We start from the raw sequence: 144,179 nt of genomic DNA on the forward strand, positions 1-144,179 counted from the left end.
GAACTCTTTGGCCTGAATGCCAAGCGTCACGTCTGGAGGAAACCTGGCACCATCCTTACGGTGAATCATGGTGGTGGCAGCATCATGCTGTGGGGATGTTTTTCAGCGGCAGGGACAGTGAGACTAGGCAGGATCGAGGGAAAGATGAACGGAGCAAATTAAAGAGAGATCCTTGATGAAAACCTGCTCCAGAGCGCTCAGGACCTCAGACTGGGGCAAAGGTTCACCTTCCAACAGGACAATGACCCTAAGCACACAGCCAACACAACACAGGAGTGGCTTCGGGACATGTCTCTGAATGTCCTTGAGTGGCCCAGCCAGAGCCCGGACTTGAACCCGATCAAACATCTCTGGAGAGACCTGAAAATAGCTGTGCAGCAACACTCCCCATCCAACCTGACAGAGCTTGATAGGATCTGCAGAGAAGAATGGGAGAAACTCCCCAAATACAGGTGTGCCAAGCTTGTAGCGTCATACCCAAGAAGACTCAAGGCTGTAATGGCTGCCAAAGGTGCTTCAACAAAGTACTGAGGAAAGGGTCTGAATACTTATGTAAATGTGATATCTGTTTTTAATTTCTAATAAACTTGCAAAAATTGATACAAATCTGTTTTTGCTTTGGCAGTATGGCGTATTGTGTGTTGATTGATGAGGAAAAAAACAATTGAATCCATTTTAGAATAAGGCTGTAACGTAACAAAATGTGGAAAAAGACAAGGGGTCTGAATACTTTCCGAATGCACTGTATATGCCCATATAATGTCACATTCAGATTTGTGTTTTGTTCTACAGCTCTGAGGCCAAGAGTTATTTTAGCATTTCAACTATTTAACTATTTAAACTCCTTCTGAAAAATACATAGTGTTATAACTTATAAGACTGTTTCGGACTCCCATCTACTGTGTCTGGTATCCCATGTAAAACAAAGTCAGTGGAATGGACAGTACATGACAGTGTCTGATCAGGACCGGGGGTGAGTTATGATGGGATATACAGCACAGGGTGTCATATGTGTTCAGATCCAGGGATAGAGGGAGTGGAAGGAACAGGCAGGTGAAATCCTCTCTCCCAGTGGCTGCTGGGTAATGCGAGCTGACAGGATGGGCATCTGAAACAGCCAGGAGTCTGACAGGTTGCCCGTCTGCTGCGGTGGGGGTCACAACCACACTCGTCAAGGCCCATAATGCTTAGCAACATTCTCCAGTCTAAGGATAAGGATATCACAGGAGAGGACAGTGACCAACGCCGAGGGAAGTGCAACGGAAGCAGAAAAGTGCAGGATGGAGGGAGGAAAAACTATAATTCACCTTACTAGGAAAAAAGCATTATGTTGGCTTTAAACTTAGGGGGTATTTTTAGGTCAGACTGGCTGTGTAGGTAGAAAACGGAAATCCAGACGTCATAAGGCTTTAGAGAAAAGCTGGGATCTGGAATCTGTCACTCACTGCTGAGGGAGGTGGTGAGACACTACGGAGTAGCAAGACATGACATTAACATCTCAGTCACCTGATCACTCTCTAAAATGAAAAGATAAAAAATTAGATGTCCTGTACAGAGGCTCTTAGCACATACAGTACATCACATCTACTGTACAACACAGTTATCTCTGTAGGTGGGTAAGGGGCGTCTTCGGAGTGGGGGCATAGAATCAGTTAAGAGAGTTTGAGATTGAGTGCCAGAGCCGTTCGACATGAGCTGAATGCCATTTCACGGCTATAAGTGAGGAGTGTCAGATGCTGCCAAGGGGAGCAGAGAGGGAGCGAGGGGGGAATGTGGGGGGAGGGAGAAGACAGAAACGTTGAGGGTAACGGCAGTCTGAGTGCAGTTTAATTATGAGGCATGTGGTAGTGATCTGGAGAGTGCCCAGGTGCACCGTGGGAGGACAGGCTGTCACCGATCTGTCACCGCCCTCACGTCGCATGGCGACATGGGCACAGCTCTGAAAGCATGCATGAAAGCACATGCACACACACTGTACACATGAAAGCATATTTGCAAGCCAGCACGCACGCACACACACACACACAGAGTTGTATAATCACACAGGTAAGGACTGCAAATGACAACAGCAGGAATCACAGTTTCCCTTGCAACTTCACACAAATCATCCCAGAAGAACAAGGGATCCTACCTCTCTGTAACCACATTAAGGAACGGATACAGATGGCAGACAGGTGGACATGATACAGCAGGAGGAGACAGGAGACGTGGTAGTAGGGCAAACTGTAGGACTCTGACAGTGTCACTGCATCAAATATTGTTACCAGGAAACAACTAGTCTCTGCTGATAGATTTGGTTTTAGGTGCTGAGATTAGGAAACAACAAATGAATGTGTGCATAAATAGGTTATACTTTACCGAACATATAGTTTACTGTAATATATACTGTAGATATACATCTTTAGGGGAATAAATACATTTATTTCTTCAGCGGACCAAAACATTTCTTCCCATTGACAGTTATAGTCCTTTAGCTATTTGAAAAACCTACACCATGACAGGAAAAGATAAATAAATAAAATAAACACATTAAATGTCAAAAAGAGAAAGCCTCTGATGTAACATTTTAAAATAGTCATACTTTATTTCATAAACAATTATCTAAATTCATCTTGGGTGGACAGATACACAGTAAACATACAAAATGCTCTTAAATAACAAAACAACAATGTGGACATTCCTGTCTTGTCCTTGAGTAGAGGATGATGCAAAACTTCTGCACAAAGATGCATGATTACGAACTATGCAGCAAACTGACAGCATTGGTATAATGAATTCTCTGAAAGACAATGAAATGAAACAGCATTGCCAAAAGCTCTGAAGTCCATAGCTGTTTTCAGACACGGATTCATTATTGGCAGCATCTGCTAGCTAATGGTAATGGCAGAGTGAGGGCAGTTAGAACTTTAACAGTGTCTTTAATTTGATATATCAGTCATCTTACAGTGAAGGCTGGTATGCGATTCACTTATATTTGCTGAAAAGTATTTTGGACAAAGTGTGAAGGAAAGCAGTTAACAATTCAATTTAAATGACTATGAATAATTTAAGTAAATTAATAAGTACCACATTTGGTCCATTATGGAAACAGTGATACCTTTGCTCATTTGGGTAGACTATAGAGTATTGAAACACAACCAAACATTGCAAATATTGTGCAAAAAATTATATAGGCCTACACTATTGTGCAAAGAATTACTGCTTTTCTAGTTCTAGAAAACAAGCTTTAATTTCTCTACCAAATAACAACACTATAACCACAGAGAATCACACAATATTCCATTTGTATATAATTCTTCGTAGATCATGTTTCCGTTAGAAATGCTTTTGTTAAGAATACACAAAATGCACACATCACAAAAGCCATTCACATATGTAATGTATATAAACACACAGGCCATGTATTGTATTGCAGCAGGTAAAAATGCAACATTCGTTGACCCGGTTTCCTTGTCCCTGAACAGAATGTTCACCATGTCTCTGTACAGGATGTGTCATCTCCCCTTCCCACCAGTGAAGAAGAAGCTACTATCGGTGAGACTCTAAGGGCAGATGGGTGAAGATGAAGACATGTTTGTCCCAATGACAACCACGACTCTGCTGTTTTTCTCTGTGCTGTGCCTGAGACAAACTGTGCAAACACTACTGTGTGCCCTACTATGGTAGTGGTGATGCTACTGTACTGCTCCAGGACAGGACAGGCTGTGAGTACAGACATTAGCCGGGCAGTGACGGACAAAAGAAAATATGGTGTTCACTGTGACTCATCATGGACTTTGACCTATAGTGAATTGTAAACAGTAATGTCCCTTTACATACTTTGAGGAGAAAATGGGGACTGGAGCTGAAACTCTTTCTTTCCCCTCAGACCAGACCCACCGACTGTCCTTCTCCTGATGAAACAGAAAAGTTGTGACAGAAAAGTGCTATTTTTTGCTGCAAAGTTGGTTTTTGAGCTAGCTAGTTTGAATTCCAGAAAACAGTCTCTGATATCTGGAGGATGGCTCAAATACTGAGAGTTCTGCTGTTATGAGGTTACCAAGGAGTAGACCATACTGGAAGACAAGAGAGGGGGGAAAACACAAGAATACAAATCAATGACTGAGACTACAGTACATGATTGGACCAAACAGTAAAACCAACAACAATAACTATCAACAGTGCCAAAAATGATTCCATTATAAACTGGTCCACTGGAATTATTAAGCATTCAAGAAAGGAGTATTCAAGTGTTGTGTTAAAGTGTTTAAGAAACGACTGATTAATCCATGCATGGTTTAGTAGTGTGATCAGGCTTTCTTAGGGCCCATGCCTGGGTGCCTGCCAGATTCACTGACTTTGTTGGTGTTTCTTTATTTGAAGTTGCAATTAAAATAACCCTTTAATGTTGTGCATACAGGCTTCTCAACTAGAAAGGATAAACATTTTGCCTATTCAAAACACAAGCAACTAAATAAGCAAGAAATTGATGTGAGGTCGCTGTAAAGTTATGCTTGATTAATCTTGTCGATAAACCAAACTTAAATATGTAATATGTATTTGAAGAACTGGGCTCGAATTAAGAGGTAGGCCTATGTCTTAGCGCGGACAACACTGCTAATTAAATATACAATTTGATGGTTTATTGTTATCTTCTAAATTAATTCAGCTTCCTAGCTAACTGTACCATAATAGCACATTTACTGCTTTAACTAATCACGATCACTTAGCTACTCCCAAATGGAGACATTTGCATTCATTCTGCTATCCTCTGGCCTGTGAGGCACTAATCCCTGCTGCTGTGGTGAAGCCTGAGCTCACCTGTCTGTCTGAGTTATCAATATCCATGTTTCCTAATGTAATGGAGGCACAATACGTATGGTGGCCTGGAGGTGTCATACACAGGGAAACCAGAGGCAGCTTAGACAGATGATGACCTCCATCAGGCCCAGGCTCCATCACCCCTCAGAGCTGTAGCTAGATTAGTTAGTAGCCTGTATCTCCTCATCGTAGCTCATCACATGATCACTGGGCCTATTCTACTGTACAAACATCTCAATTATTACTCAGCTGTAAGGTGAAAACGACTGATTTAATTACCTGGTCACTTGATGAAGACCAAGCCTAGTCTTCAACACTGTACCAAACAGTAAGACAGCAAGCTGAACAACAGCTGAGGAAATGTGTGGGACAGACACTCTCTAGCTATTGGATCTCCCACTTACTGGTACTGTAAAAAACCTTCAGTGTAACAACAAGCCCCGTACTTGGAATCTACATTCAGCTTGACAAGAGGTTACTGTTACTGCATTAACATAACATTACATAATATAATTATATTTCATTACGGCATGCGATGTGAATGAGATCACATTTCATCTCTAAACTGCTCTTCATGGTAGAGGGGACAGAGATGCTACATATGTCCTTGCTGTCAGCTTGTCATCGGTCTGTCATCGAGGTTGTTTCAATTCAACCAGTAGCTTGACTTCCACAGGCGAATATAGCATATTCCTCACTGAGGGCTTGTCATAAACATTTAAATGGAGCTCTGCTTCCTTATCAGAGCCATACAGTCATTTCTTGTTCCATTCGATTTAAACGGCTGTTGAGCTAATGAGCCGAGGCAAACCTGGCCATTGTAATTGGGAGGATTAGGCCTCCAGAGTCAATCTTTGATTTCCCATCAATCTGTGAGTGGGAGAGCATTATTCAGCTGATGCTCGATAGCTTCAGACTGTGTGTGTGTGTGCGTGTGTGTACAGTAAGTGTGTGTGTGCGTGCGAGCGAGAGTGAGTCTGTAAGTGTGTGTGTGCAAGGAGAGGGTTAGAGATCATGCCAAATACAAGCGGAGAAGTGGGTGAGAACGGGTTAGGAGTGCTACTTAGTAGACAAAGAGAGGGAAGCATTCATATACAGTAACGTTACATAACATCCATAGCAGTGGTTAAACATCAGGAGAATATGCACATCTCATCAAGGTTAAACAATGGAGGCCAGTCGTTATATTGGACTCCATATTGGACTCCACTAGAGTGACTGCCTCCCCTGTGACAAACACCAGTAGGTCAGGGCGGGCGGAAGTAACGGAGGTCAGAGGTTAGGGGTTAAAGGTTATCTCCCTGAGGAGGCCCATTCTCCAGACAAGGCTGGAACAGTGAGCGGGAAAGATTCACAGGTGTGGTACAGTGGTGTGTGCAGGGGACAGGGCACCGTGGGGCAGTGAGGGGGTCAGTATCACGAGGTGACAAACACACTGAAGAGAGACTCACTACTAGAGGAAGGTCCGGTCCAGCACACGCTACAGCCGAGAGGAGGAGAGTCACATGACCACATTCAACACTTCTGATTGGTCAATTAAAGACGCTCTGTGCCTCTGGTGAGAGGTTACTAGTACTCCAGGGGCTGTGGGGTCCATTCCATTTCAATTTAGTCAATGAAAGTGATTAATGAAAACCTTTTATTAAAACGTTTTAGTTTGGGAATTGAAAATTACCCAATCACTACCTGAATTGGCTAAACCGAAATGGAATTGACCCCAATCCCTGGTTGCTGCCCTTAGGGCTGCAGGGCCAATACATTGTGACTATAGCATATACCATGTAATGTACAGTCGTGGTCACAAGTTTTGAGAATGACACAAGTATTGGTCTTCACAAAGTTTGCTGCTTCAGTGTTTTTAGATATTTTTGTCAGATGTTACTATGGTATACTGAAGTATGATTACAAGCATTCCATAAGTGTCAAAGGCTTTTATTGACAATTACATTAAGTTTATGCAAAGTGTCAATATTTGTAGCATTGACCCTTCTTTTTCAAGAAGTCTGTCCCTGATGATTCCTGGAGAGAAGTGGCTTCCTCACTGCCCTTCTTGACACCAGGCCATCCTCCAAAAGTCTTTGCCTCACTGTGCGTGCAGATGCACTCACACCTGCCTGCTGCCATTCCTGAGCAAGCTCTGCACTGGTGGTGCCCCGATCCCGCAGCTGAATCAACTATAGGAGACAGTCCTGGCGCTTGCTGGACGTTTTTGGGAGCCCAGAAGCCTTCTTCACAACAATTGAACCTCTCTCCTTGAAGTTCTTGATGATCCGATAAATGGTTGATTTAGGTGCAATCTTACTAGCAGCAATATCCTTGCCTGTGAAGCCCTTTTTGTGCAAAGCAATGATGACGGCACGTGTTTCCTTGCAGGTAACCATGGTTAACAGAGGAAGAACAATGATTTCAAGCACCACCCTCCTTTTAAAGCTTCCAGTCTGTTATTCTAACTCAATCAGCATGACAGAGTGATCTCCAGTCTTGTCCTCGTCAACACTCTCCCCTGTGTTAACGAGAGAATCACTGACATGTCAGCTGGTCCTTTAGTGGCAGGGCTGAAATGCAGTGGAAATGTTTTTGGGGGATTAAGTTCATTTTCATGGCAAAGAGGGACTTTTCAATTAATTGCAATTAATCTGATCACTCTTCATAACATTCAGGAGTATATGCAAATTGCCATCATAAAAACTGAGGCAGCAGACTTTGTGAAAATTAATATTTGTGTCATTCTCAAAACTTTTGACCACGACTGTACTGTATGGCTATGTTAACATAAACAAGTTGACGTTGTGAAAAAAGAGCCGGTATCTAGGAGGCCCACTGCTGGCTGCATGGCATACTGAAAGGGCATCATGTCCTTGTGAATTCAGATGCTGGTTTAGGCACAATACAATTCCATTATTGGAGTCTTTAAACATCCAATACAGCATAAACACACTGGTCAAATAAAATCAACGTTTATTGGTCGTGTACACAGATTTGCAGATGTTATCGCAAGTGCAGCGAAATGCTTGTGCTTCTAGCTCTGACAGTGCAGTAATAATACCGAGCAATACAAATCAATACGGACATAGCATGTCTGGAAAAAGCATGTAAAAGCAGTGGTGGAAAAAGTACCCAATTGTCATACTTGAGTAAAAGTAAAGATAACTTAATAGAAAATGACTCAAGTAAAAGTGAAAGTTATCCAGTAAAATACTATTTGAGTAAAAGTCTAAAAGTATTTGGTTTTAAATATACTTAAGTATCAAAAGTAAATGTAATTGCTAAAATATACTTAAGTATCAAAAGTAAAAGTATAAATCATTTCAAATTCATTATATTAAGCAAACCAGAAGGCACCATTTTTTTATTTTTTTATTTTTAATTTCCGGATAGCCAGGGGCATACTCCAACATTCAGACATCATTTGCAAATGAAGCATTTGTGTTAAGTGAGTCCGTCAGATCAGAGGCAGTAGAGATGCCAGGGAGGTTCTCTTGATAAGTGCGTGAATTTGACTATCTTCCTGTCCTGCTAAGTATTCAAAATCTAACTAGTACTTTTGGGTGCCAGGTAAAATGTATGGAGTAAAAAGTACATTATTTTCATTAGGAATGTAGTGAAGTAAAAGTAAAAGTTGTCAAAAATATGAATAGTAAGGTACAGATACCCCAAAAAACTACTTAAGTAGTAATGTAAAGTATTTTTACTTAAGTACTTTACACCACTGTGTAAAGGCATGTAAAGCCTGTACTAAACACATGAAAAAGTTACAAGAGGAGTAACAACTTTACTCTACTTAGGCTAGATGTACTGTATATAGTTGTTAGTCACTTTGAGGTGAACGATGACCATTGTCTGTATCCTAACACATTACCAAACAACAAAAGTGCATTTCTGGCCTCCCGAGTGGCGCAGTGGTCTAAGGCACTGCATCGCAGTGCTAGCTGTGCCACTAGAGATCCTGGTTCGATTCCAGGCTCTGTCGCAGCCGTCCTTGACCGGGAGACCCATAGGGGAGGCACACAAATGGCCCAGCGCCGTCCAGGGTAGGGTAGGGTTTGGCCAGGGATGTTCTTGTCCCATCGCGCACTAGCGATTCCTGTGGCACGCTGACTCGGTCGCCAGGTGTATGGTGTTTCCTCTGGCACATTGGTGCGGCTGGCTTCCGGGTTAAGCGGGCACTATGCGGCTAGGTTGGGTTATGTTTCGGAGGACGCACGACTCTCGACCTTCACCTCTCCCGTGTCCGTACAGGAATTGCAGCGATGGGACAAGACTAACTACCAATTGGATACCATGAAAAAGGGGGTAAAAAAAAAATATTGTGCATTTCTCACTCACCAGTACAGATAGTAGAAGAAGGAGAGGACGAAGAAGGACATCTTGCACCAGGCCTCTTTTTGGCAGAACTTGAGTGTGTCCCCGTTCATGACTGAGGCTGGGTCGTAAAGGAGCTCCTTAGTGTCTGTGGGGCTGTGGAAGTACCTACCGAATAGGGACACGACACACGAGGGGTAGTTGACCCGTAGAGATGGAGGGACGGAGGGGAAGATGGAAGGAAGAATGGAGAAATGGAGGATGAGTAGGGGGGACACCCTCTTTACATGAAACATCTGACTGTTCATGATTAGTATGATTAAGTTGTACATGATTAAAGGTTCTAGTAATTGCAATGCATGGTTTATGCATATAGGTACATGCATTTAATTATGTTAATAGATACATGAACACATGGTGTATAATGATTTACCAATAGTTTGCTAATGACTAACAAACTATTCAGTAATGGTTTATAAGTCGTTTGTACTAGACAGACTATTAAATAAATTGTGACAGGGTTTTTAAAATTCATGTGGAACAAGATTGCTGTAAATGAGAATGTGTGTGAGAATGTGTTTCCCGCCAGTTTAATGTACCTGATGATAAAATAAAGGTTAGTCAATCATAAATAATACAAAATCATAACCATTCTGCCCATTCCATTTCTACTAATGCACCTTGTAATACCTGAAAAAAACAAACACGTAACAACAGCTGAACCTGAATCTCAACCCACTACTACTACTACTACCACCTGGTGAGTCACTCCACTAACACAGCTGCATCATATAGTACCTCTACTGTTAGGACAAGCACCACCTGAGACAGTGGTGACCTATTTCACAGCACACCATAACTCATTGCTGTGGGGTGGCCTATATTTCTACAACACACTGACTGACTCCACCTGATAGGCTGTGGGGCACCACTACCTCTCACAGCACCTGAGGTAGAGAAACACATCCCTCCTGTAGCTCAGTTGGTAGAGCATGGCGCTTGCAATGCCAGGGTTGTGGGTTCGTTTCCCACGGGGGGCCAGTATGGAAAATGTATACACTCACTAACTGTAAGTCGCTCTGGATAAGAGCATCTGCTAAATGACTAAAATGTAAAATGTAAATGTAATCCCTCTCTGTGACAGTGAGGGGGGCGTGGTAGGGGATAGGGAGAAGCTGTCTGTACAGTATGTGTGCTACAGGATGAGCTCAGCTCAACACACAGAGAGAGCGGGATCCCGTCTACTGTACACACAAAAAAATGGGGATTCATAAAGAACCCTTTGAGCTCTTTAATGGTTCGTTACAGTTCACAAAACGGTTCTTTGCTCTTTTAGTGATAATTAAAATGCTCATGGTTCTTACCCCCTTCCATAGACATACACAGTAATTATGATGACTTCCGGAGGACGTCCTCCAATCTATCAGAGCTCTTGCAGTATGAACTGACATGTTGTTCATCCAATCAAAGGATTAGAGAATTGATCTAGTACTGAAATCATAAGCTACAGCTAGCTAGCACTGCAGTGCATAAAATGTGGTGTAGTTGACTCAAAAAGTTTTGTCAAATATTAAGAAGAAGCAGCAGAGAGAGATTTTTTTTTACTTTCACTTATGCTAGCTAATGCAGCTAATTTAGCCTACTCAACATCCTGACTCAAAAAGAGAGGAATTATATTTATGTTAGCTAGCTGGCTAAGGCTATCCAACACGTCCAATTCAAGGTAAGCTTTCGGTTTTATAAATGTATTGCCACCGGGGGCCGTTGGTGTAACTGCTAAACTGCTTGCTGTACACTACTGAGTGATTATACACATGGATTGGATTGTGGGTTTACTAACGCATTAGTTATTGTAGCTATGTTGACTATGATGTTAGCTCATATGGTGGCGCAGTGGTCTAATGCACTGCATCGCAGTGCTAACTGTGCCACTAGAGATCCTGGTTCGAATCCAGGCTCTGTCGCAGCCGGCCGCGACCGGGAGACTCATGGGCGGCGCACAATTGGCCCAGCGTCGTCCAGGGTAGGGGAGGGAATGGCCGGCAGGGATGTAGCTCAGTTGATAGAGCATGGCGTTTGCAACGCCAGGGTTGTGGGTTCAATTCCCACGGGGGGCCAGTATAAAAAAATATGTATTCACTAACTGTAAGTCGCTCTGGATAAGAGCGTCTGCTAAATGACTAAAATGTAAATGTAAATATGGTGACAACGATGTAGGCTGTGTGTAGCGGTTATGGTATGACATTTTTTTTTCTTTTCGCTCAGCCCAGTCAAAGCTATTTGCTGCTCTGGCACCCCAATGGTGGAACAAGCTCCCCCACGACGCCAGGACAGCGGAGTCACTGACCACCTTCCGGAGACACTTGAAACCCTACCTCTTTAAGGAATACCTGGAATAGTATAAAAGTAATCCGTCTAACCCCCCTCCCCCACAAAAAAATAAATAAAAATAAAATAAAATAAGTGGTTGTCCCACTGGCTATCATAAATTGAATGCACCAATTTGTAAGTCGCTCTGGATAAGAGCGTCTGCTAAATGATGTAAACGTAAATGTAAATGTCACAGACAGCTGCTGTGTTTTGCACCGAAGTCTACAAGTGATAATGATATATGACTATGGCCAGTGACGGTGTCTTGTAAAATACTCATCTAGGCCTTGCGTCAATTGAGAACAGTTGGCTAAATCAGTCAGTGGTTCTCTCCTCAGGGACCCCCAGCTGTTCTAGAGGGAGCTCACTTGATTCAACTTGTCAATTAACACAATAATAATAATTAAATGTTAACCATATAATATGGCTGACCAGAATATAAAACCCTTTGTGGTTCTTCAAAATAATCTACAAAGAACCTTTAAGATTGAGAAAGGTTATTTATAGAACCCTTCTCCATAAAGGTTCTGTAAAGAACCATAAAAATGGTTCTATATAGCCCCAAAAAAGGTTGTAACCATAGCGGAACTGTTTTTGGTGCTATATAGAAAATTTTTTTTATGGTTCTTTATTGCACCATACAGGTTCCATTTAGAACCTTATGAGCATGGTTCTTTATTGAACCTTCAAAAAAGGGTTCTATATTGCACCAAAAAAGGGTTCCGCTATGGTTACAAGCTAAAGAACCCCTATCTGGTACTATTTAGAAAAATAAATGGTGTGTGTGTAGCAGGGTTCTTCCAGTTGACCCAGCTTCATTGCCCTCCAGGTAGCAGAGACTGGAGATGGGTACACTGGGGGTTTGGGGAGGGAGAGAGGACCAGCTCAGTCTGACTATCGAGGCACTATGCTTGGCTCTGAGAAGAGAAGGTGACTGTTCACTGGCACATTTTGGAGGCAATGGAAGCCAACCAAATTTTTGGGAGAGCGCGATGCTCCTCTTTTGATGAGGCTATGGAATTGGCCTTAAACTGAGACGTCTTTCTCAGAAATGTAGCCACTGCTTTACATCGGCATGTACATTATGTATCTGCTCTACACAGGAAGTGGTGCTCCGTTCCACCGTGTTGCTGCTGCTAAACCTACATCTAAACCTCTCTACTATCCTGTGTTTCACTGAGCCCCTGCTGCATGTGGACGTGGGGAGGAGAGGCTGGCAGAGAGGCAGAGCCAGTGGGGGCTGATTGAGAGGAGAGGAGGGGGACGAGCTGAAGACATCAGGCATCAGCTGTGCTCACTGGGAAGGAAAACAGAAATGGACAGATCTGTGGCTGCTGTGGGTCACCCTCCCCCATATCTCTGTATCTCTCTCTCTATGTCTTCATCCTTCTATTGTTTTCTCTGTGCCTCTCTTTCTTTCTCTCTCCCTCTCTCCCTGTCTCCCCTCAGCTGTGTAAAGAGAACAGCATCTATAGCCACTGGGCATCTGGCAGAGTCTGCAATTAATGAGACAGTGAGTGCTGCTGTGTAACTTCAACCGCCTGAGCAAAACAATCACAGAGTTCTGCAAGTGATTCAGATCCAATAACGAAACAACAACAATCCCAAAGAAGAGAGAAAACAACATATTAATGGGAGGAAGCCTTGACAGGTGACCAATTTTCAGGGTGGGATTTCAGGGCATCATAACCAAAGTCACACACAGCCTGTCTGCCACATTACAAATGCTCAAGTCATTAAATAAATACCTACTTTTTCTTTATTGTGGTAACTTTTGAAAAGCTCCTTTGATTTTTTTTAAACAAAAAATTACAAAGGAGTTCAAACCACAAGGCAAGGTCTTGAAAGAGTGTTTGTCCCTTTGTTGAATGGAGACAAAACCATCTGTTATCATATTTACAATCACTGCAGACTGTACTGCACTTCCTCAGCAAAATGTATGTCAATGTTTTATGTTGGCCTTTGTTTGTGTACTCTTATTACACCCAATGAATGTCCATGTGAATATTTTAATATCAGTGCTTATCTTCTGGGCACCATAATGAATTCATGACATCTTATAAAATGAAAGACAAAGATGGACTAGTCCAGCTTCGATAGTTACCTCCATGTATTGTAGAAGAAGAGCGGGATGTTGAGGCCTACTGTCAGCCACTCCTGGGCACACAGGAACATGATACAGAACAGCCCATGGATAGAGTACTCTGGAAGCACCAACTGGCAGGGAGAGAAGGAGGGAGGGAGGGAGGGAAAGAGAGCAAGAGGGGGGGAGAAGATGTAAAGTGAAAGAGAAATGCTCTTGAGAGAGGCTCAAGTCAAGGATCGGTAGGATAGTCAGTTTTACGAGGGCATGTTTGGCAGCATGAGTGAAGGAGGCTTTGTTGCGAAATAGGAAGCCGATTCTAGATTTAACTTTGGATTGGAGATTCTTAATGTGAGTCTGGAAGGAGAGTTTACAGTCTAACCAGACACCTAGGTATTTGTAGTTGTCCACATACTCTAGGTCAGACCCGTCGAGAGTGGTGATTCTAGTCAGGTGGGCGGGTGCCAGCAGCGTTCGATTGAAGAGCATGCATTTAGTTTTACTAGTGTTTAAGAGCAGTTGGAGGCTACTGAAGGAGTGTTGTATGCCATTGAAGCTCGTTTGGAGGTTTGTTAACACAGTGTCCAATGAAGGGCCAGATGTATACAAAATGGTGTCGTCTGCGTAGAGGTGGATCTGAGAGTCACCAGCAGCAAGAGCGACATCATTGATATAAAAGGAGAAAAGAGTCGGCCCAATAATTGAACCCTGTGGCACCCCCATAGAGACTGCCATAGGTCCAGACAACAGGCCCTCCGATTTGACACATTGAACTCTATCTGAGAAGTAGTTGGTGAACCAGGCGAGGCAGTCATTTGAGAAACCAAGGCTATTTAGTCTGCCAATAAGAATGCGGTGGTTGACAGAGTCGGAAGCCGGCTGCACAGTACTGTCTATTATTGATCACGGTTATAATATCGTTTAGGACCTTGAGCGTGGCTGAAGTGCACCCATGACCAGCTCGGAAACCGGTTTGCATAGCGGAGAAGGTACGGTGGGATTCGAAATGGTCGGTGATCTGTTTGTTAACTTGCCTTTCAAATACTTTCGAAAGGCAAAAACTGGCCCACTCGCATTTTCCCGCCCTAACGTCAGGTTCGCCAATTTCCCTGTCTTATATCAGCTCGCTTGCGCTCAGATGGGCGGGGTGGAAATATTTGACGTGTGTCCTTAAAAACATGATCCAAAGTGCTAATTTCAGGCAGCGCTGATAGGAATATTTAAGACCAACCAAAAGCTGGTTTTAGCGGTAACGCAGTTGGTTATGTCATGAATTTTGACAGCAGAAACGCAGCCTATTCAGCCGTGACGCACACTGCCCATATGCGCATGGAACAAGAGAAGCCTAATGTGAATTGGTGCAATCGCGAAATAGTCAAGACTGTCAATAAAGGGTTTGGCTCCTGAGGCTGCTTGGAAATACATCTTAATCATCAAAGCTTTATTAAAATATCAAGTTTAAGAGGAGTGAAACAGTGAGCTAACATTCCATTTTTATCTATGCATTGTAGGCAGGACCACATTATTTTAGCCATGCAGGTCCCGTTTTGGATGTGCATAAAATCCTCCATAGTCTGAGTTGTTTTAATATTATATGCCCACGGGGAGAAATGATAGTGCCTGTAAGTGTGACATAGCCTATTTAAAACAAGTTGTTGTTTCGTTTTGTTTAGAATTTGATTCGAATTATTCGTTCTCTTTTTAGGCCTTATCAATAATGAATGTAATCTTGCTTATTGACAATGTTTGGCATGTCCATGCTCAGCCATAATGCAATTTACAGTAGGCCTAGCCCCTATATCAGTGTGAATGCTATTGAAGCCATGCAATTACTTAGAACAATGTGGACTGCAAATGGGTTCAAGTTAACCTATTTAGCAAAGATGGGATAGGTCGTTTCGTATTTCGTTTCTGTAAGCCATTTGATAAACTATTACGGACTAACATTGAAATTGGAGTTGATTCCAAGGCAATACATAAAATACCGTAAATACACAACCTGAAGCAACCATATATTTCACCATGGAGCACGTCCTGATCGACCAGAGAGGGGCCAAGCCTCAACACACCCACAACTTGTTTATTCATAAAAACCCAGCCCTTTTCCGCCAGAACCAGCAAGTGTGCCGATAATTGTGACAGTGAAAATAGCAAAATTATTTCTGACACACCCCTGAACCTATAGTGCTACCGCGTGCGCTTAGATTTACCATTGCGTTAGGTTTGTTAAAACAGAGCCCTAAATATACACAGAAAAAAATAATAAAGTGTTTGTCCCATATTTCATGAGCTGAAATAAAAGATCCCAGAAATTTTCCATACACACAAAAAGCTTATTTCTCTCAAATGTTGTGCTCAAATTTGTTTACATCCCTGTTAGTGAGCATTTCTCCTTTGCCAAGATAATCCATCCAACTGACAGGTGTGGCATATCAAGAAGATGATTAAATAGCATGATCAATACACAGGTGCACCTTGTGCTTGGTACAATAAAAGGCCATACTAAAATGTGCAGTTTTGTCTCAATGCCACAGATGTCTCAAGTTTTGAGGGAGCATGCAATTGGCATGCTGACTGCAGGAATGTCCACCAGAGCTGTTGCCAGATAATTTAATGTTAATTTCTCTACCATAAGTCACCTCCAACGTCATTTTAGAGAATTTGGCAGTACGTCCAACCGACCTCACAACCGCAGACCACGTGTAACCACGCCAGCCCAGGACCTCCACATCCGGCTTCTTCACCTGCGGAATCGTCTGAGACCAGCCACCCGGACAGCTGAAACTGTGGGTTTGCACAACCAAACAATATTTGCAAAAACTGTCAGAAACCGTCTCAGGGAAGCTCATCTGCGTGCTCATCGCCCTCACCAGGGTCTTGACTTGACTGCAGTTCGGCATCATAACCGATTTCAGTGGGCAAATGCTCACCTTCAATGGCCACTGGCACACTGGAGAAGTGTGCTCTTCACGGATGAATCCTGGCTTCAACTGTACCGTGCAGATGGCAGACAGCGTGTATGGCTTTGTGTGGGCGAGCGGTTTGCTGATGTCAACGTTGTGAACAGAGTGCCACATGGTGGCGGTGGGGTTATGGTATGGGCAGGCATAAGCTACGGACAATGAACAGAATTGCATTTTATTGATGGCAATTTAAATGCACAGAGATACTGTGACGAGATCCTTAGGCCCATTGTAGTGCCATTCATCTGCTGCCATCAGCTCATGTTTCAGCATGATAATGCAAGGCCCCGTTTACACAATTCCTGGAAGCTGAACATTTCCCAGTTCGTCCATGGCCTGCATACTCACCAGACATGTCACCCATTGGGCATGTTTGGGATGCTCTGGATCGACGTGTACGACAGTGTGTTCCAGTTCCCGCCAATATCCAGCAACTTCGCACAGTCATTGAAGAGGAGTGGGACAACATTCCACAGGCCACAATCAACAGCCTGATCAATTCTTTGCAAAATAAATGTGTTGCGCTGCTTGAGGCAAATGGTGATCACACCAGATACTGACTGGTTTTCTGATCCACGCCCCTTTTTATTTTTTAAGGTATCTGTGACCAACAGATGCTTATCTGTATTCCCAGTAATATGAAATCCATAAATTAGGGCGTTATTAATTTATTTCAATTGACTGATTTCCTTATATGAACTGTAACTCAGTAAAATACGTCAATCATAGATAGCTCCAAACAATTACCCACAGGGCTTCACAATGTCATGGAGCAACTGGCTAGCCTGTAAATACATCGGCAATTATCATAAATGTTACACACTGATCTTGTGCCATGTCATGTGTTTGATAGCATTACTGTACATAAGCTTTTCAAATTGAGTGGGGTCAAACACATAGTGGCAAACTGCCATCAGTCACTTTAATGAATCCATCATCAGCAGCTACTAGTCATCAGAGCAGAGCTCCAAACATGGTTAGAGTCTTCCAAAGAGTGAGTACCGAGATTACAGAGTAGTCACTAGCACTAGCTGCGCCACATACAGTGAGGGAAAAAAGTATTTGATCCCCTGCTGATTTTGTACGTTTGCCCACTGACAAAGAAATGATCAGTCTATAATTTTAATGGTAGGTTTATTTGAACAGTGAGAGACAGAATAACAACAACAAAAATCCAGAAAAACGCATGTCAAAAATGTTAGAAATTGATTTGCATTTTAATGAAGGAAATAAGTATTTGACCCCCTCTCAATCAGAAAGATTTCTGGCTCCCAGGTGTCTTTTATACAGGTAACGAGCTGAGAGTAGGAGCACACTCTTAAAGAGAGTGCTCTTAATCTCCGTTTGTTAACTGTATAAAAGACACCTGTCCACAGAAGCAATCAATCAATCAGATTACAAACTCTCCACCATGGCCAAGACCAAAGAGCTCTCCAAGGATGTCAGGGACAAGATTGTAGACCTACACAAGGCTGGAATGGGCTACAAGACCTTCGCCAAGCAGCTTGGTAAGAAGGTGACAACAGTTGGTGCAATTATTCACAAATGGAAGAAACACAAAAGAACTGTCAATCTCCCTCGGCCTGGGGCTCCATGCAAGATCTCACCTCGTGGAGTTCATGAGAACATTGAGGAATCAGCCCAGAACTACATGGGAGGATCTTGTTAATGATCTCAAGGCAGCTGGGACCATAGTCACCAAGAAAACAATTGGTAACACACTACGCCGTGAAGGACTGAAATCCTGCAACACCCGCAAGGTCCCCCTGCTCAAGAAAGCACATATACAGGGCCGTCTGAAGTTTGCCAATGAACATCTGAATGATTCAGAGGAGAACTGGGTGAAAGTGTTCTGGTCAGATGAGACCAAAATGGAGCTCTTTGGCATCTACTCAACTCGCCGTGTTTGAAGGAGGAGGAATGCTGCCTATGACCCCAAGAACACCATCCCCACCGTCAAACATGGAGGTGGAAACATTATGCTTTGGGGGTGTTTTTCTGCTAAGGGGACAAGACAACTTCACCGCATCAAAGGGACGATGGACGGGGCCATGTACCATCAAATCTTGGGTGAGAACCTCCTTCCCTCAGCCAGGGCATTAAAAATGGGTCGTGGATGGGTATTCCAGCATGACAATGACCCAAAACACACGGCCAAGGCAACAAAGGAGTGGCTCAAGAAGAAGCACAGTAAGGTCCTGGAGTGGCCTAGCCAGTCTCCAGACCTTAATCCCATAGAAAATCTGTGAAGGGAGCTGAAGGTTTGAGTTGCCAAACGTCAGCCTCGAAACCTTAATGACTTGGAGAAGATCTGCAAAGAGGAGTGGGACAAAATCCCTCCTGAGATGTGTGCAAACCTGGTGGCCAACTACAAGAAACGTCTGACCATTGTGATTGCCAACAAGGGTTTTACCACCAAGTACTAAATCATGTTTTGCAGAGGGGTCAAATACTTATTTCCCTCATTAAAATGCAAATCAATTTATAACATTTTTGACATGCGTTTTTCTGGATTTTTTTGTTGTTATTCTGTCTCTCACTGTTCAAATAAACCTACCATTAAAATTATAGACTGATCATGTCTTTGTCAGTGGGCAAACGTACAAAATCAGCAGGGGATCAAATACTTTTTTCCCTCACTGTACAGCGTCAGCGCAAAGCCAAGCCTCATCTTTCATGTGGTGAAATTAACGCTGTGTGAAATAAAACATTTGGAGGCCGTTTGGAGCCTACCCAATAAACATTAATGCGTCAAGTCAAAAATGAAAGCCTTAGTTTAACTTGCGTCTGCTCTGAATAGTTTTTAAATAACTTTGTGGATATGATTATGGTACGAGTCAGGTGTGTTAGCCATTAGGGTATCCCATTGATTATATTGGCACATAATGGTGGAAGACTTAGGATATCCATACGGTAATACAGCAGGATTAGTAGTTGTATTCATGTGTGTATTCAACCTGAAATTCAATGCGATTGCCACCACAGTGCTGATAAATACAATGTCTTGAGTCCTGAATGCTCGCAGTGTAAGCCCTGTTTCCAGCTCTGTGTCTGTGTAAACACACTGAATTTCACATTTATTTAACCAGGTAAGCCAGTTGAGAACAAGTTCTCATTTACAACTGCGACCTGGCCAAGATAAAGCAAAGCAGTGCGATAAAAACAACAACACAGAGTTACATATGGGGTAAAACAAAACATAAAGTCAAAAATACAACAGAAAATATATATACAGTGTGTGCAAATGTAGCAAGTTATGGAGGTAAGGCAATAAATAGGCTATGGTGCAAAATAATTACAATTAGTATTAACACTGGAATGATAGATGTGCAAGAGATTATGTGCAAATAGAGATACTGGGGTGCAAATGAGCAAAATAAATAACAATATAGGGAGGAGGTAGTTGGGTGGGCTAATTTCAGATGGGCTGTGTACAGGTGCAGTGATCGGTAAGGTGCTCTGACAACTGATGCTTAAAGTTAGTGAGGGAGATAAGAGTCTCCAGCTTCAGAGATTTTTGCAGTTCGTTCCAGTCATTGGCAGCAGAGAACTGGAAGGAATGGCGGCCAAAGGAGGTGTTGGCTTTGGGGATGACCAGTGAGATATACCTGAAATGGGTTTTAGGTTATTATGTTTGACTCATTCAGACGGTTTTATCCTAGGCAATACCAACAATACCAGGATCTGTGCTCCTTAGCGGCACATATGTACCCTGTTGAAAACTCTAAAATATGTAACCATTTAAAAATAAAAAAAGCTTTCAGAGAAGCAGAAGGAGAGAAGCACAGGCCAAGTTAAACTACTGTATGTATGCTTAATGCTATTCCCGAAGCCCTCCACACGTTCATGTATATTTAACAAGCTAAAGGCACAACTGGAGCCTTGTCTGAAACACCTGGACTTGTACACGATGTGCATTTGCTCTATTATACATTATTCACAGTGCTACATTCTCCCTAATAACATAAACACACATTGGATCACAGGGGAGAAGCTCCTTAACAGCAGGTGATGGAGAAACTGCTGCTCAAACAGATCTATATACAAACACAACACTGCGCCATGCTCATTAAAATACAAATAGTCACGCTAAACTTTTTATTACCCCTACTTATTCTCAGCCCCCCTTCCATCAAGTCCCAATCCTACCCTTGCTGTCACTGGCTAAACTCCTGCTGAATGCAGACAAACATTATGAACCACTCCTATGCTACTGTACCAGGCTTCTGCATAACTACACTGCTCAAAAAAATAAAGGGAACACTTAAACAACACAATGTAACTCCAAGTCAATCACACTTCTGTGAAATCAAAACTGTCCACTTAGGAAGCAACACTGATTGACAATACATTTCACATGCTGTTGTGCAAATGGAATATACAACATGTGGAAATTATAGGCAATTAGCAAGACACCCCCAATAAAGAAGTGGTTCTGCAGGTGGTGACCACAGACCACTTCTCAGTTCCTATGCTTCCTGGCTGATGTTTTGGTCACTTTTGAATGCTGGCGGTGCTTTCACTCTAGTGGTACCATGAGACGGAGTCTACAACCCACACAAGTGGCTCAGGTAGTGCAGCTCATCCAGGATGGCACATCAATGCGAGCTGTGGCAAGAAGGTTTGCTGTGTCTGTCAGCGTAGTGTCCAGAGCATGGAGGCGCTACCAGGAGACAGGCCAGTACATCAGGAGACGTGGAGGAGGCCGTAGGAGGGCAACAACCCAACAGCAGGACCACTACCTCCGCCTTTGTGCAAGGAGGAGCAGGAGGAGCACTGCCAGAGCCCTGCAAAATGACCTCAAGCAGGCCACAAATGTGCATGTGTCTGCTCAAACGGTCAGGCCCAGGCATTGTAGGGAGGTCATACAGGCACGTGGAGGCCACACACACTACTGAGCCTCATTTTGACTTGTTTTAAGGACATTACATCAAAGTTGGATCAGCCTGTAGTGTGGTTTTCCACTTTAATTTTGAGTGTGACTCCAAATCCAGACCTCCATGGGTTGATACATTTGATTTCCATTGATAATTTTTGTGTGATTTTGTTGTCAGCACATTCAACTATGTAAAGAAAAAAGTATTTAATAAGATTATTTCATTCATTCAGATCTAGGATGTGTTATTTTAGTGTTCCCTTAATTTTTTTTGAGCAGTGTAAATTCAACCTACAACCTAAAATACATTGTGAGCACATAAATTAGTAGTAGTCATCACACCAACCATGACTAAAACAGTGACATGATGTAAGACAAAGGGTTTGGTTGCGAGGCAGAGGCACACAGAGCAACAAAGCTACATGATACTGTAGGCCTAACAACGAGGGGAGAGTAACACTGATGCACTGTGTTGATTGAGGGTATAGGATTGATCCAGCTGTGTGGAGCTCGGGGCTCATCTGGGCCGGGCGAGGCTAGGATCAGGGATCTGTCTCTGGGCTCTGAGCCCTGAAGGGTTCCTCCCTCCCTGTCTTCCACATCTGACCACCCCAGGGCACACATACACACACGCCAGCCGGTGGCGAGGCAGGGCTCAACCTGTTGGCCAATTAGAGCGGACTCCTGCGAGGGCCCCACTCAGCCACAGTTTAAGAGGCTTGAGTGTCAAAGTGCTTTTCAAGTGTGACTTGAGGCAGCCCCCTGGGAGGTAGAGCAGAGCAACACGTGGAGCCAGGCTCGAGTGGAGTAGAGGAGAGGCAGCCACAGCACAGAGCTAATGAGAGAGGACTGCTGCTGCAGAGCGACTGCCTCTCCTCTACTCCACTCTGGTGATCTACAGAGCTATAGCCCACTCTCCTCTACTCCACTCTGGTGATCTACAGAGCTATAGCCCACTCCCCTCTACTCCACTCTGGTGATCTACAGAGCTATAGCCCACTCTCCTCTACTCCACTCTGGTGATCTACAGAGCTATAGCCCACTCCCCTCTACTCCACTCTGGTGATCTACAGAGCTATAGCCCACTCCCCTCTACTCCACTCTGGTGATCTACAGAGCTATAGCCCACTCTCCTCTACTCCACTCTGGTGATCTACAGAGCAATAGCCCACTCTCCTCTACTCCACTCTGGTGATCTACAGAGCTATAGCCCACTCTCCTCTACTCCACTCTGGTGATCTACAGAGCTATAGCCCACTCCCCTCTACTCCACTCTGGTGATCTACAGAGCTATAGCCCACTCCCCTCTACTCCACTCTGGTGATCTACAGAGCTATAGCCCACTCTCCTCTACTCCACTCTGGTGATCTACAGAGCTATAGCCCACTCTCCTCTACTCCACTCTGGTGATCTACAGAGCTATAGCCCACTCTCCTCTACTCCACTCTGGTGATCTACAGAGCTATAGCCCACTCTCCTCTACTCCACTCTGGTGATCTACAGAGCTATAGCCCACTCTCCTCTACTCCACTCTGGTGATCTACAGAGCTATAGCCCACTCTCCTCTACTCCACTCCCTCCATTCTTCCTCTATCTCTCTCCTCGACAGTCCTTCACTCCTTCTCTGCCGCTCGATGTCGGATCGCTTGCAACAGCCAATTAACACCACTTAACAGTGATACAGCCCTCAACAGGACAAAGGCCCTTAAGACATGCACTCCCCTCCATATATCTTTTGACAGTGAAGCTAACATTTTAAATGTGGCTCTATACTCCAGCATTTTGGATTGGAGATAAAACGTTTCATGAGGCAACAGTACAGAATGTCACATTTTACTTGAGGGTATTTTCATACATATCTGTTCTAACGTTTAGAAATTAAGGCACTTTATGTATCTAGTCCCCCCATTTGAGGAAGTCATAAGTATTTGGAAAAATTCAATTATAGTGTAGTAAAGTAGTCAAATGTTTAGTATTTGTTCTCATATTCCTTGCGCTCATTGACTAATGCTAGCTTGTGACTCTTCAAAGTAGTACATTCTGGTGTGCCTTCTTGGTGACCGATGTGATGTTGTCCTCTCACTTGATACTGTCGGAGATGATGGTCCCCAGGAATTTGAATGATTCAGCTGTGCCAACAGCTGAGCCATCAATCTCGATGGGAGAGATGGTGGGGGGGCGTTTCCTGAAGTCAAACACCATATCCACGATTTTGTCTGTGTTGAGTTTCAGGTTATTGCGACTGCACCAGGACACAAGCCGGTCGACCTCTCCACGGTACATGGACTCATCGATGAGATGAGTGGGAAAGTTACAGAGGAACAAAGATCATACCCTCCCAAAAATGTTAACCTCCCCGGTTATTGGTAATGGTTAGAGGTTAGCATGCTTTGTTGTAGACCGTAACTTTCTCACTCATCATTATTCATGATTCATTCATGATTTGTCTTAATCATGGCATAATCAGGATTAATTTAGAAGTGTTTGGAAACATCTTATCTACTCAATTAGAAAGAAAATGACTGCAGTCATCATTCCCCATTCAGTTCCTATAATATAAATATAATTCGAAACACAACCAAAACAAACTGTAAATGCATCCAATGACTTTGTAGAGTCACAAGCTTGATGTAATCATTGCGTGCTAGGAATATGGGACCAAATACTACACTTTTGACTACTTTAATACACTATAAGTGCATTTGTCCAAATAAACATAATTTCTTCAAAATGTGGGGACTAGATACATAAAGTGCCTTCATTTCTAAATGGTAAAACAGATATGTATGAAAATACCCTCAAATAAAAGGTGACATTATGTACTGTAGCCTCATATGACACATTTTATTTCAAATCCAAATTTCTGGAGTATAGAGCCAAATGTAAAAAAAAAATGCTTCACTGTCCAAATACGTGGAGGGGAGGGGAGTGGAGGAGAGTGGAGGAGAGTGGAGGGGAGGGGAGGGAGGGAGGGGAGGGGAGGTTAGGGGAGGGGAGGGGAGGGGAGTATATGTAGCCTTCAGTACACTCCCAATACAATGGAACCAGAGGATCAAATGGTATGAAAAGTAAACTATATTTACTAACTGTCTGCAACCATAGCACCAATGGTTATACATTAGCATTTGTCCATTATAGAAGGAATCATTAAATTATTTGAATTAACTTGAAGCAGAAAAGGGCTTGAAACTAACTGGTTTATCTGGTCGAGCAAAACCAGTGGCCTCTCCAGGCGCTCATCATATGAAACGCCTGTAACATATATGCAATCACGTATGCAATACTGTTCTCCGCCTCGCTCATTTGTGTTCGTGACTAATCTGGATATCGCTCTCATTTTAGCAGCAGCAAATTTCCTCTGCTGCCACCAGAGATCAAAAGAGCTCCTACTCTCCAATTACTCTCTCTCTCGTTACAGCAGCAACAATAATTAAGTGCAGCAAATAATTATACATATTTTCTCTTTAAAATATACTTATTCCTCTGAGACCCAATAGCACATGAGTCCACAGTACATTTAGTTCGTCAAACTTTGTGGATAGATGAAAAGTTGGCCCCAAAGGCTGGACTGGAAGGCCTCTGTAGAATATTAGGCTACACGTTTGCATATGCTCTGTTCTTTATGTTCTTCACATACATTTATTTCCAACTGACTTCACAGAAAGGTGTAATTTCATTACAAGCATACAGAATTGCTACTCCTTTGATAGTCATACAGTAGCTCCAAAGTCTTGTCTGAAAACATTTCTGCAGACTCTGATATTTGACATGCTTGAAGATAGAGTTAATCAGGAAAACCTATTTCTAATCAGGTTAAACATTGTTAATGTTCTGAAGATAAAAGTCTGCTGACCATTCTTGTTTTTACACATGAAAATAATACATGTATTGGGTTTTGAATTCCATTCATTTTACATTGACATTTTAGTCATTTAGCTGACGCTCTTATCCAGAGCGACTTACAGTTAGTGAGTGTATACATCCATTCCAATCCATTCCAGTGAAAGCCATGGTCACTCTCCAAGTGTCCATATAGCAGGAGCTAGAGTGACTTCAGATGACACTTGACAATAAAGTAGGAGACTGGTATCTCTGCAATATTTTGCTACTAGACCTTTGATCCTGAGTATCCAGGGACATCTCAACACTCTTGTTAATGAAGTGCAGGTATCTAGGCAGTATGCTGCTGCAGAATGCTGCTGCTAGCCCCCTTTGATCTAGTGTCCAGGGACATAGCAGAAATCTGCAGGGACCTGCTCTGCTCCACACACCCCGTCTGGAAGAGTAATGGGATCATGAACACAGAGTTCAGACATGCCTTACTCACTCTTATAGCCTACTAAGAGAGGTAGAACAAGATACAATGACAGAAAAAGCAGGGGCAAAGTGAGGAGATAATGGGTAGACTACTGTGTACTAGAGGATCGTATTGATCAAGACACAGGCTAGATGTAGAACAGTGTGTTTCAGCTCGGTGCTAACTAATGATAACATGCAGTAGTCCTGCGAGGCGATCTCACACCTCGACTGGCTGCACATTGACTCGACGCGTGACACACTAATGGCTCAGTCCAGCCCCCGGCCTCCTGCCACGCACCCAACACTAACCCAGCCGCATCAGGCCTTGGCAAGACATATCAGCTGATTACATCCTGCATACACTCCTATTCTATTTTTAAAAGCATAGAGATTCGAGAATGTATTTTTCTATGACAGAGAGCTAGAAGGGGAATTTAAACACTAAGGTATAAGAGTTGCTTTATTTTTTATGTCTCAAATTTGGGTAAAGCCAGTTTAGCATTACATGTACAGCTAAAAAGCCACTAATGTTGGTCTACCATGCTGTTTCTCATTGTTTTCCCAGCTGTACGTCGTGGCTGCTCATGCATATTCACAATAGTCCAACTCAGCAGTGGCCTGCCAAACTGCCTGATGCCTATCCGGGACTCATCCCAGCATCTGGGAGAGATAGACTGAGAGATAGACAGAGAGAGAGAGAGAGAGAGAGAGAGAGAGAGAGAGAGACTCTCCTCTCCTTCTCTCCTCCTCTCTTCCTTGGCCACGGCACTTTAAAGGCAAAAGGCTCCAGGCAGTACTGGTTGTTCCTTCACAGTGAATTACAGCACAGAAGGTGTAGATCAGGTTTCTCTGAGATAACACAAGCAGCTCACTGCTGCTGTGACACAGTGCCTGAGGAAAGTAAAGGTCCTCTCTGTGGCCCTGTAGTATGGTAGTAAGGCGATACAGAGAGTTTGTAGTGTATACGGTGCAAACATAAACTCAACTTGATTCACTAGTCTCCCTACAGTACATCAGTGCCTGCACAGCACCATTACAACTGGAATGAATTGCAACATCTTCCTCAACGTCAGCAAGTCTAAGGAGCTGAGCGTGGACTACAGGAAACGGGGGGGGGACTTTTACAGCTGCACCATTGAGAGCATCCTGAGTGGTTGTATCACCGTCTGGTATGGCAATTGCACCGCCCTCGACCTGAAGGCCCTATGGAGGGTGGTACGGACGGCCCAGCGCATCCCAGGGGGTGAGCTCCCAGCCATCCAGGACATACATGCCAAGCGGTGTCTGAGAAAGGCCCGAAAAATTGCCAAAGACTCCAGCCACCCGAGACATGGACTGTTCTCCATGCTCCCGTCCGGCAGGCGGTACCGGTGCATCAAGGCTCAGACCAACAGACTCCCAGACAGCTTCAATCCCCTGGCCATAAGACTGTTAAATGGCTAATAACTACTGCTCTCCCTCTCTCACAGACTATCCACACTGACTCGATGCCCATCCACAGGTCTCTACCCACTCAGACATACACACCTTCACTGCCACTCTTACTCACACACACACACCCGCTCACACACTCATTACTGACCCCACACACTTAGACCCACAGGCAAAGCCCCTCACACATATGCTGCTGCTAAAATGATTATTGATTAGATGTATTACTACCATTAGGCTGCTGTTAATTGATTATTGATTGCCTTTACCATTAGTATCAATCTATTTATCCTGCTACTGGTCAATATTACTAATGTTTACATGTGTATATTACCATTTATATTATAATTATATATTATAATTATTTATATATATATATATATATATATATATATATATATTAAAAAAATAGTATTTATATATTCCTGCTACCAGCTGTTGTTATTATTATTATTTATCCTGCTACTAGTCTCTTTCTCCTAATCCCTGCCTGTACATATCTACTATCTAGCTACATCAACTACTCCAATATTCCTGCACACTGTACATTTGGTACTGGCACTGACCCTGTATATAGCTTACACTATCCTGTTGCTTTTATTCTTCCTTTCTTATTTCTTATTTATATTTTATTGTAAAAAATTACACTTTTGATATTGAATTGTTGGGAAGGGCTTGCAAGTTAAGCATGTCACTGTACTTGTGCATGTGACAAATAAAACAGGAAACTTTAATGAATTACTGCAGGGTTTCAGACTAACAAATATCATTCCTGTCTTGAAGGGAATTCCTTCGTTAAACTGTACTGATGTTGAGCGAGTGCTGCTCTTTGCACACTCAAATCATGCACAGGGTAATGATAGTGAGATGAACATGGATTTTATGCAGAGGTCACAATATCCACCAAAGTAAGTTAACGGGCTCTACAGTCTGAACTAATGATTTGGGGGATTTCCAGAAAGACTGTCTCGCTCTGTCTAACGATGTCTATGTGCCTGTCTCTATCAGTACATTGTAAATGAAGTAGCCTAATTTGGTATACAGTATATGCAGCTCCAGGTCCTTTACAAGTATGTATTTTTTATAGTAACTCAATTGGGCAAATATCTTAATGTATATGCGTTACCGTGAGAGTGAACATGCATCTCACTATCCAACCATAACATCAAAGCAGCAACAGTTTGGACATCATACACTTGAAATAACCCAACATAAGGTCCCAGTGTGACAAGCAAGCCCATAATCACAGTATAGTATAGCACCAGGGCCTCAGTGCAGTGTACCTAACCATGTTGTACCTCCTGCTCCACATCAACAGTCCTTATAGGAGCTTCATCAAACCAGCAGCTCCTCTGTGGCCTACACCAGACACTGTAGCTATATCATCTGACTACACCACCAGACGCTTGTGTCTGTACCCTGGTACCATCTACTTTCCCAACGTGAAGCACTCATCTCATCTGTCAAGCCCAACCCGCCCTACCTCCCTCCCAGCTTCTCTGCTAACTGAAAATCCTATGCAAATGGTTTTGGAGAGATGAATGCGGCGTGAGTCGGTGTGATGGAGAGAACAGAAACCTCTGTACTGAAACATCAAAAGTAGCTCCTCGTTTGAAGAATAAACACGAGGCGCTACGGAAACCACCGGGGACTGTTCTGTGTGCTCCTCTGCTCGCTGGGCAGTGATTGGCCGTGAGGGAGATTCACCTTGACACTCACATTGAAAATAATCAATAAAAATGCTTCTTCATCCAGGAGGTTTTGTGCGACTGGGACATTAACCCTACTTGATTAGGGAGGAAAGGAGGAATGAACAAGGGATGAGAAGTAGAGACGGAGATGTAGAGGGAGGTCAAGGCAGGTATCCAAGTCTTCCTGCTGGGAAGTTTTTATTCTTCGACAGCCTGAGCATCAAAGCAGAGGAGTAGAGTAGCACTAAAGCAGTGCTCCAATCAAAATACTGGAGGCTACATGGGCAACTCCTGCATAAGTTACCCAAATCAATGAATGACTTAAATAAATAATCAATGCAAACATGAATGAATCGATCCAAGATTAAACGTACAATATGAGTCTTTCAATTAATTATTAGATGAATGCAAAACTCATGCTACTGTTATAATGTACAATCACTTCATTGCAAGTATACAACAACCACAACATTTAAATAACACTATGTTCCCTACTCCTCAATTCCCAGTTCAATTTCCAATGGCAAACACACTGCACTGGCATGATTAATATTAATTCCAATTGCTTAGCGGTGGCTGTCAATCGCCAGTTGAGTGTTATTTTCCTCTCTCCCACTGCCTAAGCTCAAAATATTCTGGCGAGGGGAGAAGTTGGCAATTTCACGCACCTGGGCGAGGGAGCGAGGGAGTTGAGGATACACTCAGTCTTATTCCTTATCAGTGCTGAGCTCACAAGGATTTGTTGTTTGTTCTGTCAGGATGATGCATTTCCACATGCAGGACGTGAGGAAGAGGTGTTTTTTTTATTGACTTATTTTTATATCTCCTTCTGTAGTGTAATTATGTGGGGCTAGGAACTGGGATGAGCTGTTAGAAAGACAAGGGACTATAGTACAGTCAAGCATGAGAGATCTAGGAATATCAGGTACAAATCAATTTTCAATATCCTGTGAAGACAGATCCACACACACAGCTATCTACTAAGACACTCTAATGTTAATCCATGGTAATCCTCTCTTCCTTGGTTGTGTCATAATTTACATTCATATTTCATCATCATATCTGTGTGCGACATACAGTACAACTGTGCTCCATTAATAGTAAACACTGAAACATGCACACACACACAAAGAGGATGTATGCTTTGACTTTGATTGGGAAACAGCAGTGCAAACGACACTGAGTGTACAAAACATTAGTAACACCTTCCTAATATTGAGTTGCACCCTCTTTTGCCCTCAGAACAGCCTAAATTCGTCGGGGAATGGACTATACAAGGTGTCGAAAGCGTTCCACAGGGATGCTGGCCCATGTTGACTCCAATGTTTCCCACAGTTGTGTCAAGTTGGCTGGATGTCCTTTGGGTGGTGGACCATTCTTGATACCACGGGAAAATGTTGAGCGTGAAAAACCCAGCAGCGTTGCAGTTCTTGACACAAACTGGCGTGCCTGGCACCTACTACCATACCCCATTCAAAGGGACAAATCTTTTGTCTTGCCTATTCATCCTCTGAATGGCACACATACACAATCCATGTCTCCAATGTCTCAAGGCTTACAAATCCTTCTTTAACCTGTCTCCTTCCCTTCATCGACAGTGATTGACGTGGATTTAACAGGTGACATCAATAAGGGATCATAGCTTTCACCTGGATTCACATGGTCAGTCTATATCATGGAAAGAGCAGGTGTTCCTAATGTTTTGTACACTCAGTGTATAGCTTGATGAGCTAAACTGTGCCTGGTGGTAATATAGAAGGATTACACTCCTTATCACTTCATAACCCCTTACATTGGGAAACAGCATACGAGGTGTTCTGTTAACTCTCCATGAGCTGAACTGTGCCTGAGTGTAATACAGCAGGTCAGGATAACACTCCCCATCCATTGCCAAACAACATGTTGAAGTGTTGTGAGAAGTCTAGTTTGCTGAGCTAAACGGTGCGTGGTAGTGCAGTCTGGAGAGTTGGGACTGGAGGCTGTCTGTTCTGTCTGTGGGAGTGCAGCCTGAAAGACTGGAGGCTGTCTGTATAGTCAGACATTGTGGCATGGCGTGGGTCCAGCCAGGCACCGTGGGGGGGAGTGGAATCCTCCATGACTCAACAGCATACAGAAATGCTCTGATTGGCTCTGAATCACCGGAGCGCAGCAGCAGCCCTCCCACATCTCTCTCCATCTCTTCCTATCTCTCCGCCTCTCTCTCTCATCTACTGTTTCTCTCTCTCTATCTCCCTTCAAATGATAGGGGAGGGAGAAAATGGAACTCCTGTGTATTTTAGGAGAAGGAATGGAGCAGGGATGCAGGCTCCACTGCCTTGGAAATGAACACGCTGGCCTAGCTGCCTCTGTGCTTCTGCTGCTGTACTTCCAGAGGTGTGTGGGGACTGGGTAGGGAGAATGGGACCAACAACAAAAAAGATAGATGAGCAGCACTCCATGGTTGGTTCTGTTGCTGTGACAACACTGCTGTTTTGCACTCCCAAACCGAACTGGGCGGGAGAAATAAAACCACCAGCTAGTGCTCCTCTGTGACTGGCTTGCAATGTACAGCACCTGCTGCCATAAGACAAACCCCACAATCTATCAAAAACAAGACCAAGATAATTTTTTGTGTAATATTGTATGGGGTGATTCACATCCGCAAATACTGAGAGAATGCACTTGGAACAGACAAGGAACACACAATAACCATTTCTACAGTAACATAGTCCATGTAGTGCTGAAGATCTTCGAGAAACAATGACATCTAATGAATAAGCTCTATGACTCCAGGCAGGGTAGGAAATTAAATTCTGATGTGGTGTTGGTGTAGCTCAACACTCTCACTGGGTCAGTACCTCAAGGACACAGTAGTCCCCAGGAGTGACAGATGAGCCTCAGGCAGTATTGACAACACAGATAAAGAACAACAACGGCCTCCACTCCACCAGCCCGAGGCGTACACACGCACAATCCTTCTAGTAGCAGAGCAGAGGTAGAGTGAAGCCTCAACGGCCACTGAAACAGATGTCATACTGAGAATGAGATGAGAGAAGCCTTTTGTCTCCGAGTCCCCGACAGTAACAGGCTCACATACCACAGACATTGGACAGACACAGTCTATTATAAAGACAAGACAGCTTTCTGAATGCAAGGGCAAGCTTTAATCCTTACCAAAAACGTAAAGTTTCCTCATTCATAATGTCAGTTGACAAAACAGGAATTTTAAAGGAAAGTGAGAGATTGTGGAAATTGATCTACTTCCCCAGAGTCAGATGAACTCATGGATACAATTTGTATGTCTCTGCGTCCAATATGAAGGAAGTTAGAGGTAGTTCCGCGAGCCAATGCTAACTAGCGTTAGCACAATGGCGGGTCTGCGTACACACATCTATACCCACATATGCAGTCAGAGCCGGCCCTAGCCCTAAGTGAAATTTTGTTGTAGTGATCATAATATAGAAAAAACAAAGTTCCAAAGACTGGACCTAAAATTGTGTATAAGCGATCATACAAGAGGTTTTGCAATGATTCCTATGTCAAAGATGTGAGAAATAGTTTTTGGTCCGATGCCGAACTTGCAGCATTTATGAAATCACTTCTTCCGGTTACTGATAGGCATACGCCCATCAAGAAACTGACTGTTAGAACTACCAAATCCTCATGGATAGATGATGAATTGGAAAACTGTATGGCTGAGAAGGATGAGGGAATAGCAAATAAGTCTGAGAACACAGCAGATTGGCAAACATACAGTAAATTGAGAAATCACATAACTAAACTAAACAAAAAGAAGAAGAAACTATATTATGGAACAAAGATAAATTATATAATGAATGATAGTAAAAAACCTCTGGAGTACCTTAAAAGAAATTCTAGGCAAAAAAGTGAACTCAGCTCCATCCTTCATTGTGGCAGATGGCTTGTTCTTAACAAAACCCTTTAATTATTGCCAACCACTTTTATAACTTTTTTGTTGATAAGATTAGCAAACTTAGGCATGACATGCAAACAACAAATGCTGAGCCTTCATATTCATGCATATCGGACCAAATAATGAAAGAGAAGCACTGTAGCTTTGAGTTCCGCAAAGTTGGTGTGAAAGAGGAGATTTTTTTTGTTGCTATCTATAAATCAAACTGACAACCTGGGTGGTAAATTCCTGAGGTTGGAAGCAGAATACATTGCGACTCCTGTTTTCCACATCTTCAATTTAATCCTAGAAGACGGTGTGTTCTCTCAGGCCTGGAGGGAGGCAAAGGTCATTCCGCTGCCTAAGAATAGCAAAGCACCCTTTAAACCATTAAACAGGCGACCAATCAACCTGTTACCTGCACTTAGCAAACGTTTGGAAAAAACAGTGTTTGACCAAATACAATGTTATTTTACAGAAAACAAATTGGCAATGGACTTTCAACATACTTATAGGGAAGAACACTCAACATGCTCAGCACTGACACAAATGACTGATGTTTGGCTGAAAGAAATTGATAACAAGAAGATTGTGGGAGCTGTTTTGTTAGACTTCAATGCAGCTTTTGATATCATTGAGCATAACCTATTGCTGAAAAAACATAGGTGTTATGGATTTACATCCTCTTCCTTTTCATGGATTGAGAGTTACCTATCTAATAGAACTAGAGTGACCACATTAAAATACCCAAATGTGGGACAACAGGATGGTTTTGCTGGACATTCGTGGGACACACACAAATCCCGCTCATGGTGTAGTGCAAATTTGTTAAGTGCCGGAGAGCAATCAAAATGTAAATTATTTCATAATTTCTCAAAGTTTGTACCGACAGATGTACCCTATTGAATATCATGATAAAATATGCATAAAATGCATCCTCCAATTGCAACGTCTTCCTATGCCCACACATATTGTCTCAAGAAATGTTTCTATTTTTAATACCCTCAAACACCATTTCAAAATAGGCCATAGCATCATCACTGTAAATCCTGAATGACAATTCTTCACATTTTAGCCCAGTGAAAATGTCCAAACTGTGTCTGCATGCCAATAATTTGATATCAATCAGTTTCATGGGAATATGCATTTACATCTTCTTGAATTACTGTTTCGTGAGCAAATTAGAGCAGATGGTGTTAACAAACTATAGAGCCTTCCTGTGTTTTGTTTCAATCAAAGCATATTCTGCCTAGTGGCGCACTGTTTTGAGAATTTGGCTGTGTGAGATTTTTTGGGGGACTATTCAGCTAACCATCCTAAAATCTCATAAGAAATTAGGTGGTGTTTTTGATGTAACAGCAACATTATACTAAGCTAATATAATTGGTTATGTTATGTAGAATACTAATGAATCATTATGTGATCTTCCAAGACCTTGATTTAGCTTTGATCTAACTTTACTGAACGAGCACCATTGAGAGAAGTGCTGCACTACACCCGCACTGCAGAGCCCTAGGCGCAACTATACTACTCTAATTCTTGCCTTGCGCAAAACTTGGTGATGCAGAAACGAGAGACCACATGTGTGGCCGTTTTATGAAAATCTGGGAATATTTGGCCAAGGAAACATTTCTGGTTGGTTTTAGTAAAACAGTTAGGAAGGGAGGCTTTTCAAGCGGGATTGAGATTGAGTGAAGTAGCAGCAAATATGTTGAATGAGAAACTAATGAGCATGGAGAGCCTCACAAGTATGACGAAATTACCTTAATTACCATTAATAGGGAGTTGGTCCCCCCTTTGCTGCTATAACAGCCTCCACACTTCTGGGAAGGCTTTCCACTAGATGTTGGAACATTGCTGCGGGGACTTGCTTCCATTCAGCCACATGAGCATTAGTGAGGTCGGGCACTGATGTTGGATGATTAGGCCTGGCTCGCAGTCGGCGTTCCAATTCATCTCAAAGGTGTTCGATGGGGTTGAGGTCAGGGCTCTGTGCAGGCCAGTCAAGTTCTTCCACACCGATCTCGACAAGCCATTTCTGTATAGACCTCGCTTTGTGCATAGGGGCATTGTCATGCTGAAACAGGAAACGGCCTTCCCCAAACTGTTGCCACAAAGTTGGAAGCACAGAATAGTGTAGAATGTCATTTTATGCTGTATCGTTAACATTTCCCTTCACTGGAACTAAGGGGCCTAGGCCGAACCATGAAAAACAGCCCCAGACCATTATTCCTCCTCCACCAAACTTTACAGTTGGCACTGGGCATTCGAGCAGTAGCTCCTGGCACCCGCCAATCCCAGATATGTCTGTCGGACTGCCAGATGGTGAAGCATGATTCATCACTCCAGAGAACGCGTTCCCACTGCTCCAGAGTCCAATGGCGGCGAGCTTTACAACACTCCAGCCGACGCTTGACATTGCGCATGGTGATGTTAGGCTTGTATGCGGCTGCTCGGCCATAGAAACCTTTTTCATGAAGCTCTCAACAGACAGTTCTTATGCTGACGTTGCTTCCAGAGGCAGTTTGGACCTCGGTAGTGAGTGTTGCAACCGAGGACAGACGATTATTTTTGACTTGTTGGAAAGGTGGCATCCTATGACGGTGCAACATTGACAGTCACTGAGCTCTTCAGTAAGGCCATTCTACTGCCAATGTTTTTCTATGGAGATTGCATGGCTGTGTGCTCAATTTTATACACCTATCAGCAACGGGTGTTGGAATCCACTAATTTGAAGGGTTGTCCACATATTTATGTATACTGTATATAGTGTATATATTTTCATAAGTGCAACGTGACCGCAAGAGACAGGTTGGAATGTCTGACTGAAATACGGGACACATCAACCTTTTTTTTCTAAATTAGTGGTGTTTGAATTTGTTGATAAAATGTGGGACATGATTGTTTGTTTGCGGGACAAGGGACAATGGGCCAAAGTGCGGGACTGTCCCGCACAATTCAGGATATGTGGTCACCCTAAATAGAACAGAGGGTTTTCTTTAATGGAAGCCTCTCTAATGCAAATTCGGTTGAGTGTGGTATATTGCAGGGCAGCTGGCTTGGGCCATTAACGTTTTCTGTTTTTACTAATGACCTTCCACTTACCTTGAATAAAGCCTGTGTGTCTATGTATGCTGACGACTCAACAGTATACCCGTCGGCTACGACAGTAAAATAAATAACTGACACCCTTAACATAGAGCTCCAGCTAGTTTTAGAATGAGATAAATGTTTTTTTATATGATATCTGAGTGAGAGTGACTAACAAAATCAATGTGGGGCCCCCTGGTCGGTAATTTGACCATGATAACTACAAGTTTAAATAGCTAGCTAGACTAACTTACCAATCTAAAACAATTTTGCTGACATGGGCTAATTAAGTGACTGTCAGTGACTGACATAACAGGACTGCTGATGCACAACCACATTTCAAAATTGCACCTGGTGTATTCTACTATTCTAACTCTCACAAACTAGCGGGCCACCAGTCTATATATAGAAGACTGTGATCATTTGCTGGCTTTAAAATATAGGCTAAATGACATATGCAAATGAGTAATAAAGGAAATGTTTTAAATAGGACAGTGTTCAGTGGCTATTTACCTTTCTCAGCAGGCAGCAAATCCTCTCAATGTTCCGGAGTCGCTCTCTCTGTTGGAGCCAAACAGGAAACAGTTACATCCCCTGCATTAAATATACATATGGAAACACAACAGTTTTTCTGATGAGGTGCAGCAGTCCACAAATAGGGGTATTTTACAAGCCTTAGTGAGTAGTAGTAAGTACAACTGTCTAGTCACTAAGGCCCGTAGTACACTTGTAACAAGCTGTGGAGAAACAGGAATGTTTCAGGAGTGTGTAAGGTATACAGGAGTGTTTTGGGTAGCATGATGCCACTGGCCTGTGAAGCTGGATTTGCACTGTGTAGGCCGACAGTGAGACATGGATGATACTGGTTCCTTCCTTCCCACCTCTGCTGAGCTATAAGCAGACTCTGCATCTTCCTCTGCCTGTGTCTGTCTGTGTGTGGTGATGGGGCTTTGTGGAGTCAACCCATCACTGCCTATAGCACTTGTCTACCCCCCACTTCTTGGCCCAGCACTCCTCTCTCTGCAGAATTACAGTGTAACCAGAAACTGGCGAGGACATCAAGAGCCATATTTAGAAAAACCAATGCCAGGCGAGGTGAGGAGGCGGACACCATTTCTTGAATGGTGCATGTGAGCAGCATGGCATAAGGCGATTACATAGAAATGTTCCCTATCTTGGGCAGTGCTTGTTTCTATGCCTGTTGTGGATGGATACCTCGCCCTGAGAGTCACAGTCTGTATACGTGTCTCTATCAGACCAAATTGACTTGATTGATGTGCGAAATTGTCGTACTTGGACTGATGTGCTATCTTGAGGATAAATTATATATGAATGACACCCAAACAGGCTTATCTTACTCTGCAGAGTGCTAGTGAAAAGTACCCTAAAACAGGGAGGGGGGGTTGAATGTTATTTCCCAAAAGCTGCATTCATCAAGACTAAACATACATATTTGATTAGTATTTTGGAGAGAAAAAAACACTACAGAAGAACTTCCTCTGATGGGATGTATAATTAATCATGGAGTCGCCTGTACGCCTCTAAATAATGTAATCTGAGGTAACACTACTGTAGAAAGCCAGTCTAGCGTACTTTGGAACTAAGACCATTGTAACGGTTCTACAGGCTCTGTGGTGGAAATGTGCAGTCTGGTGGCTAATCTCCATTTGAGCATCAGATAGTTTTTCTTTGCCGTTTTTATCTCTCATCTCAAAATCTGATACAACACATAATCTACACATCAGTCCGCTTTGAATTGTTCTGGGTAAAGACGGTGGAAAATGTCTTAAATTACCTCCTTTTACTGTACTGTTTTTCTATTTTAAAAGTGCAAAGTGTATTGACATGTTTTAAATGCACTTGAAAGTTTCACTTTAATTAAGTCCCCTGCCACTGAGGGAAATGTGCTATTATATTAGGAGTAGAGGTAGGAAAGAGGTTGGGGTTGAGGAGACGTGAAATTGAGCTGCAGATAGTCTCATATACATACATGAACTCAAATCTGCAGAATATTCATGTCCAAGCACATTTTGCGTCGCGTCCTCCTCCCCATGTCCTCTCACGACCCACTGCAGTACATCAACATAAGAAACCACAACATCTATGACAAGTTACCATAAATTAGCCCTATTTTGGGACTGCAGCACCTAATTTGGACGAAACTGAATTTGCCTCTACACGTTTTCCTCTCCTCTCTCATCTTGAGGAGTATGAACGAGGCCATGCTAATATATTCCAGTGGTAGCCATGGAGACGCCAGATAACTGCCGACGTATCAACACTTCTCATTAGCAAGCAATTAGACAGGGCTCGCTTTGAAATGTTACTCAGTGAGAATTTGCTTGACAAGCAAGTGTGCTGGGGTACTGTAAATAATATACAGTGGCTTGCGAAAGTATTCACCCCCCCTTGGCATTTTTCCTATTTTGTTGCCTTACAACTTGTAATTAAAATGCATTTTTGGGGGGATTGTTTCATTTGATTTACACAACATGCCTACCACTTTGAAGATGCAAAATGTTTTAGTTTTTTGTGAAACAAACAAGAAATAAGACAAAAAAACAGAAAACTTGAGCATGCATAACTATTCACCCCCCCAAAGTCAATACTTTGTAGAGCCACCTTTTGCAGAAATTACAGCTGCAAGTCTCTTGGGGTATGTCTCTATAAGCTTGGCACATCTAGCCACTGGGATTTTTGCCCATTCTTCAAGGCATTACTGCTCCAGCTCCTTCAAGTTGGATGGGTTCCGCTGGTGTACAGCAATCTTTAAGTCATACCACAGATTCTCAATTGGATTGAGGTCTGGGCTTTGACTAGGCCATTCCAAGACATTTAAATGTTTCCCCTTAAACCACTCAAGTGTTGCTTTAGCAGTATGCTTAGGGTCATTGTCCTGCTGGAAGGTGAACCTCCGTCCCAGTCTCAAATCTCTGGAAGACTGAAACAGGTTTCCCTCAAGGATTTCCCTGTATTTAGCACCATCCATCATTCCTTCAATTCTGACCAGTTTCCCAGTCCCTGCAGATGAAAAACATCCCCACAGCATGATGCTGCCACCCCCATGGGATGGTGTTCTCGGGGTGATGAGAGGTGTTGGGTTTGCGCCAGACATAGCGTTTTCCTTGATGGCCAAAAAGCTCAATTTTAGTCTCATCTGAACAGAGTACCTTCTTCCATATGTTTGGGGAGTCTCCCAAATGGCTTTTGGCGAACACCAAACGTGTTTGCTTATTTTTTTCTTTAAGCAATGGCTTTTTTTCTGGCCACTCTTCCGTAAAGCCCAGCTCTGTGGAGTGTATGGCTTAAAGTGGTCCTATGGACAGATACTCCAAACTCTGATGTGGAGCTTTGCAGCTCCTTCAGGGTTATCTTTGGTCTCTTTTTTGCCTCTCTGATTAATGCCCTCCTTGCCTGGTCCGTGAGTTTGGGTGGTGCCCCTTGCTTAGTGGTGTTGCAGACTCTGGGGCCTTTCAGAACATGTGTATATTACTGAGATCATGTGACAGATCATTTCACACTTAGATTGCACACAGGTGGACTTTATTTAACTAATTATGTGACTTCTGAAGGTAATTGGTTGCACCAGATCTTATTTAGGGGCTTCATAGCAAAGGGGGTGAATACATATGCACGCACCACTTTTCCGTTTTTATTTTTTATAATTATTTGAAATAAGTAATTTTATTCATTTCACTTCACCAATTTGGACTGTTTTGTGTATGTCCATTACATGAAATCCAAATAAAAATCCATTTAAATTACAGGTTGTAATGCAACAAAATAGGAAAATGCCAAGGGGGGTGAATACTTTTGCAAAGCACTGTACACAAAAGTAAACTGAGGCTCAGGCTGAGAATAGAGAGGAGAGCTGGAGAGGTCAAGGAACTGTTGAGAGAAGAAGAGGAGTGTTTGACGGGTGAGAAGGCCTTCTCTGGAGTGTATACCTTCACTGTGTAGAGTACACAGTACACACAGTGGTTTGTCGGAGGAGTGAATGAATATGGGCTAATTACTAGTTCACTTTCTGGAGATAATATTTTATTAGGATCCCCATTAGCTACAGCCAAAGCTGCAGCTACTCTGCCTGGGGTCCACACAAAACATAAAACATGACAAAATACAACACATGAATAGACAATTACAGCTAAAGGACAGAACCACATACAATGACATAATACATAACATTAATAGACAGGTACAGAACTACATAAATGTAAAATAAGAATACACACTTTCATATTCTTTTTGCACTGGCTCTATGCATACTCACTGCACCCTACCCACACACTCCCACATACTACAGTGCCTTCAGAAAGTATTCATACCCTATGACTTATTCCACATTGTGTTGTGTTACAGCCACTATTCAAAATGGATTAAATGTTTATTTTTTCTCACCCATCTACACACAATACCCCATAATGACAAAGTGAAAACATGTATTTAGAAATGTTTGCAAATGTATTGAAATTAAATACAGAAATATCTCATTTACGTAAGTACTGTATATACACCTCTGAGTCAATACATGTTAGAATCACCTTTGGCAGAAATTACAACTGTGAGTCTTTCTGGGTCTATAAGAGCTTTGTACACCTGGATTGTACAATATTTGCACATTATTCTTAAAAAAAATATTCAAGCTCTATCATTGCTAAACAGACATTTTAAAGTCTTGCCATAGATTCTCAAGCCAATTTAAGTCAAAACTGTAACTAGGCCACTCAGGAACGTTCAATGTCGTTTGGTAAGCAACTCCAGTGTTTGGCCTTGTGTTTTAGGTTATTGTCCTACTGAAAGGTGAATTTATCTCCCAGTGTCTGTAGGAAATCAGACTGAACCACGTTTTCCTCTAGGATTTTTCCTTAGCTCTATTCCGTTCCTGAAAAACTCCCTAGTCCTTGCCGATGACAAGCATACCAATAACATGATGCAGCCACCACCATGCTTGAAAATATGAGGAGAAAGTTTATTTCTTTGCAACATATTTTTCAGTTTTACTTTAGTGCCTTATTGCAAACAGGATGCATGTTTTGGAATATTTTTTATTCTGTACAGGCGTCCTTCTTTTCACTCTGTCATTTAGGTTAGTATTGTGGAGTAACTTCACCATGCTCAAAGGGATATTCAATGTCTGCTTTTTTTTTTTACCCATCTACCAATAGGTACCCTTATTTGTGAGGCATTGGAAAACCTCCCTGTACTTTGTGGTTGAATCTGTGTTTGAAATTCATTGCTCGACTGAGGGACCTTACAGATAATTGTGTGTGGGGTCCAGAGATGAGGTAGTCGTAAAACAATTATGTTAAACACTATTATTGCACACAGTGAGTCCATGCAAGTTATTATGTGATTTGTTACGCACATTTTTACTCCTGAACTTATTTAGGCTTGCCAAAACAAAGGGGTTGAATACTTTTTGACACAGGTTTTTCATTTTTAATTAATTTGTAAAAATGTCTAAAAACATAATTCCACTTTGACATTATGGGGTATTGTGTGTAGGCCAGTGACATAAAATCTCAATTTAATCAATTTGAAATGTAGGCTGTAACACAACAAAATGTGGGAAAAGTCAAAGGGTGTGAATACTTTCTGAAGGCACTGTACACTTACACTCCAACACACACATACACACACATAGACTACATACTCACACACACACAAATCACACACATACATGCATATCGACGACAAAATTATAATTCTAACCCTAACACTAATTCTAAACTTAACCCTAAACCCCCTATAACTAGCATTTGACCTTGTGGGGACTAACAAAATGTCCCCAGTTGTTCACATTTTTGTTTGCTTAATATTCTTGTGGGTACTTCTGGTCCCCACAAGAATAGTTAAACATGTCCACACACACAGAGACACAGACACAGACACAGACACACACACACACAAAAATAGACACACTTTCACACTCTTCACATATGCTGCTGCTACTCTGTTTATTATCTATCCTGATTGCCTAGTCACTTTTACCTCTACCTACATGTACATATTACCTCAACTACCTCGTACCCCTGCACATTGATTCGGTACCGGTACTCCTTGTATATAGTCTCGTTATTGTTATTTTATTGTGTTACTATTTCCTTCTTTTTATTGCACATCTTTCTTACTTTTTAACTCTTCATTGTTGGGAAAGGGCTCGTAAGTAAGCATTTTATGGTAAAGTCTACACATGTTGTATTCGATGCATGTGACAAATAAAATTAGATTTGATTTGGAATATGTACTCATAATAACGGCTACACTGCAGTCATCCATTTTGTTACAGTTGCTTACTGTTACAATTGCAAGTCCTGATCATAATCTCTCAGAACCAGTTGTTGTGTCAACACTAACGAGAATCTCACAACATTAGGAACCACCCGTGTCCTTGGTCCTCCCGTTTGACGTCAATACTTTTCATAATGAGAGGAGAAATGTGACAATCCAGTAGTGGAGGCTGATGTACTGTCAGTATAGTGCAGATTGTTCTCCAAGCTGGCTTTATATTATGACTTACCTTGCCTGAGATCTCAGGCTCCCAGAGCTAATACCTAGGGTTTACCCAGTGAGCCGTCATCCCAGGTTTGATATCTGGCCGATTACATGGGCCTACTGTAAAGCTTTCTGAGTATTCTTGTAACAACAACAACAACAATGTTTTTAGCCAGGACCCAGTATTATGCCAATTCGCCAATTCACCCTTTGGAGGTACACTGACATAGAACTTATAGTACTAATTTACTAGAGATCTAACTAAAATGTAACCTATACAGTAGTATGAGCACATGGGTAGTATGCAATTCCATGATCAGTCTAGGGAAATAAAATCATAACACAAGTAATACCCCTCTCTCTGCAATATAATTAAACTATGGTAACTCCTTCCCTTTCCTTCCATTAATTTATTCACTGTTTTATCAGCTGATTTTTAATGCAAGAGTAAGATGATATTCTTTGCTTCAGGCCATCCCTAGCTGATAGAACCTTAGTTCAGAGTCGGAGAAGCAACAGATGCCATCAGCATCACAAAGGACAAGCAGGGCCCTAAGCACTGTGGGGAATAAAGTATTAAAGCATAATGTATTCTCATCAGGCTCTGCAATGGTGTGTCATCTGAGAGTCTCAGAAGAGACAGGCAGATAGGCACTGATCTCCTCAAAATAAACAACATTGGCAGTGCTGAAATACATCTGGGCCTGAGTGTACCTCCCCATAGACCCAGAGGACTTATACACTACACACACAGGCTCGCACGCACACACACATTCACACACACACACAACCACACACACACACATGTCCACCCCCTTCTCGAACACACACTTTCTAGGAATAAAACTACTTTTTTCAGCCCACTGTTCTCTGTGTTGGCATTCCTCCCTATGATAATAAGCCCTGTCTTTATATCTGTGCCTGTAGCCACAGAACCAGAGACTCACAGCTGTGTGTGTATGTTTGTGTGTGCGTGTTTGATTCTATATGTGCGTGTGTGTTGGATTCTGTGTGCGTGTTTGTGTGTCTGTGGATCCCTACGGCGGTTGCTCTAGGGTGAGCCCTGACTCCCAGAGAGCCCCCTCGGGGAGGGGCAGATGACAGTCAGCCACTAATTAGCCTGCTGCCTGGGTGTGAGGCTGATGTAGCAGACAGGGGTGTCATGCACTCCAAAAATCTGAGGGGGCACAAAGTCCGTGAAGACGGCTGGGGGTGGAGAATTTTGCATTTTTCAAACACCTGAAACAGCTTGTTCCTGCACTCTAGAGCCATAATCATTATGCTTAATTCTATGTAAAAAAAACAAGTATATATATATTTATCTAAGCATACCTCTTGAGCTGTCTGTATCCTCCTGACTGGTGGTTCTTTATTAAATAAACTAAATATGCTTCTCTGCATCTCTGCTAAAATCTGGGTAAAAGTTTGAGAGGATTGGGAGTCTTATTCAGTACATTTAGTTATTGCTTGCTTTTCTAAAGTCTGCCAACCTTGCCAGCAGACATGCAAGCTACGATAGCTACTCCAACTTGATTGATAGCCTGAAATGGCTTCTTGGTAGCTAGTTATGAGGTTGGGAGATTGGGAACCTACAGTATCTGGGCTAGCTAAAGCCAACTTCATAAAATTGCTAGATGGCTAGTAGTTTTAAAGATAAACAATTATCTTTAAAAACAAATCTGAGGGGGCACATGCCCCTGTGCTCCCAGTGGGCATGACACCTCTGGTGGCAGAGGTGGCAAGGGTGGCAGGGGAGCAGGGTGGTGCCCAGGAAGGAAGCCATCAATCTCCAATCAGGACTCATGAGGTGGTCGAGGTGGAGAGAGGGAGGGAGAGAGGGTGGGAAGAAGAGAGATGGAGGGAGAGAAAAAGGGAGGGTGGTATCCATGTCACAGTGGAAGGGACAGATAGAGGATGGAGGCCATGGGGAGTGAGAGACTATAAAGTAGTGCAGTGGATTTTACTAAATACATTTTTATTTCAAAGTATTTAAAGGTTGAGTAAGTAATATCAGAAGCTAGAAGATTCACTTCTTACCAACAACAGCTGCAAATCTCAATAAAACTACACCACGTTTTAAAGTTCACTTTCATTGCTTTAATAAAAACACTATGAATGAATCTAGCAAATTCAGTTTTGTGGTCAGAGCGCAGTATTTATTTAGTTTCATAGCACAAATGTTTGCTAGCAAGTCTTTCAAACTGGCTTGAGCCAGAGCCTGCCTGGGCAAGTCCAAGGGGGTTGCCTAGCAACATGTGCCTCGGAGGGAGGCAACGTCTGCATAGCCTGACAAATTCTCATGATTTGGGAATCTGTTTTTACCGAACAGCTAGTGTGACACCTAAAATGGCTTTGGAAAAAAAAAGCTGCACAGTGATAACGACACCTTTTGTTTAAGTGGCAAAGACTGAACATTCAGCCTCTTTCTCTCTCTCTCTGAGATCAGATGGATTAGCATCAAGTTTAGTATCCAGGTGCTGTTCATAATTACATGCAAAGCAAATGCAACAAAAAATAAGTGTCGCTGTACTTTGAGATCATTTTCAAAGCTACGACAATGACTTTGAAAAAAGTAATTAATCCATTTGCATTTGAAACTGCTCAGCAATCCTGTTCCTCGAATACGCTGCCTCTCCATCCACCTTTTCTCTCTAGTCATCCCAAAGGACAAACAGCTGTCAACATTCAAGTGCTGCGACAGTACAGTCAAAGTCACCTCTAAACTATGTTGTCCCAGGGACATCATACCTAAACTGCTCAAATCATTATCCTCTATTAAGGAGTCAGAGGGAATAAAAACCGAGAAATCCCAGAGGGAATAAAAACCGAGAAACCCCAGAGGGAATAAAAACCGAGAAACCCCAGAGGGAATAAAAACCGAGAAACCCCAGAGGGAATAAAAACCGAGAAACCCCAGAGGGAATAAAAACCGAGAAACCCCAGAGGGCATTCAAGGAGCGGAACCTGTCCTTTATCAACCTCACTGTCCCATCTCTTCTCTGATGAATGGGACATAATTGATACAGAGTGTGCACCTGAAATGGCACTGCACAGTATGTGGGCCCTGGTCAAAAGTAGTGCACTATATTTCAGACATAGTCAGGGTTTTGTGGCCTTTAAACCTGTGATGTGAGATGCCTGTTAGTCACTCAGTCCAAGTCCAGAGGAGGAGGAAAGGAGGAAGTGAACACCATGCAGCCAGCAGGTTCCTGTGTTATTAATGCAGAGATGCAGATGACTGAGGGAGATCTTCTGGAGCAGCAAGCTGGACACCACTACTGGCTGCGGCCCCTGGTACTGATTACACACCTCTGCCAAGCCCTTCCCCCACACACACACACACAGACACACGCAGAACAACACGCATCAGGCACGCCGACACACACTCACCACATATATGCCCAAAACAATCAGCACACACACTCACATGCTCTAAACACACTGGTTACACATGCATATTCCAGATACCACACTCATGACACATCATACACTAATTCACCACGAGCACATCCTACAGTCACCACACTTTCCACATGCTCACATGTTCCAGACACATTCGCCACAATGAACATACTACTGGAGTGAGAGAGCATGTTTGACAGTAATACATGAGGAATATGTAAGTGTACTAGCACAGCAGAGAAACATACGTACCGCATGGAGTGGATTGCCCTGATCGATGGGGACCTTAAAGTCTGCCTGCAGCTCATCAAAGGCTGTTATCTGAGAGAGAGAGAGAGAGAGAGAGAAATAAATAAAAATTGTTTTAGTTCTCTGCCTGCATCAGTGTTTATCACTCACAGTGGCTGTGGCTGTGGCTGTGTCAGTGGATGTAGCTGTGTCAGTGGTTGTATAGGCTGTCTGGAAGCTAGCACAGCGATCACAGCACAGCATGACAAACCGGATCAATCAGACAGACAGAGCTGCATTAGGACTAGGACTAGAAGCAGTGCTAGTAATCGCATAGGAGGGTATTGTCCTACAGCTGTCATTACATGTCTATTCCCTGTGACCATACAGCGGCACAGCAGAGGCAGAGAGTGGATGTGTTTGCATGTATGTAAGTCCTTAGGATCATGTGTATTTATATATTTTTGGTGATACACAAACACAAAAACACACACACAGCCAGTCTCCCTGTGGTGTGATTCTGGCAGGCTCTACTGTGTGTTGATGCTCCCTCAATTCTTCACGGGCCGATGGCAAACAACATGGATGGACTGTTTGTAAACACCTGGGGCAGTGGGGTGTGATGAAGGGATGGAATATTCTGGAAATCCACGCTATATATTCATGCTTATCATCCTCATCATATGAGGTGACGTCCTGTAAGCACGCGGTTGACATCATGCCACCTTTGGCTGGTTTCAAAACTCTTTGAATTCAATGTTGCCTAAACTGGCACAGTAACACTTTCTGCTGACCAGGTGTAAACATACATTCATACATGGCAAGCATGGCTGGCCACGCTTGGTCCACAGACACTATGGTCGACTGGCAACTCAACTGTTATCTGCTTGTTTGTGGAAGACCCTGACCCTCTTTGAACACATTCCCTACCTTACGTCACTGCCATTCTACTTTAGGCATTCATATAGAAATAATTACATTAAAAATAACACCTCAACCTCGATGCGGAGAACATCAATTCTGATGAAAAAGACTACAAGTTCAATGTTAATAATTGAGCAGCTATGGTTAATTATTCAGGAGGATTTTTAACTGCCTGAGATGGGTTAATTTTCTCATCAACCCTGTGCAGAATAAAGTTAAATGGGTTGATAATTGGGTGCAGTACATCTCTATGACTGGAAAGGAAATCATGGACTGACAGGTCTGGTCTGGTCTGCTCACAGTCACATTCATTGCAGGCTGATGCCCCAAATCAACTCACTAAACTGAATACCAACAAAATGTCTGACGTGCCCAGTGCAACCGCTTGGAAGCTTCACAAACGGTTCCTCGGTGGGTGGAGATTGCCCATTTGGGGATTGCTGCTCTTTTTGAAGTGGCTGCAGGCAGCAGAACTACATGAGGGAAATGCACTTTATACTGTGTGTTTTTATTTATTTTATTACGTTTCCTGAAGATTCCTATCAAGAATTTTTTTTTTATGGCATTGGCTCCATATGTGGGACTGGACGTTTCTGCTTCTTCATGGTTGACTGGCCTTAAAAACATGCTCACATCTGTATAGGCCTACAGTATATCTCCAAAGACCAGCATGGCAAGTAACATTTTAGTTTTTTCCCCCTGGCTAAGAACAACAGAACCCCACCTCCTCTTGCCAGGAAAATGGGTTTCATAATCACAACAATTTCATATATACAAGGCAATATAACATACAGTGAGAAACAATGTAACTTAATGTAATTGATGTCACATTGATGGATGAACAACCTATGAGGGATTAATGAACGTGTGGGACTATGTGCAACCAACCCCCAAGGCTGAGTTTACACAGGCAGCCCAATTCTGATCTTTTTTCCACTAATTGGTCTTTTGACCAATCACATCAGATCTTTTCTCATCAGATCTTTTTCAGAGCTCATCTGATTGGTCAAAAGACTAGTTAGTGAAAAAGATATCAGAATTCGGCTGCCTGTTTAAGCGCAGCCCAACTGAACTAAACCCAAGCTGACTCTTATGTCTTATGTTACTCACAGCCTCAAAGATCAAGAGAAATGTTCTTAAACTGCACATAGATTGAAATTTGGAGCAAGATGTCCTTTCAACATTTACATCATTTAGCAGACGCTCTTATCCAGAGCGACTTACATAATTTTTTTTCATACCCCCTGTGGGAATCGAACCCACAACCCTGGCGTTGCAAACGCCATGCTCTATCAACTGAGCTACATCCCTGCCGGCCATTCCCTCCCCTACCCTGGACGATTGCGCGCCGCCCCATGGGTCTCCCGGTCACGGCCGGCTATGACAGAGCCTGGATTCGAACCAGGATCTCTAGTGGCACAGCTATCACTGCGATGCAGTGCCTTAGACCACTGCGCCACTCAGGAGACACATAATAGCATGCTCTGAGGACAGTAGCATTGAGTGGAGGAGCATGGGAGTCAGTGTGAAGGATCATTAGACCTGTGAATGTTCTGTATTTGCTGGAGGAACCAGCATGAGGCACACATTAAAGCAGCAGGACAGAAACCATGCATACATATGACTCCTTCATAGTTTCCTACTATGCTTACTGTAATGTAACCGCCATCCACTAAAAGCAGCAGAAAAACTAAAACAACAATATACTGTATAGCCACAATGAAAGTGAATGATGTTAACTTAACATATGCCCTCTTTGCCAATGGGACTCTCTCTACATATCATATGGGCATGGGGGGTTTTCCCATAAATCACTGGATTCACAGGAGTCCTTCACATCGCGATAATGAAACTCATAATACATTAGGGGCTCTGCTACATGGAGGGAAATCACTCAACCATTTTGTGTCGGTGAGTGAGGAGCTGAGCAGAGCGCAGGAGAACACAGTTCATCTGGTATGTTAATTTAAATGCCCCCTAATCAGTTACAAGCAGTCCCAGGAGTGATGGTGTAACCGAGATTACATGATTGATTACTGATCATTCAATCTGGACAGAAGCTAGATAGCTAACCAGTGAGGTGGGATTTTCCTTCCACAGACAGAGTGACTTTTAAGCGCATTGAATGAGATTATCTTGTCATTGATCAACCTTGAACATGTGTTAAGCTAGATAGAGTCGAGGGTTTCAGCTTAGTCAATGAACTTGACGACTGAACGTCAGCTTGTCTTTGTCACTAACATAAAAGTATCTTTCACTGCTATAGATACAACCTTTCAGAGTCCCCCAAAGCCCAGAAGGGGGAGTGCTGTGCGGTCTGGACATGTAAAGAAGCATCATCACTGAAACGACAGCTCAACCAATCATATCCATCAGTCAATGTAGTGTCTGATAGGGTTCTCATCAGTCAGCCCCTAGTACAGTACATGCCCTGTGAGAGATGAGGCCACCTGTTAACAGGCAGTGATTAATGACAAGACATGTCCTGATATTCCAAACGTCATTCCGTCTGACTACCTTCCTCTCTGAGGGACACATACAGTTTAAATATGAGAGACAGAGGAATTTCAAGCATGTCAGGAGAGTAAATAGGAAGATATGTAAGGAAAGGGGATTCCTAGTCAGTTGTACAACTGAATGCATTCAAATGAACTGTGTCTTCCACATTTAACCCAACCCCTCTGAATCAGAGAGGTGTGGGGGGCTGCCTTAAACGACATCCACATCATCGACGCCAGGGGAACAGTGGGTTAACTGCCTTGCTCAGAATGACAGATTTTTACCTTGCCAGCTCCGGGATTCAATCTAGCAACCTTTCGGTTACTGGCCCAATGCTCCTACCTGCCGGGGTACCTGCCGTTACATGTTACAGGGCATGTTACACCAGACAGGTCCACAAAGAAAAAGCAGAACTGTCATACACCTGTCAAGTAGAGGGATAAGATAATTGGCAGGAGAATTAGATGTAAGATAATTAATAAAATCCCACTGGGCACAGACGTCAGTTCAACGTCTAGTTTTGATTTACATTTGGTTGAGTTGTCAACTAACTGTGAATTCAATGTGAAATCAATAACAAATGTCACCATGTCATTGGATTTAGGTTAAAGGCTGGGTGAATAAAATACTACATTCCCTTATGTTAATGACTTTTTGCAAATCCAATCAGTTTTCCACATTGATTCAACATCATCACATTGACATTTTTGGTTGAAATTATTTGGAAACAACTTTGATTTAACCAGTTTTTGCCCAGTGTAGCATGTATGGGCACATTTCAATGTCAGAGTGTATGGGATCATGTATTACAATTACTCAGATGATGTCTGGATGACAGGCATGCTGTCATGTGAAAAGGGCTGGTAATTAAAACCCATTTATTTGACTATGCATGTGCCCTCATGCCATGTAGACTGCATAACAGGCTATTCTGAGTATGCTCACTTACAGTGAGTTCTGTAGCTGTTTCTGTAGCTTTTGCCTGTCTTTGTGAATGAAAATCAGGCTGCTAGAGATATCGCCACCCTGCCATCAGAAGCATTGCGGTTCCCATAAGTCTCAGTTGGTTGGAACATGGTGCTTTACAAGACCACAGTTGGGCCAGATATATTGAATGTACTGTATGTATGAGCTGTAAATTGTTTTGGATAACAGTGTGTGTGTGAAATTACCCCATTACAGTATATTACAGTAATATCAACAGAATGAATGGCATAAGCCCTATGTTATTCTATTCCTGAGTTGTAGGCAGTCTCCTTATAGACTAGATGGGATCTGTCCAATGCTCTGTACACCACATGGGCCTGACAGACAGACAGACAGACATATACCATGCCTCCAGTAAGCCTGGGCTCAGAAGTCAACCTGAAGCTCCCCTTCAGTCTCAGGTCTATTGCTATGCAAAGGCGCGACGGTCGCCGGGGGCCAAGTGCTGTGTGACCAGACCCAAATATTCCTTTACATAAAGTTCCGCAGGAGGGCGCAAGGGCTTTCAGAGTAAATCATTATATTATCAAAATATTGTAATGCCTTCTTATTGGCGTTCCCGGTTGGTTTGAATAAAGACAATAACACACAGATAAAACTGTGTGGGGGGAGAATTCGTATCAGTGGGTTAGAACAGTGTGTCCAACGTCTCTAACATATTTCCCAATCGATTGCACAGAGGTGCATGATGCCCAGTCAAGTGAATTATTGTAAAACCTTTTGATGAAACCATAGCAAAAAAATCTGCAATAACAAAATAAAACCGATATGACCATTTAGTACAATGAAGTGGAAATGCAAGCCAAGAGTGGTGTTTTAGGCTAAACGTCCAAGATACAGGTGCGCATCTGTCAATTTTGGGATGTACATTGTTTTTCTACCCGTTAGAGCTGGTGGAATCAGCTAATGGGGATCTTAATAACATTATAATTCAAGTGAAAGGTTGGGCATTGAAACTGCACCTTTGCATACATCGAATACTGTATGAATTATCTTGCGCACAAGGCAAAGGGGTTGTGAGCAGGTAAATAGACTAGGCTATTACGCACCATTATGGAATATTGTCCATAACTAAAATAATTCATAATCATATAAAAAGCTAATTTTGCAACTTAAAAAACGTATAACCCCAACAAAAACAAGTAATAAAACACCCACTTACATGCCATATCGCAAAGAAGATCAGGGAAGCACAGAGGACGAGTGACAGCATATAGCAAAAGGCAGCGAAAGTGAACATAATTGAATAACACGAAAAGAGGACTCGGATGAATTACATTTAAAAAAAACTAAATGATTATGGTGTCATGGCAAACCGAGGTGATAACGACACCATCACTTTGCTCTGAATGTTTGCAACAAATTGTTGCAGAACGTCTCCAACAAAACGCGCATCCACGGTCTGACTTTGAAGTCTAAACGTTTTGGGGCGCAATTTCTTAATTGGAAATTAGACCAGTGGCCTAGACATTATGAAAACGATAGACATTTCAATGCAGAGATTACTCAATAAGAATAAAAATCATATAAATCCAAGCGATGTCTTGAAATGGATATCAAGAGATCCAAATTATGTGCTAAAACATCCCGGATAGGAAGATGCTTTGGACAGGCAAATGTAATCCATAGAGCGACTAAAGAGAATCTGTTTGGCTACCATATGACCGTATTAAAATAGGAGCTCCGCAACACTGCTGGCACTCGTAATAAACGGCGTCTTCAAATCACAGTTAACCTATAGCTCCACGATACCGAAGGCGCAGAGTCTTGCGCCCCAACAGGTGGATTTAAAGGGCCAGCGTTCAAGCAGTAGTATTTATCTAATATATATTCCAAATTCCCATTCAAAAGCAAATGCTTTTTAGGATTTTGTAGTTTTAGCAAATATAAATGTATGTAATCTATTGTTTTCAAGCAAGTGAAGAGTCGACAGATTATCCCAAATAATAAGACACATTCTACATTTAGGCTACATAGAGAGGGTTTAAAAATCAAAGTACACCTAAGTAAAAGGATGCCACAGATTATTTACATTTTGAGTGTGGCTCCGATACATTTATTGGGATAGCATTACAAATTGCAATTTACTCTGCCAAAGCCTTTGACATATGTATCTTGACTAGGGCACATCAGGGCACCATTATGAGAAAGTCAAGTTTAGGTCTTGACTAGATAAAACGTTTAGTATCCACGCATAGGCTTGGTAAATGATCGGTTGGCGCCATCTAGTGACATATGCCTACATAGTATAGCCTACTTGTCTGAACATACAAAAAAACATAATATAATAATAATAATATGCCATTTAGCAGACGCTTTTATCCAAAGCGACTTACTATGCGTGCATACATTTTTACGTATGGGTGGTCCAGGGGATCGAACCCACTACCCTGGCATTACAAGCGCCATGCTCTACCAATTGAGCTATAGAGGACCACTGAACATGACACTGATAAATTGTTGTGACAGATAATGACACCATAATCTGCCCGTTTTTTGTTTTTTTTTGGAACTCACTCTGGGACTCAATTTACTGCTGAGAGTTAGAAAATTAGAATACACAAGGTGCAATTTCTAAATTTGGTAATGCATCAGCAGTTTTCCATTTGTTATTTTAGTCACTGACAGTCACTCAATTAACCCATGTCAGCTAACATTTTTAGCCCATGTCAGCTAACAACCAAATCTCGCTTCAAATTATGCCGTTTTAAAATAGTAGCCTACAAAATAGGTCTACATTTGTAAAAGGCACTTGGTCAACAGTACTATTGGATGGCTGGCTAGACTACCTTACTTTGCAATATATATTTTTTTAGCTGACATGGGCTAATTGAGTGACTGTCAGTGACTGACAAAATAAGTGGAAAACTGCTGATGCACTACCAAATTTCGAAATTTGTCTTCAGAAAACCTTTACAATGCCTACATAGATCCTTCACAAATGATCTATAAGCAAATTCATACTAAAATGTGTTATTATAACAGGTCATACATCTGACACTTTGTCAATGTGTTATAGGCCTAACCCTTCCATGCTTTGCACAAGTAACCCTCCCATCACCTCTCATTTTCATATCTGGGTCGTTCCACGAAATGAGTGCCTATGATATTTTAAGTAGAAATTGTGCACAAATATTACATTTTAAAATCCTGTTAAATTAAATGAAGTTTCCTTTAACACCTCAAAGTCTAAGCCTTTGGGGTGGTGGGGTTAGAGCTCTGCTACCGGACCCTAGCCTGACAGGCCCGACATACATTGGGTTAGGGCTGGGTCAGGGCTGTTTTTCATTAATAACTAGGGTACGGGCAGGGCTCGGGTATCACTAAATTGAACACTAACATTTTGAAGCTGAGCTATTTGCACTATTTGCCTCCACCTTGTCAAACATAAGACAGGATACATTATTTCAAAGAAAATAATAATGTTCCTTGAAAAAAAACAGCTATCTCTAGTTTAAACAGATGGATTTTGATGGGGATTTTGAAAATTATGTAATTAGATTGACGCACTGACAAGTCAACCAATCTGATTTTTAAAATGAATAAAGACTTGCTGAAGTGCCAAAATTCAGCATTTTGAAATGTTCCTCGGGTGACTTCCAGGAAGATTTTAACCCACTTAACACCAACATTTCTCCAAGCTTTCACCATCATTGTAAAGCCCTCATTTCTCAAGATTATTATTTATTTCATGTGATTCATTTTAAGGTAAAAAAAACAACAATGTATCCCACATTTTAAGGTCAACCCTGTTACGTGAACTGAACACTTGTTTTAATATGGTGAAACTATTCCTTAAAAAAAAACATCTAAAGAAACATTGAACATCTAATAGTCAAATCGTAGTGTAAAAGCAAGTGAGCTGGTTCTACTATTTTTGGCAATTTTCATAACACATCAACCCTGTCACCCATAGATAGACAGGCTAGAATTTTTTTGTTGATTTAAGATGAAATCGTCAACCCTGTAAAGCTTACCAATGCTTCCAAAACTGCACATATATTATGACGAAATTTTGTGACGTTTTTGTCCATTTTGGTGTTCGGCAGGTTTGTTTTCGACTGTTTTGAGCGCAAGTCGAAGTCGAAGTCTACGCCCCTTCGTCAGTGATTGGTCAAAAGTACTACTCCTAGTAGGAGTGGGAACATTAAGTGTTTGTTGTCATTCAATGAGAGATTAGTTTTAATGGACATTTTTTCACTTGAGAAATATTGCACCAAACATTGTAGTTAGATGTAAAATTGCGCTACTAAGCTTCCTTGGCAAAAACGTTGAAATGAATGACAGATTTTATTGATTAATTCTGACTATTTTGTGGAAGTGTTTCTGACTATGTTGTTGCTACGGTGGCTCAAGAGGGACAAACAACAGCAATATTGCCTCTGTTTTTCAAGCGAAGGGCTTTAGGGAGTATGCAAGCACAGATGTTCGTTTCGCCTAGCTGTGTTTTGCTAGAAGCAAACCAAACCTATGTATGCGGACGCCTTCACGGTCAACCCTGTTATCTGTCAATGTGCCCTTGAGCACTTAACCCTAATTGCTCCTATAAGTTGCTCTGGATAAGAGCATCTGCTAAATGACTTAAATGTAAATATAATAGGCACTTACTTTAGTAAATATTTTATTTAACCTCTTGAGAAGGGAAAACATGTTGTTTATTAAGTTTTATTTGCTCTTTATGACAGAATGTTAAAATTAGGAGAAATAAAACGTTATTTTTTCTCACCAAGTAACACTCCCCAAAAGGCACCTAATTGGTGGAACGACCCACCCCTCTCAGAGAAGTTTGTAATTCTCTCCTAGCAACAGCTTGTACATTTGATGAGTGTAGAGTCCTTATAACCAATAGGCTACAAGCTTTTCTCACAGGCCTGTTGTTTCCAACAACTTTTTTGGACGAGACGCATTAAACTTGGTCTGGATAACATGAATGATCGCTGCCAACCAGGGTCAACGTAAAATCGCTGTCAGGATACGCTTCCTTGAAATATGAAGCAATAAACTCGTGCACAAGGTGGTTCCCATCCAGCATGTGTTCTTTTGGCGCTTTGGACAAGCTCGGACCCCACGGCAGACACTATTCACATGGAGGAGAGAAAAAATACAGACCGCACATTCGGCACAGAGTGCCCAACCTGACAGAGTAAGTGATCGTCTACTCTAGACTATTGTATACACTGTATGAACATCAACAAAGTTGTTAAAGGGTATTCATCTTTAAGAAGTGTACAGGGATAAAGGGTTACTTTACAAACAACTGAATGTATAGTCTAGAGGTTAAAGCTTTGCACCCTACCAATCACTTTATTTTCTGTGCTTTATCTTTTTCTACACTGTTTGTTTGTAGGGTAGCTAAGATACAGAGCAGGCACAGTGACCGTTGCAAGCTATGTCCAAGTCCAGATCTAAGAACACCAGACTGTAGGCAATAGCATTCCTTTATAATTTAACTTCATTCATTCATTGACATACCAAGATACGCCAATGACAGAGTTACTGTAGGATGAACACAAAGACAAAGTGAGAAAGTGATTACTCACACCACTCACATGTCTCTGGAACTGGCTTGACACAATGGCATTCTGACAGGGCTGTCTGACTCATCATTAGCTATGTCACAATGTCAGAGCAGACGAAGCTGCAGCAAGCCAGCAACCAGTAATCCTGCAGTGCTACTTCTACACCGCAGCTCAGCCTACCTCTCTCCTTATCTGCAATATATATTTTTTAAATCCAATTTCATGATGCCACATGTTTACGGCACCTTACCCTTAACCTAAGACAGCTAATCAAGGTATTGATTGTTAGTTGATACTTAGTTGATGATTAGCTGATAAACTCTGTCAGGTGTGTAAGTGCTGAGCTGGAATAAAAGCCTGCACACCAAGTAGCTGTCCAGCACACGGATTGGTGACTGGGTACTGATAGGTACTTCTCCAGGTGTGACCTTGACTGGAGCTCTGGTCTGCGGTGGCTGCCTGCGCCTCGCTACAGTGATGCTCCACTCCCTCACATCAAACTGATCAAGTTCCCTGAGGAGACCAGACTGCTGAGGTCCTTCCCACGTGAGTCACTGGGCTTAGATCATGTACAGTGAGGGAAAAAAGTATTTGATCCCCTGCTGATTTTGTAAGTTTGCCCACTGACAAAGACATGATCAGTCTATAATTTTAATGGTAGGTTTATTTGAACAGTGAGAGACAGAATTACAACAAAAAAAATCCAGAAAAACAATGTCAAAAATGTTATAAATTGATTTGCATTTTAATGAGGGAAATAAGTATTTGACCCCTCTGCAAAACATGACTTAGTACTTGGTGGCAAAACCCTTGTTGGCAAACACAGAGGTCAGACGTTTCTTGTAGTTGGCCACCAGGTTTGCACACATCTCAGGAGGGATTTTGTTCCACTCCTCTTTGCAGATCTTCTCCAAGTCATTAAGGTTTCGAGGCTGATGTTTGGCAACTCGAACCTTCAGCTCCCTCCACAGATTTTCTATGGGATTAAGGTCTGGAGACTGGCTAGGCCACTCCAGGACCTTAATGTGCTTCTTCTTGAGCCACTCCTTTGTTGCCTTGGCCGTGTGTTTTGGGTCATTGTCATGCTGGAATACCCATTCACAACCCATTTTCAATGCCCTGGCTGAGGGAAGGAGGTTCTCACCCAAGATTTGACAGTACATGGACCCGTCCATCGTCCCTTTGATGCGGTAAAGTTGTCCTGTCCCCTTAGCAGAAAAACACCCCCAAAGCATAATGTTTCCACCTCCATGTTTGACGGTGGGGATGGTGTTCTTGGGGTCTTAGGCAGCATTCCTCCTCCTCCAAATCATTCAGATCTTCATTGGCAAACTTCAGACGGCCCTGTATATGTGCTTTCTTGAGCAGGGGGACCTTGCGGGCGCTGCAGGATTTCAGTCCTTCACGGCGTAGTGTGTTACCAATTGTTTTCTTGGTGACTATGGTCCCAGCTTCCTTGAGATCATTGACAAGATCCTCCCGTGTAGTTCTGGGCTGATTCCTCACCGTTCTCATGATCATTGTAACTCCACGAGGTGAGATCTTGCATGGAGCCCCAGGCCGAGGGAGATTGACAGTTATTTTGTGTTACTTCCATTTGCAAATAATCGCACCAACTGTTGTCACCTTCTCACCAAGCTGCTTGGCGATGGTCTTGTAGCCCATTCCAGCCTTGTGTAGGTCTACAATCTTGTCCCTGACATCCTTGGAGAGCTCTTTGGTCTTGGCCATGGTGGAGAGTTTGGAATCTGATTGATTGCTTCTGTGGACAGGTGTCTTTTATACAGGTAACAAGCTGAGATTAGGAGCACTTTAAGAGTGTGCTCCTAATCTCAGTTTGTTACCTGTATAAAAGACACCTGGGAGCCAGAACTCTTTCTGATTGAGAGGGGGTCAAATACTTATTTCCCTCATTAAAATGCAAATCAATTTATAAAAAAATGTACATGCGTTTTTCTGGATTTTGTTGTTGTTATTCTGTCTCTCACTGTTCAAATAAACCTACCATTAAAATTATAGACTGATCATTTCTTTGTCAGTGGGCAAACATACAAAATCAGCAGGGGATCAAATACTTTTTTCCCTCACTGTACATGTACATCTACAGATGATTTGTTGTTTGATGTTAGCCTACACATTTCTTTGGATTCTCAACATACACTGAGTGTACAAATCATTAAGAACTCTTGCTCTTTCCATGACATAGACTGACCAGGTGAATCCAGGTGAAAGCTATGATCCCTTATTGATGTCACTTGTTAAATCCACTTCAATCAGTGTAGATGAAGGGGAGGAGACAGGTTAAATAAGGATTTTTAAGCCTTGAGACAATTGAGACATGGATTGTGTATGTTTGCCATTCAGAGGGTGATTGGGCAAGACAAAATATTTAAGTGCCTTTGAACGGGGTACGGTAGTAGGTGCCAGGCGCACTGCAACGCTGCTGGGTATTTCACGCTCAACAGTTTCCAGTGTGTATCAAGAATGGTCCACCACCCAAAGGACATTCAGCCAACTTGACACAACTGTGGGAAGCATTGGAGTCAACATGGGCCAGCATCCCTGTGGAATGCTCCCTGTGGAATTCCATAAAGTGAGTGTGGAAGAGGTGAAAAAAATAATTGTTGTCTATCAACAATGACAAGCCACCGGGGTCTGACAACTTGGATGGAAAATTACTGAGGATAATAGCGGAAGATATTGCCACTCCTATTTGCCATATATTCAATTTAAGCCTACTAGAAAGTGTGTGCCCCAAGGCTTGGAGGGAAGCAAAAGTTATTCCGTTACCCAAGAATAGTAAAGCCCCCTTTACTGGCTCAAATAGCCGACCAATCAGCCTGTTACCAACCCTTAGTAAGCTTTTGGAAAAAATGGTGTTTGACCAGATATAATGATATTTTACTGTAAACAAATTGACAACAGACTTTCAGCACGTTTATAGGGAAGGACATTCAACAAGCACGGCACTTACACAAATGACTGATGATTGGCTGAGAGAAATTGATGATAAAAATATTGTGGGAGCTGTTTTGTTAGACTTCAGTGCAGCTTTTGACATTATCGATCATAGTCAACTGATTGAAAATGTATGTGTTATGGCTTTACACACCCTGCTATATTGTGGATAAAGAGTTACCTGTCAAACAGAACACAGAGGGTGTTCTTTAATGGAAGCCTCTCCAACATAATCCAGGTAGAATCAGGAATTCCCCAGGGCAGCTGTCTAGGCCCCTTACTTTTTTAAATCTTTACTAATGACATGCCACTGGCCTTGAGTAAAGCCAGTGTGTCCATGTATGCGGATGACTCAACACTATACACATCAGCTACTACAGCGAGTGAAATCACTGCAGCACTTAAGAGCTGCAGTTAGTTTCAGAATGGGTGGCAAGGAATAAGTTAGTCCTAAATATTTCAAAAACTAAAAGCATTGTATTTGGGATAAATAATTCACTAAACCCTAAACCTCAACTAAATCTTGTAATAAATAATAAATAATGTGGAAATTGATCAGGTTGAGGTGACTAAACTTATTGGAGTAACCCTGGATTGTAAACTGTCATGGTCAAAACATGTTGATACAACAGTAGCTAAGATGGGGAGAAGTCTCTCCATAATAAAGCGCAGTCTCTGCCTTTTTAACAACACTATCAAAAAGGCAGGTCCAACAGGCTTTAGTTTTGTCTGTTCAGTCGTGTGGTCAGGTGCCACAAAGAGGGACCTCGGAAAATTACAATTGGCTCAGAACAGGGCAGCACGGCTGGCCCTTAAATGTACACAGAGAGCTAACATTAATAATATGCATGTAAATCTCTCATAGCTCAAAGTGGAGGAGAGATTGACTTCATCACTACTTGTTTTTGTAAGAAGTGTTGACATGCTGGATGCACCATGGTGTCTGTTTTAAACTACTAGCACACAGCTCGGACACCCATGCATACCCCACAAGACATGCCACCAAAGGTCTCTTCACAATCCCCAGGTCAAGAACAGACTATGGGAGGTGCACAGTACTACATAGAGACATGGCTACATGGATCTCTATTACACATCAGGTAACTGATGCAAGCAGTAGAATCAAAACAGATAAAAAGGCATTTTGTGGAACGGCGGGGACTGTGAAGAGACACACACACAGGCACAGACACACATTCACATGATAAGACACGCACTCTACACACACGTACACATGGATTTTGTATTGTAGATATGTGATAGTAGAGTAGTGGCCTGAGGGAACACACTTAATGTGTTATGAAATGTAATGTCATGTAATATTTTAAATTGTATATAACTGCCTTAATGTTGCTGGACCCCAGGAAGAGGCAGCAGCTAATGGGGATCCTTAATAAATACAAACACCTTGTAGAGTCCATGCCCCGACGAATTGAGGCTGTTCTGAGGTCAAAAAGGGGTTTCTTAATGTTTTGTTAATGTTTTGTACACTCCGTGTATAAAGTGCCAATAATCTGACAGAAACGGTACCACGTCAGTAACCCCTATTGAATGTACAGTACTACATCATAAATATAACTGTGTGACGTCATTCATTATTAGATCACTAACTCTGATGTTTTGCAAACCTCTGTATTTACATTTATTTTACCCTCTTTATCTATTTTTGTAGAGGCCAACATGGTGTCCCAGACTGAGTGGACGTTTTATCCCAACTTTGGTCAGCCCAGATCCTTCCATGTTGGCAAACGCTGTTTGCTGGAGGGAGGTCACCATTATAGGACCATACGGTGCTCTTCAGAGAGAACTCTGGAGGCCACCATCGGGAGGAAAAAACAAGGTATGTACAGCAAATATTCAGTAGTAGTGAAGACTCATACGTTTTGCCAAATTATTATTGAAACATGATTATCCGATGAAGGCTATCGCGTTAAAGTTGATAAGTAGTTTATGATTATCTGCGGTTATGTTTAGGCTATCTGATGTTAAATTGGAATGCATGATTTAGGTTAATAGAAGAATACATTCTAGATCGGCTATGCTCGGTGTAATCTCTTGTGGACAGACTAAGTAAACATAAAATTACACACAATTTTATTTCTGGGTTAACCAAGATTATGCTCAGTGTTAAATGTATCATAATCTCGGTTAACCTAGATCTAAAATCGTGCATAATTTGGTCAGATGCTCGATTATGTTTACGTAGTCTGTCCACGAGAGAATAAATTAATCATAATGTAACCGCTTGTTCCTCCATTCCAGTCAAGTTTACCTGCCATTCTGCACCTGGTTCTAGACCCTATCTAACACCTGAGTACAGTCCTGACTTTCACAAGTTTGGATCAACATTACCAACAACACATTTTGGGTGAGGTTTTTGTTTTCCCTCAGCTGTGTTGATATTAAATTGGATTGAAATACGATATATACAGTAGGCTACAGTGCAGTAGATGCAGTGCATTCAGAAAGTATTCAGACCACTTGACTTTTTCCACATTTTGTTTTGTTACAGGCTTATTCTAAAATGGATTAAATTAAAATGTTCCTCATCATCAATCTACACGCAATACCCCATAATGACAAAGTGAAAACAGGTTTTAAGAAATTGTTGTAGAAAACAAAAAACGTATTTACATAAGTATTCAGACCCTTTGCTATGAGACTCAAAATTTAGCTCAGGTGCATCCTGTTTCCATTGATCATCCTTGATGTTTCTACAACTTGATTGGAGTCTACATGTGATACATTCCATTGATTGTACATTATTTGGAAAGGCACACACCTGTCCCAAAGGTGACAGTGCATGTCAGAGCAAAAACCAAGCCATGAGGTCGAAGGAATTGTCCGTAGAGCTCCGAGACAGGATTGTGTCGAGGCACAGATCTGGGGAAGGGTACCGAAAAATGTCTGCATCATTGAAGGTCCCCAAGAACACAGTGGCCTCCATCATTGTTAAATGGAAGAAGTTTGGAACCACCAAGACTCTTCCTAGAGCTGGCCACCCGGCCAAACTGAGCAATCGGGGGAGAAGGGCCTTGGTCAGGGAGGTGACCAAAAACCCGATGGTCACTCTGACAGAGCTCCAGAGTTCCTCTGTGGAGATGGGAGAACCTTCCAGAAGGACAACCATCTCTGCAGCACTCCACCAATCAGGCCTTTATGGTAGAGTGGCCAAACGAAGCCACTCCTCAGTAAAAGGCACATGAGAGCCCGCTTGGAGTTTGCCAAAAGACACCTGAAGGACTCTCCGACCATGAGAAAAAAAGATTCTCTGGTCTGATGAAACCAAGATTGAACTCTTTGGACTGAATGCCAAGTGTCAATTCTGGAGGAAACCTGGCACCATCCCTACGGTGAAGCATGGTGGTGGCAGCATCATGCTGTGGGGATGTTTTTCAGTGGCAGGGACTGGGAGACTAGTCAGGATCGAGGGAAAGATGAACAGAGCAAAGTACAGAGAGATCCTTGATGAAAACCTGCTCAGGACCTCAGACTGGGGTGAAGGTTCACCTTCCAACAGGATAATGACCCTAAGCACACAGCCAAGACAACGCAGGAGTGGCTTTGGGACAAGTCTCTGAATGTCCTTGAGTGGCCCAGCCAGCGCCTGGACTTGAACCCGATCGAACATCTCTGAAGAGACTTGAAAATAGCTGTGCAGCAACGCTCCTCATCCAACCTGACAGAGCTTGATAGGATCTGCAGAGAAGAATGGGAGAAACTCCCCAAATACAGGTGTGCCAAGCTTGTAGCGTCATACCCAAGAAGACTTGAGGCTGTAATCGCTGCCAAAGGTGCTTCAACAAAGTACTGAGTACAGGGTCTGAATACTTATGTAAATGTCATATTTCCATTTTTCTTTTTTTATACATTTGATAAAATTTCTAAAAAACGTTTTTTTCTTTGTCATTATGGGGTATTGTGTGTAGATTGATGAGAAAATAAAACAATTTAATACATTTTAGAATAAGGCTGTAACGTAACAAAATGTGGAAAAAGTCAAGGGGTCTGAATACTTTCCGAATGCACTATACACAGTAGCTCTGTCTTCTTTTCAGACATGAAGTACTACAGATGGCTAACAGATGGTGCTATTGGTCTTTAAATTGCCCAGTTTCAAAGAACAACCAGCAAGTGTACAACAATTTAGCACATAGTGGGCATTCCAATAATCTCTCCTTTCTCCTGAAGTGTACAGTCGTTCACTACTTCCAACCAATATAAAAGCAGTAGGTTGGTGGAGTCATGGGGCAGTGGCTGTTTCCACCATATTTCAGTGATATCCTTTCAAATCATTGAAGTGAAGCGGACAAGTGCACACTTTGGGAGGAAGGAGTGATAATTGAGACAACCACAGTTTCACATTTGTGAAAAGATGCGTATCAGCATGCTCAGTGATGTGTGATAGTGGTTTCATACTCACAGTAAAATTGTCCTCCTCTGTAGGTCACTGACCTTCAGTGCAGACACATTTGTTCCTCTTCAGCCACCTCCAAAAAAGACATGGTGAGACATAAAACCAATTAAGATCACTTTTAAACTACTGCACTTCTGGAGACCTGGGGAAGTAGAATTGTATTTAACAAGTTATATTATTTATGCAAATGTACATGATTGATGCAAGGTTTAGATGAAGAGGCATTCCAGATGTATAGTATGTTTTGCCATTTATTTGTGGCTGGTGTGTGTGATGTCTTTCCACAGTATTCCATATGTAGCGAGGAAGAGGATGGAGGACAGGGAGGCAGACATCCTGGAAGTGAAGAAGCTGAGTAAATGGAGGCCTGCACCAGTCATATTCAAAACTGTGCTGGACAACTGACATGTCAAAATGTTTTTTGGATGAATGAGGAGAAATGGATTACAATTCCAAACTGTATATTATGATCATTTTGAAGTTTGGGGGGATCGAAGATGTAATAAAGTCTGACTAATTGTCATGAAATCGTTTTGAGCTTTTGACATCATCACTATGCACATTTTAACAATTGGGTAATGCAATTTGCTGAGGGGAAATAAACAACAATACAATTTCAAGCAGGGAAAAACAGTTCCCAGGTGGCATGACTTTGCTGAGTTGCAAAAGCCATTAGGTCAGCAACAGTTAATAACCTGACCTCTGTTTTGCCTTATAGTCTGGCAGAGGTGCATCACATAGACTTCCTTAATTCCCAGGGGAAGATAAGTGGTGGGCTCAATCCCTCATTCAGCAAAACAACACTGCTGATCCCGTTCAGGATAGACCGGGACAACTAGGGCAGCCATTTATATCTGCTTAGTCACTTCAGGATGCCTCAAGGTTAGGAAGGGGAGGGGGGTGTACAAGTTTTTAATAATGGTCCCTTGTGTCTATGCATTCATGACATGTTGGATCAAGGAAACTCAGAATTTTACGACTTGGAAACTCATTGTAGAAAGATGATAGGCGGTAGGCCTACCCGAGCTTCCCAATTGGAAAGTATCAGAATCAACCAATAGGAAGCTCCACACAAATAACTTGCGTTAATTTTAATTCTGAGGTTTGGAGTTTCCGACTTGTGATGAATGCAGCAAATGTGTTAAGGTACGTTTTCATTTGTGGAGGCTTTCCAGACAGACTAGCGATAGGCAGAGCGGGGTTCGTATAGCTCAGTGGGTTTGCCTGGGCAAAATATGGAAGCTATAGAAAAGCATTTATTAATGTCTACATTAGTTTTTGCCACATTTATTCTATTACAGACACCTTAATGCATACTTTTAAATGATGCTATGTGAGTTAAACATACAAATAAAATAAAAAATGGAAAAATATTTTACATTCTTTACAGTATAATTTTTTTGAGATTACTAATGTTACTGTCCCACAAAAAAAATAATAATAATATATATATATATATATACATGTAATTTTGTCCATTTAATTGAAATACTGTAGAATTCCATTCATTCCTATGGAGGGCTGCTCCTACTGGGGAGTGCCAATACGGCCGACCGGTGCCTTCAAAGCCTCTCAATGGCCAATAAATAGCATCAGCAATCCAGGGTTTATATACATCATTTGTACCCACTTGTACTACGTATGTGAAGCTAGCCACAATAAGGATTAGCCACAATAGGGGAATTTGCGTTTCGCCTACAAAATCAAAGTCCCTCATTGAAAGTGAAGCAAACGGATACAAATAGTGAAATCATGCCATATTTGCACTAAATAAGGATTAACAAGGTTGGAATATTATTACATAATTTAAGATGAAATACAACAATTTATTAGTGTGACAATAAACAGAAAGTATTCAGACCCCTTGACTTTTGTTACGTTACAGCCTTATTCTAAAATGGATTAAATAAAACATTTTCCTCATCAATCTACACACAATACCTTATAAGGACAAAGCGAAGACAGGTTTTTAGAAATTTTTGCAAATGTATTACATTTACATTTTAGTCATTTAGCAGACGTTCTTATCCAGAGCGACTTACAGTTAGTGCATACATTACTTTTTTTATTTAATTTTAATTTTATTTTTTATATCCCCCATGGGAAACGAACCCACAACCCTGGCGTTGCAAACGCCATGCTCTACGAACTGAGCTACATCCCCTGCCGGCCATTCCCTCCCCTACCCTAGACGACGCTGGGCAAATTGTGCGCCGCCCCATGGGTCTCCCGGTCGCGGCCGGCTACGACAGAGCCTGGATTTGAACCAGGATCTCTAGTGGCACAGCTAGCACTGCGATGCAGTGCCTTAGACCACTGCGCCACTCGGAAAACAGAAAACAGAAATATCTTATTTACATAAGTATCCTTCGCTATGAGACTTGAAATTGAGCTCAGGTGCATCCTGTTTCCATTAATCATCCTTGAGAGGTTTCTACAACTTGCTTGGAGTCCACCTGTGGTAAATTCAATTGATTGGACATGATTTGGAAAGGCACACACCTGTCTATATATGGTCCCACAGTTGACAGTGCATGTCAGAGCCCTCTCTGTACTTTGCTCCATTCATCTTTCCCTCGATCCTGACTAGTCTCCCAGTCCTTGCCGCTGAAAAACATCCCCACAGCATGACGCTGCCACCACCATGCTTCACCGTAGGGATGGTGCTAGGTTTCCTCCAGACGTGACGCTTTGCATTCATGCCAAAGAGATCAATCTTGGTTTCATCAGATCAGATAATCTTGTTTCTTATGGTCAGTCCTTTAGGTGCCTTTTGTTAGGCCTACTGCTGCTAGGTAGCTCTCTCTCTGCTCTTCCCCTCCCCTCTGTTTGTCCTTGATTGCAGGAGTGAAGTCTGGTGTGCGGGAGTCAGGGTTCCAGCTGCAGCTCATTCACCATAATCACCTCAGCCCTTTAAGACCCGGTCAAACTTGCCACTCATCGTCAGATCATAGTCAAGACAACCATGTTAGTCTCGCTGCCGACTCAACCTGTCTGTTTTCGCTCTTGTGTTTTTTGGACTGTTTATTTACTTTTTTCTCCTGTGCCACAGATATTTGGAACCTGACTCCTGCCTCCGCTTCACTCCTGCCACCACCATCCTGCTCTCCACTATCGGACCTCTCCTTTGGACTCCCCACGGACACTAGGACATTACGGTACCACACCTGCCCTGACCTGGATCTGTACCCTCACTGTAACCTGGACTTGCTCTTCCCCATTTATTGGAAACCTGGACTATTGAACATTATAATAAACCTGTTAAAACTTATCTGGCTTGGTGTACTTGTCTGCATTTGGGTTCTATCCAGTTAAATCATAACAGTATGATCTGACCAACATGAACCCAGCAGACAGTAGCTCGGATACCACCCCAGAGTGCACTCAAATTTGGACTGCCATAGCCAATCAGGGCATTTTACTTGGCCGACATGATACCCTGTTTAAGACGATTGCTGAGGACAGTCAGGTGCTGCTTAATCAGGTTCAATTACTCACCAATCAAGTGTCTGCCCTTACTACCCCTTCAGCCCAGATCAGAGAGCCTTTTGTTCCTGCTCCAGAGCGCTATGACGGGAACATGGGAACCTGTGGCGAGTTTTTGACTCAATGCTCGTTAGTGTTTGAACAACAGCCCCTCACCTACGCCTCAGAAAGAGCCCGTGTTGCCTACCTTATCAACTCTACTAGCGGTTCCGCTCGTGCCTGGGGATCCGCGGTCTGGGAGAGTCAGTCGGACATTTGCAACGTTTACGTGGCCTTCACCACGGAGATGAGGAAGGTTTTTGACCACCCCGTACGAGGCAAGGAGGCTGCGAAGCGGTTGTTTTCTCTTCGGCAGGGGGTTCGTAGTGTGGCGGAGATGGCAGTGGAGTTTCGGACTTTAGCAGCAGTGAGTGGTTGGAATGACGAGGCATTACAAGGAGTGTTCATCAATGCTTTGTCTGAGACTTTAAAGGATGAATTGGTGTCATATGATGAATCGCCTACGCTGGATAATCTTATTTCACTCACTATCAGGTTGGATAATCGGATTCGGGAGCGCCGCCGGGAGAGGAGTGTCTGTCATCAACAAACTCCTCCCTGCATCTTCCCCTACGGAGAAAGCCGTGTCTTCCCGAGTCGATACGAGGAGCACTGAACCCGAAGCCATGGAGGTGGGTCGTGCGGTTGTCCTCAGAGGAGCGTGCACGTCGTATTCAGGCTCGGGTCTGCCTGTATTGTGGAGAAGCTGGTCATTTCGTTCCTTCCTGCCCAGTTCGTCCGGGGAAAAGGCCCGGCTCATCATTAATGGGAGAAGTTTTGGTGAGCCGAGCAGCGGATTCTTCCTCTTCTCCCCGCATTCTGCTCCAGGCATCCCTCCAGTGGCAGTCTCAGAATTTCTCGGTTAGTGCGCTGATTGACTCTGGTGCCGACGAAAGCTTTTTGGATAGAGAGTGGGCTCAACAGATGGATTTGGAGACTGTTCCTATGGACTGTCCGCTGCAGGCTAAGGGTCTAAATGGACAATTGTTGACCCGTATTACCCATCAGACTGTTCCTGTGTGTCTTAGAGTGTCGGGAAATCATCAGGAGAACATTCAATTCCATATTATCGACTGCCCACAGACCCCCTGGTCCTTGGTATCCCCTGGCTCATAAGACACAATCCACACATTGATTGGGTGACAGGTAGCATTGTTTCATGGAGCACTTTTTGTCATGTGAATTGTTTGTGTTCTGCTCAGACTCCTGCCAGTACTGTGCCTCAACCTCCACTGGAGTCCATGGATCTTTCTGCTGTTCCTGACGCGTATCATGACCTGGCATCCGTTTTCTGCAAACACAGAGCTACTTCTCTTCCTCCTCACCGGCCTTATGACTGCGCCATTGACCTCCAGCCAGGAGCCCCGCTCCCCAGCAGTCGCCTGTACAATCTCTCCCGGCCGGAGACGGAGGCTATGGAGAACTACATTCGGGACTCCTTGGCGGCAGGTATTATGCGTCCTTCCTCGACACCTGTAGGAGCAGGATTCTTTTTTGTTGCTAAGAAGGATAAGACCCTCAGACCCTGTATTGATTACCGTGGACTTAACAATATCACCATTAAGAACAAGTATTCTCTGCCTTTGATTAATTCTGCTTTTCCCCTCCTTCATGGTGCTACCATCTTTACGAAACTTGATCTACGAAATGCGTATCACCTGGTGCGCATTCGTAAAGGTGATGAATGGAAGACTGCCTTCAACACACCCTTGGGACATTTTGAGTATCTGGTCATGCCTTTTGGTTTGTCTAATGCCCCTGCTGTTTTTCAGGCACTCGTGAATGATGTCCTTCGGGACATGTTGAATCGTTTTGTTTTTGTCTATCTGGATGATATCCTGATTTTCTCAGAGTCCTCCCAGGAACATGAACTACATGTGCGCCAGGTGTTGCAAAGGTTGTTGGAGAACAAACTATTTGTGAAGATGGAGAAATGTGAATTTCATGTGTCTGAGACCTCTTTTTGGGTTACATAATCGCTCAGGGGGAGTTGCGGATGGACCCAGCTAAGATCTCTGCAGTCACGGACTGGCCAGCCCCCTCCACCCGCAAACAACTTCAACGATTCCTGGGGTTTGCGAACTTCTACAGGAGGTTCATCAAGGACTACAGCCGCATTGCGGCACCACTCACCGCTCTCACCTCCATCTCACTACCGTTCGCTTGGAATGAAGGGGCCGAATCAGCGTTCGAAGAACTGAAACATCGCTTCGCCTCGGCTCCCATTCTGATGCAGCCGGACCCAGACCGCCAGTTTGTCGTGGAGGTGGATGCATCCGACACTGGGGTAGGTGCGGTTTTGTCACAACGTTTTCCTGAAGATAACAAACTGCATCCCTGTGCTTTTCTTTCACGGAAGCTTTCTCAGGCAGAGAGGAATTATGATGTTGGCAATCGTGAACTGCTCGCCGTTAAGCTGGCTCTCGAGAGTGGCGGCATTGGTTGAGGGGGCGGAACAACCCTTCATCGTTTGGACGGATCACAAGAATCTGGCATACATCCAGTCAGCTAAGCAGCTCAATCCCCGTCAAGCCAGGTGGGCACTATTTTTTTTTTTTTTCAATTTTTCTCTGTCTTACCGTCCTGGGTCACGCAACGTCAAGCCTGACGCCCTGTCTCGTGTTCATTCTGCTGTTGATACTGGTAGTAACCCTGAACCCATCTTGCCTCCTACCTGCAGTATTGCGGCCATTACATGTGACATCGAAGGGATTGTTAGACAGGCTCAACATCATCAAGCTGACCCTGGGAGCGGTCCTCCTAACCGGTTGTTTGTCCCTGAGTCTGTTCGCTCCCAGGTACTTCAGTGGGCTCACTCGTCTCCCCTTACCTGTCACCCTGGAGTTACTCGGACCCTTGACTTTGTGCGACGGAAGTTCTGGTGGCCCAGGATGGAGGCGGACACTCGAGCCTTCATTGCTGCTTGTCACGGTCTGTGCACGAGTAAGAACTCCACCCAGGCCAGCGCTGGTCATCTACGACCTCTGCCAATACCCAGTCGGCCCTGGTCCCACATTGCTTTGGATTTTGTCACTGGACTTCCCCCTCGTCTGGAAAGACTGTCATTCTTACTGTGATTGATCGTTTTTCTAAGTTTGCTCATTTTTTGGCCCTACCTAAACTGCCCACTGCCAGAGAGACGGCTGATATTTTGGTTGAACATGTGTTCCGCTCTCATGGTCTGCCCACTGATATTGTCTCCGACAGGGGTCCCCAGTTTGTCTCCCAGGTATGGAAAGCTTTCTGTAAAGCTTTGGGCATCACATCCAGCCTGTCCTCTGGATATCACCCCCAGACCAACGGGCAAGCCGAGAGAGCGAACCAGGAGATGGAGACCGCTCTCCGCTGTGTCACAGGGTCTAACCCTGGGTCTTGGAGCTCCATGCTCCCCTGGGTGGAATATGCTCATAACACCTTGACTAACGCTTCCCCTGGTTTGTCTCCCTTTCTGTGTGCTCTGGGTTATCAACCTCCCCTGTTCCCTTCTCAAGAGAGGGAACTGGCGGTACCCTCGGTGCAGTCCCACATGCGCCGCTGCTTCAAGGTCTGGAGGAAGGCCAGGGTAGCTCTGTCCCGAGCTTCGTCATACATGCAGAGGCAAGCCAACCGTCACCGGTCCCAGGCTCCCGGTTACTCTCCTGGTCAAGAGGTATGGCTTAAGTCACGTGATCTTCCATTGAAAGTAGAATCTAAGAAGATGGCGCCGCGTTTTATAGGACCGTTCAAGATACTGTCTATTGTTAACCCCTGCGCGGTTAAGCTACAGCTTCCTGCCTCCCCTACGGGTTCATTCCACTTTTCATGTATCCCAGATCAAGCCTGTGTCTGTCAGCCCTCTGTGCCCGCCCTCTCGTCCCCCCTCCTCCGCCCCGGATCGTGGGTGGGGGTCCTGTCTACACTGTCCGGCGACTTCTGGATGTTCGCCGCCGGGGTCGTGGTTTCCATTACCTGGTGGATTGGGAGGGTTATGGTCCTGAGGAACGTTCCTGGGTGCCCAGGAGCTTCATTGTGGATCCTGCTCTGGTCCGTGAATTTCATCGGTTACATCCCGATAAACCCTGTCGGCCGCCAGGTGGCGTCCGTAGAGGGGGTACTGTTAGGCCTACTGCTGCTAGGTAGCTCTCTCTCTGCTCTTCCCCTCCCCTCTGTTTGTCCTTGATTGCAGGAGTGAAGTCTGGTGTGCGGGAGTCAGGGTTCCAGCTGCAGCTCATTCACCATAATCACCTCAGCCCTTTAAGACCCGGTCAAACTTGCCACTCATCGTCAGATCATAGTCAAGACAACCATGTTAGTCTCGCTGCCGACTCAACCTGTCTGTTTTCGCTCTTGTGTTTTTTTGGACTGTTTATTTACTTTTTCTCCTGTGCCACAGATATTTGGAACCTGACTCCTGCCTCCGCTTCACTCCTGCCACCACCATCCTGCTCTCCACTATCGGACCTCTCCTTTGGACTCCCCACGGACACTAGGACATTACGGTACCACACCTGCCCTGACCTGGATCTGTACCCTCACTGTAACCTGGACTTGCTCTTCCCCATTTATTGGAAACCTGGACTATTGAACATTATAATAAACCTGTTAAAACTTATCTGGCTTGGTGTACTTGTCTGCATTTGGGTTCTATCCAGTTAAATCATAACACCTTTTGGCAAACTCCAAGCGGGCTGTCATGTGCCTTTTACTGAGGAGTGGCTTCCATTTGGCCACTCTACCATAAAGGCCTGATTGGTGTAGTGCTGCAGAGATGGTTGTCCTTCTGGAAGGTTCTCCCATCTACACAGAGGAACTCTGGAGCTCTGTCAGAGTGACCATCAGGTTCTTGGTCACCTCCCTGACCAAGGCCCTTCTCCCCAATTGCTCAGTTTGGCCGGGTGGCCAGCTCTAGGAAGAGTCTTGGTGGTTCCAAACTTCTTCCATTTAAGAATGATGGAGGCCACTGTGTTCTTGGGGACCTTTAATGCTGCATAAATTTTTTGGTAGCCTTCCCCAGATCTGTGCCTTGACACAATACTGTCTCGGAGCTCTACGGACAATTCCTTCGACCTCATGACTTGGTTTTTGCTCTGACGTGCACTGTCAACTGTGGGACCTTATATAGACAGGTGTGTGCCTTTCCAAATCATGTCCAATCAATTGAATTTACCACAGGTGGACTCCAATCAAGTTTTAGAATAAGGCTGCAACGTAACAAAATGTGGAAAAAGTCAAGGGGTCTGAATACTTTCCAAATGCACTGTATTCTCCACACACCCCTCCCCTTCTTCTTGTCTCAATATTTTAAATTATACTCGAGACACATTATCTTCACACATTTTAGATGCTTTTCACTGACAGCTGCAACTCAATAATCAGCTAGGCCTATTGCCACGCGCGCTGCCCAAATTGTTGGCTTCCCAAATAGGCATAGGCCTTTGCACTTGTGATTTGAAACAATCCACAGCTATTTTTTTATTTCTTAAATAACGTAATGATCCTCTGTGGCTAAGTCAAGCTCTCTGGTAAAGTATTTTGAATTATTTTATTTAGACAGGAGTAATTATATAATTTTGGCAAAACCTCAATTTACTTTAGGGGAAGCCAGCATCCAAACTGTGCACCCGTCAACTTTTATTTTAATTCGCAAGTGGCTGAAACCAGAGATCTGTATATAATGACAAGATGCTCATGTCTCTGAGAGTGAGCCCTCTGGCTTCACCACTTCCTCTCTGCTGAAACTAGCGAAGGAAACAGCACCCCTCTCTGTCTTACTATATGTAGCCCATGAGTCTCATGCTATCTGGCCAGAAAAAGTATGACATGCCATACTCTTTTTGTCCAGACTGTTTGGCATGCTCGGATGCTTTATCTGAGATTGATGCGTCTTTCTGTCGGCGCGTGTCTCGGCCTACAATTATTTTGTGAATAAAACAAAAAATGCTTACTGCCCGCCTGCCCATAAGACCAAGACGATAAACACGTTTACCTTTTCCAAAACACCAACATGCTCTGGAAATCGGTTTGCCAGAGAGTTTCTTTCAGAGAATTGGCTAATAAGTACCCTACACAACTACTATATATAAAAAAGGCAAGAATGTAATGTAACAACAACGTAGGCCTAATTCCCAAGGTTTCCCATTAGAATTTGTTGTTGTTGTATTGATTAGGATTTAATCACAGAAAGAAAGCCTGCCATTCATGGCTCCTAAAAACGGATCCATCTGTGTTGTCAGCACATCATTTGTAATGTGGATACAAATGACTGCTTTACAACTGCATTGTTATGCAAACTGCAGATCATTTTTCATAGATACAGTTGAAGTCGGAAGTTTAAATACACTTAGGTTGAAGTCATTAAAACTCGTTTTTCAACCACTCCACAAATTTCTTGTTAACAAACTATAGTTTTGGCAAATCGGTTAGGACATCTACTTTGTTCATGACACAAGTAATTTTTCCAACAATTGTTTACAGAAAAATTATTTCACTTAAAATTAACTGTATCACAAATCCAGTGGGTCAGAAGTTTACATACACTAAGTTGACTGTGCCTTTAAACAGCTTGGAAAATTCCAGAAAATGATGTCATGGCTTTAGAAGCTTCTGATAGGCTAATTGACATCATTTGAGTCAATTGGAGGTGTACCTGTGGATGTATTTCAAGGCCTACCTTCAAACTCAGTGCCTCTTTGCTTGACATCATGGGAAAATGAAAAGAAATCAGCCAAGACCTTAGAAAAAAATTGTAGACCTCCACAAGTCTGGTTCATCCTTGGGAGAAATTTCCAACTGCCTGAAGGTACCACATTCATCTGTACAAACAATAGTATGCAAGTATAAACACCATGGGACCACGCAGCCGTCATACTGCTCAGGAAGGTGACAGGTTCTGTCTCCTAGAGATTAATGTACTTTGGTGCGAAAAGTGCAAATCAATCCCAGAACAACAGCAAAAGACCTTGTGAAGATGCTGAAGGAAACAGGTACAAAAGTACCTGTATCCAAAGTAAAACAAGTCATATATCAACATAACCTGAAAGGCCACTCAGCAAGGAAGAAGCCACTGCTCCAAAACCACCATAAAAAAGCCAGACTACGGTTTGCAACTGCACATGGGGACAAAGATCTTACTTTTTGGAGAAATGTCCTCTGGTCTCCATCGTTATGTTTGGAGGAAAAAGTGGGTTGCTTGCAAGCCGAAGAACACCATCCCAAGGGTGGCAGAATCATGCTGTGGGGGTGCTTTGCTGCAGGAGGGACTGGTGCACTTCACAAAATAGATGGCATCATGAGGAAGGAAAATGATGTGGATATATTGAAACAACATCTCAAGACATCAGTCAGGAAGTTAAAGTTTGGTCGCAAATGGTCTTCCAAATGGACAATGACCCCAAGCATACTTCCAAAGTTAGGGCAAAATGACTTAAGAACAACAAAGTCAAGGTATTGGAGTGGCCATCACAAAGCCCTGACCTCAATCCTATAGAACATTTGTGGGCAGAACTGAAAAAGCTTGTGCGAGCAAGGAGGCCTACAAACCTGACTCAGCTACACCAGCTCTCTCAGGAGGAATGGGCCAAAATTCACCCAAATTATTGTGGGAAGCTTGTGGAAGGCTACCCGAAACGTTTGACCCAAGTTAAACAATTTAAAGGTAATGCTACCAAATACTAATTGAGTGTATGTAAACTTCTGACCCACTGGGAATGTGATGAAATAAATAAAAGCTGAAATAAATCATTCTCTCTACTATTATTCTGACATTTCACATTCTTAAAATAAAGTGGTGTTCCTAACTTACCTAAGACAGGAAATTGTTACTAGGATTAAATGTCAGGAATTGTGAAAAACTGAGTTTAAATGTATTTGGCTAAGGTGTATGTAAACTTCAGACTTCAACTGTATATACAGTGGGGAAAAAAAGTATTTAGTCAGCCACCAATTGTGCAAGTTTTCCCACTTAAAAAGATGAGAGAGGCCTGTAATTTTCATCATAGGTACACGTCAACTATGACAGACAAATTGAGAAAAAAAATCCAGAAAATCACATTGTAGGATTTTTAATGAATTTATTTGCAAATTATGGTGGAAAATAAGTATTTGGTCACCTACAAACAAGCAAGATTTCTGTCTCTCACAGACCTGTAACTTCTTCTTTAAGAGGATCCTATGTCCTCCACTCGTTACCTGTATTAATGGCACCTGTTTGAACTTGTTATCAGTATAAAAGACACCTGTCCACAACCTCAAACAGTCACACACCAAACTCCACTATGGCCAAGACCAAAGAGCTGTCAAAGGACACCAGAAACAAAATTGTAGACCTGCACCAGGCTGGGAAGACTGAATCTGCAATAGGTAAGCAGCTTGGTTTGAAGAAATCAACTGTGGGAGCAATTATTAGGAAATGGAAGACATACAAGACCACTGATAATCTCCCTCGATCTGGGGATCCACGCAAGATCTCACCCCGTGGGGTCAAAATGATCACAAGAACGGTGAGCAAAAATCCCAGAACCACACGGGGGGACCTAGTGAATGACCTGCAGAGAGCTGGGACCAAAGTAACAAAGCCTACCATCAGTAACACACTACGCCGCCAGGGACTCAAATCCTGCAGTGCCCCCTGCTTAAGCCAGTACATGTCCAGGCCCGTCTGAAGTTTGCTAGAGTGCATTTGGATGATCCAGAAGAGGATTGGGAGAATGTCATATGGTCAGATGAAACCAAAATATCACTTTTTGGTAAAAACTCAACTCGTCGTGTTTGGAGGACAAAGAATGCTGAGTTGCATCCAAAGAACACCATACCTACTGTGAAGCATGGGGGTGGAAACATCATGCGTTGGGGCTGTTTTTCTGCAAAGGGACCAGGACGACTGATCCGTGTAAAGGAAAGAATGAATGGGGCCATGTATCGTGAGATTTTGAGTGAAAACCTCCGTCCATCAGCAAGGGCATTGAAGATGAAATGTGGCTGGGTCTTTCAGTATGACAATGATCCCAAACACACCGCCCGGGCAACGAAGGAGTGGCTTCGTAAGAAGCATTTCAAGGTCCTGGAGTGGCCTAGCCAGTCTCCAGATCTCAACCCCATAGAAAGTCTTTGGAGGGAGTTGAAAGTCTGTGTTGCCCAGCGACAGCCCCAAAACATCACTGCTTTAGAGGAGATCTGCATGGAGGAATGGGCCAAAATACCAGCAACAGTGTGTGAAAAGCTTGTGAAGACTTACAGAAAACGTTTGACCTGTGCCATTGCCAACAAAGGGTATATAACAAAGTATTGAGAAACTTTTGTTATTGACCAAATACTTATTTTCCACCATAATTTGCAAATAAATTCATAAAAAATCCTGCAATGTGATTTTCAGGATTTTTTTTTCTCATTTTGTCTGTCATAGTTGACGTGTACCTATGATGAAAATTACAGGCCTCTCTCATCTTTTTAAGTGGGAGAACTTGCACAATTGGTGGCTGACTAAATACTTTTTTTCCCCACTGTATAGTATGTATACGCTGGAAGTAGATGCCTAAGTGTTATTGTCCATTAGTTTACTCCAATAGGGGAAGTGGTGGTAGAGTTAGGGGGAAATAATAAAGGAAAATATATGAAATATATATATATATATTTATTTATTTTTTGTGTAAAATATATTTTACAATAGTTATCTTTTGTTTGTTTTTAGACCCATCCCTCAGCTCCACTCAAACCCTCCCATCTATCTCTGAACACCATCCAGTTTTGATTTCTATTTGCCATAAATTTTTCAACTGTGCTGTGATGTTTCACAAAAGTTCAAAACCTTTCTATTCTCATAGATTCTACATATTGTAAGTTAAAGATAAACATTTCTGCTAAGAGTATTATTATATTATTGATCGATTGACTATGACGTTTTAAATCACACAGCAGTGCTATTTGCAGAGTTAGCTCCAGGTAAATGTTGCAATTCTTCAGCCATTCCTGAACCTGCGACCAAAAACAAGCTACATATGGACAGTACCAAAACAAATGATCTAATGATTCTGTCTCTTCGCAGCAAAATCTGCAGAGCTGGGATGGTTGCAGCATTACCGTAAAATGGAAGAGGCAAGTGGAAGGAGGAGAAAGTAAGGAACTTGTCTGTGGGCCCTGCATTAAAGAACAAAATTGGTTAAAGGAAATTGTGATAAATAAAAAAGTATACTAGTTTCATTTATGGACCAAAACATTTACAGCTGTGCCATATAGATTGCAAAATAGTTGGGAAGAGATTTTCGATGTACCGTTTCCATGGCACATGGTTTTTGAACTTATACACAAAATGACGCTCGATTCAAGTTTTTTTATTTAAATTATTATACAAAATTCTTGCAACCAATAGAATGTTATATACAGTATCTCACAAAAGTGAGTACACCCCTCACATTTCTGTAAATATTTGAGTATATCTTTTCATGTGACAACACTGAAGAAATGACACTTTGCTACAATGTAAAGTAGTGAGTGTACAGCTTGTATAACAGTGTAAATTTGCTGTCCCTTCAAAATAAGACAACACACAGCCATTAATGTCTAAACCGCTGGCAACAAAAGTCAGTACACCCCTAAGTGAAAATGTCCAAATTGGCCCAAAGTGTCAATATTTTGTGTGGCCACCATCATTTTCCAGCACTGCCTTAACCCTCTTGGGCATGGAGTTCACTAGAGCTTCACAGGTTGCCACTGGAGTCCTCTTCCACTCCTCCATGACGACATCATGGAGCTGGTGGATGTTAGAGACCTTGCACTCCTCCACCTTCCGTTTGAGGATGCCCCACAGATGCTCAATAGGGTTTAGGTCTGGAGACATGCTTGGCCAGTCCATCAACTTTACCTTCAGCTTCTTTAGCAAGGCAGTGGTCGTCTTGGAGGTGTGTTTGGGGTCGTTATCATGTTGGAATACTGCCCTGCGGCCCAGTCTCCGAAGGGAGGGGATCATGCTCTGCTTCAGTATGTCACAGTACATGTTGGCATTCATGGTTCCCTCAATGAACTGTAGCTCCCCAGTGCCGGCAGCACTCATGCAGCCCCAGACCATGACACTCCCACCACCATGCTTGACTGTAGGCAAGACACTTGTCTTTGTACACCTGGTTGCCGCCACACACGCTTGACATCATCTGAACCAAATAAGTTTATCTTGATCTCATCAGACCACAGGACATGGTTCCAGTAATCCATGTCCTTAGTCTGCTTGTCTTCAGCAAACTGTTTGCGGGCTTTCTTGTGCATCATCTTTAGAAGAGGCTTCCTTCTGGGACGACAGCCATGCAGACCAATTTGATGCAGTGTGCGGCGTATGGTCTGAGCACTGACAGGCTGACCCCCCACCCCTTCAACCTCTGCAGCAATGCTGGCAGCACTCATACGTCTATATCCCAAAGACAACCTCTGGATATGACGCTGAGCACGTGCACTCAACATCTTTGGTCGAACATGGCGAGGCCTGTTCTGAGTGGAACCTGTCCTGTTAAACCGCTGTATGGTCTTGGTCACCGTGCTGCAGCTCAGTTTCAGGGTCTTGGCAATCTTCTTATAGCCCAGGCCATCTTTATGTAGAGCAACAATTATTTTTTTCAGATCCTCAGAGAGTTCTTTGCCATTAGGTGCCATGTTGAACTTCCAGTGACCAGTATGAGGGAGTGTGAGAGCGATGACACCAAATTTAACACACCTGCTCCCCATTCACACCTGAGACCTTGTAACACTAACGAGTCACATGACACCGGGGAGGGAAAATGGCTAATTGGGCCCAATTTTGACATTTTCATTTAGGGGTGTACTCACTTTTGTTGCCAGCGGTTTAGACATTAATGGCTGTGTGTTGAGTTATTTTGAGGGGACAGCAAATTTACACTGTTATTCAAGCTGAACACTCACTGTTATACAAAGCTGTACTTTACATTGTAGCAAAGTGTCATTTCTTCAGTGTTGTCACATGAAAATATATACTCAAATATTTACAAAAATGTGAGGGGTGTACTCACTTTTGTGAGATACTGTATATAACATTCTATTGGTTGCAAGAATTTTGTATAATAATTTAAATAAAAAAACTTGAATCGAGCGTCATTTTGTGTATAAGTTCAAAAACCATGTGCCATGGAAACGGTACATCGAAAATCTCTTCCCAACTATTTTGCAATCTATATGGCACAGCTGTAAATGTTTTGGTCCTTAAATGAAACTAGTATACTTTTTTATTTATCACAATTTCCTTTAACCAATTTTGTTCTTTAATGCAGGGCCCACAGACAAGTTCCTTACTTTCTCCTCCTTCCACTTGCCTCTTCCATTTTACGGTAATGCTGCAATTAGTTGGTTTTATTTTTGAGGAGAGCAGACATTTCCATAAATGTTTTGTTAGCGGCATGTGTGACATAACTCCACCAGTCCTATTTATGATATAATTTCCAAAGATTATACTGTTTTTAAACATCAAACATCCAAAAATATAGTTTACAAAAAAATCAATTTGTATATTTAGTTTAACCATAATACTTGTAATATTTGTTCTGTCTTTTCTGGTGGATTAAACTGAAATTGCAACCAACTTTCTATGGGTTGTTTTAAAAATAGCAATATTTTGGAGATCATTTTATTTTCAAATAACCGAAAGTGAGAGGTTGTAATCTGAATAAAGGGAAAAAGGCCATTCTTGAACATGGGGTGAGACAATCTTACTAATCTGCTAGAGAACCAGTTCGGATTTAAGTATAACTTTTGTATGACTGAAGCCTTTAGTGAGAGGTCTAATGCTTTAATATTTAATAATTTCATTATATAAATAGGCCTGTTTAATAATGTCTGGCTTGCCGTTCCAAATAAAATGGAATATTTTTTGCTCATATATTTTAAAAACGAATCGCTAGGTGTAGGCAAGGCCATAAGCAAATAGGGAAACTGGGATATAACTAAAGAGTTAATCAGGGTGATTTTAAAACAAATAGACAGGTATTTTCCTTTCCATGGTAGCAAGATCTTATATATTTTGCTAACTTTCTATTAACATTTATTGTGGTGAGATAATGTCTTTCTTTTGGGATATGAATACTGAGTATGTCCACTTCACCGTCAGACCATGTTATTGGTAAACTACATGGTTGTCACAACTTCCTCCGAAGCTGCCTCCTCTCCTTGTTCGGGCAGGCTTCGGCGCTCGTCGTCACCGGCCTTCTAGCCACTGCCGCTCCTCATCTCATCATTCCATTTGTTTTGTCTTGTTTTTACACACACCTGGTTCATATCCCCTCATCAGTACCTGTGTATGTATTCCCTATGCCCCCCATGTCTTTGTGTGTGATTGTTTATTGTGGTGGTGACGATACATCGGTGGAGCTTTATATATTTGTATCGCTGGGATATTCACCTGTGCGCCGTTATACCGCACTGTAGTGTTTTACGCATTGCTCGGGGCTTTGGCAAGGTCGCAGCTCCCATCACCTCTCTGCTGAAGGGTGGGCCGTCCTGGCTCCGCTGGTCTGCTGAGGCTGACAGGGCTTTCAGTAACCTGAGGGCTCTGTTCCCCTCAGCCCCGGTACTGGCCCATCCCGATCCATCATTGCCGTTCGTAGTGGAGGTGGACGCGTCCGAGGTAGGAGTAGGAGCTGTCCTATCCCAATGCTCGGGCCGGTCACCCAAGCTCCGCCCCTGTGCCTTCTTCTCTAAGAAGCTCAGCCCGGCGGAGCAGAACTACGACGTTGCTGATTGGGAGCTGTTGGCTGTTGTCAGAGCCCTGACTGCGTGGAGGCACTGGCTCGAGGGGGCGAAACACCCTTTCCTCATCTGGACTGACCACCGTAACCTGGAGTACATCCGGGCAGCGAGGAGACTGAACCCTCGGCAGGCCAGGTGGGCCTTGTTGTTCACCCGGTTTGACTTCACGCGGTCCTACATACCAGGCACAAAGAACGTGAAGGCAGATGCACTGTCATGGCTGTACGACACAGAGGAGAGGAGAGGCCCATAGACAACACCCCCATACTCCCGGCCTCCTGCATTGTGGCTCCGGTAGTGTGGGCAGTGGACACGGACATAGAGCGGGCGTTACACACAGAGCCATCTCCACCTCAGTGCCCAGCTGGGCTGCGGTACGTGCCATCTATTGTCCGTGATCTTCTTATCTATTGGGCACACACGTCCCCCTCCTCTGGTCACCCAGGCATCGGCCATACAGTGCGCTGCCTGACCGGGAAGTACTGGTGGCCTACCTTGGCTAAGGACGTGAGGGTGTATGTCTCCTCCTGCTCGGTGTGCGCCCAGAGTATGGCACCTAGGCACCTTCCAGCGGGTAAGTTACATCCCTTACCAGCTCCACAACGGCCATGGTCCCACTTATCAATTGACTTCCTAACTGATCTTCCCCTCTCTCAGGGTAACACCACCATCCTGGTCGTTGTGGACCACTTTTCTAAAGCCTGCCGCCTCCTTCCTCTGCCCGGTCTCCCCACAGCCCTGCAAACTGCGGAAGCCCTGTTTACTCACGTCTTCCGGCACTCCAGAGGACATAGTGTCTGACCAGGGTCCCCAGTTTATGTCCAGGGTCTGGAAGGCGTTCATGGAACGTCTGGGGGTCTCGGTCAGCCTGACCTCTGCGCCCCACACGCTAGCAGTGAACATTTTGCAGAAACGCAATGTCACACTGCTTTCTTCCATGCACTGTGATCTCCTGAAGCCAAATAATTAACACTTCTTAATATTAATTAAATGGATTGTGGTCAGTAAACCCATGGAATATGGTGTCAATAATATTTGTAAAAAAATCTATTAGCAAGTACAAATGACAAGTGCATATCTATATCGTAATTTTCCATGTAGAATTTTTTTTGAAAACATTATTTAGCATTTTCTTGCAATGTTTTCATAAACCATGTCCTATATTTGATTGGCAATAAAACACTGCTAACTAATGTGAGCTAGTCATGCTGCGCGCACTGTGCAGTTCCAAAATAATCCAAGTGGTGGCAGCCTAAACCACTAATTAATGTTTTGCATGAAAACATTTTGTAGTTACGTGCAATATAGCAGGATTGGGATTTCAGGCTGCCATCCTTTGATTTATAAAAATAAATAAATAAATAAATGTGCCATTTAGCAGACGCTTTTATCCAAAGCGACTTACAGTCATGTGTGCATGAATTTTTAAGTATGGATTATGTTGGAACTGCTCAAACTCACATTAACAGTAGGCTTGTATTCGAACTGTAGAGTTGTGAGTGGGGGGGACACAACTTTTGCAAATAATATGTACAAATGCAGGCAACAAACACGCTTGAAAATCATGATTTTATCATACAGTGGGGAGAACAAGTGTTTGATACACTGCCGATTTTGCAGGTTTTCCTACTTACAAAGCAAGTAGAGGTTTGTAATTTTTTTTCATAGGTACACTTCAACTGTGAGAGACGGAATCTAAAACAAAAATCCAGAAAATCACATTGTATGATTTTTAAGTAATTAATTTGCATTTTATTGCATGACATAAGTATTTGATCACCTACCAACCAGTAGGAATTCCGGCTCTCACAGACCTGTTAGTTTTTCTTTAAGAAGCTCTCCTGTTCTCCACTCATTACCTGTATTAACTGCACCTGTTTGAACTCGTTACGTGTATAAAAGACACCTGTCCACACACTCAATCAAACAGACTCCAACCTCTCCACAATGGCCAAGACCAGAGAGCTGTGTAAGGACATCAGGGATAAAATTGTAGACCTGCACAAGGCTGGAATGGGCTACAGGACAATAGGCAAGCAGCTTGGTGAGAAGGCAACAACTGTTGATCATGAGGAAGGTGAGGGATCAGCCAAGAACTACACGGCAGGACCTGGTCAATGACCTGAAGAGAGCTGGGACCACAGTCTCAAAGAAAACCATTAGTAACACACTACGCTGTCATGGATTAAAATCCTGCAGCGCACGCAAGGTCCCCCTGCTCAAGCCAGTGCATGTCCAGGCCCGTCTGAAGTTTGCCAATGACCATCTGGATGATCCAGAGGAGGAATGGGAGAAGGTCATGTGGTCTGATTAGACAAAAATAGAGCTTTTTGGTCTAAACTCCACTCGCCGTGTTTGGAGGAAGAAGAAGGATGAATGCAACCCCAAGAACACCATCCCAACCATGAAGCATGGAGGTGGAAACATCATTCTTTGGGGATGCTTTTCTGCAAAGGGGACAGGACGACTGCACCGTATTGAGGGGAGGATGGATGGGGCCATATATCGCGAGATCTTGGCCAACAACCTACTTCCCTCAGTAAGAGCATTGAAGATGGGTCGTGGCTGGGTCTTCCAGCATGACAACGACCCAAAACACACAGCCAGGGCAACTAAGGAGTGGCTCCGTAAGAAGCATCTCAAGGTCCTGGAGTGGCCTAGCCAGTCTCCAGACCTGAACCCAATAGAAAATCTTTGGAGGGAGCTGAAAGTCCGTATTGCCCAGCGACAGCCCCGAAACCTGAAGGATCTGGAGAAGGTCTGTATGGAGGAGTGGGCCAAAATCCCTGCTGCAGTGTGTGCAAACCTGGTCAAGACCCACAGGAAACGTATGATCTCTGTAATTGCAAACAAAGGTTTCTGTACCAAATATTAAGTTCTGCTTTTCTGATGTATCAAATACTTATGTCATGCAATAAAATGCAAATTAATTACTTAAAAATCATACAATGTGATTTTCTGGATTTTTGTTTTAGATTCTCTCTCACAGTTGAAGTGTACCTATGATAAAAATTACAGACCTCTACATGCTTTGTAAGTAGGAAAACCTGCAAAATCGGCAGTGTATCAAATACTTGTTCTCCCCACTGTATTTGTGGTAATACATCACAGATTCCAAGGTCAATTAGCTACAGGACAATATTTATACCTAATTAATTACACAAATACACCCCCTCCAACACCCCTGTAGTAACACCACTTCATCATTTTACACACATGTACATACCAGCATACAATCCTTTTTTTTATTTTTATTTTTTTTTATTTAACCTTTATTTAACCAGGTAAACCAGTTGAGAACAAGTTCTCATTTACAACTGCGACCTGGCCAAGATAAAGCAAAGCAGTGCGATAAAAACAACAACACAGAGTTACATATGGGGTAAAACAAAACAAAGTCAAAAATACAACAGAAATACATATATATACAGTGTGTGCAAATGTAGCAAGTTATGGAGGTAAGGCAATAAATAGGCTATAGTGCAAAATAATTACAATTAGTATTAACACTGGAATGATAGATGTGCAAGAGATGATGTGCAAATAGAGATACTGGGGTACAAATGAGCAAAATAAATAACAATATAGGGATGAGGTAGTTGGGCGGGCTAATTTCAGATGGGCTGTGTACAGGTGCAGTGATCGGTAAGGTGCTCTGACAACTGATGCTTAAAGTTAGTGAGGGAGATAAGTGTCTCCAGCTTCAGAGATTTTTGCAATTTGTTCCAGTCATTGGCAGCAGAGAACTGGAAGGAATTGCAGCCAAAGGAGGTGTTGGCTTTGGGGATGACCAGTGATATATACGTGCTGGAGCGCAGACTACGGGTGGGTGTTGCTATGGTGACCAATGAGCTAAGATAAGGCGGGGATTTGCCTAGCAGTGATTTATAGATGGCCTGGAGCCAGTGGGTTTGGCGACGAATATGTAGTGAGGACCAGCCAACAAGAGCGTACAGGTCACAGTGGTGGGTATTATATGGGGCTTTGGAGACAAAACGGATGGCACTGTGATAGACTACATCCAATTTGCTGAGTAGAGTGTTGGGGGCTATTTTGTAAATGACATCGCCGAAGTCAAGGATCGGTAGGATAGTCAGTTTTACGAGGGCATGTTTGGCAGCATGAGTGAAGGAGGCTTTGTTGCGAAATAGGAAACCGATTCTAGATTTAACTTTGGATTGGAGATTCTTAATGTGAGTCTGGAAGGAGAGTTTACAGTCTAACCAGACACCTAGATATTTGTAGTTGTCCACATACTCTAGGTCAGACCCGTCGAGAGTAGTGATTCTAGTCGGGTGGGCGGGTGCAAGCAGCGTTCGGTTGAAGAGCATGCATTTAGTTTTACTAGTGTTTAAGAGCAGTTGGAGGCTACTGAAGGAGTGTTGTATGGCATTGAAGCTCGTTTGGAGGTTTGTTAACACAGTGTCCAATGAAGGGCCAGATGTATACAAAATGGTGTCGTCTGCGTAGAGGTGGATCTGAGAGTCACCAGCAGCAAGAGCGACGTCATTGATATACACAGAGAAAAGAGTCGGCCCAAGAATTGAACCCTGTGGCACCCCCATAGAGACTGCCATAGGTCCAGACAACAGGCCCTCCGATTTGACACATTGAACTCTATCTGAGAAGTAGTTGGTGAACCAGGCGAGGCAGTCATTTGAGAAACCAAGGCTATTTAGTCTGCCAATAAGAATGCGGTGGTTGACAGAGTCGAAAGCCTTGGCCAGGTCAATGAAAACGGCTGCACAGTACTGTCTATTATCGATCGCGGTTATAATATCGTTTAGGACCTTGAGCGTGGCTGAAGTGCACCCATGACCAGCTCGGAAACCGGATTGCATAGCGGAGAAGGTACGGTGGGATTCGAAATGGTCGGTGATCTGTTTGTTGACTTGGCTTTCAAAAACTTTTGAAAGGCAGGGCAGGATGGATATGGGTCTGTAACAGTTTGGATCTAGAGTGTCACCCCCTTTGAAGAGGGGGATGACCGCGGCAGCTTTCCAATCTCTGGGGATCTCAGACGTTACGAAAGAGAGGTTGAACAGGCTAGTAATAGGGGTTGCGACAATTTCGGCGGCTAGTTTTAGAAAGAAAGGGTCCAGATTGTCTAGCCCTTTTTCCAACTAAATATTCACAATGTTTGCGAGTTATATTACACAGTACTAGAATGTCCATCCATAAAGATTAGAAATTAAACAAAATGAAACTGTAGGTGCAAACCTGTCTATGACTATGTGTTAGTATGTACAGTTGAAGTCGGAAGTTTACAAACACTTTAGCCAAATACATCTAAACTCAGTTTTTCACAATTCCTGACATTTAATCAGAGTAAGAATTCCCTGTCTTAGGTCAGTTAGGATCACCACTTTAAGAATGTGAAATGTCAGAATAATAGTAGAGAGAATGATTTATTTAAGCTTTTATTTCTTTCATCACATTCCCAGTGGGTCAGAAGTTTACATACACTCAATTAGTATTTGGTAGCATTGCCTTTAAATTGTTTAACTTGGGTCAAACGTTTTGGGTAGCCTTCCACAAGCTTCCCACAATAAGTTGGGTGAATTTTGGCCCATTCCTCCTGACAGAGCTGGTGTAACTGAGTCAGGTTTGTAGGCCTCCTTGCTCGCTCACGCTTTTTCAGTTATGCCCACACATTTTCTATAGGATTGAGGTCAGGGCTTTATGATGGCCACTCCAATACCTTGCCTTTGTTGTCCTTAAGCCATTTTGCCACAACTTTGGAAGTATGTTTGTGGTCATTGTCCATTTGGAAGACCCTTTTGCGACCAAGCTTTAACTTCCTGACTGATGTCTTGAGATGTTGCTTCAATATATCCACATAATTTTCCGTCCTCATGATGCCATCTATTTTGTGAAGTGCACCAGTCCCTCCTGCAGCAAAGCACCCCCACAGCATGATGCTGCCACCCCCGTGCTTCACGGTTGGGATGGTGTTCTTCTGTTTGCAAGGCACCCCCTTTTTCCTCCAAACATAACGATGGTCATTATGGCCAAATAGTTATATTTTTGTTTCATCAGACCAGAGGACATTTCTCCAAAAAGTACGATCTTTGTCCCCATGTGCAGTTGCAAACCGTAGTCTGGCTTTTTTATGGCGGTTTTGGAGCAGTGGCTTCTTCCTTGCTAAGCGGCCTTTCAGGTTATGTCGATATAGGACTCGTTTTACTGTGGAAATAGATACTTTTGTACCTGTTTCCTCCAGCATCTTCACAAGGTCTTTTGCTGTTGTTCTGGGATTGATTTGCACTTTTCACACCAAAGTACGTTCATCTCTAGGGGACAGTACGCGTCTCCTTCCTGAGCGGTATGACGGCTGCGTGGTCCCATGGTGTTTATACTTGCGTACTATTGTTTGTACAGATGAATGTGGTACCTTCAGGCATTTGGAAATTGCTCCCAAGGATTAACCAGACTTGTGGAAGTCTACAATTATTCTTTTGATTTTCCCATGATGTCAAGCAAAGAGGCACTGAGTTTGAAGGTAGGCCTTGAAATACATCCACACGTACACCTCCAATTGACTCAAATGATGTATGTTAGCCTATCAGAAGCTTCTAAAGCCATGACATCATTTTCTGGAATTTTCCAAGCTGTTTAAAGGCACAGTCAACTTAGTGTATGTAAACTTCTGACCCACTGGAATTGTGATACAGTGAATTATAAGTGAAATAATCTGTCTGTAAACAATTGTTGGAAAAATTACTTGTGTCATGCACAAAGTAGATGTCCTAACTGACTTGCCAAAACTATAGTTTGTTAACAATACATTTGTGGAGTGGTTGAAAAACGAGTTTTAATAACTCCAACCTAAGTGTATGTAAACTTCCGACTTCAACTGTATATCTTTGTCAATTGTAGAGATGCATTCTATCTTGGGTCATTGGGCTCCTAAGCCAGGTATGTAGACGTCTTAATGCACTAAAAGATCTCTCACAGCTGCTAACTGCGATGGTCAGCGTGGCCTGTATGATTACCTTCAGTAATGGGAACATATCAGGGTCTAACAATTTATACACACAGGACATGTCAGAAGTGGCATCTTTCTTTTTTTGAGAGGTAATGTTTAGCAAGGACTACTTCCTCTGGCTTGAGAGGAATATGCCAAGTTTGTCTTGTGTGGGCCTCCCCTCTCTCTTTGTTATCCTGTGTTCTCGCTCTGTCCTGTCTGCTCCCCTCTCTTCCTTGCTGTCTGAAGTTCTGCTTTCCTGGATCTCCTATATTATTACAGAGACGGCATAGTATCAGTGCCGTAGCAGTATGGAGTATTCTGAACAGACAAACGAACACAGAAGCAATATACACACACACACAATATACGCGCAAATAATGCTTACCTGAATTGAGCTACGGGTTCATTTCTGTTCCTTAATGATATTAGCAGTACACTCAATCTTAAACCTGATTAACATTCAACTGTCTTACCCTTCACTAACCACAAAACCTGTGTTCTCTCTATGACGCTTTAGCAACAAAATCGAAATACGTGCAACCATGGGGCAAAACAGGCTTAGATTATTAACATGTAAGCTATATTTCGTCTCCAATGTTTATTGAAAACAAATACATTCGCACAATGACCACTTGTTTCAAACACATCGTTACAGTTGTTGGTTAGCTAGGTAGCGAATTTTAGCCATATTTGCATTGACATGAAATAAGTCAAAACACCTCAAAACAAGACATGGTATCAATAACATTATGAAACATGCTGAAAAAAGCTGCTTATGATTCCCCACATGGCAGTGTCATTCTTGCTAGCAATCTGGCCATCCAGTCACAACAGGCTGACTTCTGCCCCATGGTAGCGCGCACATCATTTTCATGATGTTGTCAGCCAACCCATCTATGTAGCTAGATGCTAAATAATTGAATTGTAAACACACACACACATGTATTCACTTACTACTGCAAATACAACAACCGTCTCTGTGTTTGCTGAGCTGCACCTTCAATTCCGTATGCCCATCTTCTATAAATTGGTTAACTCAGTTATCCAGCACTGTTTTTTCAACAGAAAGCTATCTAATTGAGCTGACGTTACCAAAAGTAGCTAACGTCATGTTAGCCTTAAGTTAGCTAGCTATCTTTATTAGTAATTTTTAGAATATTTGGACAGTACTTGATTAGACAGTAATTGGTTAGTTAGTGATACTTTGTCGGGTGGTGAACAGTTGGATTCAGTGTCCAGATAGCTAATCAATAACTGTACTGTCAAAAACCTGCTCATAAAATGTGCTAGGTTGCTAATGAAGCAGCACTGCTAGCTAGACTGGGTAGTCCCTCACGTTAGTTAGTTAGCTTAACGTTATCTGTCAGTGCAGCTTTTGAGTCAACATGTTGAAATGTAAGTTACTCGAATCTGGTTTACTGTGAGGTCGATAACTCTGAATAACATCATCATGGGCTAACAAAATGTTCTATAGTAATAGCAAGCTAACAAAGTTTACCTCTGGCTCTCCTTCTTATCTTTACGCTTTATCCCTCAGAGAATGAACAGTCACCCGCCCGCACCAAAATATAATTGTTTTGGACGAATCAAAATGACTTTGGAAAACCACTTTGACTCTGCCTCCTAAAGTGCCACCGTACACAGAAATGCTGGTTTTAGTCAGCACTAAAAAGGCAGGGCAGGCCAGGGCTCATGTTTGGAGTATTCATTGAAGTGTGTAATGCAGTGTAGCCTAGTTTGTTTTACACCATCCCAGCAGGGCAAAATACTCTGGGCTGAGACAAAACAATTCGGGGCTAAAGCCCCGAAAGCCCGGGTCTGGTGACGTCAATGATCACAACACTGAAGTGTAAGGGGCCTCCCATTTTTTAAAACTGGATCTTTATATTTACAACGTGGGTCCTGTTTCAGTAATAATTAAATCAGACCTTCTTGTTGAGTATCTCATAATCTACTATTTTTATAGGAGTGGTTAAAATGATAGGAGTGGTTAAAACATGCTAATAACGGCCCTTGAGTACATCAAACAAGATTTGGTATACCTCAACTGGTATGCCATCCAGCCCTGGAGTTTTCCCGGATTTAAATGCTTTAATTGTATCAAGAAGTTCCTCATATGTAATTTAGCCTTGACATGAGTCTTTCTGTACAGCTGTTAATTTTACATTTTTAATAGGAAAAAAATCTTTACAATTAACTTTGGTTAGTGGAGATGGAGGAGACTGAAACGAAAACATATGTTTAAAGTTCTTTGCTTCCTCTTTCAAAATATAGTTTGATGAATCATGGGAGACTCCGTCATTTGAATCAAGTTTCAGTAAATTATTTTGGTAGCATTTCTATGTTGAAGATAAAAAATTAATTTGGTGCATTTTTCCCATATTCCGTCCAGTTCGCTTAATTTTTTTATAATATATTACACTTGATCTTTCTTGAATAAGTTCTTCAAATTTTTTTTTTTTTCTCTAACGTATTCTGTGCCTCTATGGTACAGTTTTTTTTATTGCTATCTATCTGTACTGTTAGTCCCTCTATTTCCTTTGATAATATGATTAATTTTGACCTGTATTGCATGTTGGCTGTGTATTTTCTGTATGGAGGTGTATTGTAGAACTGAAGAAACACTGGGTATTCTTTGATAGGGAAAGTGCATGTTGACATTTAAAGCAGCGGCCTTGTTCATGACGGAACATTTAACACCCCTGACATTCATTAAGAAGAATGCCATGCTCAGTCAAGAATTACAAAGCTTTGAGGATTACCTTTAAAACATTTGTGTCACTGCTCCAATGACAAATCCTTGGCACACAATAGGCTGAAGAAAAGCAGATCACCATCGTCCTCTCATGGTAAGAATTGGCAAGTGGGCAAGTGGTTGATATACTGTAGGACACAGCTTTGTTCTTAACAGAAGAGAAAACGTTCAGCTTCCCTTTCAAAGGCTAGGGTGGGTTTTTATAATAAATTAATGGAATGGTATGCACTGCAACCCAAATTTAGCATACTGTAAATTACCTTTGAAGTTGTTTTTTGGCTCTCATTTACATAGGCAACTAACTGGCAAAACAACAGTATAGAGACAAAGTGGAGTCGCAATTCAAAGGCTCAGACACCAGACGTATGTGGCAGGGTCTACAGACAATCACGGACTACAAAAGGAAAACCAGCCACGTCACCGACACCGACGTCTCACTTCCAGACAAGCTAAACATCTTCTTCGCCCGCTTTGAGGATAACACAGTGCCACCGACGAGGCCCACTACTAAGGACTGTGGCCTCTCCTTCTCCGTGGCCGATGTGAGTAAGACATTTAAGCATGTTAACCCCCGCAAGGCTGCCGGCCCAGACGGCATCCCTAGCCGCGTCCTCAGAGCATGCGCAGACCAGCTGGCTGGTGTGTTTACGGACATATTCAATCTCTCCCTTTCCCAGTCTGCTGTTCCCACATGCTTCAAGATGGCCACCATTGTTCCTGTACCCAAGAAAGCAAAGGTAACTGAACGAAACTATCGCCCCGTAGCACTCACCTCTGTCATCATGAAGTGCTTTGAGAGACTAGTCAAGGATCATATCACCTCTACCTTACCTGTCACCCTAGACCCACTTCAATTTGCTTACCGCATTCACATGAGAAAGAGACAGAGATATCGTGGACGTAGGTCGGGGTGCCTTGTAAGGATCCGACGGCGAGCGAGTTAACTGCCTCTTCCATCAATCCTATTAGCCAATGTTCAATCATTCGAAAATAAATTAGATGACCTAAGATTACGGTTATCCTACCAACGGGACATTAAAAACTGTAATATATTATGTTTCACCGAGTCGTGGCTGAACGACGACATGGATAACATACAGCTAGCGGGCTATACGCTACATCGGCAGGATAGAACGGCTGACTCCGGTAAGACAAGGGGTGGCGGTCTGTGTATATTTGTAAACAACAGCTGGTGCACAAAATCAAATACTAAGGAAGTCTCGAGGTATCTTATGATAAGCTGTAGACCACACTATTTACCAAGAGAGTTTTCATCTATATTTTTCATAGCTGTCTATTTACCACCACAAACCAATGCTGCCATTAAGATTGCACTGAATGAGCTGTATAAGGCCATAAGTGAACAGGAAAACGCTCATCCAGAGGCAGCGCTCCTAGTGGCCGGGGACTTTAATGCAGGGAAACTTAAATCAGTTCTACCTAATTTCTACCAGCATGTTAAATGTGCAACCAGAGGATAAAAAAACTCTAGACCACCTTTACTCCACACACAGAGACACATACAAAGCTCTCCCTCGCCCTCCATTTGGCAAATCTGACCATAACTCTATCTTCCTGATTCCTGCTTATAAGCAAAAACTAAAGCAGGAAGCACCAGTGACTCGGTTAATAAAAATGTGGTCAGATGACGCAGATGCTAAGCTACAGGACAGTTTTGCTAGCACAGACTGGAACATGTTCCGGGATTCTTCAGATAGCATTGAGGAGTACACCACATCAGTCACTGGCTTCATCAATAAGTGCATCAATGAAGTCGTCCCCACAGTGACCGTACGTACATACTCCAACCAAAAGCCATGGATTACAGGCAACATCCGCACTGAGCTAAAGGGTAGAGCTTCCGCTTTCAAGGAGCGGGACTCTAACCCGGACGCTTATAAGAAATCCCGCTATGACCTCAGACGAACCATCAAACAGGCAAAGAGTCAGTACAGGACTAAGATTGAATCGTACTACACCGGCTCTGACGCTCGTTGGATGTGGCAGGGCTTGAAAACTATTACAGACTACAAAGGGAAGCACAGCCGCGAGCTGCCCAGTGACACAAGACTTCCAGACGAGCTAAACCACTTCTATGCTCGCTTCGAGGCAAGCAACACTGAAGCATGCATGAGAGCACCAGCTGTTCCAGATGACTATGTGATCACGCTCTCCGTAGCCAATGTGAGTAAGACTTTTAAGCAGGTCAACATTCACAAGGCCGCAGGGCCAGACGGATTACCAGGACTTGTACTCCGAGCATGTGCTGACCAACTGGCAAGTGTCTTCACTGACATTTTCAACATGTCCCTGACTGAGTCTTTAATACCAACATGTTTCAAGCAGACCACCATAGTCCCCGTGCCCAAGGACACTAAGATAACCTGCCTAAATGACTACCGACCCGTAGCACTGACGTCTGTAGCCATGAAGTGCTTTGAAAGGCTGGTCATGGATCACATCAACACCATTATCCCAGAAACCCTAGACCCACTCCAATTTGCATACCGCCCCAACAGATCCACAGATGATGCAATCTCTATTGCACTCCACTCTGCCCTTTCCCACCTGGACAAGAGGAACACCTACGTGAGAATGCTATTCATTGACTACAGCTCAGCATTCAACACCATAGTGCCCTTAAAGCTCATCACTAAGCTAAGGATCCTGGGACTAAACACCTCCCTCTGCAACTGGATCCTGGACTTCCTGACGGGCCGCCCCCAGGTGGTAAGGGTAGGTAACAACACATCTGCCACACTGATCTTCAACACGGGGTCCCCTCAGGGGTGCGTGCTCAGTCCCCTCCTGTACTCCCTGTTCACCCATGACTGCATGGCCAGGCACGATTCCAACACCATCATTAAGTTTGCCGACGACACAACAGTGGTAGGCCTGATCACCGACAACGATGAGACAGCCTATAGGGAGGAGGTCAGAGACCTGGCCGTGTGGTGCCAGGATAACAACCTCTCCCTCAACGTGACCAAGACAAAGGAGATGATTGTGGACTACAGAAAAAAAAGAGGACTGAGCATGCCCCCATTCTCATCGACGGGGCTGTAGTGGAACAGGTTGAGAGCTTCAAGTTCCTTGGTGTCCACATCACCAACGAACTATCATGGTCCAAACACACCAAGACAGTCGTGAAGAGGGCACGACAAAGCCTATTCCCCCTCAGGAGACTGAAAAGATTTGGCATGGGTCCTCAGATCCTCAAAAAATTGTACAGCTGCTGTCACGGTTTACTAAGCCAGAACCCAGAAGCAGACCAGGACAAGGTGAGTTGAAACGAAGGTGAGTATTTATTTAACAGATTCAAAAAACGATGTAGAATAATCCAGGGGACAGAGCGGACGGCGGAGATGAGTTGGTGGAGGTGCAGTGGTAGATCCAAGAATGGCTCGGCAGCCGCCGACAACCAGGCAGGGGTTGGGTGAAGGTTCCGGGAGATTGACTGCAGATAGAAACAAAACGGAGGTAAGTACACGGCAAGCCAACAAGGTGCAAAACAACAAAACTAACGCTAGAAACTCCAAGGCTGATACACTGACAAACATACTGTTCATGGCTAACGATCCGGCAGGGAATGGATGTCAGGTCAGGGCTTAAGAAGGGTGATGATCAGGACCAGGTGTGCAGACCGCTGATGAGATGCAGGTGCGGTTAATCGGGAGATCTCCCGCCTAGCAACGTCGCCCGGCAACCAGGCCGGGAGTGTTCACGAACCCTCAGGAAACTGGAGATTCCGAGCAGAAAAATGGCAACACAGGCAGGAACCGACTCAGGATGCAGGGTTCATGACAGTACCCCCCCTCCGACGAACGCCACCAGGCGGACTACCCGGAGCGCCAGGATGGAGGCGGTAGAAGTCACGAAGGAGGTCAGCATCCAGGATCTGGCGCCGAGGAATCCAACTCCTCTCTTCAGGACCATACCCCTCCCAGTCCACGAGATACTGGAAGCCCCGGCCCCGCCGTCTGGAATCCATAATGCGGCGCACTGTGTAGGCAGCACCACCTCCGATCATCCGAGGGGGAGGAGGAGGAGACGGAGGGAGTAACAGAGGACTGAGGAGAACAGGCTTGAGGCAGGAGACATGAAAGGTGGGATGGACTCTGAGCGTTCTAGGTAACTTGAGTCGAACCGCCACAGGATTGATCACCTTCTCCACCACAAACGGACCAATGAACTTCGGTGACAGTTTCTTAGACTCAGTCCGCAGAGGAAGATCCCGTGTGGCCAACCAGACCCTATCTCTGATGGTATAGGTGGGGGCGGGAATCCGGCGACGATTCGCCTGGAGCTGATACCGGTCAGAAACTCTAATGAGGGCCTTTCTGGCCCGATGCCAGGTCCGGTGGCAACGACGAATGTGGGCCTGAACAGAGGGCACTGAGAGATCCTTCTCCTGAGAAGGAAACAAGGGAGGTTGGTAGCCATACAGGCACTGGAAGGGAGACATCCCAGTGGCAGATGTAGGGAGAGTATTGTGGGCATACTCAACCCAAGGCAACTGAGAGACCCAGGAGGTGGGGTTGGAGGAGACAAGGCAGCGTAGCGTGGAGTCCATCTTCTGGTTGGCTCTCTCCGCCTGACCATTAGATTGGGGGTGAAAACCAGATGTGAGACTGACTGTAGCTCCAATGGACAAACAGAAAGACTTCCAGACAGCAGAGGTAAACTGAGGGCCACGGTCGGAAACTATGTCACTGGGCAACCCGTGGACCCTGAAAACCTCCCTAACCAGGATCTCGGACGTCTCAGAGGCCGAGGGAAGCTTGGAAATGGGCACAAAGTGGGCGAACTTGCTGAATCTGTCCACGATAGTCAGAATGACCGTGTTCCCCTCAGAAGAGGGCAACCCAGTGACAAAGTCCAGGGCCAGATGCGACCATGGTCGCCGGGGAATAGGGAGGGGGTGAAGTAGTCCAGAGCTGGGCCGGTTGGCACTCTTATTCTGCGCACACACTGGACAGGTAGCAACAAACCTCCGAGTATCTTCTCCCATGGCCGGCCACCAAAATCGTCTGCGAAGTAACGCCATCGTCCGGGCCACGCCAGGGTGACAAGCCATCTTGCTGGCGTGGGACCATTGGAGGACAGCAGAACGAACCGACTCCGGCACAAACAAACGACCGGGTGGACCGTTACCGGGACCGGGCTGCGTCCGAAGGGCCGCCATAACCTCCTCCTCAATCCTCCACATAACTGCTCCCACGACACAGTTCCGGGGAAAAATCGTCTCGGTCTTGGCCCCACTCTCCTCCGTCTTGGAGAACATCCGGGACAAGGCGTCCGCCTTGCCGTTCTTAGACCCAGGTCGGAACGTCAGGGAAAAATTAAAGCGTCCGAAAAACAAAGCCCACCTGGCCTGACGGGAGTTGAGACGTCTAGCCGATTGCACGTAAGCAAGATTCTTGTGGTCGGTCCAGACAATAAACGGTTGCTCCGCCCCCTCCAACCAGTGGCGCCACTCCTCCAAGGCAAGCTTCACCGCGAGAAGCTCCCGGTTACCCACATCGTAGTTCCTCTCCGCTGACGAAAGACGACGAGAGTAGTAGGCGCAGGGATGGAGTTTCCCGTCAGTGGAGCATCGCTGGGACAGGATGGCGCCAACCCCCACATCAGACGCATCCACTTCCACGACGAACTGACGGGCCGTGTCAGGTTGAGAGAGAATCGGTGCGTTGGTGAATCGCCTCTTCAAATCCAGGAACGCTCGGTCCGCCTCAGGGTTCCAACTGAAGGTCCTGGTACTGGAAGTCAGGGCAGTTAAAGGAGCGGCCACACGGCTGTAATCCCGGATGAATCTGCGATAGAAATTCGCAAACCCCAGAAACCTCTGGAGCTGCAATCTCGTACCGGGCTGGGCCCATTCCAGAACCGCCCTAACCTTCTCCTGGTCCATCCTGATCTCTCCCCTGGAGATGATGTACCCGAGGAAGGATGTAGTGTGGGCGTGAAATTCGCACTTCTCGGCCTTCACGAACAGGCGATTCTCCAACAATCGCTGCAGAACCTGCCTGACATGCTGGACGTGGCTGGAAGGTTCCTTCGAGAAGATAAGAATGTCATCCAGGTAAACAAACACAAAGAGACCGATCATATCTCTCAGGACGTCATTCACCATACTCTGGAACACTGCTGGAGCATTGGTCAGTCCAAAGCGGCATCACCTGATACTCGAAGTGACCCATCGGTGTATTGAAACCCGTCAACCACTCGTCCCCCTCTCTGATCCGGACCAGGTGATACGCATTGCGTAGGTCTAGCTTAGTGAACACAGTAGCACCCTGTAAGGAGTCGAAGGCAGAGCTCATCAAGGGCAGGGGATACTTGTTCTTGACCGTGATATCATTCAACCCCCGATAATCAATACACGGTCGAAGAGAGCCATCCTTCTTACCCACAAAGAAGAATCCTGCCCCCAGGGGGTGATGATGAGGGACGAATGAGACCAGCCGCTAGGGACTCCTTGATGTAGGTCTCCAAAGCCTCACGTTCAGGTCGGGAGATGCTGTATAACCGTCCCTTGGGATAGACAGCTCCAGGGAACAGGTTTATGGCACAGTCATATGGTCGGTGGGGAGGGAGTGACAGAGCCCTCTGCTTACTGAACACTTCCCCCAAATCGTGATATGTCTCGGGAACCAGGGACAAATATGGGGGTCTAGCCTCAATCACCTGACTGGGAACAGAATGGGAACAGGCAGTCTTGAGGCAGTTAGCATGACACTCAAGGCTCCAACTAGTTGCCTTGCCAGTCACCCAATCGAACGTGGGATTGTGTTCTTTCAGCCAGGGGTATCCAAGGACCAGAGGAACATGGGAAGAAGGCAGAATGAAGAATGAGATCACCTCAGAATGATTCCCTGACAACAGCATCTTAACCGGTTCAGTCCTCATCGTGATACGTGCCAGACTACTGCCGTTCAGAGTGGTAGCTTCAATGGCTTCCGGTAATCGCTCCTTGGAAAGCCCCAGCTGTTCCACCACTTCGGCATCAATAAAGCTTCCATCGGCACCTGAATCGACGAAAGCGTTAATCGCTAGACTCTGATTCCTGTTCATGAGGGTAGCCGGGAAATGGGGTCTGACAGAGGTATTGAGAGGTTGAAACTGGCTCACTAAAAGTCCTCCCAACTTTAGCGAGCCGAGCAGTTTGACGACCGCCGGGAACAAGTGGACGGGCCCCATTGCTTCTCCCTCCTTCTCTCTCGAACTCGGTTATCCACCCGAATAGACAAGGCTACCAAGCTGTCCAGGTCACTAGGCTCCGGATAGGAGATCAACTCATCCTTGAGCTGCTCCGACAGCCCCTGGTAAAAGGCCGCTTGCAGAGACTCCTCATTCCACCCACTCTCCACAGCCAAAGTCCTGAACTCGATCACGAAGTCGGCAACGCTGCGAGTTCCTTGGCGAAGCGAAAACAGGCGCCTAGCTGCGTCCATACCTCGGACGGGATGGTCAAATAGCTTCCTCATCTCGGCCGTGAACTCCTGGTATGAGGCCATGCAGGTGTCCTGTTGTTCCCAAACGGCTGAAGCCCACTCCAGAGCTCGACCACGCAGCAACTCAATGACAAAGGCTATCCTAGCCTTGTCTGTGGCATGAGTGGGGCTGTAGATCGAACACTAATCCACACTGCATAAGGAAAGAACGGCATCTTCCCAACTCCCCCTCATATTTATCAGGCGTCGGAACCTTGGGCTCACGGAAGGGCACAGCTCCAGAAGCGGTAGGCGAGATGGGTGAAACCGGTCGTGGATTCTCCACCGGCAAACTGAGCTGAGCCTGGATCTTCGTCAGACTGGTAGAAAAGTTCAGAACGGACAAAGCTATCTCCTGTAGCGCCGTGCTATGTTGTCCCAACATCTTCTCCTGATGGGTAATGGCATGGCGAACAGAGTCCAGGTCCGCTGGGTTCATTTCTGGCCGGATCGTTCTGTCACGGTTTACTAAGCCAGAACCCAGAAGCAGACCAGGACAAGGTGAGTTGAAACGAAGGTGAGTATTTATTTAACAGATTCAAAAAACGATGTAGAATAATCCAGGGGACAGAGCGGACGGCGGAGATGAGTTGGTGGAGGAGCAGTGGTAGATCCAAGAATGGCTCGGCAGCCGCCGACAACCAGGCAGGGGTTGGGTGAAGGTTCCGGGAGATTGACTGCAGATAGAAACAAAACGGAGGTAAGTACACGGCAAGCCAACAAGGTGCAAAACAACAAAACTAACGCTAGAAACTCCAAGGCTGATACACTGACAAACATACTGTTCATGGCTAACGATCCGGCAGGGAATGGATGTCAGGTCAGGGCTTAAGAAGGGTGATGATCAGGACCAGGTGTGCAGACCGCTGATGAGATGCAGGTGCGGTTAATCGGGAGATCTCCCGCCTAGCAACGTCGCCCGGCAACCAGGCCGGGAGCGTTCACGAACCCTCAGGAAACTGGAGATTCCGAGCAGAAAAATGGCAACACAGGCAGGAACCGACTCAGGATGCAGGGTTCATGACAGCTGCACCATTGAGAGCATCCTGACTGGTTGCATCACCGCCTGGTAGGGCAACTTCTCAGCCTCCGACCGCAAGTCACTACAGAGGGTAGTGCGTACGGCCCAGTACATCACTGGGGCCAAGCTTCCTGCCATCCAGGACCTCTATACCAGGCGGTGTCAGAGGAAGGCCTTCAAAAAAGACTCCAGCCACCCTAGTCATAGACTGTTCTCTCTGCTACCGCATGGCAAGCGGTACCGGAGTGCCTAGTTTAGGTCCAAAAGACTTCTCAACAGCTTCTACCCACATTTACATTTACATTTTAGTCATTTAGCAGACGCTCTTATCCAGAGCGACTTACAAACTTACACCCTATAGCCAGTGGGATAACCACTTTACACTTTTTTTTTTTTTGGGGGGGGGGGGGGTGGAAGGAATACTTTATCCTATCCCAGGTATTCTTTAAAGAGGTGGGGTTTCAAATGTCTCCGGAAGGTGGTGAGCGACTCCGCTGTCCTGGCGTCGTGAGGGGAGCTTGTTCCACCATTGGGGTGCCAGAGCAGCGAACAGTTTTGACTGGGCTGAGCGGGAACTATGCTTCCGCAGAGGAAGGGGAGCCAGCAGGCCAGAGGTGGATGAACGCAATGCCCTCGTTTGGGTGTAGGGACTGATCAGAGCCCGAAGGTACGGAGGTGCCGTTCCCCTCACTGCTCCATAGGCAAGCACCATGGTCTTGTAACGGATGCGAGCTTCAACTGGAAGCCAGTGGAGTGTGCGGAGGAGGGGGGTGACGTGAGAGAACTTGGGAAGGTTGAACACCAGACGGGCTGCGGCATTCTGGATGAGTTGTAAGGGTTTAATGGCACAGGCAGGGAGGCCAGCCAACAGCGAGTTGCAGTAATCCAGACGGGAGATGACAAGTGCCTGGATTAGGACCTGTGCCGCTTCCTGTGTAAGGCAGGGTCGTACTCTCCGAATGTTGTAGAGCATGAACCTGCAGGATCGGGTCACCGCCTTGATGTTAGCGGAGAACGACAGGGTGTTGTCCAGGGTCACGCCAAGGCTCTTCGCACTCTGGGAGGAGGACACAACGGAGTTGTCAACCGTGATGGCGAGATCATGGAACGGGCAGTCCTTCCCCGGGAGGAAGTGCAGCTCCGTCTTGCCAGGGTTCAGCTTGAGGTGGTGATCCGTCATCCATACTGATATGTCTGCCAGACATGCAGAGATGCAATTCGCCACCTGGTTATCAGAAGGGGGAAAGGAGAAGATTAGTTGTGTATCGTCAGCGTAGCAATGATAGGAGAGGCCATGTGAGGATATGACAGAGCCAAGTGACTTGGTGTATAGGGAGAATAGGAGAGGGCCTAGAACTGAGCCATGGGGACACCAGTGGTGAGAGCACGTGGTGCGGAGACAGCTTCTCGCCACGCCACTTGGTAGGAGCGACCGGTCAGGTAGGACGCAATCCAGGAGTGAGCCGCGCCGGAGATGCCCAGCTCGGAGAGGGTGGAGAGGAGGATCTGATGGTTCACAGTATCAAAGGCAGCAGACAGGTCTAGAAGGACAAGAGCAGAGGAGAGAGAGTTAGCTTTAGCAGTGCGGAGAGCCTCCGTGACACAGAGAAGAGCAGTCTCAGTTGAATGACCAGTCCTGAAACCTGACTGGTTTGGATCAAGAAGGTCATTCTGAGAGAGATAGCAAGAGAGTTGGCTAAAGACGGCACGCTCAATAGTTTTGGAAAGAAAAGAAAGAAGGGATACTGGTCTGTAGTTGTTGACATCAGTGGGATCGAGTGTTGGTTTTTTGAGAAGGGGTGCAACTCTCGCTCTCTTGAAGACGGAAGGGACATGGCCAGCGGTCAAGGATGAGTTGATCAGCGAGGTGAGGTAGGGGAGAAGGTCACCGGAGATGGTCTGGAGAAGAGAGGAGGGGATGGGGTCAAGCGGGCAGGTTGTTGGGCGGCCTGCAGTCACAAGTCGCAGGGATTTTATCTGGAGAGAGAGGGGAGAAAGAAGTCAGAGCATAGGGTAGGGCAGTGTGAGTAGGACCAGCAGTGTCATTAGACTTAACAAACGAGGATCGGATGTCGTCAACCTTCTTTTTCAAAGTGGTTGACAAAGTCATCCACAGAGAGAGAGGAGGGGGGAGGATTCAGCAGGGAGGAAAATGTGGCAAAGAGCTTCCTAGGGTGAGAGGCAGATGCTTGGAATTTAGAGTGGTAGAAAGTGGCCTTAGCAGCAGAAACAGATGAAGAAAATGTAGAGAGGAGGGAGTGAAAAGATGCCAGGTCGGCAGGGAGTTTAGTTTTCTTCCATTTCCGCTCCGCTGCCCGGAGCTCTGTTCTGTGAGCTCGCAATGAGTCATCAAGCCACGGAGCTGGAGGGGAGGACCGAGCCGGCCGGGAGGATAGGGGACACAGAGAGTCAAAGGATGCAGAAAGGGAGGAGAGGAGGGTTGAGGAGGCAGAATCAGGAGATTGGAGGGAGAAGGATTGAGCAGAGGGAAGAGATGATAGGATGGAAGAGGAGAGAGTAGTGGGAGAGAGAGAGCGAAGGTTGCGGCGGCGCATTACCATCTGTGTAGGGGCAGAGTGAGTAGTGTTGGAGGAGAGCGAGAGAGAAAAGGAAACAAAGTAGTGGTCGGAGACATGGAGGGGAGTTGCAGTGAGATTAGTAGAAGAGCAGCATCTAGTAAAGATGAGGTCAAGCGTATTGCCTGCCTTGTGAGTAGGGGGGGGGCGGTGAGAGGGTGAGGTCAAAAGAGGAGAGGAGTGGAAAGAAGGAGGCAGAGAGAAATGAGTCAAATGTGGACGTAGGGAGGTTGAAATCCCCCAAAACTGTGAGGGCTGAGCCATCCTCAGGAAAGGAACTTATCAAGGCGTCAAGCTCATTGATGAACTCTCCAAGGGAACCTGGAGGGCGATAGATGACAAGGATATTAAGCTTAAATGGGCTAGTGACTGTGACAGCATGGAATTCAAATGAGGAGATAGACAGATGGGTTAGGGGAAAAATTGAGAATGTCCACTTGGGAGAGATGAGGATTCCTGTGCCACCACCCCTCTGACCAGATGCTCTCGGGGTATGCGAGAACACATGGTCAGACGAGGAGAGAGCAGTAGGAGTAGCAGTGTTTTCAGTGGTAATCCATGTTTCCGTCAGCGCCAGGAAGTCGAGGGACTGGAGGTTAGCATAGGCTGGGATGAAGTCAGCTTTGTTGGCAGCAGAACGGCAGTTCCAGAGGCTGCCTGAGACCTGGAACTCCAGGTGTGGGGTGCGTGCAGGGACCACCAGGTTAGAGAGGCAGCAGCCACGCGGTGTGAGGCGTTTGTGTAGCCTGTGCAGAGAGGAGAGAACAGGGATAGGCAGAGGCATAGTTGACAGGCTGTAGCAAATGGCTACAATAATGCAGAGGAGATCGGAATGAAATGAACTAAACATCTGGGAGAGGAGAGAGCAGGGCCTCCCTCACCAAAACTTCCACCTCAGAAACTATAATTGTTTCACTGAACCACCCGAACAAAAACTCTCCCAACTTCCACCTTTAGAAATCAGAATTATTGTGAACCACAGCGGTTCAATGTTTCAAGGAATAGACTCAACCCATTTTATTCAGCTAGCTAACTATGACACCATAGCTAACTAGCATGCTAGCATCCAATAACACACAGTTTAGCACCAACACTTGGTCACAACAAACCACCAATAGTGTGTTAACACACTAAACAGATAATTCGTGTCCGTGTCTAGTTCCTTTCATAACGCAGCAATAATTAAACGTTGGCTAGCTAGCACAAATATATTGTATTTAGCTGCCACAGTACAGCACACAATGGCTACTGTGTTGACTCTGTTCGAAAAACGGCTAGCTAGCTAGCTTCGTGCTACACCCGGCACCGCCGAAAACAATGCTAACCTACAATAACTACCCACAACAGCCCACGATGCCTAACTATGACGCCATAGCTAACTAGCATGCTAGCATCCAATAAAACACAGTTTAGCACCAATACTTGGTTACAACAAACTACCAATAGTGTGTTAACACACTAAACAGATAATTCGTGTCCGTGTCTAGTTCCTTTCATAACGCAGCAAAAATTAAACGTTGGCTAGCTAGCACAAATATATTGTATTTAGCTACTGCAGTACAGTTAGCTGGTCGTGTTGGCTAGCTAGCAATGGCTACTGTGTTGACTTTGTTTGAAAAACGGCTAGCTAGCTAGCTTCGTGCTGCGGGCCTATCTACAATACCTAACTACAATCTAAATACATAATTAAGCCTTACTCGACAAAGCCCAAGCTATGTATAAAGCCAAACTTACCCGACGCCAGCTAACATTTGTCTTCTGCAATCAGTAGGTGTAATTAAGTACAGTAGCTACTAACTACCTAACGTTGATGGCTCAGATAATGAGGTTAGAAAAACAGCTGAATGGTCGGTAGCTAGCTGGCTTAATTACAGGTACTCTTAAGCGTGAAATAACATTGGAAACAACTCTCCACCGTTGCTAAACGTTACCAGTAGCTACCCGCTAGCTAGCTAGCCTCGTGCTTCGCCGGGCTCCGCCGTAAACAATACTTACCTACAATAATTACCTACGGAAACCTACAATAACTACCTAAATAACTACCTAAATAAACTACCTACAATACCTAACTACAACTACCTACCTACGATCTAAATACATGGTTTAAGCTTTACTCAACACCATATAAGAAGCCATAAGACTCCTGAACTGCTAATGGCTACACAACTATTTCTGGACTGATTCCTCACCGTTCTCATGAACATTGCAACTCCACGAGGTGAGATCTTGCATGGAGCCCCAGGCCGAGGGAGATTGACAGGTCTTTTGTGTTTCTTCCATTTGCAAATAATCGCACCAACTGTTGTCACCTTCTCACCAAGCTGCTTGGCGATGGTCTTGTAGCCCATTCCAGCCTTGTGTAGGTCTACAATCTTGTCCCTGACATACTTGGAGAGCTCTTTGGTCTTGTCCATGGTGGAGAGTTTGGAATCTGATTGATGGATTGCTTCTGTGGACAGGTGTCTTTTATACAGGTAACAAGCTGAGAAGGTCTGGTGCGACTCCCTTTAAAAGTGTGCTCCTAATCTCAGCTCATTACCTGTATAAAAGACACCTGGGATCCAGAAATCTTTCTGATTGAGAGGGGTTCAAATACTTATTTCCCTCATTAAAATGCAAATCAATTTATAACATTTTTGACATGCGTTTTTCTGGGGGTTTTGTTGTTATTCTGTCTCTCACTGTTCAAATAAACCTACCATTAAAATTATAGACGGATCATTTCTTTGTCAGTGGGCAAACGTACATGTCACGGACGTTGAAGGACGGGTCAGACCAAGGCGCAGCGTGAACTGCATACATGTTTATTATAAAGATAAACACACTAACAAAAACAACGTAACGTGAAGTCCTCAGGCTAAACACAATACAAGCCTATACACGGAACACAAACAAGATCCCACAACACAGGCAGGAAAACTGGCTGCCCAAGTATGATCCCCAATCAGAGACAACGAGCGACAGCTGCTTCTGATTGGGAATCACACCCGGCCAAACATAGACATACAAAACCTAGATCTAAACATAGATCTACCATCACATCGAACTAAACATGCACACCCTGACCAAACTAACTAGAGTTATATAGGTCAGGGCGTGACAGTACCCCCCCCAAAGGTGCGGACTCCGGCCGCACAAACCTGACTTAACAGGGGAGGGTCCGGGTGGGCATTCCGCCTCGGAGGCGGATCCGGCTCTGGGGGCGTGACGACCTCATTCTCTCAGCCTCCCCGTTGCGCCCCTGGTCTGGTCTGGACCTCGGCGCGCTGCTTCCCCTCACCTTCCTCCCACGATGCACCAAGCCCTGTCTGGACCCTGGTGTGGGAGACCCCGAACCTGGAGAGGGGCTGACGTCTGGGTCTGGACTGGAGCTGCTGACCGGAGCTGAACTGGACCCCGGTGGAGCGGACTGCTCTGGCTCCGGAGTGGATCCGCTGACCGGAGCTGGACTAGGCACCGGTGGAGCGGACTGCTCTGGCTCCGGAGTGGAGCCGCTGACCGGAGCTGGACTGGGTACCGGGGGAGCGGACTACTCTGGCTCCGGAGTGGAGCCGCTGACCGAGGCTGGACTATGCACCGGTGTAGCTGACTGCTTTGGCTCCGGAGTGGAACTATTGACCAGAGCTGGACTCGGCACCAGTGGAGCGGTCTGCTCTGGCTCCGGAGTGGAACCGTTGACCGGAGCTGGACTTGGCACCGGTGGAGCGGACTACTCTGGCTCCGGAGTGGAGCTGCTGACCGGAGCTGGACTGGGCACCGGTGGAGCGGACTGCTCTGGCTCCGGAGTGGAGCAGCTGACCGGTGCTGGACCAGGCACCGGTGGAGCGGGCACGGTCCGTGCCGGACTGGGAACACGCACCACTGGTCTGGTGCGAGGAGCAGGCACGGGCCGGACCGGACTGGGAACACGCACCACTGGTCTGGTGCGAGGAGCAGGAACGAGCCGGGCCGGACTGGGAACGCGCACCCCTGGTCTGGTGCGAGGAGTAGGAACGGGCCTGGCCGGACTGGCGACATGCACCAATGGCTTGGTGCGGGGAGCAGGCACAGGCCGTACCGGACTGGGAACACGCACCACAGGCTTGGTGCGAGGAGCAGGAACGGGCCGGGCCGGACTGGGAACACGCACCCCTGGTCTGGTGCGAAGAGCAGGAACGAGCCTGGCCGGACTGGCGACATGCACCACTGGCTTGGTGCGGGGAGTAGGCACGGGCCGTACCGGACTGGGAACACGCACCACAGGCTTGGTGCGAGGAGCAGGAACGGGCCGGGCCGGACTGGGAACACGCACCCCTGGTCTGGTGCGAGGAGCAGGAACGGGCCGGGCCGGACTGGTGACACGCACCACTGGCTTGGTGCGGGGAGCAGGCACGGGCCATACCGGACTGGGAACACGCACCACAGGCTTGGTGCGAGGTGCAGGAACGGGCCGGGCCGGACTGGCGACACGCACCACAGGTCTGGGGCGAGGAGCAGGAACAGGCCGTGCCGGACTGGATACACGCACCAGTGGAGCGGACTACTCTGGCTCCGGAGTGGAACCGCTGACCGGAGCTGGACTAGGCACCGGTGGAGCGGACTGCTCTGGCTCCGGAGTGGAGCAAACTTCCGGACCCGTATCCAGCCCCATCTCTGGAGCAGGACTAAACGCCGTGCCCAGCCTGGGCACCGATGCAGAGGAAAATTCCAGCCCTGTAATAGGACTGGTTGCCGGCCCCAGACTGGGCACCAACACGTTTAGGAGCTCCCTGCTTGGGACCGTCGCTGGAGGTCGGGTGAGTTGTGTGGTTGGAGGAGGTGTAGAAACTCCACCTCTCTCCCATCGCTCCAATGTACTCACCATGCGCACCATTGCGCTACCGAGCACCTGGATCCTGCTCGCCTGCCGTTGGATACGTTCCTCCCAAGATTCGGACGGTCCGACTGTACCTGCTGTCTCCATTTTAGGTGCGTGTTTCTGTCCTGGAACTGGTTGTGCCGGACTGGGAACACGCACCATTGGCTTGGTGCGGGGAGCAGGCACGGGCCGTGCCGAACTGGGAACACACGCCACTGGCTTGGTGCGAGGAGCAGGCACGGGCCGTGCCGGACTGGGAACTGCCGTTGAATATGTACGACCGTTTCAGTCCTTCTCTCTCCGCGCCCAATCCTCCTCCAGTGAGGACTCCTCCGGGAGCCCCCACGAGTTAGGGAACAGAAACTAATCGTCGTCGTCGTCATCCTCCGACTCCCCAGTGTAAAACTGTTCCCATTCCTGTTCCCATGGTCGTAGGGACTCCAACTGGAACCCCACCGGGTGCAGTGGTCGGGGCTCCTCTCTCTCGATCCGCAGGTCTTGGAGGACCTCTAAAATAGCGTCCTCCTTCTCTCTCGTCAGCCCTTTCCCGGCCTCCTGCTGCCTCTCGTCCCCCCTCAACATTTTCTTGGGGCTGCTTCTTGGGCTTCCTCCTCGGCCGGCGCCTTCTGTGTTGCCGTTGCTCCTCTCTAACCCGGGCCTCCACTGTCTCCTCCCAAGGACGGGGATCCATCCCCACCTGTGTCCAGGGTGTCTGCTCCTGGGCACGCTGCTTGGTCCATTTTTGGTGGGATCTTCTGTCACGACGTTGAAGGACGGGTCAGACCAAGGCGCATCGTGAAATGCATACATGTTTATTATAAAGATAAACACACAAACAAAAACAACAAAACAACGTAACGTGAAGTCCTCAGGCTAAACACAATACAAGCCTATACACGGAACACAAACAAGATCCCACAACACAGGCAGGAAAACTGGCTGCCTAAGTATGATCCCCAATCAGAGACAATGAGCGACAGCTGCCTCTGATTGGGAATCACACCCGGCCAAACATAGACATACAAAACCTAGATCTACCATCACATCGAACTAAACATGCACACCCTGACCAAACTAACTAGAGTTATATAGGTCAGGGCGTGGCAGTACAAAATCAGCAGGGGATCAAATACTTTTTCCCTCACTGTATGTATATATTCCATTCCTTACTAGATTTGTGTGTATTGGGTATATGTTGTGAAATTGTTAGATATTACTGCACTGTCGGAGCTAGAAGCACAAGCATTTCGCTACACATTTACATTTACGTCATTTAGCAGACACTCTTATCCAGAGCGACTTACAGGAGCAATTAGGGTTAAGTGCCTTGCTCAAGGGCACATCGACAGATTTTTCACCTAGTTGGCTCGGGGATTAGAACCAGCGACCTTTCGGTTACTGGCACAACGCTCTTAACCACTAAGCTACCTACACCCGCAATAACATCTGCTAAACACGTGTATGTGACAAATAAAATGTAGTTTGATACAGAATGTCCCTTATAGTATCCACATTTTTGCAAGGCCGGATTTCTAATGACACAGTGATGTGACTGGCAGTACAATTCCAGTTCTCAGTCTTGGTTTTACTTTTATTGCACCGGTATGTTTGGCCTCGGGGCATATTGATTAACACATTATCACACATTGATCAGAGAAACACCCTACACAGCACTCTGTATGGATCTGTTTCAGACTGCATGGGGGACTGCTGTACCCTCACATTATTAACTGGACTGCTTTTTTCTTCAAGTGGCCTTTAGTCTTGTGGTATACACCCCATCACAGACAAATAGAAGGGGACCCTCCTGTACTGTATGTATCCACTGACACTGACATACAGGGCTCATATTTAAGTTAAGTGCAGTGTGTTAAGCATGCTTTTACCAGATTTTATTTTTTTTACATTTTAGTAATTTAGCAGATGCTCTTATCCATTTTCCATTATGTCCCCTCTCAGCCCTCAACTGTCACGCTCGTTGAATGACGGGTCAGACCAAGGCGCAGCGTGATATGCATACATGTTTATTTATACTGAATAAACACCACAAAGAATCTACACACCCTGACTCAACATATAAGAGTCCCCGGAGTCAGGGCGTGACAGTACCCCCCCCCCCCCAAAGGTGCGGACTCCGACTGCACAACATAAACATAACAGGGTAGGGGCCGGGTGGGCATTCCGCCTCGGAGGCGGATCCGGCTCGGGGCGTGACGGCCTCTCACTCTCCGCCTCCTTGTTGCGCCCCTGGTCTGGTCTGGACCTCGGCGCGCTGCTTCCCCTCTCCTTCCTCCCACGATATGCCAGGCCCTGTCTGGACCCTGGTGTGGGAGACCCCGAACCTGGAGAAGGGCTGACATCATGGTCTGGACTGGAGCTGCTGACCGGAGCTGGACTGGGCACCGGTGGAGCGGACTGCTCTGGCTCCGGAGTGGAGCCGCTGACTGGAGCTGGATCAGGCACCGGTGGAGCGGACTGCTCTGGCTCCGGAGTGGAGCCGCTGACCGGAGCTAGACTAGACCCCGGTGGAGCGGACTGCTCTGGCTCCGGAGTGGAGCAGCTGACCGGAGCTGGATCAGGCACCGGTGGAGCGGACTGCTCTGGCTCCGGAGTGGAGCAGCTGACCGGAGCTGGATCAGGCACCGGTGGAGCGGACTGCTCTGGCTCCGGAGTGGAACAGCTTACCGGAACTGGATCAGGCACCGGTGGAGCGGACTGCTCTGGCTCCGGAGTGGAGCAGCTGACCGGTGCCGGACCAGGCACCGGTGGAACGGGCACGGGCCGTGCCGGACTGGACAAATGCACCACTGGTCTGGTGCGAGGAGCAGGCACGGGCCGGACCAGACTAGGAACACGCACCACTGGTCTGGTGCGAGGGGCAGGAACGGGCCGGGCCGGACTGGCGACGCACACCACTGGCTTGGTGCGAGGAGCAGGAACAGACCGGGCCGGGCTGGCGACGCGCACCACTGGCTTGGTGCGAGGAGCAGGAACAGGCCGGGCCGGAATTGGCGACGCGCACCACTGGCTTGGTACGAGGAGCAGGAACGGGCCGGACCGGACTGTGAAAGCGGACTGGAGGTCTGGAGCGGAGAGCTGGCACAACCCGTCCTGGCTGGCTGCCCACTGTCACACTACACGTGCGGGGTGCTGGTACAGGACGCACTGGGCTGTGCACGCGCACTGGCGATACAATTCGTAGAACTGCCGCAGGATATGCGGGACCGAGGAGGCGTATTATAGACCAGGAGCGTTGAGCCGACACACCCCGTCCTAGCTGGATGCCCATCTTCGCACGGCACGTGCGTGGTGCAAGCACAGGACGTACAGGTCTGTGCCGGCGCACTGGCGACACAGTACGTAGCTCCGCATAACACGGAGCTTGCCCAGTCATACGCCTCTTCGCGTGAGTACGGGGAGTTGGCTCTGCTCTAACCCTAGGCTCCGCCAACCACCCCGTGTGCCCCCAAATTTGTTTTTCTTGGGGCTGCTTCTCGGGCTTCCTCCTCGACCGGCCTCCTCCATGTTGCCGTTGCTCCTCTCCTGCCTGGGCATCTACCTTAGCCCATGGTCCTTTCCCCGCGAATATCTCCTCCCATGACCACAAATTGGCCACCTGTGACATGGCCATCCGCTCCGCCTGGGCACGCTGCTTGGTCCTCGTTTGGTGGGATCTTCTGTCACGTTCGTTGAATGACGGGTCAGACCAAGGCGCAGCGTGATATGCATACATGTTTATTTATACTGAATAAACACCACAAAGAATCTACACACCCTGACTCAACATATAAGAGTCCCCTGAGTCAGGGCGTGACAGTAACTCCAAATTTGTCAATATGTCACAAAGATAAACTAGGCCTTAAAGGTCCAACACAGCCATTTTTATCTCAATATCAAATAATTTCTGGGTAACAATTAGGTACCTTACTATGATTGTTTTCAATTAAAATGGTCAAAAAGAAACAAAAATAGCTTCTTAGCAAAGGTCAATTTCTCAAGCAAGAATTTTGCTAGGACTGTCTGGGAGTGGTCTTAGTGGGGAGGGGAAAACTGAAAGCTATTGGCAGAGAGGTTTTGAACTCTCTTTCTTATTGGTCTATTATCTAATCAAAATTTAATCCCACCTAAATTTCATCCCACTAAAACAGGCTGAAAATTCAGGCGGTCTTTTCAAACAGCTCTTACACTACAAGGGCATTATCATCGTTTTCACAATTTCACAGTATTATTCAAATTTCATAGTGTCGAAATACATATAAAACACAGGAAAATCACGTTTTTGACTGCACTGGGCATTTAAGTATTTTGATTTCATTTTCTGGGGCACTCTCCAAGTATTTGTATAGGGTTCTTGAGCAAAGAGAGTCTCCATACACAACCATCCTCTTATGCTGCTAATTTACTCACAACTGTGTTCTCACGCAATATCCAAGGGCAGTTTTGTACACAACCAGGGAGGCTACGTTAAAAAGATTAGATCTATTCTGCACACTCACTTATTATCCATGGTAATCTCTTGCCATTTTTCATTTCACAGGAGAGTCTGCCCTGTGGTGAGGCCTTATCTCTAGGTGGTATCTACATGACCCAACACTCTGATGTATTTTGTATGGACGAGTTTGATGCATTCTAGACATTTACCCACAGGTACTGTAACTGCTACTGTTTATTATCTGTCACTTTATTCCCAGTTATATGTACATATCTACCTTACCCCAGCACATCAACTCGGTACTAGTACCCGGTGTATATAGCCAAGTTATCGTTACTCCTTGTAAATGTATTATTACTTTTATTATTACGTGTTTTTATTTTCTATTATTTCTCTATTTTCTTTCTCTCTGCATTGTTGGGAAGAGCCCGTAAGTAAGCATTTCACTGTTAGTCTACATGTGTTGTTTACGAAGCATGTGATGAATAACATTTTATTTGATTTGGAAGTGAGATATCACCCCAATACGATATGATGTATGATTCAATAGGTTATCATTCTCTGAGCCCATTCAAGTCTTATCTCTAAAGGCCTATATTGAATCACACTGGTGAGACCTGAACATTAAAGCTTTATCAATCACTTGAGATAAATCAATATTGTAATCTAGATTTAGAATAATGGATGTGTACTTACTTGTGAATACGCATTACTTAGCATTTTGCGGGTAACTATGTATAGGACCACTTTTTGGAAGCGAACCGCTCAATTTCGTCCCTACGTTATATCGGCATCGAACACGTCACCCTCCCTAGGAGAGGGGGTGACCTCGACAATTTATTGTTAAAGCGATCTGAAGCCATTCTTGTGATTTTGCTATTCATTGTAAATGTTTGTAGGCCTAAGTTTCCAAATTGTATCTATGATCATATGCTATCCATTTATGTTTTTTATATGTTCTATTTATATCTGTAAATTAACCAATGATATCAAGCCACACCCGGCCATAATTACAGACACCTGTGTGTGTCCTTTGAAACTATATAAACTAGTGACCCGCAGTGTTTGTCATTATACCCTGATGAAGACAGCTTCTCTGTCAAAACATTGGTTATCAGGTGATTACATTATTGCATCTGAGCTCCTACTGTGTGCGATTCTCCTTTTCTTTTTCAACTATGCATAGGAACCATAGCAAATTATGTACAGGAAGTTTTATTGCAAAACGAGTCAATGTGTGGACACCATTTTATATGTGCTATGTCACACACCATATTTCAGTCTAGCCAGTTGTGTGATAGAGAGTTACTGTACAACCTCAGCGACCTTGGGACGTGAACGTCCCTGACAAGTTGCTTATTAATCATCCCTCTTGCACCAAGTTGTGCTTTATCCCTCCATCCACACAACAATGGAATAGATTATACAGTCTATAAAGAATGAATAAACCACAGTACAAACCTGTGTGAAAATGAACTGTAGCCTACTGGTAATGTATAGTACATCATTCAAATCAAATCAAATCAAATTGTATTTGTCACATGCGCCGAATACAACAGGTGTAGACCTTACCGTGAAATGCTTACTTACAAGCCCTTAACCAACAATGCAGTTCAAGAAATAGATTTAAGAAAATATTTACTAAATAAAATAAAGTAAAAAATAAAATATAAAGTAACACAATAAAATAACAATAACGAGACTATATACAGGGGGTACCGGTACCGAGTCAATGTGCGGGGGTACAGGTTAGTCGAGGTAATTTGTACATGTAGGTAGGGGTAAAGTGACTATGCATAGATAATAAACAGCGAGTAGCAGCAGTGTAAAAACAAAGGGGAGGGGGGGTCAATGTAAATAGTCCAGGTGGCCATTTCATTAATTGTTCAGCCGTCTTATGGCTTGGGTGTAGAGCGGGTCGCTGAGGTTGTACAGTAACTCTCTGTCACACAACTGGCTAAACTGAAATATGGTGTGTGCTATAGCACATAAACTCAGCAAAAAAAGAAACGTCCCTTTTTCAGGACCCTGTCTGTCAAAGATAATTCGTAAAAATCCAAATAAGTTCACAGATCTTCATTGTAAAGTGTTTAAACACTGTTTCCCATGCTTGTTCAATTAACCATAAACAATTAATGAACATGCACCTGTGGAACGGTCGTTAAGACACTAACAGCTTACAGACGGTAGGCAATTAAGGTCAGAGTTATGAAAACTTAGGACACTAAAGGACACTGTGGTCCTCTGTAGCTCAGCTGGTAGAGCACGGCGCTTGTAACGCTAAGGTAGTGGGTTCGATCCCCGGGACCACCCATACACAAAAAAAAAATGTATGCACGCATGACTGTAAGTCGCTTTGGATAAAAGCGTCTGCTAAATGGCATATTATTATTATTATTATTACTAAAGAGGCCTTTCTACTGACTCTGAAAAACACCAAAAGAAAGATGCCCTGCTCATCTGCGTGAACATGCCTGAGGCATGAGGACTGCAAGGAGGCATGAGGACTGCAGATGTGGCCAGGGCAATAAATTGCAATGTCCGTACTGTGAGACGCCTAAGACAGGACGGACAGGGAGACAGGACGGACATCTGATCGTCCTCGCAGTGGCAGACCACGTGTAACAACACCTGCGGGACAGGTACAGGATGTCAACAACAACTGCCCAAGTTACACCAGGAACGCACAATCAGTACTCAGACTGTCCGCAATAGGCTTGTAGGCCTGTTGTAAGGCAGGTCCTCACCAGACATCACAGACAACAACGTCGCCTATGAGCATAAACCCACCGTCGCTGGACCAGACAGGACTGGCAAAAAGTGCTCTTCACGGACGAGTCGCGGTTTTGTCTCACCAGGGGTGATGGTCGGATTCGCGTTTATCGTCGAAGGAATGAGCGTTACACTGAGGCCTGTACTCTGGAGCGGGATCGATTTGGAGGTGGAGGGTCCGTCATGGTCTGGGGCGGTGTGTCACAGCATCATCGGACTGAGCTTGTTGTCATTGCAGGTAATCTCAATGCTATTGTCATGCTGGTGGGAAGACATCCTCCTCCCTCATGTGGTACCCTTCCTGCAGGCTCATCCTGACATGTCCCTCCAGCATGACAATGCCACCAGCCATACTGCTCATTCTGTGCGTGTTTTCCTGCAAGACAGGAATGTCAGTGTTCTGCCATGGCCAGCGAAGAGCCCGGATCTCAATCCCATTGAGCACGTCTGGGACCTGTTGGATCGGAGGGTGAGGACTAGGGCCATTCCCCCCAGAAATGTCTGGGAACTTGCAGGTGCCTTGGTGGAAGAGTGGGGTAACATCTCACAGCAAGAACAGGCAAATCTGGTGCAGTCCATGAGGAGGAGATGCACTGCAGTACTTAATGCAGCTGGTGGCCACACCAGATACTGACTGTTACTTTTGATTTTGACCCACCCTTTGTTCAGGGACACATTATTCCATTTCTGTTAGTCACATGTCTCTGGAACTTGTTCAGTTTATGTCTCAGTTGTTGAATCTTGTTATGTTCATACAATTATTTACACATGTTAAATTCCTATTGGTACTGTGCTGCAGAGACAAGCCACTAGAGGACAGTGTTTCGTTTCTTTCCTCTTTCCTCTCCATCTGCCTTTATGGAGTTGTATCTTATTTACATTTACATTTTAGTCATTTAGCAGACGCTCTTATCCAGAGCGACTTACAGTTAGTGAATACATCTTTTTTTTTATACTGGCCCCCCGTGGGAATCGAACCCACAACCCTGGCGTTGCAAACGCCATGCTCTATCAACTGAGCTACATCCCTGCCGGCCATTCCCTCCCCTACCCTGGACGACGCTTGGCCAATTGTGCGCCGCCCATGAGTCTCCCGGTAGCGGCCGGCTGCGACAGAGCCTGGATTCAAACCAGGATCTAGTGGCACAGTTAGCACTGCGATGCAGTGCCTTAGACCACTGCACCACTCAGGAGTACAATCATGCCTCCAGTCCAGTATAAATTATAGTTTTCTTTTTAAAACTTGAATTTTTTTGTTTGTTTATTTAACCTTTATTTAACCACCTAAGCCAGTTTAGAAAAAGTTCTCATTTACAACTGCGACTTGGCCAAGATAAAGCAAAGTAATAAATAAATAAATGTAATTATTTTACACAAACAATTGACCACTTTCAAAGTCGTATACAGTGCATGAGTTCTTGCTGCAACGGACATAGTATACAGTTGAAAGACATACAGAAGCCTACAGTATGGATGATTCTCAATGTTCCTCAGTAAAGGTTCAACTTCATCTATTTTGCTCTGTGATGTTGATTGTGAATAGCCACCATGCGTCAGTCTAGGGAACTCCATCAGGCCTGACTGATGAAGAGATGAAAGAGATAGAGAGAGAGCTGCCCGCTGTGCTGCACTGGCTCAATGAGAGAATGCTGCAAAGTCAAAGCAGTCTGGCTGAGAGTGATTCTGCACACTGAGGAATAAGCAACAATGCCTGCCTGCATGCCTTTCTAAATTTGCCAGCGAGCATCAGCCTATCTGTGTAGGACATGGTGTGCTGGATCAGCGCTTTGTTCTAACCCACTCTATTCTCTGGACCTAGCACCTCCTCTCCTCTCCTCGTCTCTCTTCCACTGTCTATCTCTTTTATCATTTCACTAAGAGTTTTGCCTGCCATTCAATCAGAAGGGCTCTGCTTTTTAATGTAACTTTAGTAGGCAGTGAAGTCAGCATCATTTAAATCAGCCTGGTAAATATCCCAGAGAAGGATGGGATTGTTAGCCAGTGTCACGATCGTCGTTAAGAGAGGAGGACCAAGGCGCAGCGTGATGAACGAACATGTTTATTTATCATTAGCGATAAACACGGACAGTAAACAAAAACAACAAACGACTCGTAACGTCCTAGGTAACATAGACCAACACGGAACAAGAACCCACAACCACAAAGGGAAAACAGACAGTTTAAATATGGCTCCCAATCAGAGACAACCAGCCCCAGCTGACACTCGTTGCCTCTGATTGGGAGTCACTCTAGCCAACATAGAAATAAACACAACTAGAACTCCCAACATAGAAATATAACACATAGAAAGAACACACCCTGGCTCAACATATAGAGTCCCAGAGCCAGGGTGTTACAGTACCCCCCCCTAAAGGCGCGGACTGCGACCGCGCCTCAACTAGAGCAAAACAGGGGAGGGCTGGGTGGGCATTCCTCCTCGGCGGCGGTTCTGGCTCCGGTCTTGCCCACCACCCTCCAATAAACCCCCCATAGCGCCCCTGGTCCGGTCTGGCCCCGCTGGCTGGAGCTGAACTGGACTTAGCAGGAGCGGTTAGCTTCAGCTCCGTAGTGGAGCAGTTGACCGGTACCCTACCAGGCACCGGTGACCCAGGCACGGGTTGTGCGGGACTGACGACGCGCACCCCTGGCTTGGTGCGTGGAGTAGGAACGGGCCGGACCGGGCTGACGATGCGCACCCCTGGCTTGGTGCGTGGGTAGGAACGGGCCGGACCGGGCTGACGATGCGCACCCCTGGCTTGGTGCGTGGGTAGGAACGGGCCGGACCGGGCTGACGATCGCACCCCTGGCTTGGTGCGTGGGTAGGAACGGGCCGGACCGGGCTGGCGACGCACACCGTAGGCTTGGTGCGAGGAGCAGGGACAGGCCGGACCGGGCTGGCGACGCACACCGTAGGCTTGGTGCGAGGAGCAGGGACAGGCCGGACCGGGCTGGCGACGCACACCGTAGGCTTGGTGCGAGGAGCAGGGACAGGCCGGACCGGGCTGGCGACGCACACCGTAGGCTTGGTGCGAGGAGCAGGGACAGGCCGGACCGGGCTGGCGACGCACACCGTAGGCTTGGTGCGAGGAGCAGGGACAGGCCGGACCGGGCTGGCGACGCACACCGTAGGCTTGGTGCGAGGAGCAGGGACAGGCCGGACCGGGCTGGCAACGCACACCGTAGGCTTGGTGCGAGGAGCAGGGACAGGCCGGACCGGGCTGTGGAGACGGATAGGAGACCTGGAGTGAAGAGCTGCCACAACCCGTCCTGGCTGAATGCCTACCTTCACACACTCTGTGTGAGGCATCAGCACAGGACGTACAGGGCTGTGTACCCGTACTGGCATAACAGCACGTGACACTGGCGCAGGATATCCGGGACCGAGGAGAGGCACTGGAGGCCACGAGCGCTGAGCCGGCACACTCCGTCCTGGCTGCATGCCCACCTTCGCACAACACGTGCGGGGTGCTCGCACAGGACGTACCGGACTATGCCGGACCACTCGTGGCACAGTGCGCAGCTCCGCATACCGCGGAACCTGCCCAGTCTCATGCTGCCATGCCTGAGTACGGGGAGTTGGCTCTGCTCTCCATCCAGGCTCCGCCAACCTGCCTTCTGGCCCCCAAAACCCGGTGGCCTCCTCTCCAAATCGCCCTGTGGCAGCCTCCTGCTGCCCAGCCGCCCATGCCGTGTGCCCCCCCCTACATTTTTTTTTGGGTTGCCTCTCGTCCGTCCGACGATGACACTGCTGACGCCGCTGCTCCTCTCTCGCCAGGGCCTTAATCCTAGCCCATGGCCCTTTGCCCCCGAGCATGTCCTCCCAGGACCACGATTTGCCCACCTGGGCCATCGACAGCCTCTCCATCTCCTTTCCCGGCGCTTCCTCCCATGTCCAGTCTGCCTGCTCCTGGACACGCTGCTTGGTCCTTGTATGGTGGGTTCTTCTGTCACGATCGTCGTTAAGAGAGGAGGACCAAGGCGCAGCGTGATGAACGAACATGTTTATTTATCATTAGCGATAAACACGGACAGTAAACAAAAACAACAAACGACTCGTAACGTCCTAGGCAACATAGACCAACATGGAACAAGAACCCACAACCACAAAGGGAAAACAGACAGTTTAAATATGGCTCCCAATCAGAGACAACCAGCCCCAGCTGACACTCGTTGCCTCTGATTGGGAGTCACTCTAGCCAACATAGAAATAAACACAACTAGAACTCCCAACATAGAAATATAACACATAGAAAGAACACACCCTGGCTCAACATATAGAGTCCCAGAGCCAGGGTGTTACAGCCAGTCAGACAAACTAAACTGGTGTCCACATAGCAACGTCCCTAGAGTTCACTTTGATGTAAATGCACAGCTAATCAATACTGTACATTATACACACAACAATAGGATCCAAAGGATTGCTGCTTTAGATGCAGGCCGGGGATTGAGTTTATTAAGAGTCCCATTGTTGCCAGTTCCTCAACCCTGTTCTCATTACTGAGTGTGCTCTGCAGCGCTATTGGACTGATTGTCTGGGCCTTGGCTTTCTTCACCTCAGCAGAGGTTGTGTTGTAGGCTGGTTTTAAATGACATTGAGTTAACTTTGTATTCTGTTTCACCCCTAAAACTGGTCTCAAAGGAGTGTTTCAGTTTAGTCTTATTAGTGAAGTAGAAATTCAGGTTGTCAGTGTTCAAGACCTGTATTTCTGAATACACACTCTTAGGCCATATCTTGAACAAAACACAATATGAAAATGTTTTAAATAATTTGTGAGATCATATTGACAAGATCAACATGCCCTGCAGTGGCTCCCAGATCCCTCCCTCTTCTGCAGGACCCAGATTGAGCCGGGTCATCAACTCTGACCTTCATGTGTGACTCACTGAATGCTCCGGGCACCTCTGGGCCACTAAATAAACACTGCAGTTAAATCCACTGCCGTTACACCCTGCCAGATGTGTGGGGACTCTGTGGTTACTGACGGGGACACAATCAGACTCCTTTGGGGACATAGTCAGATACACAGAACCAGGTGGGCTATTGTAGGGGCATGAGTTCCTCTGATCAGCTCATGTAGTCAGGATCAGGAAGAACTCAGGGCCCCTAGCTATGTCATCCAGGTTAACCCCAATCATGGATACCAGACACTAATGCCCTGCAGGTATCTTCCTCCACACCACTAACTGTAGTTTTGCCACTCAACAAATATCACGATATTTGCTCAGGTTTAGGGTTGCAAAATTCCGGTAACTTTCACAAAATTCCAGAATTCCCAGTTGAAACCCTACTCAGGTTTGAATCAATGTGCTTGAATCAGAGCTGTTTCTCCTGGACGATTAACTATTAACCTCTATGATGTCATAAGTGATGCCAACGCTGTCCAAATGGCCAGCCCTCACATGTGGCTAATCTTTACGTCACTATAGTTTAAAAAATGAGAGGCACTTTATGAAATGACTACCAACCAAACCTTCCCCTGAAAAATGACTCAGTGACACAGTTCCTGTGATTCTAATTCCCTAAATAATTCTGCCTAGTTGGAAAAGCGAGATAATGAAAGAGTACCCCACTGTTGAGGAAAGTGTATTTTATCACAGTGTTGTTGCAGCGTTATGCAAACCATAACCCTCTCTTCCGTTCCCTTTCTTTCCCTGACCTCATTATCAGGCAACCATCTAATGCTATGAAACCTGTGTTAATCTAAAAAAGAGACTTCTTTCTAATCAGGTAATACAGAAACATCCAGGGACGTTAGAGAGCAGCAGAACCAGGAAATGAGAGCAGGATTTAAATGGAGAGAGCCATGCAGATTTCTATTGCTTTGTTGAGACACACAGCACCAGTCGAAAGTTTGGACACACCTACTCATTCAAGGGTTTTTCTTAATTTTTACTATTTTCTACATTGTAGAATATAAGTGAAGACATCAAAACTATGAAATAACACATATGGAATCATGTAGTAACCAAAAAAGTGTTAAACAAATATATTTTATATTTGAGATTCTTCAAATAGCCACCATTTACCTTGATGACAGCTTTGCACACTCTTGGCTTTCTATCAACCAGCTTCATGAGGTAGTCACCTGGAATGCATTCAATTAACAGGTGTGCCTTCTTAAAAGTTAATTTGTGGAATTTGGGGGGTATACAAAAGATAGCCCTATTTGGTAAATGACCAAGTCCATATTATGGCAAGAACAGCTCAAATAAGCAAAGAGAAATGACAGTCCATCATTACTAATAGACACGAAAGTCAGTCAATACGGAACATTTCAAGAACTTTGAAAGTTTCTTCAAGTGCAGTCGCAAAAACCATCAAGCGCTATGATGAAACTGGCTCTCATGAGGACCGCCACAGGAACGGAAGACCCATAGTTACCTCTGCTGCAGAGGATAAGTTCATTAGAGTTACCAGCCTCAGAAATTGCAGCCCAAATAAATACTTCACAGAGTTCAAGTAACAGACTGATCAGAGGGGACTGTGTGAATCAGGCCTTCATGGTCGAATTGCTGCAAAGACACCACTACTAAAGGACACCAATAAGAAGAAGAGACTTGCTTGGGCCAAGAAACACGAGCAATGGACATTAGACCGGTGGAAATTTGTCCTTTGGTCTGGAGTCCAAATTTGAGATTTTTGGTTCCAACCGCTGTGTCTTTGTGAGACGCGGTGTGGGTGAACAGATGATCTCTGCATGTATATTTACCACCGTAAAGCATGGAGGAGGAGGTGTTATGGTGTGGGGGTGCTTTGCTGGTGACACTGTCTGTGATTTATTTAGAATTCAAGGCACACTTAACCAGCATGGCGACCACAGCATTCTGCACCTGGTTTGGGCTTTGTGGGACTATCATTTGTTTTTCAACAGGACAATGACCCAACACACCTCCAGGCTGTGTAAGGGCTATTTGACCAAGAAGGAGAGTGATGGAGTGCTGCATCAGATGGTCTCCACAATCCCCCAACCTCAACCCAATTGAGATGGTCTGGGATAAGTCGGACCGCAGAGTGAAGGAAAAGCAGCCAACAAGTGCTCAGCATATGTGGGAACTCCTTCAAGACCCTTGGAAAAGAATTCCAGGTGAAGCTGGTTGAGAGAATGCCAAGAGTGTGCAAACCTGTCATCAAGGCAAAGGATGGCTATTGGAAAAATGTCAAATATTAAATATATTTTGATCTGTTTAACACTTTTTTACGCTGCTGCTACTCTCTGTTTATTATCTATGCATAGTCACTTTAACTCTACCTTTTTACTGCTGCTCTTAATTATTTTTTATTTTTTATTTTTTACTTATCTATTTTTACTTAACACTTATTTTTCTTAAAACTGCAATGTTGGTTAAGGGTTTGTAAGTAAGCATTTCACTGTAAGGTCTACACCTGTTGTATTCGGCGCATGTGACATTTTTTGTTGTTGATTTGATTGGATTGGATTTATATCATATACATCATCATGTACAGTAGCTATGTGCAGAGAGATGGGTACAGTTACAATATGAAATGAATCACTGAAGCATAGCTTACTGCAGGTTCTTCACTACTGTATATCTCAGCTGTCACCTGTTCCACTGAGAGGAAAGGCACAGATCTTGTAGAAGTGTAAACAGGTCGTGACACAGGGCGCCCAGGGACCCAACTCTTCCAACGTGGAATGACACCCATGCCTCGTTGAACACTGGCCACTCTGCCATACTGCACACTGTACAGCTTTCATTTGGCATTCACAAGACATCCACCCCTAAACCCACCACAGTTATACTCTTCACAATTTGTTCTTCTCACCACCATCAACATTGAATCTCAATTTGTCACTTTTTCCTCTCTCTGGTTCGTTCACACTGCCAGGTAGGCAGACCCCTCCAGCCATGCAGGCAGCAGACAAAGCAGATGGATGCATGGTGATGTGATGTATATGACTAGATGTGACTGGAGGAGAATGGGCTGGGATGGAGGAATGGAGGAATACTATTACCACCAGGGAATTACTCATCCCTGATAGTAACACTGGCTGTCTGCTGCAGTCTGCACAGACTTTCACTGGGCCGGGAGAGAGACTCTCCTGTCCGGAAACCCATTCCATACACGCTAAGCGTAATTTATTATGTATGACATGCTTGGCTGACAGAAATGGATGCCGACGAGTCATTTTTAGTAACTCTGTCCTCTCCTTATAGAACATTATGGTGAAACGTCTAGGCGGCTAGAATACAGAGAAAAAAGCAACAGCTCTGATAGGACAGAACAGAAAAAAAATAAAATAAAAAAGAGGTAATTTGGAATAGATTGTATTGGCAATATGAATTAATAGAAGTTGCAAATACACTGTACCATAGGGAAAAAAGGATAGAAACCAATAGGCCCTCTGGTGTTGACACTGGTGGTTAGAATTTGGGCTGCACTGTATATCTGTAGTTAATGTTTACCCATATCATTCTGCTCCCTCATTAGTGCTCCTAATTAAAACGTCTTTCAGACTTAACCTTTCTGTAGGTCCCTGCTCTCTGGTAGCAGCAGAAACATCCCCTCAGATTTAATGTGTAATTCCTCTCTGGGGATCCATGGCAACAAAATCGATATCATGTTTATCATTAAACCAAAAAAAAACGGAACAAAGTTGTGTCTTCGTGATGGACCTTACAAATGGCTATGCAGCAAATGTTAATGATGTTTTGATAGAAAAAAAAAACTGTGCTTCAAGGTACCCAAACCACTTCGCATCTCCACTGCTCGCTCCTGTAAATAAGGACAACATTCCCAACCCCCCCTCCCCCCATATCCATGGAGGAAGTCACCGCTCTCCCATTCCCTTTGATATATTCAGAACACTAGTGTGGGTGGAAGCTTGGCAATGTTAAAAAACTGATGCTGCTGATATCCTCCTATAACCATATTTCCCAAAGTTTATATATTCACTTAATCCTCCCAATTTCTCTAAATTGTCTCTCTTCAGATTGTGTGATGAAATGAGCCATATGGAAGTTAGAAACGGCTCCAGAACTGATGGGAGTCTCCAGGGGAGTGTTCTGTCCGGCAGTTGCTATGGGCTACTTCTGCTTGACCTCAACGTGACCTGAGGAAAGATCACAGGATGTGGATTGACTGAAAAAACATATCAATGTAATTAAGCCAAGAAACATAAAATGGGCTCATTTAGGTCTGGATCATAATATTAAATCAGGTATATGCTCTGGCTTGTTTCTGATACAGTCCAATATGGAATAGGAACAACCTACAGTTGTTGTGTACGTGTAACTACCATCCAAGTCTCTGGTCTTCTCTTATGCAAGAAGTTACCAGAATAACAAATGATTCTTCAGGGGAGATTTATTATATCTTGTGGTTTTTCTTAACAACAACGTCCATTACTTTCTGCCCCCCTGTACCTCCTCATTTCCCTTTACTTACACCTCATTTAATCCTCTCTATTTATATGTGTTCTATTTTATTTACTATAATAGTGTTTTTGGAAGATGGGCAGGGACTCTGATGTCCTAGCTTTAGGGGGAAGCTGATTCCACCATTGGGTAGGGGTGGGAGGGCCAAGAGACCAGAGGTGGCAGAATGGAGTACTCAGATTGGGTTATAGGGTTTGAGCATAGCCTGAATATAGGGAGGGGCAGTTCCTCTTGAAGCTCCGTAGGCAAGTCCCGTGGTCTTGTAGTGACTAGAAACCAACTGAGTGTACGGAGGAGCAGGCTGACATGGGAGAACTTCGTTCTGGATAAGTTGCAGGGGTTTGGGAAACCCAGCCAACAGCGAGTTGTAGTAGTCCAGACGGGAGATGACAAGTGCCTGGATTAGGACCTGCACTGCTTTCTGTGTGAGGTAAGGTCGTACTCTACAGATGTTGAAGAGCATGAACCTGCAGGAGCAAGTCACTGCTCTGATGTTTGCAGAGAACGACAGGGTGTTGTCCAGGGCCATATCAAGGTTCTTTGCATTCTGGGAGGGGGACACCGTGGAGTTGTCAACCGTGATGGAGAGGTCTTGGAGCAGGCAGGCCTTCCCTGGGAAGAAGAGCAGCTCCGTCTTGTCAAGGTTGAGATGGAGGTGGTGGGCCGACATCCAAGCTGAGAAATCTGCTAGGCACGCAGAGATGCGTGTCGCCACCTGAGTGTCAGAAGGGGGGAAGGAAAAAAGTAATTGAGTATCATCCACGTAGCAATGATAGGAGAGACCATGTGAGGATATGACGGAGCCGAGTGACTTGGTGTATAGAGAAAAGAGGAGAGGTTTAGAACTGAGCCCTGGGGGACACCAGTAGTTAGAGTACGTGGTGCAGACACAGATCCACTCCAAGTCACCTGGTAGGAGCGGCCTGCCAGGTAGGATGCACTCCAAGAGTGAACAGAGTCTGAGACGCCCAGCCCTGAGAGGGTGGAGAAGAGGATCTGATGGTTCACGGTGTCGAAGGCAGCAGATAGATCTAGGAGGAAGAGAACAGAGGAGAGAGAGACAGCTTTGACAGTGTGGACAGCCTCCATGACACAGAGGAGAGCAGCCTTGGTTGAGTGACCCGTCTGACTGGTTAGGGTCAAGAAGATTGTTCTGAGAGAGATAGCGAGAGAGTTGGTCAGAGACAGCATGCTGAAGTGTTTTGGAAAGAAAAGAAAGAAGGGATACCAGTCTGTAGTTTTTGACATCAGAGGGGTCGAGTGTTGGTTTCTTGAGGAGGGGAGCGACTCTGGCCATTTTGAAGTCAGTGGGGATGCAGCCAGTGGTTAGGGATAAGTTGATAAGGGAAGTGAGGAATTGGAGAAGGTCTCCAGAGATTATCTGGAAAATGGAGGAGGGGATGGGGTTGAGCGGGCAAGTTGTCCTGGCGGCTGGACCTCACTAGTCGCAGGACTTCATCTGGAGAGAGAGGGGAGAAAGATGTCAAACCGTAGGGTAGTTCTGTGTGAGTGGGACCAGTGGACTCAATAGGCTGAGTGAATGAGGAGTGGATGTCATCAACCTTCTATTCAAAGTGGTTGTGTCACATCTACTCCCGCTCCCCCTCTCCGGCGCTCGACGTCGCCGGTCTACTATTCTCCGGTCCTGGCAACCCATCTTTACGCACACCTGCGTCTCATCATCAGTCACACCTGGACTTCATTACTCCCTGATTACTTACCCTTTATATAGCACTCTTTTGTTATCAGTTATCAGGCAGTATTGGTTATGTGTCCTTGTCAGACGTTTCTCTTGTTTTTGTATCGTTCTATGTTCGTTTATATTAAACACAGTAACTGCACCGGCTTCCTGACTTCCTGCGTCGACGTTACAAAATACTGCCTCACCAAATTGAAGCAGCAGTTAATCAGGACATCTCCCAGATGGTCAGCGAACAGGGACACCTACTTTGCCAACACCACCACCAGCTGGCACAACTGGGTCGGCTATGGATGAGGTCCTCTGCGTTCCTCTGCGTTCTTCAGCGTCTCGACATTTCCCAAGGGGCGTCACAGCCAACAAGCGGAGGATTCTCTGCCACAAGTCGACCCAGCGAGCCAGCACCCCAGCCCATCCAACAGTCCGCCCAGGTCAGCGATGCCCATTTGTCCCTCCCGGACAAATATGATGAATCTCCCTCCAAATGCCGTGGCTTCCTACTCCAGTGCTCCCTCTATTTCACTCATCAGATGGGAGCCCCCACCACGGAGAGGTCCAAGGTTGCCACGGTTATTTCCCTGCTGACCGGACGGGCGTTGGAGTGGGCTACGGCCGTCTGGGAGAGAGTAGAGGAGGAGCTGGGTTCCTATGAGGTGTTCATGGCTCTGTTCAGGGGGGTCTTTGACCATCCACCGGAGGGCAGAGAAGGGGGTGAGCGCCTACTGCAACTACAGCAGGATGGCCAGACCATGGCGGAGTACGTGCTCACCTTTCGGACAGTGGAAGCATCCAGCAGATGGAAGGAGCCAGCGCACTGCACCCTATTCAGAAGAGGATTGCGCGTAGAGGTCCAGACGGAGTTGGCGTGCCGAGACGACAATCTAACCTTGGACACACTCATCGCGATGGCCATCTGTCTGGATAACCTTCTTCGGGAGTGTTGGCACCCCCATCGCCTCTCTCTCTCCTTCGTTGACCGTTCTGAGTCAGCCTGAACCCATGGAGGTAGGGGCCACATGCCTCCCTGCGGCTGAGCGACGCCTTCGGAGACAGTTACGGCTCTGTTCCTATTGCGGCCAGGAGGGGCACCAGCTTCAACGGTGTCCGGTACATCCCAACCTGGAATCCACGAGAACAGAGTGACGGCCGCGTGATCATCCGTCTCCTGGGTTAAGCTTGAATACTCCATCATCACTTTCCGCCAAACATTTTTTTGTATCAATTTCACTAGCTGGTTGTCCCTCATCTATTGTTTCTACAGCTCTAGTGGATTCCGGTGCCGAGGGGAATTTTATTGAGCAGGTCCTTGCCTCCTCCCTGCACAACACCTCAAACCCGCTCTCCTCTCCATTTCCGGTCCAAGCGTTGGATATGCGATCATTGGGCACTATTACGCACGTCACAGCTCCACTCACCCTCACCGTGGGACCCAAGCACCAGGAAAGCCTTTCCTTCCTCATCACCTCCACACCCGTGCACAAAGTCATCCTTGGCCTCCCGTGGCTCCAACTCCATAATCCCACCATCTCCTGGTCAGAGAGGAGGATTACTGCTTGGGGACCAGGATGTCAGAGGACCTGCTTTCCAGCACCCTGTGATTCCACGTCGGTGGAGGGCCCTGTGAGTGTCCGCCAGCCCATCAATCGGTCCTCCCATATCGTTGGCCCCGTGTTTTGGGACATAGATGTGGACATCCACCAGGCTCTGGAGAGATAACCCGCTCCTGCCACCTGCCCTCCGGAGCGCATCTACGACCCCACGGGGGTCAGAGATTGGTTGCTGACCTGGGCACACACATCCCTCACCGCTGGACACCCAGGTATCACCTGCACCACTCAATCCCCTTCTGAGAAATACTGGTGGCCCACTTTGGCGCAGGACGTTGCACACTATGTCAACTCATGCTCAGTATGTACTCAATCTAAATCTCGCCAGCACGCTCCAGCAGGAAAACTCCTTCCCCTTCCCGTGCCTCAGCGTTCCTGGTCTCATCTGTCCATTGATTTCATCACTGATCTCCCCTCCACTGATGGTTGTGGACAGTTTCTCAAAATCATGCCATTTCATCCCTCTCTCTGGTCTCCCTAGTGCTCTCCAGGTCGCTGAGTCACTGTTCCAGCAGGTCTTCCGGCACTATGGCCTTCCGGAGGATATTGTCTCCGATCGTGGCCCCCAATTCACATCACGTGTATGGAAGGCTTTCATGGAGAAGCTGGGGGTCACGGTCAGCCTCACTTCCGGGTACTGGCCTCAATCTAAATGGCAGGTGGAGAGGATGAACCAGGAGCTGGGGAGGTTCCTGAGGAGTCACTGCCAGGACCGGCAGGGGGAGTGGGCCGGATTCCTTCCTTGGGCTGAATACGCCCAAAATTCATTGTGACACTCCTCCACCTGGCTGACTCCCTTCCAGTGTGTTCTGGGTTATCAGCCGGCCCTGGCTCTGTGGACTCCGAAGCTCCTGCAGTGGACAAGTGGTTCAACTGCCGTCAAAAAGGGCAGGTGGATCGCCACCGCAGTGAGGCTCCCGTGTTCCATCCTGGTGATCGCGTCTGGCTCTCCACCAGAAACCTCCTGCTCAGCCTGCCCTGTAAGAAGCTGAGTCCCCAGTTTGTGGGGCTGCTCAAGGTGGACTGGGAGGGGTACGGTCCAGAGGAGCAGTGCTGGGTTCCGGTGGACGACATTCTAGATCCCAACATCATCCGAGAATTCCACCTTCACCGTCCGGACCGGCCCACTCCTCGTCATTGGGGCCGTCCTCCTGGCCGGCGTCGTCCTGCGGCTGGAGCCGCGCGTCGGGGGGGATACTGTCACGTCTACTCCCGCTCCCTCTCTCCGGCGCTCGACGTCGCCGTTCTACTAACCACCAGTCCTGGCAACCCATCTTTACGCACACCTGCGTCTCATCATCAGTCACACCTGGACTTCATTACTCCTTGATTACTTACCCTTTATATAGGACTCTTTTATTATCAGTTATCAGGCAGTATTGGTTATGTTTTCTTGTCAGACATTTCTCTTGTTTTGTATCGTTCTATGTTCGTTAATATTAAACTCTCTAACTGCACCTGCTTCCTGACTCTCTGCGTTGCAGGTTGACAAAGTCGTCCGCAGAGGGAGGAGGGAGGGGGTGGAGGATTAAGGAGGGAGGAGAAAGTTTAAAAGAGTTTCCTAGGGTTAGAGGCAGAAGTTTGAAATTCAGCAGCGGATACAGAGGAAGAGAAGGTAGAGAGGAGAATGTTCTCCATCTTTGTTTCTTTTATATATCACGTTGAAGTGCAAGGCATACATGTTAATGTCTACTGGAGAAGATTGACAAATTAAACATAATTGTTTAATGTTCAATATTATGGTCATGCCAGCGTAGCGTCACTATATCTCAGCTCTTCTGCTTTTGAGCCATTGTAGGGTCCTTAGAGATGCACTTAGAGAATTGTGACAATGCATGGTTTAAAGCTTGAGGGTAAAATTATGATAAAATGTTGTATATAATCCCCAACATTTTTGTGACAACTAACCAGAGCTATTGTTGCAGTAGCTCTTGCAGGAAGGGTAATTTAGGTAATCTACTGTTATCTACAGACAGGCAATAAACAGACCAAGAATTACTTCCACCCTACAAAGAAACCTTATATAGTGCCCTTGGGAAATTTTCCTAACAGAATGCTGTAGTTACTGCCTTCCTGGTGTGTTTGGAATGGCTGATAAATCAATATCCGGATGTGGGAGGTAGGGTCTGACAAGAGTATGATAGGAACAGACTTAAGATGTTTATCACACTAATGCGTCTGTAAAGCAGCCTTGCAGTCGGTCTAAGCTGAAGATTCATATTCATGATAGGTGTTTGCTAGTGCAGGAGCTCTCTGTGTGTTCTACTGTGTGGCCTGCTGTGGAATTACACTATTAGCATTGCAGAAACATCACTCTCCACGCGAAAAACACACGCACACATGGACACAGACCAGAGCATATGAGCGGAGTGGAGCGGGAGCGAGCGTGGAGCGTGAGCGGACGGATTTTGAACAGAGCGCAGAGCGGCATTTTTAAAAGGACGGAGCGTCGCCCTATGTCCCGCTCCAATTTCGCTCGCTCACACCACGAGTCTGAAGCATGCTTAAGCCTGACCCAGAATCCATCTGTTTAATTTAATTTGTGTCGTCCATGAATTTGTATTTTATAGAGCGAGAGGAGCAGCAGCAGCAGCAACAAGAGAAAAGGGTTGAGGAATTCAAAAGTTTATTCACTGCACGCAAAGGCCCAACCATAACAAGGGAGAGAAAAAGAGAGCTGGATGTAGCATTTTTTGAAATGATTTTCATGGACTATGAACCGCTGAGTAAAGGAGAACGCGAAGGGATGCAACACTTCGCCAGCGCAGCTCAACTGGGCTACACCCCCCCAAGAAACTATGATAAATCAGTACTTTACTTTGTCAAATTTACATCTGAGATGCCACATTCACATGCTTCAGCTGGCGATCAAAAACGCCTTTAACGAGCACGACAACATTAATAGGCTGTTAGTGAAAGTCGGGCACCTGGTGAAAAGTGTACGCAAGAGCACAGAGGAAACCGACCAATTAGGTGTCCGCCCCACAAATGCCTGCGCCATTCGATGGAGCAGCCAGCTGCGGATGATTCAGTCGTTCATCCGGTTGTTCCAAAAAGACCCGTTATGGCAAAACAAACTCAAGTCTAATGTTGCTAACATCACCCTGAATCAAGTACGGCAGCTGACGCACCTTGTCAGTGTGCTGACACCACTAGCAGATCTCACAGACAAAATGCAGAAGGAGCTGGGGAACCTGGGGATGATCCTCCCTGCTGTCACAGAAATCAAATCCCTGCTCACCGATTACACTCACGCTGCACTTCCAATGGGCATCGCTGCTTTTGCAGAAACATTGGCAAACAACGTGTCAATTCGCTATGGAATATACTATACTGATTAACATCTAATTTTAGCGTCAGTGTTAGATCCCCGTTTCAAGACAGAATGGATAATCCGAGATGAGTCTGTATGCAACAAATTCGGGGAGATAAAGTAAGGCTGTGGTTTAAGCTAAAAGTGAAATACATGCAGATTTTGTTCCTTTTTTGGAGTGAGCGGGGGGCGATTTGAGTGGAGCGCGATGCAAACTGCGTTGAGCGCTGAGCGATAATGAGCGGACTGGCCTGATGTGGCTTTGAGCGGGGGGAGCGGAGGGGTGAACAGCTCCGTGAGCGAGGAGCTGAGATTCTCACCGCTCCACTCCGCTCATATGCTCTGACACAGACAAACAAACCCTAGAGTACATGACATATCCTGAGGCCAAATTCAAGGAAGTAATAAAAGTACTCTACTGTAGGAGGGAGTAGGCTGTGGCTTTAACCTCTACTGTGGAGCTATCCATCCTACCATACACAATACGCAATATATTGGGATCGGCCTCTGTCAAATATCAATTCCACTGACTGGATGTAAATGTTCTTTCCAGGGCCTGACCTGTCTATCTGAAATCACAATACTACAGGACGTGATGCACGGGTACAGTACATCCCACAGTCGTTTCCTACCACTTTTTTTGAGCAGAGCATGGTCATAAAATCTATCATGAGATTGCTTCAGATGGAAGAGATGACATGCCATTGCTCATAAAGGCTCAACACGGTGGTGCAGGGTCGTAAACAACCCTTTCCTTTGACCTTGTTGCAGGTTGATGCTTTGGCCACATTTCCCCTTGCTGAATGTTGCCCTTCACCATCAAGTCACCCTTCAACCTGACTGGGTCGCTTTCATTTGGCATAGAATGGGAGAAAGCTGTTTGAAACAGCAGGTATCACGAACTGTCGTAACCTCTAACAACAGTTATTTATCCATAGAATCCAGAGTGCTGTAATCAAGACCTTCATTGTATTAAAGGGATACTTCAGGATTTTGGCAATGAGGCCCTTTATCTACGTCCCCAGAGTCACATGAACTCATGGATACCATTTTTATGTCTCTGACTCCTGTATGAAGTAAGTTAGAGGTAGTTTCGCGAGTCAATGCTAGCTAGTGTTAGCGCAATGAATGAAAGTCTATGGCTATCTTATATCATGCTAAAATCATCTAGTATCCCTTTAAATACATTCAGAACTGACACATTTTGTCTGGTACATTCAGGATTGAGCCCCAAACCCCAATCAAGTGTTGAAATACCAAGCATGATGATGCTGTATTCAGTCAGGTACTAAGTAGCCATGAAAATATTAGCATCCATAAAATAACCACTTTTAACAGAGAGAGTGGTGCTCTAATGCTCTTTGCATTTGGACTAGATTGAGTCTTATCTCTCCCAGGCCCGTGCTGGAAATGTTTCCACTTACTGGGTACTTCAAGTTCTCCTTTTCATCTCTAAATAACTCTGTCCAATATTTGCACTTGTGGTATTAACACGCAGATCACTTTCTCAAGCCTTGAGAATATAATTTGTCTTGGGTCGCCCCAGCCCTCCATAAAAACTGGAACCAAACTGGGACCATCTTACTCTACTTTCAGATGTGTTCTTTCTTCATATTTAGCTATCTTCTGTTGGAGTTCTGAATATATGTAGGTCCTTTAGAAGATGGCGGCAATATTTCCTATGACCGAAAACAGCTTCTGGACATCAGATTTCTACTTCAACAAGTCGGCAGCTGTGGATGTACTGCTCATTCTGGAAGAGACAGCGCAAGAGAGGCAAACGAGTGGAATCCCTGATGAGACTACGTCAGCGAGTATGTAAATCGCCTCTGTAGTGGGGTAGTATTTGTCATATGTATATTATTTATACCTCACATGCGACCCATGATAAGACTTTGTCATTTGTATGCTACAAAGTCTATTAAATGAATTATCTGACTCCATTTAACATTATAGTAAAACCATGTGCAATCAAGTATAATGCGTTTAGCTGACTAAGATCAAGGAATGGTCATGAGAAGTGAATATCAAAGCAAGTATTATTTAATAACTTTATCAAATGTATTAGCTATTACCACATCAGTCACTGGCTTCATTAGTAAGTGCATCGACGACGTCGTTCCCACAATGACCGTACGTACGTATCCCAACAGGAAGCCGTGTAGCTCAGTTGGTAGAGCATAGCGCTTGCAACGTCAGGGTTGAGGGTTCGATTCCCACAGGGGACCAGTATGAAAATGTATGCACTCACTAACTGTAAGTCGCTCTGGATAAGAGCGTCTGCTAAATGACGTAAATGTAACAATTATAACAGTCAACATCCGCACTGAGCTAAAGGATCACTGGGGACCTGCCATCCAGGACCTCTATACCAGCTGGTGTCAGAGGAATGCCCTAAACATTTTCAAAGATTCCAGCCATCCAAGTCATAGACTGTTCTCTCTGCTACTGCACGGCAAGCAGTACCGATGCACCAAGTCTGGAACCAACAGGACCCTGAACAGCTTCTACTCCCAAGCCATAAGACTGCTAAATAGTTAAGCAATTGCTACCCGGACTATCTGCATTGACCCTTTTTGCACTAACTCGTTTGACTCATCACATCCTGTTGCCTAGTCACTTTATCCCTACCTACATGTACATATCCTACATGTACATATCTACCTCAATTAGAATACCTTGTACCCCTGCGCATCGACTCGGTACTGGTTCCCCGTGTATATAGCCAAGTTATTTTTATGTTACTCTATGCCTGTTGTTTACGAAGCATGTGACAAATAAAATGTGATTTGGGAAGGAGACCCACTTTTCCCAAATCCAACATCTTAAGTCCTCATTACACACACAAAGAACATCTGTGGGGGAATTTGGGGACTAGTCATCATGAGCTGAATGCAGTGTAGTAGTACCACTGTTGCTGCTGCTGTAAAGTTCTACATTTTAGTCATTTAGCAGATGCACTTATCCAGAGCGACTTACAGTTAGTGAGTGCATACATTTTATTTTTTCATACTGGCCCCCCGTGGGAATCAAACCCACAACCCTGGCGTTGCAAACGCCTTGCTCTACCAACTGAGCTACACAGGCATTAGGCTGATTAACCAGCCCTGTGCATTGTGACTAATGGGGGGGGTGCTCCCTGTTTTACCCATGGGACCTCTTGTGGTTAAACCTCTCACAAGCCACCCTGCTTCTTGCTTGCCTGCCACAAACCAACTAGCCCTAATGGCCATAATATATGGCAGAGATTTGTTTTATGTTTATACTCAATCGATGAGTGTAGTTTTATGTGACATTTCCTTTATCACACACAAATGGAAGCTTTCAAGGAAATTAAACTCTGATTGTTTGGCTCTGCTACGATGATGGTCTGAAAAGACTCCGAAAACAACATGCATGCGCTGCCATTAAGTTAAACTGGCTGGCTGCTTTATGGTATAAACCATTCAGATTTACTCTGGGGTTTGTATTTTGTATTTGTGCAATATTATACAATAGCATGGTGTTGTTCCTATAAGATTTCTCATTTGAGATTATGGATTACCCTTGACGTTATCTGCTTGTGTGGCTTTACCCTGGCACGGAATACATACAAAAGACATTACAAATAGTCCTCAGTGGAATTGTTGAAATATTTATTTCCACAAATGTGCTCAGGTAAATGTGCAGACACACAAACACGACCTCCCCCATCCCATCCTTAGACACAAAAACGTTTGTCTCCATCCAGTCTCCAATGGATACACCTGAATCTCACTGCATCCAGATCCCAATTTGAGAAAACATCTTTCATAATTTATGTAGAATGCAATGCCGAGGGTCTCTGCACAATCTGTGGTGCATTTACATAGTCCCTCGAGAAATCTGATGGGCCTGACATGAAGCTATTCTGCCACAGCCAATACATTTTTTAACATTCACAATTATTGCATACTGACAATTTTATCAAAAGATTAGAAAGCCTCAGTCACTCTTGGACAAAAACAGCAAGTGAATCCAGGAGTCATGGCACAGCAGAGATAATTGTGAGTTTATTTATGGTGAGGCCTCTGCCTCCTTCAAAGCCTCTCTTCCCCTCCAATGCTTTATGTACATTATCTATTATTTACCAGGAGTTTTTCACAAGCTGTACCTCCCGCCATGCAGACGCAAGGGGTTGTCCTACTCAGGGATATACAGCAGCACACTGTCACTACCCACCACCCTACCCTGCTGGGGATGTGATGGAAAATTCTACTCCGACTCCATGGTTTTCAAACATTCCACAATGTTCCATCTGGGTCATCTTGGAATCACTAGGAAGGAATACACTTACCGGAATCTTCTCAGGCTGTGGAGACAATATACTGCCTCCCCCATACAGTACAGTATGCCCAGGGATTCTGCCCAAATTACATAGTGTCAGAGGGTTCTGATTGAGAACACAACCGACATTGATGTATGAGAGAACGGAATAGGAAAACACAGGAATTTATAAACCCCATGGATGAATGGAACTATATTTCAATATGTAATACTGGCCTGTCAAAGAGCCTTACTGTATTAGGCAAGCATCTATCTGTTTCACTTAGATGTGCATTGATCAAGGACTTGAGCAGATTTGCTATAGGCTATACAGCCAGAATGGATTTTCATGGACGTGTGGTCAAAATATCAAAGGTTCAGAAAAATTATAGTTTCACCTTTACCTATGACAATGTTATGATACTGTTACTAACATACTATACCATACAAACTAATTCCCCCAATGTACTGTATGTCATTACCAAATAGGGACTAAGATCCTCTCTGTCAGTGTTCCATCCTACCCTCCTGTTATGTTTGCGGCGGCCCATAATTCCAAATCGTTGTTAGGAGCTGGTTAGGAGGGGATGTAAAAATAGCAGCATGAAGATGAGAGGAGTGGATGTCAGGATAAAATGAAGAGCAAGAATCCTGCAGCTCCTGGAATAGAAGAAAAATTATAATGATCAGAGGCTTATTATGACATGTTACTGACTCAGCCAGTCATGTTCTGTGGTGGCTCGGTGGCTGCTAATATCAACCGCCCGCACAGCACTGCATGCTGAAATTAGGGATAATAGCTTTGAGGAACAACTAGGGCTTCTTGTATAAGGTTAGAAGGGTTCTGAGCTTTAGCTAAATTTAGTGTGCTGTCAATCCACAATGATAATAAAACTACAATGTTGCATAACCGTAATCACTTCAATAGGCCTACACACTCTAATTCATGTTTGTTATAATGTTGCTCATGACTTTTCTTCTAAAAGGCATTGCAGCCAAAACATCGACAGTAAATAGTATACATCCTATCCGTATCTGTACTTCATAGCCTACACAAACACGGCATAGAGTAACTCAGAATCTAAGACATACATAGCTAAGCATTCCGCAGGAGGCAGCTCTCCTCTACTACCTCTCACAAGCATTTCACTACACAACAAGCATTCGCTACACCACAAGCATTTTGCTACACCCGCAATAGCATCTGCTAAATATGTGTATGCGACCAATAACATTTTATTTGATTTATTTCTCCAGACATCGTTAAAGCATGTCCCCCTATGGCGTGATCCACCCAACCACCCAGCCAGCCAGCCAGCCAGCCAGCCAGGCAGCCAGGCAGGCAGACAGCAGTACAGTATGCATGTACAACATTAATACATGTGGATGTCTCCCTCCTCTCTGTGATGCTTGTTATGGTGGTTGTTCTGGTTTACCAAACCATTGTCCAGTACATAGCAGCACACCAGTGTCTCTGCCCTGAAATTAGCCTGTAATTATCTAATGACAGGTGGTAGTTTTTCAGCAGTTCATCTATTTTCAGTAATGGTTATGGTCTCTGCTATTTCTATAGGTGTTGTCTCACTTTCAGTTATTTTATCTCTGGTTGAGGCCAATGAGAATCTTTGTTTTAGTATCTTATAATGTTTGTTTGCTATCGGCTACCAACTGAGCTACACGGGCATTACCAACTAGAACTACAGTACAACATCCAACGCATTACAATGCAGTAGTAGTCCCGTGTAGCTCGGTTGGTAGAGCATGGTGCTTGCAACGCCAGGGTTGTGGGTTCGATTCCCACGGGGGACCAGTATGAAAAATAAAAAAAATGTATGCACTCACTAACTGTTAGTCACTCTGGATAAGAGCATCTGCTAAATGACTCAAATGTAAGTGAGAAAGCACTCCATATGTAGCGCTAGCTAATAAGGACGTAGTGTCCATAATCTTATGGAATTACATTCTTCTCTCACTGAAATCTTCCAACAAAATAATATACATTTAATTGAATAAGAACTCTATATACTACGAAATCTCCCTCTGTTAAAGGGGTTTCCCAGTGTAGGCAATCCCTCTTATCGCTCAGTCTCTCTCTCTCTCTCTCTCTCTCTCTCTCTCTCTCGTCCGAGTGGAGGTGAGATGACAGGGATTAAGCTTTTAGCCAATCCAAGATGGCTGCCACTGCCCCACTGTCATTCCATCGGCACGAAACCTCTAAAAAATACATGACCCTGGAGATCTGCCTGGCAACACCTCAGTCAGTGATTTCCTTCCTCCCCACATGACACTGGAACATGCTAACGTGGCTAGTGGAGATTCACTGCCACTCATTAAATAGTCTCTTTTTACAGCTCTTCTTGCTGATGAAAACATCTTGCATATTGTTTGCAATGAATTTGACCTTTTATAGCTGTGTTTGGACGTGTGGGCATGAAGTGCACTGGTGTTAGAGGTAGAATGTTACCAATGCTTTTTTTCTGAGTTTTTTGTGATGGAAGGACAAACAGATGTAGAGCACAAACCATGATAATTAGCTGCAGCTAACGGGAGAAATGTTGAAATCCAGTAATGACCAGAAAAATAACAGGCCATAATGGGCTGTAGCTGAACGCTCCATTCCTCCTCATTATCAGGAAGAGTAATGACATTTAAAGTGACCTTATATTCACAGCTGTCTCCACAGACACTGCCAGACTCATGCTGGAGGCATCTGTCAAACAATGTCACAAGTGTGTTTTTTCCCTCTGCTTTTCCCCCTCTTCTGTTATTAATGTTGTTCTCCCCTCCATGCCCAAGAGGCACTTACTCTAGCAGTCTTCTTCAGCATAATCACAGACTTGCATCATGTGTTTGCGAAAGTTTCTGTTCCTGCTGCTATCAGACATCACTTACTCAATATCTATGCGTTTTTATAATGATGCATTTTTGACGTAGCTATGCATTTCACTGATGATGCATCACTGGCACTCGTCTCTGACAGGTTGATTGTGGTGGTGAAACCAGAGACCAAGAGTGATATTTAGAAATGGGAATATGTATTTAGCTCAGGATGGATGACAGGGAAAAGAGAAAATACATCTCTAAGTTGCAGACAGTGTGTGTTTGTCAAGGCTGATCAAAGAGTGTGAGCGAGGCTAACTAACAGTCGATTTAAGGTATTAAGGAGAGTAGCAGGCTTTCTGCTTATTAGTCTGAAACACACTCAACTTAATTCTCCCAGTTCCCATACATGAGCCGATCCTGTTCTCACAGACCGTAGTGGAGATCCACTTCAAGTCATCACCATCCACTGAGTGGTGTTGCAGTTTATACTTAATGAGAGAATAACTTCCAAACCAACATATATACCTGTTAGATAATAGCAATGTTATTGCAGTAATAACAGTGTTACTACACAGCTATGAGAGCAGTTTTTTCTCGGTCAAAGCCACTTTTCTGTGTCATTAGGCACTCTCAATTAGCAGTAGGCTTAATCGTGAACAGGTACTCATAAAGTGTTAATAAAAAGCCAGAATCATGCCAAATAGCAGACAGAACGCTGTACATACAGCATATTTGTGAATTACAAATGTGTGCACTACTTAATTTAGCCTATTTATAACAATATCTAAATGTGCTGCTATAGTGCCTAAGGGCATCAATGGAGCTCTCTCTCTCATAAAACAACGTTTTGGCTGCATTTAGGGAAATTATTTAATGCTTCAAAAACTCTTAACAAAGGTTTGAACAAGAGTAGCAATATCCATTTATTAGAAATTCAAATAATCTTAATGGGTTAAGTTTATTTATTTATCTATACAATAAATTAACTACAGTCAGGCTTCTGTGATGAATTACTTACATTTAAGTGTGGAGCTGAAATCCATTAACAGATCGACCCGTCCTGCAACTCTTTTCTCTCCAGATGATTTTTCTTAGCTCCATCTCTTCTTGGTTTAGTGCAATATAACTCAAATCCCTATTGCTAAAGTGTCAACAGTGTAGATAGGAAAAAGAGCACACAGAAAGAATCAGAAATATTAATAGTGGATAGACAGACTGAAGGGAAGGTAAGACAAATACTAGCCCTTGAACTCGTTTCTCACCGAGGTGACAGGTTTAGTTGCAATTTCAAAATGTAATGTCCTCCCCACCTTTCACTGGCAGCTGCCTTCGTGAATACTATACCACGCACAATGAATTTGAAAATTACAGAGCGTTTCTGGAATGTACTATTTTATATCCTTCGGTTTGAAAGCTTCTTTTCAGAAATACTCCATATGAGCTTTTATGCAGAATGGTGTTTACATTTACATTTTAGTCATTCAGCTTACAGTTAGTGCATTCATCTTAAGATAGCTAGGTGGGACAACCACATATCACAGTCATAGTAAGTACATTTTTCCTCAATAAAGTAGCTATCAACAAAGTCAGGGGCAAGTGTTAGTTCACGATAGGCTTTATGGGGGGGAGATGTTTTCAGAAGATGGGAAGGGACTCCGCTGTCCTAGCTTCAGGGGAAAGCTGTCCCAGCTTCAGGGGAAGCTGGTTCCACTATTGGGAAGCCAGGACAGAGAAAAGCTTGAACTGGGCTGAACAGGAGCTGCCCTCCCATAGGCGTGGCAGGGCCAAGAGACCAGAGTTGCAGAATGGAGTACTTGGGTTGGGGTGTAGGGTTTGAGCATAGCCTGAAGGTAGGTAGGGGCAGGTCATCTTGCTGCTCCGTAAGCAAGTACCATAGTCTTGTAGTGGATGCGAGCTTCGACTCGAAGCCAGTGGAGTGTGCGGAGGAGCGGGGTGACATGGGAGAACTCGGGAAGGTTGAACCCCAGGTGGGCTGCAGCATTCTGGATAAGTTGCAGGGGTTTGATGGCACAAGTGGGGAGCCCAGCCAACAGTGAGTTGCAGTAGCCCAGACAGGAGATGACAAGTGCCTGGATTAGGACCTGTGCCGTTTCCTGTTTGAGGTAGGGTCGTACTCTACGGATGTTATAGAGCATGAACCTGCAGGAGCGAGTCACTGCTTTGATGTTTGCAGAGAACGACAGAGTGCACTCTTTGCAATCTGGGAGGTGGACACCGTGGAGTTGCCAACAGTGATGGAGAGGTCTTGGAGCGGGCAGGCCTTACCCAGGAGGAAGAGCAACTCCGTCTTCTTGAGTTTGAGGTGGTGGGCCGACATCCAAGCTGAGATATCTGCCAGGCACGCAGAGATGCATGTCACCACCTGGGTGTCAGAAAGGGGGAAGGAGAAAAGTAGTTGAGTGTCATCCCCATAGCAATGATAGGAGAGACCATATGAGGATATGGTGGAGTCGAGTGACTTGGTGTTTAGAGAGAAGAGGAGAGTGCCTAGAACTGAGTGCTAGGGTACACCAGTAGTGAGAGTACGTGGTGCAGACACAGATCCTCTCCACGTCACCGGGTAGGAGCAGCCTGCCAGGTAGGATGCACTCCAAGAGTGTACAGAGTCTGAGATGCCCAGCCCTGAGAGGGTGGAGAGGAGGATCTGATGGTTCCCGGTATCAACGGCAACGGATAGATCTAGGAGGATGAGAACAGAGGAGAGAGAGTCGGCTTTGGCAGTGCAGAGAGCCTCCGTGACACAGAATAAAAAATTGCGAAGGCGCATGACCATCTGTGTAGGGGCTGAGTGGCTAGGGTTGGAGGAAAGAAACAAAGTAGTGATCAGAGACCTGGAGGGGGGTTGCAGTGAGATTAGTAGGCGAGCAGCCTCTACTACAGATGAGGTCAAGCATATTGCCTGCATCGTGAGTTGGAAGGGACTGGGAAAGGGTGAGGTCAAAAGAGGCAAGGAGGGGAAAGAAAGAGTTAGAAATAAATGAATCGAAGGCAGACGTAGGGAGGTTGAAGTCGCCCAGTACGAAGAGCAGTGAGCCATCGTCAAGAAATGAGCTTATCAAGGTGTCAAGTTTATTGAAGAACTCTAAGGTTACCTGGTGGGAGATAAATAACAACAATTTTAAGCTAAAGTGAAAGCATGGAATTCAAATGAAGAGAGGGACAGGTGAATGAGGGAGAAAATACAAAATCTCCACCGAGGAGAAATTAGTAGCCCTGAGCCACCAACGTGACGACCAGATGCTCTCGGACTATGAGAGAACACGTAGTCAGATTAAGAGAGAGCAGCTGAAGTAGCAGTGTTCTCTTGGGTGATCAATGTCTCCGTCAGGGCCAAAAAGTCTAGGGACTGAAGGGCAGCTTAAGCTGAGATGAACTCAGCGTTCTTGACCACAGATCCGCAGTTCCAAACGTTGTTTGAGACCAGTAATTCAGCATGGGTTGTGCGTGCAGGGTACATTACATTTCAACAGTTTCAGCCAAAGTGTGGGGAGTGTCTCTAAATCCTACAGGGAGAGGAGTGAACAGGTATATAAAACACACACATAGTTGCCAAAGCTACAAAAGAGCAAAATTAGATAATCTGAACATAACTAGGTAAAATACTCAAGTGAGAGAGTGGTTTGGAGCCTTCCTCTCATAACTCCGCAAAACAACTTGATTGTGTTGTCTTTGCTTCGTCGACGAGACCGCCGCTGACACGACCGCAGGTTCCAGCTGCTGCTGAGAAAACAGGGGAGACTGAAGTACTAACACTAATAGCTAATTGCTTTGCAGAGGTGAAGCACACACCATCCGATACTAATTGCTGATTGACTTGGAGAGGAGAAACCACTGCCCCTCCAATATAGCCACTGATTACCAAAATAACAACAGTCACCAATTACCCTGGCCCTTAATCCTGGTTGATGTGTCAACAATCAGCTGGAAGTTATGAGCAGTCAGCAGTTCACACACCAAGTAGGCTACTGGGAAGACAGACAGCACTTAAAGTAGCTGGCCCTAGCAAAAAGACAGTACTAGACAATAACAAATGTAGACAAAAATTATACTTATCACTCCTGGAGATATCAGGAGTCCTCTAGCTATAGAATGAAGCAGTTGGATGCAACACAGGAAAAAATATTATCTTTACATCTCTCTGACTATTCATCATTCATGGAACTTATGAATTATTAATTCAATGATTAAATTAAATACAGTACCTATTATTATGTAAATAAGCTATCTATTGTCCTGTTTCCCTTAGTTATGCCAAATGATTGGGCAACTTCCTTTAGCTTGAATCAGGGGTTGTAACTGGTTGTAACCGAAAACCGTAAAATAAAGCCATTTTTCAAGGAACAGAAATTAAACTGGGAACAAAAGTGATCCATACAGAAACGTTATTTTAAAAGCATGGATAATCGGTTAAGAACTTTATTTTACTTTCCTGGCATTTTTTTCTAGTCCCACAAAAAATATATACTGAGGTAGATTTTTTCTTAGCTAGAGAAGAATGGATGAACTTTTTCAATTATATTTAAGGATAATATAGGCCTAGTTATCACGTTTCACTACAAAAAGGTAAGACGTGTTCTTTTTTTTCTGGTGCTGCTCTGCACACACAAGCTTGTTAGCTAGCTAGCTCAAGCTTGTTAGCCAGCTAGCTCAAATGACATTCAAACTTCCTCCATAGTCCGAGTCGATATTCATGTATGAATAAGGAATTCCCCTCGACCACGCCCACAAATTGGGGGAAACAAACATTCTTTCCCATTGACCCCCAGTGTAAAAGAGCCAACTTCGTTGTCTATTTTTGGTTATACAGAAATAACAAAACGTGCCGAAAAGCTGCAGTGTTGTTCAATGTACATGTAACCTGGTCAAAAATCCCAGCCTAAAATGCGCAATGCTCCAACGTAGGGTAATAGGACCTGCAAGAAGAGTCCTATGGCTTCAGGCTATGTAGCTATGTGTGTGGAAAACATTTAATCACCGGTAAGACATTGAACTTGTTTAGTATAGTTTGTACACCACATGTAGCTGTATAGTCTGTTTGTTTGTGTTGTTGGTCTTGGCTAGGTTATTGTTCCGGTTGGTAGCTAGCTAGCACTCACTCACTCATGTGGCTGCTAGCACCATCATGAAAAGGGGCATGAAATATAAAAACATTCTAAGTAGTGAGAACACTCTGGAGCAGGCAATGTTGAAAAGTAATCTTAAGACATGTTGTACTTTGCTTAAATGTAGTTTTGTAATTGACTAAAACAAGAAGACAAAAATAAAATTGCATTTGAAAAAGGCTAATGGGGTAACCTAGGTAACCGCAGGTTGTTTTCCCCACAGGCGGGCGGGTACGGGACGTTCCAATTATATAATACCGACTGGGTCTTTATTTGTATTTGTATTTATTATGGATCCCCATTACCTGCTGCCAAGGCAGCAGCTACTCTTCCTGGGGTCCAGCAAAATTAAGGCAGTTATACAATTTTAAAAACATTACAATACATTCACAACAGATTTCACAACACATTAAGTGTGTGCCCTCAGGCCACTACTCTACTACCACATATCTACAACACAAAATCCATGTGTACGTGTGTGTATAGTACGTATGTTATCGTGTGTGTGTGTATGTGCCTGTGTTTGTGTCTCTTCACAGTCCCTGCTGTTCCATAAGGTGTATCTTTTTTTTGTATCTAATTCTACTGCTTGCATCAGTTACTTGATGTGGAATAGAGTTCCACGTAGTCATGGCTTTATGTAGTACTGTGCGCCTCCCATAGTCTGTTCTGGACTTGGGGACTGTGAAGAGACATCTGGTGGCATGTCTTGTGGGGTATACATGGGTGTCCGAGCTGTGTGCCAGTAGTTCAAACAGACAGCTCGGTGCATTCAACATGTCAATACCGCTCACAAATACAAGTAGTGATGAAGTCAATCGCTCCTCCACTTTGAGCCAGAAGAGATTGACATGCATATTATTAATGTTAGCGCTCTGTGTACATCCAAGGGCCAGCCGTGCTGCCCTGTTCTGAGCCAATTTTAATTTTCCGACCACACGACTGAACAGTATTCCAGGTGTGACAAATTAGGGCCTGTAGGACCTGTCTTGTTGATAGTGCTGTTAAGAATGCAGAGCAGCGCTTTATTATGGACAGACTGCTCCCCATCTTAACTACTGTTGTATCAATATGTTTTGACCATGACAGTTTACAATCCAGGGTTACTCCAAGCAGTTTAGTCACCTCAACTTGCTCAATTTCCACATTATTCATTACAAGATTTAGTTGAGGTTTACGGTTTAGTGAATGATTTGTCCCAAATACAATGCTTTTAGTTTTTGAAATATTTAGGACTAACTTATTCCTTGCCACCCATTCTGAAACTAAATGCAGCTCTTTGTTAAGTGTTACAGTCATTTCAGTCGCTGTAGTAGCTGACGTGTATAGTGTTGAGTCATCCACATACATAGACACACTGGCTTTACTCAAAGCCAGTGGCATGTCGTTAGTAGAGATTTAAACAAGTAAGGGGCCTAGACAGCTGCCCTGGGAAATTCCTGATTCTACCTGGATTATGTTGGAGAGGCTTCCATTAAAAAACACCCTCTGTGTTCTGTTTGACAGGTAACTCTTTATCCACAATATAGCAGGGGGTGTAAAGCCATAACACATACGTTTTTCTAGCAGGAGACTATGATCAATAACGCCAAAAGCCGCACTGAAGTCTAACAAAACAGCCCCCACAATATTTTTATGAAAAAATGTCTCAGACAATCATCAGTCATTTGTGTAAGTGCTGTGCTTGTTGATTGTCCTTCCCTATAAGCGTGCTGAAAGTCTGTTGTGAATTTGTTTACTGTAAAATAACATTGTACCTGGTCAAACACAATTTTTTCCAAAAGTTTACTTGGGGCTTTACTATTCTTAGGTAGCGGAATGACTTTTGCTTCCCTCCAGGCCTGAGGGCACACACTTTCTAGTAGGCTTAAATTGAAGATATGGCAAATAGGAGTAGCAATATCGTCCGCTATTATCCTCAGTAATTTTCCATCTAAGTTGTCAGACCCCGGTGGCTTGTCATTGTTGATAGACCACACTTACTGTACGGAATTCAAAATTACAAAGCTTGTCTTTCACAATTTGTTCAGATATAATTGGATGTGTAGTGTCAGCATTTGTTGCTGGCATGTCATGCCTAAGTTTACCAATAAATAATTAAAGTCGTTGCCAATATCAGTGGGTTTTGTGTTGAATGAGCCATCTGATTCAATAAATGATGGTGCTGAGTTAGCCTTTTTGTCCAAAATGTCATATAATGTGCTCCAAAGCTTTTTACTATCATTCTTTATATAATTTATCTTTGTTTCATAGTATAGTTTCTTCTTCTTTTTATTCAGTTTAGTCACATTGTCACGCCCTGGCTCTGGGGACTCTTATATGTTGAGCCAGGGTGTTAGTTTCTATGTGTAGTGTCTATGTTTTGTTTTCTATGTGTTCTTTTCTAGATCGTGTGTTTCTGTGTTGGCCGGGGTGGTTCCCAATCGGAGGCATTTGTGTCTTGTTGTCTCTGATTGGGAACCATACTTAGGCAGCCTGTTGTGCACTTGTCATTTGTGGGATCTTGTTCCGTGTAGGTTTGTGTTTTATGACCGAGGACTTCACGTTTCGTTTTGTTGTTTTGTTGTATTGTGCAAAGTACGCATTAAAAGATGTACGCATATCA

The 144,179-nt window shown here is 44.7% G+C and overlaps 2 protein-coding genes across 3 annotated transcripts; one reads left to right on the top strand and one right to left on the bottom strand.

The window, feature by feature from the left end:
• Nucleotides 1–2,559: 2,559 nt before the first annotated feature.
• On the bottom strand, nt 2,560–52,044 carry LOC121552785 (protein cornichon homolog 3). Of its 2 annotated transcripts, XM_041865815.1 has the most exons (7): nt 51,498–52,044; nt 45,950–46,018; nt 36,311–36,358; nt 13,577–13,689; nt 9,127–9,270; nt 6,252–6,280; nt 2,560–4,055 (listed from the first exon to the last, which is right to left on the bottom strand). In XM_041865815.1, exons 1-7 carry the CDS (start codon nt 51,573–51,575, stop codon nt 4,036–4,038), a joined length of 501 nt encoding a protein of 166 aa, XP_041721749.1. In that variant the 5' UTR covers nt 51,576–52,044; the 3' UTR covers nt 2,560–4,035. The 2 variants fall into 2 exon arrangements, with proteins under 2 accessions (XP_041721749.1, XP_041721750.1); XM_041865816.1 differs by lacking the exon at nt 6,252–6,280.
• A 3,175-nt stretch (nt 52,045–55,219) lies between these two features.
• LOC121552880 (spermatogenesis-associated serine-rich protein 1) lies at nt 55,220–63,664 on the top strand. The gene is made up of 6 exons (XM_041865969.2): nt 55,220–55,478; nt 56,276–56,400; nt 60,485–60,652; nt 61,075–61,180; nt 63,259–63,318; nt 63,517–63,664. Exons 1-6 carry the CDS (start codon nt 55,366–55,368, stop codon nt 63,632–63,634), a joined length of 690 nt encoding a protein of 229 aa, XP_041721903.2. The 5' UTR covers nt 55,220–55,365; the 3' UTR covers nt 63,635–63,664.
• Nucleotides 63,665–144,179: the final 80,515 nt, after the last annotated feature.

The sequence above is a fragment of the Coregonus clupeaformis genome, chromosome 36 (genome assembly GCF_020615455.1).
Source record: "Coregonus clupeaformis isolate EN_2021a chromosome 36, ASM2061545v1, whole genome shotgun sequence".
NCBI classification, from domain to species: Eukaryota; Metazoa; Chordata; class Actinopteri; order Salmoniformes; family Salmonidae; genus Coregonus; species Coregonus clupeaformis.

Bases quoted from the DNA above. Each gene is read 5' to 3' on its own strand.
- LOC121552880 (XM_041865969.2), top strand. From the start codon at position 55,366: ATGTGTTCTTTTGGCGCTTTGGACAAGCTCGGACCCCACGGCAGACAC. The intron at 60,653-61,074 runs GTATGTACAGCA...CCTCCATTCCAG, and splicing joins CATCGGGAGGAAAAAACAAG to TCAAGTTTACCTGCCATTCT. The intron at 63,319-63,516 runs GTGAGACATAAA...GTCTTTCCACAG, and splicing joins CCACCTCCAAAAAAGACATG to TATTCCATATGTAGCGAGGA.
- LOC121552785 (XM_041865815.1), bottom strand. From the start codon at position 51,575: ATGTTCACTTTCGCTGCCTTTTGCTATATGCTGTCACTCGTCCTCTGT. The intron at 46,019-51,497 runs GTAAGTGGGTGT...TCTCTCTCTCAG, and splicing joins TCTTCTTTGCGATATGGCAT to ATAACAGCCTTTGATGAGCT. The intron at 6,281-9,126 runs GTGAGTGAGAAA...TCTCGGCTGTAG, and splicing joins TTCTTCTACTATCTGTACTG to CGTGTGCTGGACCGGACCTT.